This window comes from Peromyscus maniculatus, chromosome 4, assembly GCF_049852395.1.
Source record: "Peromyscus maniculatus bairdii isolate BWxNUB_F1_BW_parent chromosome 4, HU_Pman_BW_mat_3.1, whole genome shotgun sequence".
Classification (NCBI taxonomy): Eukaryota; Metazoa; Chordata; class Mammalia; order Rodentia; family Cricetidae; genus Peromyscus; species Peromyscus maniculatus.
In genome coordinates this window covers 80,207,403-80,343,424 of record NC_134855.1, presented here as the reverse complement: position 1 = coordinate 80,343,424, position 136,022 = coordinate 80,207,403, and the positions used below count along the sequence as shown (strand labels likewise).

The 136,022-nt window shown below is 44.3% G+C and overlaps 4 protein-coding genes and 1 non-coding gene across 17 annotated transcripts; all 5 read right to left on the bottom strand.

The window, feature by feature from the left end:
* Positions 1–1,892: 1,892 nt before the first annotated feature.
* C4H11orf91 (chromosome 4 C11orf91 homolog) lies at positions 1,893–4,293 on the bottom strand. Its single transcript, XM_006975889.3, has 2 exons — positions 3,670–4,293; positions 1,893–2,457 (listed from the first exon to the last, which is right to left on the bottom strand). Exons 1-2 carry the CDS (start codon positions 4,169–4,171, stop codon positions 2,372–2,374), a joined length of 588 nt encoding a protein of 195 aa, XP_006975951.1. The 5' UTR covers positions 4,172–4,293; the 3' UTR covers positions 1,893–2,371.
* Positions 4,294–16,877: 12,584 nt separating this feature from the next.
* On the bottom strand, positions 16,878–35,405 carry Cd59 (CD59 molecule (CD59 blood group)). Of its 2 annotated transcripts, none has more exons than XM_006975890.4 (4): positions 35,254–35,405; positions 28,646–28,724; positions 19,948–20,049; positions 16,878–18,161 (listed from the first exon to the last, which is right to left on the bottom strand). In XM_006975890.4, exons 2-4 carry the CDS (start codon positions 28,704–28,706, stop codon positions 17,929–17,931), a joined length of 396 nt encoding a protein of 131 aa, XP_006975952.1. In that variant the 5' UTR covers positions 28,707–28,724; positions 35,254–35,405; the 3' UTR covers positions 16,878–17,928. The 2 variants fall into 2 exon arrangements, with proteins under 2 accessions (XP_006975952.1, XP_015850292.1); XM_015994806.3 differs by lacking the exon at positions 35,254–35,405 and adding an exon at positions 33,980–34,160.
* A 7,095-nt stretch (positions 35,406–42,500) lies between these two features.
* Positions 42,501–77,665, bottom strand: Fbxo3 (F-box protein 3). 9 transcript variants are annotated; one of them, XM_076570189.1, is made up of 12 exons: positions 77,503–77,665; positions 74,974–75,063; positions 70,677–70,840; positions 60,525–60,639; positions 57,390–57,594; positions 56,276–56,321; positions 52,326–52,410; positions 51,271–51,393; positions 49,110–49,225; positions 47,528–47,718; positions 42,667–42,863; positions 42,501–42,633 (listed from the first exon to the last, which is right to left on the bottom strand). In XM_076570189.1, coding segments are annotated over exons 1-12 (1,440 nt in total). In that variant the 5' UTR covers positions 77,610–77,665; the 3' UTR covers positions 42,501–42,632. The 9 variants fall into 9 exon arrangements, with proteins under 9 accessions (XP_076426304.1, XP_042131753.2, XP_076426305.1 ...); XM_042275821.2 differs by lacking the exon at positions 42,501–42,633 and adding an exon at positions 45,436–45,555 and having other exon boundaries at positions 42,757–42,863; XM_042275819.2 differs by having other exon boundaries at positions 42,538–42,863.
* LOC121829246 (small Cajal body-specific RNA 21) lies at positions 63,101–63,238 on the bottom strand. Its single transcript, XR_006072028.1, has one exon.
* A 41,723-nt stretch (positions 77,666–119,388) lies between the features above and the next one.
* Positions 119,389–132,237, bottom strand: Lmo2 (LIM domain only 2). 4 transcript variants are annotated; one of them, XM_076570186.1, is made up of 4 exons: positions 130,710–130,857; positions 130,249–130,468; positions 124,931–125,146; positions 119,389–120,384 (listed from the first exon to the last, which is right to left on the bottom strand). In XM_076570186.1, exons 2-4 carry the CDS (start codon positions 130,287–130,289, stop codon positions 120,165–120,167), a joined length of 477 nt encoding a protein of 158 aa, XP_076426301.1. In that variant the 5' UTR covers positions 130,290–130,468; positions 130,710–130,857; the 3' UTR covers positions 119,389–120,164. The 4 variants fall into 4 exon arrangements, with proteins under 4 accessions (XP_076426301.1, XP_076426300.1, XP_015850297.1 ...); XM_076570185.1 differs by having other exon boundaries at positions 130,596–130,730; XM_015994811.3 differs by having other exon boundaries at positions 130,249–130,835.
* Between the last annotated feature and the right edge of the window lie 3,785 nt (positions 132,238–136,022).

The following is a 136,022-nucleotide window of genomic DNA, read 5'->3' as shown; positions in this document are numbered from 1 at the left end:
CGAGGCCAGCCTGGTCTACAGAGCGAGATCCAGGACAGGCACCAAAACTACACAGAGAAACTCTATCTCAATAATAATAATAATAATAATAATAATAATAATAATAATAATAAAAGACTATAAGGTATTTATGTGTGTGTCTCTGTGTGGGTGCTCATGTGCCACACCATATGTGTGAAAGTCAGGTGACAATTTTCAGGAGTTGGTTCTCCTTCCATCAGAGGGTCATAGGGATCCAAATCAGGCTGTCAGGATGGTGGCAAGTACGCTTACCCACTGAGCCACCCTGCCAGCCCCATGCAGCACTGTCTATCAAGGCAGGCCATCACCTCCTTGATGCCCCGTCATCGCACACAACTGACTCGGGGCTAATTGCTTTCTGTTCTTTCAAGGCACTGCTTCTTCTCCTCCAAAGAAGTACCTCCAGGCTCGGAGCTCTCCGGAGCCAAAATGCTTGGGACCAGGAGTGTCGTGGATTTGTTTGAGATCTTCCTCTTCTTCTGATTTTGAAAGTGTGCAATGTATACATACTTAGATAACTCGGGGATGGGGCCCTAGCTTAACTATGGAATTCATTCATGGCTTGTTTATAGCTTATCCACATAGCCTGGAAGTAATTCTAGACAATATTTTCAGTACTTTGGGGCATGGAACGAAAGTTTCACGACATGAAACTTAGTTGAGTTGGTGGTCAAAGTTTTAGATCTTGGAACATTTTGGACTTCAGACGGTTGGGTCAGGGAGGCTCTGAAATTTGTTCAATTTCTCCTGCATACACTTCTGTGGAGGTCTCACAGGTCTTAACATCTATCTCCAAATCAGTGACTCCCTAATGTGTCCTTCAGCAAAGGCCTTGTCCAGAACTCATGTACCCCACAGCTCTATGACCTTCCCTTTCACATATCTCAGACTGAATGGCTCCTCTCCCCCAGAACCTGCCCACCTGGGTTGTAGCTCAGCCCGGGGACTCCAATGGCCTCTAAACACAGGCTGCTGTCAGCACTCTCTTCAGCTGGGTTACTGATGGCTAAGGCCTCTCCGGGCTTCACTGATTGTACCCCTGCGGTCTGTTCACAGTGTCGCCGCAGGGAGAACCTGTAGCCCCACACGTCAGACCCCGTTACACCTTAGCTGGAAACCCCGCCTCGCAAGGACCTTGTGACCTGGTCATGGCTACAAGAATGAGTTCTTACTGAACTATGAATGAGTTCCTCTGCATTCATCCCTCCCCCTCTCCCCTCACTCCTTCTGCTCTGCCGTCTCATTTATTTGTAAGGACTCATTAAAGCTAGCATGCTCCCACTGTAAGCCTTTGCATTGGCCCCTCTGCCTGGAACATTCTCCCCTAGGGCTACAACCTTCAATCACTTCCCAACATTGTTTAAATGCTACCTCTTAATCAAGCTTGGTAGCATACACCTGTAATCCCAGTACTTGGGAAGCAGGTGCAGGAAGATTTTGGAGTTCAAGGTTATCCTGGGGTACATTGTTTCAATCACAAAACGGTAACAAAACACGCCTTGTCTTCAAAGAGACCCTGTTTGAACCCCGCCCTGTCCTCCCTAGGGTCGTCTGGCTCTCCTTACTATATTCTCCTTTTCCTTGTTTGGCATGTTATTTTCTGTGATGCCATCTTGTACTTCACTCATTTATCTTTCCCCATCCCCAATTCCAAGAACCTAGGTGGGGGTCTAAGGGTATACTAAGGACTTGATAAATACTTCTTGAATATTGTATGTGAACTTCTTAGAAGGACCATGTCTTTCATAAGATTACCAGAGTTTTGTGGTTCAAAAAATACTTCTAAAAATGAAAGATGTTGAGATGGAGGGCAACTAAAATTCTAATTTTAGTTCTAGTCCTCAAATGATCTTTCTGGCTGAGAGTCAACATCAGGACCAGTATTTATTGCCTGTGCTTTGAGTCTCTCCTACATATGGGCCAGCCTGGTGTGCCTGGCAGTGGCAGTATTGGGTCCGCTCCTTAAGCCACAAGAGACTCTGGATAGCAGGTCCATCCCATGAAGGAGGACCTCCAGCATCAGCACTGAGGAGAGAGGCCATGAGATTTACCATGCTCTACATCCCATGAGGGAGGAGGACCCCCAGCATCAGCAGAGAGGAGAGAGGCCATGAGATTTACCATGCTCTACATCCCATGAGGGAGGATCCCCAGCATCAGCAGAGAGGAGAGAGGCCATGAGATTTACCATGCAAGCGGGCAACTGTATGTGAAGGTACGTGCTGGGAGCAACAACAACAGTAGTAACTACAGAACAGAAAATAACCATCTTTGAAATGACAACAAAAGGACACATTATCTAAGCACTAACATCTAAGGAGGTGGCTGCCCGGCTCTGGGGGGCAGCTCCTCAGGAGACGGAGGCCGACTTTCCGGGTTGCCTGGTCGTCTTCAGTCCTTGTAATTTTTCATCCTTCAGCGCCTTCAGGAACTTATCTGCAGGAGAGCAAAACAGATTCAGCTGCAGCTGGGAAGGTTTTGCTTTGTTGTTCAGGGTCTTCCTATGTAGCTCCAGGCTGTTCTGGAACTCTTGATCCCTCTGCCTCAGCCTCCTAAGTATTGGGATTCCAGGTGTGCACCACCTCCGCTCTGAGGAGGAATCTTAGAACTTCAGAGCAAGCTTCTGAGAAGTAACTGTGCACGACCCTAAAATCTCCTAACAGCTCAAACATAGCTAACGCCTATGTCTGGAAATTCTAGGGACTTTGTCTCCTGTGGCTATGAAAAAGTGTATCCTACAGAGTATCAGATGGATTGGAGACCATTCCCACGGCCATGCATACCTAAATATATAGTTGTTTTTTTTTTTTTTCATACTTCACCTCCCTGTGTGGCAGAGGGGAGCAGTTTAACCTGTTGCAGAGAACAGGTGACATGGTCTTTCCAGTGCCATCTGCCCCCCTCCAGTAGTCAAATTCAAACCTCAGAGCAGATGATGAGAAAGGACAGCCTATGAGTACTAATTCCTGAGCAATCGGTCCTTCTGGAAATACAGCTGGCTCTAACTGCCTTACTGTCCAATAGAGAGGAATCAGTTCATATACCGGAGGACTCCCGCTTACATCAATACACTTGCTTTGCTCTGGTGTAGATCCCTAAAACCTCAGACTTAAGATCAAATGTCAGAGTCCGAGATTTCCTGTTGGAGGGTCTTAGGGCATGGGGCCCATGGAAAGGCAGAGTGAATGACTGAGGGCTTTCAAGGTATGGGCAATTCCAATCATCTCCTCCCACCCACAGACGCCCTGTAAGACTGACTAGTGAAGGTTAGTCTCCAGAGATAGGCAGCCTGTGGTGAATGGAGCTCCAGACTACGGAAGTGTGGTATTACTGTGTAGGAGGTGAAGTGCAGGGAGGAAGTGCTTCAGGTGTCTATCCAGAGTCCACATTTCCTCCTCAAGGAAACTTCACTCCCCTGAGGAGTGAAGTTTAAAACTAAAGGGCTTGATTGGCTCAAGTGTGTGGTGAAGCAGGGGTCGGTTGAAATTCAGCACGCGGGGGTCTGGACCTCTGGAGGACAGATTTGGGGAGTGGGACTCCTCGGGCTGTGGACAGTCTGGGGTCACATTCTGGTTGGTGCCTGACGGACGCCTAGAGCGGACAATCAGGACAGCTAGGGGTGGGCTGGCTCGGTTGGCAGTCACGCACAGCGCTGGGAGTCGAAGCCGTCTCCAGTGATGGTGAGCAGCTCCAGCTCCTTAATCCGGATCTCCAGCTCGCACAGCTCCTCGGGGTGGGAGGCGGAGGCGAGCCAGGGGGTCGTGGAGCCGGGGACCAGGGCTGCAGCTGCCATCTCGGGCCCTGGCGGCGGCGAGTAGAAGAAGCGCAGAGGCTCGTAAGGTATAGAGGCCAGGCCGGACGGCCAAGGCGGAGGGCACGGGCGCTCGCTGGGGGGACCCAGGCCAGGCGGCGGCGGCGGCACCGTGGCGGGGGCTGCCAGAGGCAGGGGTCGGACCCCCGCTACCGCCGCCGCCACCCCGCCCGCCGGCGCCCCGCCCGCCTTGAGCGGCACGAAGAGCTTCTTCCAGATGTTAAAATCGCTCAGCGGAGACGACGAGATGCCCCGGTCGTAGAGCGACGGGAAGTAGAGGGGCGGGGCCGGCCGCTGGCTCATCTTGGGGTTCTGGCTGCCGCGCCGCCCCTTCGGCATCTTTTGAATGGGAGTCTGCGTGAGAGGAATCCCGCGCCGGGAGACGCGCGCCGGGGCCCCGTGTCTCGGAATTCCGAGATTCCACAGGCCCCGCCCCGACGGAGCGCGGCCCCGCCCTTCGCTCTCGCCCCGCCCCGGGAAGGCGGGGCTCTGGAGAGCAGAGGCCCCGCCCCGCGAGCCGGCTGGGCCTAAAGCCGCCTCTGTCCTTCCTTGCTTGGTTTTTTTTTTTTTTTTTTTTTTTGGCTCCAGCTGCTGCCCCGCCCTACTGGCTCCAAAATAGCCCTGGCGCACTTCCGTCTCGGCCCTAGGTTCCTCCCTAGGTTCCTTCGATTTCCGAAGCTGTCACATACTAATCCTGCGCACGGAGATGGCCAAGGCTTCGAGAGAAATTCAGCCTTTCCTTTTATTGGAAAGCGGAAAATATTTCCCAACAACCGGCTCCTAGCACACTTGACTCATTATTTTGGAAACTGAAAAAATGGATGGCTGACTTCATCCTTTACAGAGGGAGAAGGGGAAATTTTTCTGATAAATTTAGCGATGCTGTGAAAGATTCAGGAAAGGGGGAAGCATCTGGATTTGTAGTGACTCTGAAGCAGACAATTTCTTTTTTCTTTATGAAAAAAAGAAGGCAGCTTAACACCAAGAGGAAATCCCAGTGTGGCCACACAAACTCCACACCCATTCCTGAGAACTGGATATTCTGCCAAGAGCTATGTATAGCACATTTCTATGAAATATTAGTCATTAACTGTGGGAGCCCACAGAGGTTTCCTAGTGAGATCTGAGCTTGCTTTACCCAGCAGGGCTGCATAAGGGGATGGATTGACCACGTGGATGGTTACCAGGTGTTTGGAAGGGTCTGCACTTGGCTGTGCTAGGGGGAGGTCTTTGTTCCACCTCTTGGCATTCTTTTACACGCCCTTTAGAAGAGACAGAAGGGACTGGTGTATAAGAATCCAGGCCCTCCCTAGGCTATCCTGTGTTTCTGTCTCTCTCCCCTCTGTATTTCTAGCTAAATCTCTTATCCCTCACTCCTTAAGAGTACCCTGGGGGAAAAAAAAGTGGGAGCAGATCTCCCACAATTAACTAAGGGGAAGTCAATTTCCTTAAGGATGTTCTTGTAATGATCACCAGCATGAATGAACAGGGATGGGTGGGGGGCCAGGCCAGCTCAATTGGTCTCAGCTCCATAAGTGAATGCTGTATGTATATATGCTAAATATATAGGGTGGGGCAGCAAAGGATAGAGTCTGAAATCCAAACTGGTAGTCTTGGGCAAGTAGTTTGACTTGGGGGAAAGGGTGTTTGCTTTTATTTTTTGAGAAAAGGTAGTCCAAGCTGGCCTAGAACTCCCTATGTGGACCAGGTTGGCCACAAACATACAGCAATCTTCCTGTCTCTCTACCTGATGGAATTAGAGGCAAGCATCACCACACCTAGCATGTTGCTTGACTTGTAAGTCAGTTTTCTTTCTTTCCTTCTTTAATTTGTGTGTGTGTGTGTGTGTGTGTGTGTGTGTGTGTGTGTGTGTGTATTTATGAGTTTCGTGTGCACTCAGAAGCTCACAGAGGTCAGAAGAGGATGTGGGTGCTGGGAACTGTACCAGGTCAATCAGTAAAATTGATTCACTGCTCTTGGTGAACAAACCATCTCATCAAAGGCGTTAAGTCAGTTATCTAGAAATAGAAATAAAAGAATCCTGAGGAGATTGCCTTTGAGATAAGAGTCCCTCCTCCACATCCTACACCAAAGAGCAAAGGCTACTTTATTTCTTAAACAAGATGAGCCTGAGCTAAACAATGAGAAGAGATACATGGTAGGTATGCCTAAGGGCACAGAAATAGACTGAATAGCTCTCCCATTAATGAAATATCTATTTATATACTTCAGCTACCCCGCATCCAACCGCTTACAGATGGTCACTGGGGAATATGGGCATTTTCTGGCTTCTGACTCACAGAGGGTAACTTTCCCTCTTCCTCCGCCAGAGCTCCATGACCAATTGATTTCTCTTCCTAATTCCAATAAAAAAAAAAATTCCCCCTTTGTGTTTTGTTTTTAAATGTTTTTCATCTATGACATCAAGAAACTACTTTAAAAGGGGACTCTGTGTTCTATTATGGCAAGGCCAAGGCTGCCTACATGGCCTCTGGTCTCCAAGTCTCTCTTCCTGGCAACAGGCTGGCTCTTATTGGAGGTTGTTTGTGCCATAATCTAAGGGCCATGCTATTCTCAGAAATACAAAACAGCCCTTTATTACTAATCTGAATTAACCATTGTTCTGTTGTGGACTTCAGGGCTTGGGTATTCCCACCTCCTCACAGTTCCCACTATTTCAAAACATGTTCTCAAAAATGCAATCTAGCCTGTATGCTTGTTTTCCTGGGTACATGTATTCCCATGTACTTGCAGAGGTAGCAAAAAAATAAAAAAATAATGAAACTTTTAATGAAAGCTAACTGTTAAAAAGTTAATGAAATTGAAGACTGAGAGCTAAGTCAGTGTAGGGTATAAAGAAGCCTGGCAGGTCAGACATGTGAGTAAATCACATCAACCAGAACCGATTAGCTCTACTAACCTTGGTCAGCTTCCCCCAGTGAGGCTCCACTTCCCAAAGTTTCCAGAACCTCCTAAAAGAGCATCACCAGCTGAAGACCAAGTAGCCTAAAGCCGAGCCTGTGGGGGATGTGTCACACTGGAAGCTTAACAAAAGGAAAGCTTGAGAATTACATTTGGTAGGTGCAAAGCCCAGGGCAACCTACAGGACTCAGAAGTAGAGCAAGATCAACTGTGTGGGGTAGATAGAGCAGGATCACCTGTGTGGGGTAGATAGAGCAGGCTCACCTGTGTGGAGGAGATAGAGCAGGATCACCTGTGTGGAGTAGATAGAGCAGGATCACCTGTGTGGGGTAGATAGAGCAGGATCACCTGTGTGGAATAGATAGAGCAGGATCACCTGTGTGGAGGAGATAGAGCAAGATCACCTGTGTGGAGGAGATAGAGCAGGATCACCTGTGTGGAGTAGATACAACAGGATCACCTGTGTGGAGTAGATAGAGCAGGATCACCTGTGTGGGGTAGATACAACAGGATCACCTGTGTGGAGGAGATAGAGCAGGATCACCTGTGTGGAGGAGATAGAGCAAGATCACCTGTGTGGAGGAGATAGAGCAGGATCACCTGTGTGGAGTAGATACAACAGGATCACCTGTGTGGAGTAGATAGAGCAGGATCACCTGTGTGGAGCACATAGAACAGGATCACCTGTGTGGAGTAGATAGAGCAGGATCACCTGTGTGGAGTAGATAGAGCAGGATCACCTGTGTGGGGTAGATAGAGCAGGATCACCTGTGTGGAGCAGATAGAACAGGATCACCTGTGTGGAGTAGATAGAGCAGGATCACCTGTGTGGAGTAGATAGAACAGGATCACCTGTGTGGGGTAGATAGAGCAGGATCACCTGTGTGGGGTAGATAGAGCAGGGTCACCTGTGTGGAGTAGATAGAGCAGGATCACCTGTGTGGAGTAGATACAACAGGATCACCTGTGTGGAGGAGATAGAGCAGGATCACCTGTGTGGAGTAGATAGAGCAGGATCACCTGTGTGGAGTGGATAGAGCAGGATCACCTGTGTGGAGTAGATAGAGCAGGATCACCTGTGTGGAGTAGATAGAGCAGGATCACCTGTGTGGGGTAGATAGAGCAGGATCACCTGTGTGGAGTAGATAGAGCAGGATCACCTGTGTGGAGTAGATAGAGCAGGATCACCTGTGTGGAGTAGATACAACAGGATCACCTGTGTGGAGTAGATAGAGCAGGATCACCTGTGTGGAGTGGATAGAGCAGGATCACCTGTGTGGAGTAGATAGAGCAGGATCACCTGTGTGGAGTAGATAGAGCAGGATCACCTGTGTGGAGTAGATAGAGCAGGATCACCTGTGTGGAGTAGATAGAGCAGGATCACCTGTGTGGAGTAGATAGAGAAGGATCACCTGTGTGTATCGGATAGAGCAGGGTCACCTGTGTGGAGTAGATAGAGCAAGATCACCTGTGTGGAGCAGATAGAGCAGGATCACCTGTGTGGAGTAGATAGAGCAAGATCACCTGTGTGGAGCACATAGAACAGGATCACCTGTGTGGAGCAGACAGATCACGCTCACCTGTGTGGCCTTCAGCACAGCCACTAGAGAGGAGACACTGTTGCTTGGTGTCCCAGTGACTGTACCAATCACAGTCCTTTTCCTTTGCCTCCTTCACCCACAGAGGCTGCAGAAAGTAAATACTAGCTTTCCCCATTCCCCTTTGCAGCTCAGATGCTTACAAGATCCAGATCCAGCAGGATATAGAAGTAAGAACACAGTTGGGATTTTGTTAGACAGACTTTGATTTCCTAATAAGGAAAACTGAAGCACAGTTCTCTCATCATCTCCTATCTTGAACTTGGATGCAATGCAGGAAGCTCTGCGATGACTTTGTGTTTGTGAGGGAAAGAACAAGGATACCACCACCAATACAGCAGCCGAGACAGTGTGGACCAACTGAACCAAAGCTGCTTATCGCTGGACTGTGGTTGCAATAGAAATCAGACTGCATTTGATTACACGACCTGAAATCGGGTTGCCTGCTGAATACCTGAGAGAGTCACAGTTTCAACAACAGCAAATTTATTTTATTTTCCTAGTCATTGCAGAACTTCACTTGGGTGAAACTCCAGAAGAAAACATGCCTGTTCTTTATGCTTTGATCATGGGAACTTTTATTAATAGTTTCCCAAGGCTGAAAGGATGGATGCAATTTCCCAAAAGGTAATTGAAGTTCCTATTGCTAGTGTTGTGCCCTGGGTGCGAGACCACCAGAGACACAAACTCACCAAAATGCAAAAGCAAGGTTTATTTCAATTCAAGCAGCACCAGAGACCTTGGTCGAGCATCCCAACACATCGGAGGCTAGAGGAGGTGCCTGCCCCTCCGCAAGCTCAGTTTTTAAAGGCAAAAACCACAAGGTTACATCATTTAGGGGTGCTAGTACCGGGACAACTCTGATTGGCTCAAGTTTTAGGGGCTTTCCAGAATTTCTGTGTTATCTTACTTTGTAGTTTTAACCAGTTGTTTGTCAAACTTTATAGATTACCTCCGGCATTGGGCATTCTGTGGTTAATCAATTGTTACCAGATAGTCCTTGAAACATCCTGACTTTGTACTTTTGGCCATCTCCAGCATTGGGGCGTTCTATGGTTAATCAGTTGCTACCAGATGGCTCTTCAAACATCCTGACTTTGTCCTGAGACCTGTGTCAGCAGCTCTGAGAATTTTGAAACTCAGGCCTGTTTCAAGCTGGGGGTGAGGGGCTTGCTTGAAATGGGGGTGCTTTGGTTCTTCAGCTAGAAGGATGGGAACACAGACCATGTGACAATAAGGCAAATCCCCCACTGCAGTAGGTCCCACCATTATAACTGACAATGCCCAGACTCTTGTTACGTTCACTGATTCCCACAGCTTAGGGTTTAGCTCTCATCTGTTAACCTTTCTCACCAATAACTTGAACAAGTAATCTTGATCAAGCAGTTTTGGTCGCAACAGATAGAAACTTTATCAAGTAAGTTAAAAACTCAGAACAGGGGAGACAGAATTAATAAAGAAGGGCTTACTGAATCCCAAGATGGAGCTGCTTGAAATCCAGATCCTAGCCAGGGAAATGGGTGCCATCTGTGATCCATCTGTAATCTGTAAGCACTTGATGGGTTTGGGAATAGGCAATATTATTCATACTGAAAACTGAGAAGAATGATGTGGGCAATTATACTGATCAAGCTTAGAGTAATGCCTGTCACAAAAGAAGCTCTTAGGTTATAGCCAGGACTGTGGCATAGGCCTGAAAGTCAAGTTTACTCCTGAGGCCAAAGCAGGAATAGCAAAGGTTCAAGGTCTGCCTGGGCAATTTGACAAAAATCTATCTCAAAATGAAAAGGGCTGGAGTTGTAGCTGATTGTAGAGCACTTGGAAGCATGCACAAGGCCCTGGGTTCAATCCCTCATACTGTGAAAATAGAGAGGCTCTCATGTAACTACTGTTGGGATAATCTTTTTGTACACTCTGTACAGATATGTCTCTGCTTAACCTCACCTGCTTAAGGCACCTTCTGATTGGTTTGATAAAGAGCCAATAGCTAGACAGGGGAGGATAAGCAGGACTTCCAGGCACAGATAGGAACTCTGGGAAAGAATCTGAGGTGGGAGATTTGCCAGCCAGAAGGAGGAAGTCAGACATACAGTACTGAGGAGAGGTAGCGAGCCATGTGACAGAACATAAATTAATATAAATGTAGGTTTTAAGAGCTAGTTGGGAACAAGCCTAAGCTAAGGCTTAGCTTTCATAATTAATAACAAGTCTCAGTATTATTTGGGAGCTGGAAGTCCAAAAAAAAAAAATCACTGTACTCCCCACTGAAAGGTCATTCTGTGCCAGGTCTTATTAGGCTCATAGTAGTAGAGTTTACAAATTACGGCACAAAACTCCAGGTCTATCCCAACATAAATCACTACCATCCATCACATCCATACCTATGTTTCCCGGACAGCCAGATTAGCAGGGATTTACTGAGCCAAGAATAGCAAGGCTGAGAAAGAACAATGCCTCCACCCACCCCCAAGGAAGCTAATCACAGAGAGTAAATGACCACACCACAGACTAGGAAGCTTGGGCTCATAGTTCAAAATGGTCATCCCCTGCAGGATATACGCCGCCCTTCCCTTTGCCAGGGCTCTACATAGTGGCGGGGAGGAAGTAATATTGTTTCTAATGGTTCATTGTAGGCACCTGTCTAGAAAGTAAGGCTCTCAGTGTGGTGATTCTTCTTACTCCCATGTAAAATGAGCGATTATGAACAGGGGCCTTAGATGAGATCAAGAAGATTATTCATCAAATAATTTTCTTTCAATAATGTAAGAAATTCGGAAAGGAGACCTTTGGTCAGTTCCTCTTTACATCAGTCAGTGGGATAAATATGGTGTGGTTTGCTGTAAGCCTGAGGCCTCTGTAGCCCGAACAACCCTGTTCTCTGGTATGTTATGCAGCTTTTGTGGCTGTGATGAAATGCCTGAGAGAAACAAGTTACAAAAGAAGAAGGTTTATTTTGGCCTCCAGTGTCACAGGCGCCATGGCTGGCTGGCTCCCTTGCTCTTCTATCTCTGACAAAGCAAGCCATCAGGGCACAAAGTATGTGGCAGAGCAAAGCAGTTTACCTCATGGAATCCAGGAAGTAGAGAGAGGAAGGAGATGAGGACCCAGTCTCCCCTTCAGGGGCATGCCGCCAGTGACCTCATTTCCTCCTGTCACATTCCATCTCCTAAAGATTCTGTCACCTCCCAATCCATAGCACCATCAGCTGGGGACTAAAACCTTTCACACATATGGTTTGGGGTAGTACTCCAAACCATAGCACCCCAATAATTTAACGTATGTTATAGCCTACATGCTGCTTATCAGACACTTCACAAACGCATTCCCCTTCAGACCCAAGGTACGTGCAGAAAGCTGCGGCAAGTGTGGGAAAATGTAATGAAACCCAGCTACTATCACAAAAGCTCCTACTTGGAAAAGTCAAGGACTTTTCTGAAGGTCAAGCCATGGTTTAAGAAGTACTGGTGTTGTTTTAGCTTTTGTATATATATTAGCTGGTTCCTAAAATGATTTTCTTGTGTGCTAAGAACTCCTAACAGTGTATTTATCTAAATACCTATCAAGTATCCAAAGCCAAGCAATTTCCTGAACTAAGGTAACACCCTTATAGAAACAAGACCTGTCTCCTAGGTCAGGCAGACAGCTTTATTTTTTGTGCAATTTAAGGAGAGACCCTCCTTTCTTATACAGCCTTACTAACATTATAGACACCTAACTTCTTACCTAACCACTTCTATGAATATAGACTAAGCACATAAATTCCCTTCTTGATATACTAATCGATTTTAGCTCTCAGTTGACCTCCTCTTTTAACCACTCCCTTTTGGGGTTATAAAAGAAATCCTGACAGTCACTGCCTGAGGAAAATTCTTACCTGCCTTTATGACCCTGTGGGAATTCAAGTCTGGTGACCTGGCTGGAGGGGGAGGATTGCTATTGCTTGGGTTTATAACTGAATACCCTAGAGAACTTGAGGAGAAGTGAGAGGGTTGGGAGGATTTTGACCAGAGAGAACTTGAGGACGAGATGGAAGATGAGGAAAAGCCAGATGGGGAAGTACTAGATGGGTAAGAACGAGATGAGAAGAACCTAGATGAGGCAGAATTAAGATGAAAGAATTAAGATAGAACTTAGAGGGGACAGCAAATAAAGGTAGAGAGAAATCAGGCAAGAAAGGAGCTAGGCACGAGAACAGAACTGAAGCTGTGTAAACAGGATTTTATCTCTGAGGAATAAAGTCAACAGCCAAAGAGCTTGGTTGTGGGAGCCCACAACTGACTCAGTTTCCCAGTTTGAATCTGAAGTCTATTCTGAATCAATAGAGTTCAGACTTGTTTAATCTGTGAGAAAGTTTTGATTAGCCCACAGGAAGGAACACACCATCTAGCTAGATGCAGGCTGCTGACACCAGCCAGAAGTACATCGAGACAGAAAATGAAACTGCCTGCTCCTTGGCGCAAGGACGGGATAGATAGCGGTTGAATGCCTGTGCTGTGCATTGTTCTACCTCTGTCCTTCAAGGCTGTACGTAAGCTGGCTGTGAAATAAACTCGGGCTGTCCGGCATTGACCGGCAGATCTCTGGACTCTTTTCTGTCTCCTTCATTGTCTCTTCAATCCAAAGGCCTCTACCCAGCTACCCAGCTGACTGTCGGCAGGCTCCAACACTTGGTGTATTTAGATTCACTTCCCGAAAATAATTCTCAAAATTCGTAGTTTCTCTTCTGGGTCCCTGGGAAGATTATTATTAAGGCTGGTCCTTTAATAATATTTGAGAGAAACCTCAAGCTAGGTTGTTGTGTTTGTTTTTCCTTTAAACTAACAGACAGGACTAGTTGATAAGGTTTAACAAGTTCAAGGTCATCCTCAGCTATATAGTGAGACCAAGGACCAGTATGGGATACACGTGTCTTCCAAATACTAAACCCACATACTTAATTGCTGCTATGTTAAAATATCTACAGTGGGCATTTACAAACAGAATATGATATGTTGCTGGTATTTGGGAACGATGTTTCTAGAAAGGCCTGCTGTAAGGCTTACAATGTTGGGGAACTTTTCAGTGACAAAACAGGTGCTTAAGTTCTCTCTTGTAAACAAAGGCAGGAATTGATTTCTTCAAAGCATGAAAGCTCAGGGTCTGAGATAGTCTGGATGTATTGGCTCCCATCAACTCAGAGAGAGAGGCACTATTAGGAGGTGTGGCCTTGTTGGAGTAGGTGTGGTCCTGTTGGAGGAAGTGTGTCACTGTGGAGGTGGGCTCTGAGGTTTCCTATGCTCAAGATACTGCCCGGTGTCACAGTTTACTTCCTGATGTCTTCTGATTAAGATGTAACCAGCACCGTGTCTTCATGCACACGCCATGCTCCCCGCCATAATGGACTGAACCTTTGAACTGTAAGCTGCCACCTCAATTAAATGCTTTCTTCATAAGAATTACTGTGTCATAGTGTGTCTTCATAGAAACCCTAAGACAGGGTCCTATCCCAGGTTTATTTCCAAAGTCACCCTGAAGTACATCAAAGATTGTGCACACAAGGATAGAGGGAGGGTGACTGCAGAGCTCAATGTGAATATGTCACGTTATTGCCTTTTGGTGGCCTTGAGCAATTCAGCTAAGTTCTCCAAATGCAGTTCCAATTCTATTTTATTATCTTATGTGTATAAGTGCCTGGTGCCTATGGAGATGAGGGGAGTGCATCAGATCCCCTAGAACTGGAGTTACAGTTAGGAGCTGCCATGTGGGTGCTCGGAGTTGAATCTGGGTTCTCTGGAAGAGCATCCAATGCTCTTAACCACTGAGCCATCTCTTCAACCCCTGTAATTCCAACTCTTATGCAAGGCGAGATGATGCTGACGAAGACAGACTCAAGGCCCAGAGCTGACACACCCTACACCTAGAATTGCCCTCATCACATGCCAGGTGAATGCCACCTTTAGACAACACTGCCTTCTCGGCACAAGCAGCTCTCAGTGAGAGAGCCATCTAGCATCACTTCAGATGAGTTTGAAAGCAACAGAATTGAGTATGTGCTAAATGCTTTGAAGACTGATAAAAGTTTTACCTTGAACAGCATAAATCACCTGGCTCTACTAAGAATCAAGATGTATACATCTGGCTCCTTCTCTCAGGAAGTCTCAAATCCAAAACATACAGAACAAAGTCAGGCAGGTGTAACTGAAACTGTTTTCTGGGTCCCACCTGGCCCCACAGCTGCTTATAAAATAATCACTCAGAGGCTTGATATTAATTACAAACTGTTTGGTCTATGGCTCAGGCTTATTGCTAGATAGCTCTTACATCTCACATTAACTCATTTCTATTAATCCATGCTTTTGCCACGTGGCCATGTCATTACTGGTCTGCTGGCATCTTGTTCCTTGGGTGGCTGGATGACTTCTGCTCAACTCTGCCTTTCTTCTCCCTGTATCTCTCTTGGATTTCCTGCCTGGCTATAACCTCTTGCCATAGGCCAGAGCAGCTTCTTCATTAACCAATGGTAGCAACACATATTCACAGCATCCAGAAAGACCATCCCACAGCAGGCAGGCTCTTATTCTGTCAGGATGCACACACCATCTTAAATCATGGGGCCAATTGCCAGGATACAAGAGGCATTTCCCCACACCTTAATGCTCAGTGCTTCCGAGAGTAAGTTGGATATTAGGTCAGCATCCTTCAGGACATATATGAAGTCTATTTACAAACTCACTTGGTATACCTTTGAATCCACAGCTCACCTCCTAAAGACAGCCCAGTGGGGTTGTTTCTGCCCAGCACCGAACAGTATGGTAGTTTCTGTGAAACTCAATGGTGACCTGCTCTCTACTTACGTGGGCTCAGCAGTACTGCCTGTGGATCCAGGCACCAACCCATAAGCACAACTTTGTGCAGAAAGAAATAGTAGCCCTCCTCCTTCGCCAGCAGGACCCAGATTCTGCTTTCAAAAAACTGCCTTTTGGGGCCAGTGAGATGGCTTAGCAGGTAAAGCCCCCAGCTCCCACATAATAGGCAACAAGTGACTCTACCAAGTTCTCCTCTGACCCTCACCTGCACGTGAAACACACACACACACACACACACACACACACACACACACACACACACACACACTGGGGGAAGTGGGAGAGAAACACAAATGTAATTTGTTTTTTATTGGGACAGGGTTTCTCTGTGTAGCCCTGGCTGTCCTGGAACTCACTCTGTAGACCAAGCTGGCCTCAAACTCAGAGATCTGCCTGCCTCTGCCTCCTGAGTACTGGGATTAAAGGCATGCACCACCATGCCTGGTTTACAAAGTAAATTTTTTAAAATTAAAAAACAAACAAAACCAACTTCCTTTTCCCGTTTCCCCATTAACTGGAGATACATGGCCCAAGATGCCTGTCAGACTGTCTTATACTGGAACCTGGATCTTGAGATAGACTTCCAGAACAGCAAAATTCTCAGCTTTTGTAATCTTGGATGCTTCTTGCTCACAAAACACACACCCACAAAATTTGAAATATCGATTTTTTTTGTTTAAATGAGTCAATTTCAGTTATCATTCCTCAGAACTCATATGGAATAGGCTACTCTGCTCAGCCAGTTGCTAAGGGAGAAAAATCCTTTAGAGGAAACAGTCATAACTGATAATTTGACTTGGCAGAGAAAATGAAATAAAGATGTTGTGGGAAAAAAACAAACAAGCAGCCGGGCAGTGGTGGCGCACGCCTTTAATCCCAGCACTTGGGAGGCAGAGCCAGGGGGATCTCTGTGAGTTCGAGGCCAGCCTGGTCTACCAAATGGGATCCAGGATAAGCACCAAAGCTACACAGAAAAAGCCTGTCTTGAAAAAAAAAACAAACAAACAAAACAAACAAAGAAAACAAAACCAAACAAAATAAAAAAAACAAAAAGAAAAACACTGAGCCAGCAGAGGACACTGATAACCAAGGCAACAGGAGGCGAAAGTGCCCGAAAGCACATTCTTTCTGTTGCCACCCTTGAACTACACATTGTATGAGCTGTTTGTCATATTTCAGCTGCACCCTCCATGCTCATCCATTGGCTGAGATTTTCTTTTCAGAAAAGCACCATTTCTGCATAGCTGTCTAAAATAATACACATGATTTGTCTAACACATTATATAACCAAGAGAGTTTTCTTTTTTGAATTTAACACCCTTCTCATAAGAAACAGTTTGTGAGGTTAATAAAGAAACTCCTTCTTCTGCAAAAGTCAGGCTTCGGCACATACAGGGAACAGCCTTCCCCTTTTTTAGGAAGGAGGCTTCCAAACTCTGTGCTAACAGACAGCCACAGTGAATGTGCTGTGGATGAACTGTGCTGAACCACTGCGAAGCCAACAGGCTGGAGACAGGCAGGTGGAACACCCCCACTGGCCTGCTGCTATTCCTGGAGACGTTTGGACATCTCAAATGACAGCCGCACAGTCTGCTCCCACTGCATTCATCCTTCATGCATGAACACGTGAAGGGTCTTCCTGCTAGGAAGACATTTAAAATAAACACACTTACGCCCCTCTGTCATATAGCACAGGCTGTTTATTACTTCATTATGTGGAGCAAAGTCAAGATAATCTGCTTTTCTAAGAAATGAGAGGGAATAGCTTAAATACAGCATTATTGTAGGCAATTACATTTTTCTTAAAAAAGCTGGGAAAGCCTATGTAAAATTTAGAGATGCAGGAAATCGAAATTTAGAGATGCAGGAAAAGTCAAATTGTAGTCACTGGTACTTCTATAAAAAAATAGATGATGGACTTTTTGTGTTTCCTTCTTCCTTTTTTTGTTATTGTTTTGATTTTTCTTTTTCTTTCTTTTTTTTTTTTTTTTTTTTTTTTTTTTTTTTTTTTTTTTCCCCCGAGGTAAAGTCTTACTATAGTTCTGGGTGACCTGGAACTCACTTTGTAGTCAAGCTGGCCTTGAACTTATGGCCATTCTCCTGCCTAGGCCTCATGAGTGCTGAGATACTAGGCTTGAGCTGGGAGTATGCCTTAAGGGTATAGCATTTGCCTGTATGCTCAAGGATCTGGGTGTCATTCCCAGCATTATAATAAAATTAAAAAAAAAAAAAAAAAAACCCAACAACGTCACTGCTCCTGACAGTTCACATCTGGAATACTCACACGCTTTTTTTTTTTTTTTTTTTTTGGATTTGCAAGGCTATGAAAGCATTTTATGAGTGTGACAAAACGATGAAAAGAATCCCCCTGGTTCACTCACTCCTAAAGGTACTGACTAAACCTCTCAGCTACATTCTAGGAACCAGAGAGACATCCCTGAGGGTTGCCAAAAGCCCAGTTAAGCTGAAACAGAAAGGCAGTGCTCCCAAGGGCAAAAGAAGATTCAAAAAACCTATCGGAGTTAGATCCATGAACTTCACTCTTATACTTGAAGAGGGCCTTCCCGGGTGCAGGGCGGTCCTCCACACGGCTTAGATCCCTTCCTCTTGTCCACAGCGTTCAGATCAACTTTATTCTTTCCCAAAAGGATATAATGGAAAATATCAGCTTTGGAGTGCTGCAGCAGCAAAAAAAGGTAAGAACAGAGGTGCCCCAGAGCTCCATGACGACCTAGAAACACAGCTTCCAGATGACTGCCAGCACTGAGGTCCCCAGCAATGCAGTCTTCCCCGACAAGGAGGACCCATTATTTCCTTTCTGGTCATCACTTTCGTCTTTGAGCTTTTTGTTACACATGTCCACCTGGCAGCATCTGTATTGTACAGTTGCCAGTTCTAATCGGTTCAGAAGGGTCACGGAATTGCAATCCGAAAATTTCCAACACTGTTGATAGACTTGCCTTCCTGTGGAGACACACACAGATGCTAAGAAGCCAGGCAGGTGCGGTTCTGAACCTGTCATTCTGCATTTCCAAGCTTAGCCTACAAGAAGAGAGAGGTTGGGGCAGAAACGGGCATCCCAACTTGGGTGTAAAGGTGAACAAGCAAGTGATGGCACACCTCCAAGGGGAGAATCTCCCATAAATCTCAAGTCTGGTCAGAGCCAGTGTGTGAGTGTGTGCGTGTGTGGTGTGTGCGTGTGTGAGTGTGTGAGTGGGCGAGTGGGCGAGTGGGCGAGTGTGCGAGTGTGTGTGTGTGAGAGTGTGTGAGTGTGTGAGTGTGTGTGTGTGTGTGTGTGTGTGTGTGTGTGTGTGTGTGTGTGTGTGGTGGAGGGGAAAGTTATAGGCAGTTATATTTCTATTTAAGAGGGAAACTTGGTGATACCTACTAAGATTTTAAACACATGTTGCCTCTGATCAATCATTCTACTTTTACAGAGAAGGAAAAGAGACATGATACTATTTTATTTGTAAAGCAAGCACTTAAAAAAACAAAATCTATTCATGAGTCTGTTTACTACATAGTGATAGAGAGACAAATATTACTTCATACCTATAAGGAGGGCTAAGATCAAGAAAATGGAATGAACCAAAACATATTGGATGAAAAAAAAATTTCAACAAAAAAGAAAAAAATGGAATGAATGATTGTAGTACTCATGAGGGAATTACTACACTTTCACCTTAGCAGTGAAGGTGTGGAGGACTGTCTTCCTCCCATACCCCGTGAAAACAAACACTTTGAACATAAGGCCTGGAATTCTGGCTACACTCCAGGAATTTACATAAAAATTAGCAGGTACTCCTGTTTTGAAAACAAGCTACCTTTGATTGGTCCTTACTTAATTGAACGGTTTTTTCCTTCCTGGGGAAACATACCCTTGAAGGCAGTTTTTATTCTTATCTCTTAGAAAGAAAGGGTTTTATCTCATACACCAAGCCATACTGAAATGGCCACTGCTCCCTCTTATCATTAGTCATACACATTTACCTAGCTTAGAGCTCCAGCCACTAAAAACAGAGGGCAGCTGCTGGCTTCTTCCCAGTTGACCATTTCCCAGATTCTTAAGTGGAGATTCCACAGTTCGGCCAGCGTGGAAAGGCAGGTGATATGGGCTTATGGGCATTATGCTTCTTCCCTCGCTCACATGCGCCCTGATCTCTTAGGCCACTCTTCTGAGCACGTGGCTTCTCAAATGAATCATCTTCCTTATTAGTCATAGGACATTTATCATCCTCTGAGCTCATCCCGGGTCTCCATATGTACTAGATACCTGGAGCCAGACAGAGGTCTGAACAGTCATTTGGGACAGGCCGAGGTCAAATTTTTGATGCATACCCTTTTCTCCATCCTTGCGTCCCTAGCTAGGGCCTGGCACACTGGAGGCTCCCAGAAGGTTGGGAGGCAAGCAGACAATCACTATTAAGAAGCCTGAGAGTTGTGGAATCAGATAAATTTCCAAATTCAAATCCTGTGTGGATTGCCTGACTTTCGCCTAGGATGTTACCTGAGCCTCCGTTTTCTCATCTTTTGCAGAGGAAGACGGCCCCAAGGGTTGGTTATGTGAGAAATGCCGTATTTCTAAGAAGTACACAGGAAACACTTAGTGTCCAGTCCATTGTGAGCAGCAGGTGTTAGTGAATAGCAGCCATCACTTGGTGAGCACAAATGGAGTGAGATTTAGAGGGGTCCAGGTTTTCCAGGCTCTCATCCCTGACCACACTTAGACCAGAAACCCAGGGGCCCTTACCGGACACAGCAATGAGGCAGGAATCCTGGTTCGGTGAACAAGTCGTATTCATTTTGCATGAGGAGACTGGGTCCAAACAGTTGTAGCACCTGAGGCTAACACCTAGAGACAGGAAGAAAGACTGTTGGCTTCTGTGAAACCACAGGTCTGGGTCAGCTTGTTTTAATCTTTTGTTTGGTGGTTGGTTTTTTGTTTTTCAAGATAGAGTCTCTCTATGTAGCCCTGGTCAACCTAGATCTCATTCTATAGACAAGGCTGGCCTTGAACTCACAGAGATCAACGTGCCTCTGCCTCCTGAGAACTGGGACTAAGGGTGTGTGCCACTACCACCTGGCTTTATTTTTAATTAAAATTTTGACAATTTCATACATGAATACAATATATTGTAAGCACATTCATACTCCCCCTCTTACCCCCTAAATTCTTTCCTTTCCTCAAATAGTCCCCTTCCTACTTCCGCTGTGACTGAGTTTCTGTGTGTGTGTGTGTGTGTGTGTGTGTGTGTGTGTGTGTGTGTGTGTGTGTGTGTGTGTTTCTTTTCCTACAGGGCTGCCTGAAGCTCAGCTACCCTTGGATTGATTGACACAGTAACCATCTAAACTGGAAAGCTTATGACCTGGAAAAGGAAAAAAGCAAAATTAACTCAGCAAATCTCTTTTCCTTTCTCCTTCTTTCTTTCTTTCTTTCTTTCTTTCTTTCTTTCTTTCTTTCTTTCTTTCTTTCTTTCTTTCTTTCTTTCTTTCTTTCTTTCTTTCTTTCTCTTTCTCTCTCTCTTTCTCTCCTTCTCTTTCTCTTTCTTTCTTTCCTTCCTTCTCTTCCTTTTTTTCAAAAAGAGGGTGCCAGAGTGCAAATTGGGCTAGCAAACACCAGTAACAAAATCACTTCCATCTTTTGCCCCAATGCACGTGGTGACTGCCTTTCACCCCATTGGTGGGAACTCAAGTTCACAATGTGACACAATTGGTTAATGCAGCACAAAAGGGCAAGAGGGAGATTGGAGAAATAATGTCCCTTGTCAGCTAACAGGAAAATGACAACAACAAAAATGCATTCTTCATAGCAACCAGCCACCTACTTCAGAGGAAGCAGGTGGTCACTGGTGCCCTTCACCTGGGGAAGGAAATTCCTGTTAGGTTTGAACCAGGGGCTAACCATACCATGCTTCCCTCTAGTCTTAACAGATACTAGCAGGCACCGTACCAGGAGGATGTCTGTGACTCTGTGACAGGCTCCCTAGGCATGATCCCCTCCTTCAGACTTCAGAGGAAGAAATCTAAATCCAAGAGGAGCCAAAATGGCCTTTCCATCTCCAAACAGCCCAGTTCTCAGTTCTCAGAGTTGATTCTGGGATCACGGATGTTCCAGGGAGCAGCAGAGCACTTGTCAGAGTTCCTGAAGCCAACTCCCTAGGTGTCTGGATTCCAGGAGCATGACAATAGCCAAGGAGCTTAGAGACCTCGGGGGGGGGGGGGGGGGGGGGGGCAAAGGGCACATTTCCCACCCATCTAGTGAATGCACCTGGGGAAGGTGCATTTCCTCCATACCTCACATTCCTCTTCTGGACTCTTTCCTCTCATTTCTCCACAGGACAAGACACTCCTCCCTCACTCCCTGCCTCATCTCCTTCCCCAAATTAAAAAAAAAAAAAAAATGTCCTTGCTTTTCCAAGCCTTCTGAAGATCCCCCTCTCCCTTCAGACCCCGCCGCACCTATGACGTTGAATAAATCATGTTTGAGACCTTTCAATACCGTGAACCAAAGTTCCTCAAAAAAGCTGGAGTCTTCTTTGAAGCTGATTAACTGGTTAGTTTCAAGGAATGTGGTGAGTTTGGAATGTGAATTCCAGAACCAAAGTCCTTTAAGCCATCTTTAGCCCTCTTAGTCATTTAGGGCTTCCCTCTGCACTTGACCAACCAGTTTTGTGACCATTAGGTAGAATGTTTGGAATGTACAGACTGAAGACTCATTTCCAACTAAGCAGAGGGCTAGGAGTCCAGCCAGAGAGCATCTGGGGCCTGTAACAGAGGCCCCCACCTCGCTTCAACCCATCTACCCCATGTTTCCACCAGTGCCTTCCAATAGCGTCTTGATTTATGGCTTTCTTGGTTCTGTTCCTACAAAATCTCATCAAACTGCTTCCATGTTGGAACATGGATTTGGGAGTAAACTAAATCTGTCTTCCTGGGCCATGATCACTCATGCTTGGCTCCAGAATAACCTATCTCTTGTCCTCTTTGAGATGAGAGTTCTGTTTTTGCTTTGATGGGTACCTAAGACAGAAATTCCAGGGAAAGCTAGCTTAAGTGTTCAAAACGACAATGAGCTAGCATCTTTGCATTCAGATTGAGAATCCGTTTCGGTGATGGGAAGACAATTGACTTTGCTATGATTACTGAATTCCTTGAATTAGCCACAGAAAAATGAGCCCAAACACAGACTTATAAGACACAGCCTGCATGATTAATAAAAAAAAAAAAAAAAAAAAAAAAAAAAAAAAAAAAAAAAAAAAAAAATCCTCCTAAAAATGACAAAAGAGGCCGGGCGGTGGTGGCGCACGCCTTTAATCCCAGCACTCCGGAGGCAGAGCCAGGCAGATCTCTGTGAGTTCGAGGCCAGCCTGGTCTCCAAAGCGAGTTCCAGGAAAGGCTCAAAGCTACACAGAGAAACCCTGTCTCAAAAAACAAAACAAAACAAAAGACAAAAGAGTAGAGTCAGGACTACACAGGCCTGTGTTGGAGCTCACAACGAGCAGCTGTGAAGGTTCTTCAGTGACTTTACCAGGGGTGAGCATGTATGGTTTTTGTTTTGTATATTTGTTTTTGGAGACAGGGTCTTTCTATATAGCGCTGCTGGCTGCTCTGGAACTCACTATGTAGACCAGGCTGGACTTGAATTCACAGAGCTCTGCCTACCTCTGCCTCCCGAGTGCTGGGATTAAAGTCAGTGCACCACCACTGCCTGGCCAGCAGATAGATTTTCAATGATAAGATTTGTGGTGATGTATTGTGTCCCCCAATAATGTGCACACTAGTAAAGTTTATCTGAGGATCAGAGGAAAAAGCCAGCCACTATATTAAACATAGAAGTCAGGCAATGGTAGTATACGCCTTTAATCCTAGCATTTGGGAGGCAGAGATCCATCTGGATCTCTGTGAGTTCAAGGCCACACTGGGGAACAGAACCAGCAGTGGTGACACATGCCTTTAATCCCAGCACTAACCATAGAGGTCTGGGGGTCTGTACAGACAGACAGGAAGTGATGTAGGTGGGCAGAGAGAGGAAATGAGATGGCAGAACAAAAAGGAATATAGGTGTGGGTATACAGGAAGCAGGTCTCTTTGGAGACTGAGGTGTCAGTGAGGTGAGGTTGTCTGTGACTTTTCCTATTCCTCTGATCTCTTAGGTTTTTATCCCAATATCTGGCTCTGGATTTTTTTTTTTATTAATAAGACCGTTTAGCAATCTGTGTTGCAAAGATTAATAAGCTGTAAAACAGTTTTTAAAATAGGATGGACCAGCTGGGTGCAGTGGCACATGCAGATCTCTGTAAGTTTGAGGCCAGTTGGGTCTACAGGGTGAGATCTGGGATAGGCACCAAAACTACACAGAGAAACCCTGTCTCGAAAAACAAACAAACAAACAAAAATAGGATGGACCCAGGTCTAAGTGCAAATCCACCCAACTGAGGTGGATATACTGATGTACAACATGCAATTTGAGCGCTTGGGAGATGGAGAAAGAGTTGGGAGGTTAAGGCTAGCACTGTTAAATAGTGGTTCCAAGGACTGCTGGTACCCCCTCCAAAAAAATCAAACAAAAACTCAAATCTAGCTGTACAACTGGGAAGCTTCCTCCTAACCCTCCACTGGAAGGCGATAATCTGCAATGATGGAAAGTACCAAGAGAATGACCTAACAATCCCATGAGGGGTTCACAAGCAACAATATACTCAACTACATCACACCGTTATGTGTGGGTCAATAATCAGCACTTGTTGGTGTGAAAAGACATTTTCAAAGGTAAAAATCTCTTCAGATTAGTACTTTCAGTTGAACCTTTACAACTAACTGATTTGGTGATGGGGTACACTAATCCTGAAACCATAAGTAAAATATTATCCTTCTAAAAAATCACTATTCCACTCATTAGCAGATATACATTATACATTGATAGGCAGTTATTACATTGTGGATTTTTGTCAATCGAAATTTTGTAAAAATCTGTTTCCTCTCTTTTATTTATATGAGCTTGTACAGTGTATTGGATTCTTTGCCTGCTGGTGTGTAAAGCCTCAGGTATTTGCAATCTGGCCCTTTAGAGAAAAGTTTAATGACCTCTGGAATAGGATATCATCACTGAACTACTTCCTGTTAGGACAGACCCAGGGTCAGAAGTACCTACTGACAACACAAGACAACAGGTATACACTAAACTCTTGTAGATAGGGCAACCAATCATAGCAGAGACATTAAGCCCTGGTTCCCTAATTCAAAAACAGAAAAGCAACTGCTGTCCCTTTAGATCTAACTTAGTGTTGAGAGGTAAGAGTCAGGTTTTACTGACCTCTTTTTCCTCCTTTAGTTTTATAACACGACAAGGAAGAGATGGTAGTCAGCACATGTGAAAAGAGGCTGAGGCAAGAATCGGAAAGGAATCTTCCCAATTTGTGTGGGTGTGGAGGTATGCCCTTCCCCTGTGCCGGAGAGAATGGTCTTCCTGTCACATGGCTTCTACCATGACATCAGGATTTTGTAGCACCCACCCACAGAAAGACATTTTCAAGGAGAAACATGTGCAGTCTCACAGAAGGATGCTGTGGTTATGTCATGATTAAACCCGGTGTGATTGACCTTTAGTTCTGAGTGTTGACCTTTAGTTCTAAGGTCATCTGAGTGACGACCTTCAGTTCTAAGGCCAACACCTCTGTTTATCACCAGGGGACAAGGAAATGTTTCTAGAAGTTGAGATCTTCACTTCTGAGTCTTGCAAGGAAGCAAGCTCTCTGTACCTAAGCCTTTGCCGGTGTGACATCTCACTCAAAGGGAATATTTTGATTTGGCAAGGTTCTAATTCAACCCACTGAAGCATCAGGAACAACAAAACAAAACTTCTCCCCTCTCTCTACTTTGCCTGGAGAGGTGAAGTGACCACTGAGGAACAGCCAGCCACAGAGTGACAGAGTCAAAGTGGGGCCACGAGCTGCAGGCAGGACTCCAGCAAACATTTCTGCTTGCTCCCCTTCAGTGTCAGCATGAGAAACCCAAGGATGCCATTCTCTACGGTCCCTTCGTTGTGCTAGAGACAGCCACATACATAGGAGAAGAAAAGCATGGGAGAGGAAGGGTATTGTACTCGCCTGGTTCTTTGAGGGCCAGTTTATATTCCATCCACAGAAGGGAATTGGTCTCCTGGCTAGAGCCAGAGTTCATGTGGCTTAGTGACAAGCCTTTAGATGGAAAGGCCAAGGCCAACACCACGTTGGGATCTTCTGTAGGGCAGGCGTATCCCTAGCTAGCATATTCAATCAGTGTTCCCATGTCTGCGCACCTATACGCTGGGCCCTTCACAGCACTGTTAGGAATATCAGGCTCAAGCGGTGTCATCCCCATTTCAGGAGAGAAAACTAAGGTGAAGATATTAACAGACATGACGAATGTCACATGATAAACGTCTCCGTAACAGGCCATCGGTTCTGAAACTCAAGCCTGGTTTAGCCAAGATATTTTCTAACTTCACTGAGTTGGGAAAAGTAGAAAATTGTAGACTGCAAGGGAAGACAGGTCATAAGTCAGGGGATGGTTGTTGCTGAGCCAGGACAGAGGGGGACTTGACCCTCTGGGCCCCTTCTTGTCCAATTTCAGGAATGGGTTATCCTGCTCTAACTGCTGTAACAAGAGAAAAATCTGTACTACTTGACTTTCTTTATTACAAAAGATCAAAATTTTCCTGCTGATTACCAGGAAAATTCTCCTGAGGGCTTCCTAGGTCTTAGACAATATCCTGCTGATTACCAGGAAAATTCTCCTGAGGGCTTCCTAGGTCTTAGACAATAGCATTTAAAAACAACTTTCCCAGCCGAGGAAGGTGGTGGCACATGCCTTTAATCCCAGAAGCAGGTGGATCTCTGTGAGTTCGAGGCACGCCTGGTCTATAGAGCTAGTTCCAGAACAGCCAGGGATACACAAAGAAATCCTGTCTTGAAAAAAGCAAACGAAAACAAAACTTTCTGTCTTTCAATCTTTCTCACCCTTTCTCCTCCGCCTTTAGCTTCACACCCAAATTCTCTGAGGAAGGGGACTAGGTATATCCCAAATTTATCACAGGGCAGTTGACAGTCTCAAATCGAAGCTTGCTCCCCTGACAGTTGCAGATGATGACTGTAATGCCAGGAAATGCAGCAGGAAGAAGGATTAAGGATGAAATGTGATGTGACAGAGGTGGACCACATCACAGCGCACCACAGCTAGGGTTACCAAAAGCTAACCAGAGAGGTGAGCGAGAACAGAGGCATGAGCTGGAATATGCACCATGCTTCCATTCTCTCCACGGTGCAGTGAACAGTCTCGCTGGCCCCTCACACCATCTGGGTGGGGACAAAGGTGATGATTTGCAGAGTTCCTCATCTATTAGCAGTCAGAGTGTGTCTGCTCCGAACACTCCCACACTGCAGGAACCTTCCACTTTCTGTGCTCATCTGTTGCTGGTTCCTTCACCCCAACCCCCGCCCCCACTGCCAAAGGCAGTCATGGCTAGGACGTTAGAAGAGTATGAGATGGGCAGAAGATAACACAACACAAAGTGGGTGTTCCCATTGTCCCAGAAGCGTAAGAACAGCTTTCTTCAGAAGCCAGGAGAAGGGCGCCCAGAGATGGATAGTTTTTAGCGCAGTAGCCTGGGAGTGGCCTACAGTGAGTGAAAATCAGGAACTCCGGTGGCAGACTGGGGTCACGTTTTGACATGCTACTTCTAGGTATTATTTCATGCACTCAAAATTTCTTGTGAGCATTATTTCATAAGTTCGTAACCCTTTGGGGCCTCAATTTTGTCATTTGTAAAAAGGAGATAAGTACATAATCTGCTAAATTGGCAAGAGGGTTAGGTAAGTAAATACGTGAAAAATGCTTAGACTAAAGATAGGCACGTGCATGCCAGAAGATTAAGTTTATTTAGCTGTTGCTGCAAGCATCATGACCACTATCTCGGTGGCACAGGAAAATGGTGGGTTGGAAGGACAGAGCTCAGAAGGCTGTCCTCAGAGCATGGAGAGGGCAAAAAGGCCTTGGGTACACAGACAAGCACTGGAGAAGCCAGGAAAGTTAAACACACAGCTCACCTCTCTCAGTGGAATGAGGTGCGTAGCTGCTCTTCCGGGAATGCCTGGGATGTTGTAGTTTTACACCCTGGTGATCCCCGCTCTCTGAAGAGACAGGCTCTGCCTGTGTCTCCCAGAATTGATGTTGTTCCTTATATGAGAAGACTTTTCCCCCTAAATCTCAAGCATTGCTTTTAGACCATAAAACCTACTCTTCTGAGTGATCTCACTGGAGACTTACAACAGCCTAAGTGACTTCTGCGTTACCTTAGGGCAGGCCAATCCTGACACCACAGGTGTTGGTTTACCTCAGTCAAACTCCCTAGACCCTAAATCTTGGGCACGATCTCTGAGTCAACAGTCCCCATTCTTTTGAAAGAAGCCGATGTATTTTGTAAGGAGTCTCAATGTAAACATGCCTTAAATTGTGCATTCGGGACTGAGTTAATTGTTATATGAATGCTTTTTTTTTTTTTCTAAACTGTGCTGTGCTTAAATATGACTAAAGTAAAATGATCTGGGCCAGGCTCAAGAAGTCTTGGCCCAGCACTGGTAACAAAATCTGGCTGAGCCAAGTTTCATTCTTGTCTCTTCATGGATTGTTTTTTTCCTGCCTGCTGTAAAGCCTGTAGGGGAATCCCAAAGGTGTTAGCATTCAGGCTAGGCTGCTGCTGGTGCTGCTGCTGCTACTTTCCTCTGTAAAGGAAATAACCATGTCCCTCACTGAGAGCCCCTAACCCCAGGTTCCTCTAGTCCAATAGGAAGGCAGGCTCCATTTTCACTTCCCCAAGGAAGCATCCAGACTCAGGAGTGACAAAAGTCACATTCTCCACATCAGAGACAGCCTGGCTGCAGACTCACGCTGTGAAACCTTCCCCCTTTGAGACCTGTAAAGTGCCTCCACTTTACCTACCTCATCAGAGCACCTACTACTTGCTGTCTGTCTGTCTACCCATGGCATTAATAACTCTAATAAACTCTTGCCCAAAAGGACAACTTACCCAGTGTCCCCCTGATATCCCACACCTGAGATCTTTCAAAAAAAAGAACTTGTGTAGCATTGTAAAGATGACATCTGCTCAAATCCCAAAGTAGTATGTGGTGGGACAAGGGAGAAACCTGATCTCCACCCGTTAAAAAGAAAACAAACAAACGAACAACAGTTCTGTAACCTACGATGGGCTTTAACTCAGGCAGACACCCCATGGAAGGCACCCCAAAGCATCAGAGTTGTTACACAAGCAGGATCTGGGATACTCGAAGCAAAGGAACCAAAGCTAGGCCTTGATGAAGGACTTGAGGCCAGCGGCAGCAGCTCACACTCCCAGAGGCCCAAGAGAAAGGAGCACCATGACCAAGGGCAGTCTAGGGGTCCAGATCACTCACCTGTGGAACAGAGGACAGCCAGAAGCAGCAGCAGGAAGAGGAGTCGCCTTTGAACTCTCATTGTGCCTGTCCACCAAATCTGGAATGAACAAGAGTGCTGTCACTGACTGACAGATACCTTCCAGCTATTTCCAAAACCACACGCTAGAGTCCAGGGAGGTCTTGGGAAAGGCACAGAAGGCTAACAGAACAGGCATGAAACTTCCACTGGCAGGGGTGGGGGTGGGGGTGGGGTGGGAGGGTGGGGGGGGAGTGCATTAACTCAGGGCAGTTCTGAGTAAGGCTGTGACGGTCCTCTCTTCTTGCTTCAAGACCTGGGCTAGTGAGGGAAAAGTCCATCTTGGGGAGCCGGGCAGCTATGCAGGAGTCAAAGGCTTGGGCAGGAAGCCCCTCCCCCACCTCTGACCCTTAAGGTTTGACTTAGTTCATATAAGCCAGTGTTCCTGGCCACACAGGGAATAAATCTATCCTCCCCTGGGCCAGGGATGCTTATCTAGCCCTGGGTTTGATACTCACTGCTGTACAAAGGAGGAAATACTACCTTCCCCATTTGGGGTGTTTAGTCCAATGAAAAGGTGAGACGTCTGACTGACATGGTAACTTTGGCTTCAGTTCTCACGGCCCTGCCCATGCTGCTGAGTGAGCTGGAGTGCCCTGTCCCTCGGCCAGGCCATCAAGTGGAGAGAGCCTAAGCAAACCTCTGGAAGGCCTCAGAGAGCAGCAACAGCAAAGCCTGTGTATATAGGGAGGTTCAGTTGCCTAGGCTTAGTGTCTTGTCACTTTAGGGGAGTGAAAGGACCGAGCAGATGCCATAACAGGCTGCTCAGGCTTCTCTCAGAGATCAGGCCTCAATTTCAGTTTCCTGAGACTGAGCAAGCAGTCTCTGAGAGGGCCGTGAACAAAAGACATAGTCCTTGCAGTAGCTCCCTTTCTACACGTACTCTGACTGCTCAAAGTTCAGCCAGATGTTTACTGTCTGGGACCCCTCACCAACTTAGAGCTATGTGCGTGAGTCAAGGACAGAGCTTAGACCACTGAACCAGCCCCCACAGTCAGTACGTGGTAGGCCACCCAGCCCCCATGGCAGCTCAAGGACAAATCCTGGGACTTGTGCCAGACTGCCCCCAAAATGATAATTGTAACCCCCAACCAGTAAATTCAAAGGTTACACAGCCTCACCCAATTCAAAGAGAACAGAGATAAAAATAAACCAATCCGAGTTGCACCCGTGCAAAACCCCCAACCCTCCCCCAACCGCCCTGAAGGGCTTGTGGTTTTTGCCTTTAAATAGCTAGCCACACAAAGAAAGAGTGACTCCTCCCTGCCTCACTGTATTGGGTGTAGGAACGAGTTCCCTGTCTAGACTTGTCTCTACAGAATAAACCTTGCTGTTGCATTCTGGACATCCATGGTCTTCGGTGGTCTCTTTGGGGTTGTGATCTGGGTATAACAGGAAGGAAGCAGCTCCCAGGTAACCTTAGTGATTAGTCCTCATTACATCAGTGACCAGGTGACTAATAACAAGCAGCAGGTGAAAGGGTAAGTGTGGAAACGCCTGGAACATTCCTTTCATCCGATAAAGGAACCAAGGCACAGAAGGTTTCAAAGCTCCCTACACGCCAAGTTTGGGGAGCAGGTTTAAGAAGTGTCTCCACCCTCCTGTATACCTCAGGGTCCACCATGAAACAGGGAAGTAATGGGTCACTTAAACCACGGGGTTCTGCATGCCTTTCTCCTGGGACCACAGGCCAAGGCTCAGGCCTGGCAGACCAAAGAGTGGTGGGGTAAACTCCCTGTGTCTTCAGAGTTAGAAATGTGAAGTTCTGGGGGTGTGGACTACGTCACCAGCCTCATGTCTTTGAAGGCGACCGCCAAGGTCAGGGGAAGATCAAGAAACTAAAACAGGAGATTTCTTCATTGTTCATTGTAGAAATCGGACTGAGTCACCATGGGGTGTGAGTTTTTCAAGGATAAAGAGGGCCTGGCCCTTTCCTTACAAGTGGAGGACCTCTTTCCTCGGTGGCCAGCTTCCTGCTCCGTTTCTCATGTGAGGAGGACTCTGAGTACAAAGGATGGTTTACAGACTCAGGTTAGGCAGGACTTGGGGTATGGGAAACGACTGCAAGGGAGCAGGGGGAGGACTGAGCACAAGTCCTCAGATAGACAGGAGGCCCTCGGATGCCTTCTGAAAGTGAGGGCCAGCTGGGTCAGGCCTTGGCATTAGGGGGGGGAGGGGAGGTGGTCCTGCATCCCAAAGACACTGGGAAGGTATCGGTATCGCGTCAGGCAACTTCCTGCAGAAAGGTACCCAACATAAACACCACTGTGGAAATAAACATAATTCCTTCCCCACATCTGCTCTGTGATGAGGAGCTGACAAATCGTATTGGAAAGAATGAAACAGAGATCTGGTAAAGATGGGGGCTTCTGAGTCCAGCTTAGAGGTCTCCGAACAAAGTCTTGAATAGTTCTCACGCTGTTCTGGCCACTTACTTGCTGTGTGCTCCCTCTGGCCTCCATTTTTTATCTAGGAAGTGAGACCTGTTACATGGACTGCAAAGAACGCTGCAGAGCCAAAGGTGGCCCCCTAAAGAAGGGGAGGAAGAGGAGCTGCCACTGTCACTGAGACTAGGAAGTCACACGGTTCCCCAGAGGAGGAAAGCAGGCAGAGAGGGCGTAACAGGGAAGAGTGGGACCAGACACCCCAGCATCATCAGGGAAGAGTGGGACCAGACACCCCAGCATCATCAGGGAAGAGTGGGACCAGACACCCCAGCATCATCAGGGAAGAGTGGGACCAGACACCCCAGCATCATCAGGGAAGAGTGGGACCAGACACCCCAGCGTTGGGAGTGGATGAGAACATCTCAGCTCTAACCTAAGGTAACCCTCAGATTCTTAGTTTGCTTCCTATGCCTGGCTGGTTGCCACCAGTAGTTTCTTTAAAAAATAATAATAATTTAATTTATTCTTCAATAATTTCATAATTTATTCCATGTATTTTCCACTACCACCTCTATCCAACTCCCCTGAGTTTCCTCTCATCTTTTTGTCCTTTTTCCCCTCTCCTAACAAGAGTTCCACTATGTAGCCCCAGATGACCTAGAACTTAGTATGTAGCCAAGCAGTAGTGGCACACACCTGTGGTCCCAGCATTCAGGAGGCGGAGGCAAGTAGATCTCTTGAGTTTGAGGCCAGCCTGGTCTACAGAGTGAGCCCCAGGACAGCTAGAGCTGCATAGAGAAACCCTGTCTTAAAAAAAAAACAAAAACAAAAATAAAAACAAAACACCTTACTATGTAGCCCAGGTTGGCCTCAAACTCACTGAGATCCACCTGCGTCTGCCTCCTGAGTGCTGGGACTAAAGGTGTGCACCACCATAGGCAGCTCATGTCCTCTTCTTAAACTGTATTAATAACACCCTGAGTCCAAATAGTGCTGCCCAGATGCACATGATCACTGGCAGTTTCTACGACAAGGCTGCTGGAGATTAAGGAAGTTGAAGAAGGAAATGGCCTTGTGTAATGATGCCAAGACAGGCCACTATTTCCAAGAACAGAATGCTTCTGTGTGACGAGTCAGAAAGGAGAATGGCCATTGGCCTGAAGCTGCATTGTAAATGCCGTAAAATGTTGACAGTAACAGTTAAGTGAGATATAAATCCTTTGTTCTTCCTGATCCTTTCTTTACTCTCTGCCGTCCCCCCAAGTGCATTCTATAATTAGCCAAGTATTGTTTTTAGAATGTGAAACCACAGGAAATTTTGCACGTTGTACATTTCCTTTTTAGTAGTCATAGATCATCATCTACGTTTTAGTAATCCCATTTCCAGTTCCCAAGTGCTGCAGATATTCCTAGAGACCACACTGAGGACCAGCAGATCTCAGTGACCTAGCCCAAGGGTTGAAAGTGATTCTCTCAGCAGGGCTGTAAAATGAGCTGTTAGTGTTAATTAAATAATTAGAAGTGTCTTCTTGTCCTGCAGGGTCCATGATTACACCGCTGGATGCAACTTGTTACCAAACACAAGCCATTAAGCTTGATTGCTACTTAACTGCTGTGTGGGGGGGTGGGGGTAAATGTTACAGGCCAGTGCTAGTGTTAGTGCCCCTGACATAACGATGTAGTTAATCCTGACAATAATAATATGAGGTAAATGGAATCACTTCCTGCACTTAAGCAGCTGAGAGTGAAGGCGAGCCAGTTTACAGGGCAGCAGTTGCAGGCAGCCGAAGTGACCCCTCGTTCCGGGAAAACTATCCAGACCCTACCTCTAAAACCTGTGACTACAGGCATGCTCTGGTGGGGACCTTCAATGACCTGAAGGTTATGCACATTATTGTCGCTGACTCAGCTGTCCCAGTATAATCACAGGGTCCTCAGAAGGGAGAGGAAGGAAACAGAACCTGTCAGAAATTGGAGAGCAGAAGCAGAGGCAGGACATGAAGAACATGATAAACTCATCTTACTACTGTTAACTTTGAGGACAGGAAGAGCTCCCTTGGCCACGGCATATTCATGACCTCTAGAATCTAAGAATGTTCCTTAACTAACACCTCTCAAGGAAATCAGATCTGGATTCTCCAGTCACAAAGGCTTCACTCTGCCAATACTTGCATGAGTAAGGACACAGAACCCTTGGGGCCTCCAGTGTTGACCCCAATCAGACTCCAGGAAGATGAAGGAACTGGAAGGTTTGTGTTGTATTAGGCTTTTTTAAAAAATCCATTTGGCAGCAATAAAAACTGAATATAAAGCCAAACATGATGTCATGTACCTATAGTCCCAGCTGCTTGGGTGGCTGAGGATGGAAGATCACAGGAACCCAAGTTTTAGACCCATTTGGTCAATAAGGCTAGACCCCGAATCCAAACAAACAAAAAGAACAAAACCCCAAAGCTGCTATAACCAGCAGCCTCATTCCTGGAAAATGGTGAGACAGCATTTCAAGCATAGATTTGAGCTTGGAACCATGAACATAGATGGAGATTGTAATTTGGCTTCCAAAATAAATGCAGCTAACAAAAACAAACAAAAAACCCGCATAAGAGTTTCTCTCCCTCCCCTCTTTCCTTTTCTTTCGTTTACTTTTACAATACTAAGAATGGAACACAGACAAGACATCACCACTGAGCCACATCCCCTAGCCAGATTAGAGATTTTTAACAGCATCAGTTTCCATAGGATTCACAGACATCTTCAGCCCTGGGTGTAGTTGAAACTCCAAGGAGCTTGGGGCTGATGCACTTTAAGGCTAAGCATGTCATAAAAAAATAAAGCCGCAACATTATCATTTTATAGAAAGTTCATAGAGAGCCAGAGGGATGGAATTACCTGTCCCAAGACAGTAGGATAGTCACAAAGTCACTTTGGATGAATCTTGCTTGTACTTATCAAGGCCTGGGAACTAAGTGGTTTAATATACTCCAGTGTTAGCAGTCTCATGGGTGTGCCGATTTTATGTCCTTACAAGCTTGGACACGCAGTAGTAGCTAAGCATGCAACAGCTACCCAAAGATCCTTTACTCAGATCAAAGTAATTACATCAGCAGGTAGGGACAAAGAGCAAACCACCATCACAATGGAAAAGCCCCTCCCAGCCACCTGGTGGCCCCGGAGAAGCATCCCGGTGCTCTTAAAATCACACAGAACTTCAATTTCACCTACAACGGCCTCCCTCTTTGCAATTTGTTCCAGGACTCCAAGTCCCTGGCTCTTCCCGGTATTCTCACTCTAAAATCCGTTTGAGTTGGGTTTTTCTCTTTCAGCCTGCCCAATGAAACGGAAGGTTTTCCATGTACAGCAAAGTACATGCCAAACAAGTACGTGTGGTGCATAACAAGGTAACTCTCTTAGCCTCCCCAGACTGTTGGCAGCAAATGTTGCGAGTGCCCTCGACTGACATTCTGATGTCTGTGTCTGCTCTGGAGAAGTGGCGAAAAGGCGGCCCTGGGGTTGGGGACTCCTTAACAATTGCTGTTTTCCACATTCCCGGAGGCCAACCTGAGCTTTTCCGTGAGTGACCTTAGTGCTCACTACCTCCCTGTGAAGTAAGGCTTTCCCCTTTACTGATGAGAAAACAAGGTTAAATAGCTTGCTTCGACTACCTACGAACAAAAACAAAGGACACTCACACTGCCTAAGGTTCTTTTCAAAGTCCGCCCTCAGACTGAAGGGTGGCACCGGCCCATGCACCAAAAATACCTGCTAAAGCAAGTTCAAATTTGGACCTCGGCTAGAAGAAAGAAAGGCAGTAAGTAGTCGAGGCTGAGGTTACCCCCCTCGACTCCCCTGCGGCTGCCTTCTGAGTGGCGCGGGAGGCGTCCCGAAGGCAGGTGCCGAGGGAATGCCGAGCTCCTGGACCGTGCGTGGGAAGCAGAGCGCGGGCTTTCGGGAGCCGGCCTGCGGTAGGATATCTTCACTATAATAAAGAAGGCTGGCGGGGCTACAAGCGGGGGAGAGGTATCCCGAGCTACAAGCCTGGGAGAGGCCTCCCGAGGGAGAAGGAACAAAGGCGCATGCGCTGCCGAAGCACGCACCACCACCAGCACCCATCCCCACCTCCCACCCCAGTCTCGGTTACAGCCGACTTCTGCTCCCTTGCTTACCGGCCACCTCGCTGTCCGCTAGAACCTGCTACTGCGGTTACTCAGCGGCGGAGGCTTTTCTACGCAGTAGGCGCTCGGCTCCGCCCCTCTGCGGGACAGCTACCAAGCTCCTCAGGCCACGCCCAAGAACTGATGACTACACCCCCCTTCCCCTGCAGCAGCTATTCCGGTCACAGCCTCTGCCACCGCAGAGAGCTTGGCAGCCAGGACTAGACTATCAAAACCCAGGGAACAGAAAAGGCGTGCGTCTCCCTCTGATTCCTTACCCCAAACGGCTTCTGATCTTTCCTTTCTGGGAAAAAAAAAAAAAAAATTACTCCCTAAAATGTTTTTGTGCCCATGTTTGCTAATGCTCTGAGCTCCCTCTTGGTCCGTCATGGGCATCTTTCCAGGCCCTTTCAGCGGTGGCTTGCTCCTGCTCTCAGGTTTGGACAACCTCCAAATATTCTTCAAACACAGCTGCCCAGTGTTTTCTTTGGAATCAAGACAAAATTCTGTCGTGCGTTTGAAAACTTTTGTGGACTGGTCAGGTACCCAAACTCCAAAACTACCGCTTAGGCCTTTCACGTGAAGTTGTAATATGAAGTTGCCATTTATCATTTGGGACGAGTCACATCCAGTAAAGAAGCAACAGGAACAATAATTTAAAAAAGAGTAAACACTCCAAGAGGCTGGCCTCCTAGAGGAACAGGAGGTACTCTTTGAGCATCGGTCTGGGAAGCTGTAGCATCTCAGGTCCGCTTTCTGCTGAGTTGGAAAGGGAGGCATACATGGGATTAAATCCAAGTTAGACCATCAGTCCGGATGGGAGAAATGAAGCAATGATCCAGTTAGAGAGTTTTGACTTTTAAGGCTTTCTGTCCTCAGCAATAGGAAGCAAATTCTCATTTATTTGTTGTTTTTTCCCCCAGTAGTATCTATTCCTCCAAAACATGGCCCGTTCCCCCTGGCATGTGGTAGGTCTCTCTGTACCTGCCATATCCTAAAGAACAAAGGGGGTTGGGACATCCACTCTTCTCCTAGCCTATCAGCAATAACAGAGACTGAGCTTCAAACTCTGCTGTAGAAGAAGCATATGGACACCTTTTGACCAAAAGAAACAGGAAGAGTGGGTGAATCACCAGGTAGGACATCCCACAAACCCAATCCCTCTTAAAGCAGGTCATCTTCCCAGTTCTGGGCCCTTTCTCTGCTCTGGAAATTTGAAAGGTTTACCAATAAATAAATCCTTCCAGGTTTCTAGGGTGGGGTGATCTTGAGCAACATCTATGCTCCTCCTAAAATCTCGATGACAAACCTAGGCACAAATTCACCAAAGTTGACTCTGATGAACCTATGAGTTCATTCAGTTTTCTTACAGAGCACAGGTTTTCTTCAGGAGTGTGGATGCTCCCTCTGCCCCCCCCCCCACACACACACACTGGAAAGTCATTACCTAGCAGAGATGGTGTCTTTTTCTCAGACACACAAAGGGCTCCCTTCCCTGGTCTTCCTAAGCTCCAATAGTCCAGCCCTCCCTGAAGCCACATGCTGTTAGGGAGGCATTGCCTAACAGGTGAAATGGCATCCACTGGATAGTCAGGTGAGGCTCTGTGACCCTCCCCACCCCTCTCCGAGGAGCTGTAAACTGTCAACAGGGACCAACTGGATGATCTTTGGTAAACAAGCATGACTGAACTACAGATGGAAGCATTTGACTTGGAGGATGGCCCTGTACAACACAGGGGCTGGGGGAAGAAACACCTGCTAGCCAGTCACTAGCAGGGAGTGAAACCATAGATAGCATCCTGAAGGATAATCAGAAAGCCTTTGGCATGTGCCTTTTATCGTGATCCTCTGCCGAGTTCCAGGATCGCCAGTACCCAGATCCTGGTTTTTCTCTCTGCGAGTGTGACTTGAGTCAGGAGTGCTTTGATAGTGTGCCTGCATCCAAAGCCGTTTCCTTGTCTTGCATGCATTGCCTAGTATATCTATATATTATATAGTATATTTCTATTCTCTCCTTTTAGAATTCAATGCTCTTAAATTCTGAAACCCCAAGTATTTTTGCTACCAATCTCTTGACTTCAATTTTGAGATTCTTTTTGCCTCCTCCCTAACAACAGAATGTTCCCCGGTGTGCTGGCTAATTTTACGTTAACTTGACACAGGCTAGGGTCATCTGAGAGCGAACCCACCCCAATTGATAAATTGCCTCCATAGACTGGGCTGCAGGCAAGCCTGTAGAGAATTTTTTAAATTAGATTGGTGGGGGAGCACCCAGCCCATTTTGGGTGGGGTCATTCCTGGGCTGGTGGTCCTGGGTTTTATAAGAAAGCAGGCTGAGCAAGCCATGAGGAACAAGCCAGTGAGCAGCACCCCTCCAGGTCCCTGCCCTGCTTGAGTTCCTGTCCTGACTTCCTACAATGAGAATATATGGTAGTGTAAGCCAAATAAACTCTTTCCTCCCCAATTTGCATTTGTGTTTCATCACAGTAATAGTATCCCCAAGACATCAGGTAGACTGAGTTGTTGCCCTTGAAGACTAGTACATCCACGCTACTTTATTATTACCTTGGGAGTATGTGTTCACAAAAGATTTGCACATTCCAACCTCATCTTCATATTCGAATCTAGTCTACTGCTAGGTATCTCTATGTCCCTGAACTCAAAAGTGTACAAATCTCTCTACAACTGCTTTCCTGCCATTTTATTTTATTTTATTATAAAGCCAGGTTTATAAAACCTGGAAATCAACTCTTTTTATTCTACTCCCTCTTATCTACAAACTCGTTGAGGAATATTATTTTAAGGTGTGTTACTTTATGTTGCATTTGTTTAACTCTGTGAAGCTGTGTTACTGTTCCTGTCTAAAACACCTGATGGTCTAATAAAGAACTGAACAGTCAATAGCAAGGCAGGAGTGGGATAGGTGGGGCTGGCAGGCATAGAAGATATAGGAGAAATCTGGGAGAAGAGAAAGAAGTAGCCAGAGAAGGAGGACATCAGGAGCCAGCCACCCAGCTACACAGCCAGCAACGGAGTAAGAAAGAAAGGTTTACAGAAAGAAAGGTAAAAGCCCAGAGGCAAAAGACAGACAGGTTAAAGTTAAGAAAAGCAGGCAAGAAACAAGCCAAACTAAGGACATATATAATTAAGAACAAGCTCCATGTGTGATTTATTTGAGAGCTGGGTGGCGGGCCCCCCAAAATAGTAAAAACCCACAACACAAACTAACCAGGCCTACTTACCATTTATGTATTGCAATTTTACCCAATTCATTATGCTCCTATTGCTACTGCCCTAAATTCTGGTCTGTAGCTTGCCTGGGTCATTGACTCCTCCATACCAGACCTTATTAATAATTCCTACATTCTAGACCCCTTCTCCACATCACTGTTAGAGACTCAGTTTATTTACCTCTTTAACATCTTGCCTTTTGTTTTCATCATTCTTCCTTGAATACATATGGCTGGTTGCCAATTTGCAGCTATAAAATGACCTTTAAAAGTTCTAGCCAGGCGTGTAGCATACAGCTGTAATTTCAGTACAAGTAAGATAGAGGGAATGTCACAAGTTTAAGGCCAGACTGGGCTACATGAGATTTTTTTTAAAGGTGTTGTGCTAAGGATATAAAGAGAAAGCTAGAACACATCTGGATCTGGGACACTATTGACCTTGTGCCATGTCAGTCCTGAACTAGTTACCTCTGAGTTTTCTTTAAGAACCCAACTATTTAAGCTACTGTTAATTTAGGTATGTCTCATCCTGAGGTTCAGACAAATATGTGAATGAATGTGTACTAAAAAGGCCAGCAAGTGGACTTTGCTCCATTGAGTCTGGTTAGGGTAGCATTGATGATGCCAATGGTTAAATTCTTTTCAATGAGAGTTTGGAAGGATGGCTTGGCAGTTAATAGCACTGCCTGCTCTTCCAGAAGACCCAGTTTCAATTCTCAGGACGCAGGGGACCCCCAGTGACCTCTTGTGGCCTCCATGGACACCAGGAACACAGGTGGTGCACAGATACACACAGAAGGCAAAACATCCATACACATTAAAAATTTTTTTCTAAGAATTTTTGCAATGTAGTTAACAGAGACTTATCAACTAATCACACTTGAGTGTGAGCTGGATGTTTATTGTACAGCTAGTTCCTATTCATAGAAACAGCAGGGAGGCTCATGAAACTCATTGCCTTCAATGAAGCAGATGCTCCAATGGCCTGTCACATCTGTTCTTGTTCTTTGAGGAGCTATGGTGGAGTGGCCGACTTCATAAGCAATAGCCCATCAGTGACTTTTCTTCCCCTTCAGTCCTTGATCACTTTTCGTTTCTGGGTCAGTCACTTGATGACAACTTATTAACATCGTGTTTCACGAGGAGGTAGACGACTTTATGACCAAAGACCCCTTCCAGGGGTACATAAACAGTACACACTTGCTAGAAGAAACTCTTCAAACATGAGGGGTGCTTTCGTGAGTCCTCACCTAGGCTGTTGTTCCTCAACTGTAGCAGTCAGTCATCCCTGCTCCTGTTAGTAATCCTGGTAAACTTATGGGCCCATCAAGCGGGGCTTCGATGGAATCTTTGGTCTACTATTGTCCTGTCTCCAAGAAAAATAATGCAACAAAGTCTGTGTAATATACCAAGACAGCCAATTCTGAAGGGTGGCTAAGCAATCTTGAGGCACTGTGACACACAAGCATTAGATAGGGTTCAAGGCAATGGGGGCATCATCAGTACACTAGGGAAAAGGGGGGTACAAAGAATGGCAAGGGAGTATGGGGCCAGCTCTGACATTACTGCTTTATTGGGAATGTCCTTTTAAAGTGGGTTGATGCTGGGGTCTGAATGTCCATGTCTATGTCCCCTTCCGGTGCATTATGTTGCAACTATCCACAAAGCAGCTTTATGAAGATGTGAGATGTTGATTCAGTTATGATTGTCTTCATGAATGAGACTAGTGCCCTAAAAAGGACTTTAAAACTTCTCAGCTTACAGAGCTAGATTTTCTTTTTTTAAAGAGTTTTACTCTATAGCCCAGGCTGATCTCAAACTCACTATGATCCTTCTGCTTCAATCAGCCTTTCAAATTGGAGTTTGAGTCATCATTGCCTGCTACTTTTTCTACTGTAAATTACAATCAAAAGTATTTTGTTGCACATGCCCTTAACCCCAACATTGGGGAGGCAGAAGTAGGTGGATCTCTATGAGTTCAAGGCCAGTCAGGTCTACAGAGTGAGTTCCAGGACAGCTAGGGCTACACAGAGAAACCCTGTCTTGGAAAACAAAACGAGCAAATAAGGTATTTTGTTACCAATGCCTAATGATAAATGAAAACAACTGTCCATTTTTAAAAAGGGGCAGCCTGAACAGTATTTGGCAGTCTGATAATAGTTATACTATCACTTAACTGGGATATAATCCAAGAAATGAGTCATCAGGTGACCGTACTGCCAGGTGACTTCATCACTGTGCAAATATCAGAGGATGTATTTTCTACAAACCTAGATAGAAGAAGAGGGTTTGCTCTGGCAGTAACTGCCCTCCACAATCAGCTTTTCCAGCTTTTAAAACGTAGTCAGCTACTTCACACTCGAGTTTGCAGGTTCATCACTCACTTTTGCATTTGCTAACAATTACTGAGTCATTTTAGACCACCCAGAGCTCTCAGTAACTTCGACACCCTGATCAGGTCCAGTCTTCTCTTTCAATGTTGCAGACAAAGCCTGCTTTGGCAGTGGTCATTCTGGTGTTGAGGACACATCTGTGTCGAATCAGGTCATAACAAGGTTCTCCAGATCTGATGCTGACCTTTCTTGACTTAGTCTAACCTACTGCCTTGAGTGAAGCAGATGCTCCAACAGCTTAGGTCACATTCGTTCTTGTTCTTTGAGGGTGGAGCTATGCTGGAATGGCCGACTTCATAAGCAATAGCCACTAGTGACTCCACCCCTACTTCCTTGTCCTTGATCACTTTTAATTTCATTTCTGGATCAGTCACCGGATGACAACTGTCAACATCTTGTATGTTTGGGGGCCATAACAAATAAAACATGAGATTTAATCAAGCACAAGAGAAAATGACACATTCAACAGATGTGGTGTACACAAAATGAGACTACTGTTGGCTTCTGTTGTTGAAACACCATTTGCCTGTACTGTTTTATGAAAAATAAGTAGGAAAATGACTCAGAATATTCTGATCTGTCATCATAAAATGGCAAGTTTGCTCATGGTCCCTGAGAGTAGACACTTAGCCTTGCATAGGGCTCTCCCTTCCTGAATGTTCTCCATGAGAGAACCGTTTTAGAGGAAATTTGATGAGAACAAGAGAGCATAATCAAAGCCAGCAGACAACTCACAATGAACCTCCTCCACCCTGGCTGTAAGCCATCGAATAGCATTGCCATCTTCTCTCATAAGAACAAAGGCTTAATACTCGTTTTTGGGAAATAGGCACTTACACAAAATTGTTTTTAAAATATGAGTTTTTGACACTTGAAGGATTTCATTCCAAACTCTCAATTATATAATTACAAAAAAAATTCATGTTTCAGGAAAATATCCTGAACCCTAACATAAAATTCAGATCACTTACCACAAAGTTAGACAAATGTATATAAAGAAACAAAACAGAAAGCATATTTACAAATTTAGACTCAATGAAACGTTGTGAAGAATCTTTAACAACACTACATACTTTTACAAACAAACTACATTTAAAATGATGAATCTGTAAATAATGTGAGAAAGGTCATAGCGTGAGAACTTTAACTTTTAAAGTCCAAGGTTATCATGTTGAAGACAAAAAGTTAAGGATGAAAATTTGCAACTCAAGCTTTGTGTGACAAAGACTAAATTCAAGGACAGATTGTCTAAGAGAGGCCAACTATTCCCATTCAAGTTAGTCAATTAGTTTCCTGTGAGTATAAAATGTTAACAACCATGGAGTGGATTGGGCTAATTACAAGTTTTCTTTGTTTCTAACCAACTAAAAAGGGGTGTTTTCAGTCAGTCACAGTTTCCTTCTACCCTTGTCTGTGTGTTTCTGCTACATGTAAAATCCCCAGCCAAAACAATTCTTCTTTTACTTCTGTGTCTTGTTTTGTTTTTAAAGTAGAAAATATTTTAAACACAGAAACATCTGTTCTGTAGGTACAGAACTGCTCTTATACTGACTTCTGGGAGAGAAAATAAGATTCCCATTTCTTCCTCTACCTACAACCACAAAACAAACCAAAGCAATCCAACTCCTAATGTAGTGTCATGGAAAACCTAGGTCTGGAACAATAGGTCATGCTAGTTCTGCTATATGCTGAGCACAATTATTTACATTATTGACAGATCTATTTAACAGAAGAGCCATCCCAGAGCTTCCTGCAGCAGCAGCAGCAGCAGCAGCAGCAGCAGCAGCAGCAGCAGCAGCAGCTAAAAGAGACGCGAGCAGCGGCGTCTGCGAATGGGCACATCAAAGACCCTCCTCCGTCTCTCCTCCCCTTGACCCTCATCTGATTCATTCTCATCCTCCTCTGATTCTTCGGATTCGTCCATGTCTGCTGAGTCATTTTCTTCTTCCTCCTCCTCAGCTTCCTCTTCCATCTCTTCATATTCATCAGGACCCATTTCCTTAAAAGAGAAAAATCTTTTGATGAGAAGAATGTCTATCATTTCTTATAATAATTCTATAGCCTAGAATACAAATAACTAGACATGCTAGGCGCAAGTCTTTACAAACCTGAAAAGGACAATCTCCTAATGTAGGAGTCTAGACTGTACACTGTACCACATATGAAATAATGCTCAATATGGTTTGAATGGTAAATACATTTCACAAAGACAGTACTCGTTCTTCACAGAGTAGTTGGTAATTCATACAGGGAGGTAGGTATGCGATTCCTAATAACCCACAATAAAGTTTTAATGAACTGAGTGTTTATTAATTCTTTAGAAATTTGCTTACAGAAAAAAAGATGTGAAAATATTAACCAGATATGACCTCTACTGCTAATTTTTATGCACTGTTCTTAAAATATTTTTTATTGAGTTCCAAAACCCATCATCTTAAAGATCAGTAGCCTCTACTTTTGAAAAAGAAGCCTTTTTATTGTTTCAGTTGCTTATAACAACAACAGCCACTCATTATCTCCTAGTTCCTGTGGTTGGGTATGTGGGAAGCACTCAATGGAATACTTCTGCCTTCAAGTCTCTATGATGCTACAGTTGAATGGTGACCAGAATCAAGCTTCACCTCAAGGACTTCTTCACTCACATGTCTGGTACCTGGACTGGGATGATCCAAATATCTGGAGCCTGAAGTGGGCACCTCCTTCCACCTTGAAGTTGGATCTCTACATGCGGTCTCCAGCATAGCTGCTTCATAGGAACCGGACTTCTCACACTAGGTCTCATGACACCAAAGGCACGTACGTGTTCAGGGAGAGAGAGAGACTAAGCTAAAGGCGTTGCCTTTTTCTAACAGCCTCAGCCAGTGTCACTTTGCTGATCCCCTAGAGAGGTGCAGTCCTAAGATCAGTCAACACTGTAGGAAAGGGGGACTTGGAGGCTCTGGGACAGCAGTGATGATGAAATGCAGTGTCAGAACGTCTCGGGGAATGCCATTTTGCTTAAGCAGGCATCCCTAATCAAGCTGTGGCTTTAACTTGGCTGCCAATTTTCTCTTACACACATCTGAAGACTCAATTGTTGTAATATTGGCCAGAATTTGAACAGCCAGGGCTCAGCTGGTAATCTGAGTACTGAGAAACTTAGCACAAGATGTCAGCAAAAATCCTTCCACCCTGACTTTTATGGCATTAATATCTTTAGCATTGTTCTGGCCCCTCTATTTATTTATTTTTTCAGACAAGCTCTCATGTAGCCTAAACTAGCTACTCTGATCTTGTTTCTAATTGCTATCTGCCCTGTTCTCTGCACTCAAGCCTCCCTGGGTCAAACCTGCTAAGCCCACAGTTGCCTAAGAACCTCACACTGAGTACTCTTGGCTGAGTATTCTTCCACAGTCACTTGGTCCCCTTCACTCCTTTTCTATCTCTATATCTTTTATATCTCCACTTACATGTCCCCACCGCCTTTCCTGACACATCTGTATACTAGAACCCAACCAGGCACTCCTTTTATCCCTTGATTTTTCTCCACCACATTTGTTACTTGACACAAGAGCACATGTTAGTTTCTTCCAATTAGAATATAAAATCCAAGGCAGGGGTTTTGATTATATTGTTTACTACAGTATTCAGACACATGAACAAGCAAATGAAAATGTAGGAGAGAGCATTGTGCCATTCAGGATTTATTATAACACAACAGTAACAATCAGAAAATATACACAAATGTGACTTAGATGGTATTGCACTATTTTTTAGTTTATTTTTTAAATCTAAGGAATGAAGACTTCAAAATTCGATAGGAGGTACAAAAGGAGGGATGGGGAAGGCTTTGGAAACTCTAAAACATGATCATCAGGTAGTATAATTATTATATTAATGAAGAAAACAAGAACTGCTATATGAATTAAATGTGGTTAGAGAAATACTCAAATGAAAGTGTACTATACAAACAGCACATAAGAGAGGAACAGAGGAGAATGGACATAAGAAAGCCATCAGTGTATTTACAGTGGCAAATATAAAGGAAAAATTATGAAGCCTAGTAATTAATCAGGCTGGTGGAGGACAAAAAAAGCAAAACACAGTTCAACTTCCATATCAAGGAAGATAACAGAAATAAGGTCAAATAATACAACCCCACTACCTTTTAATGTTGATTAAAATAAGTCATAATTCTCATTTTTTTCTATTGACTCTCCACCTTTGAGAAAACATTTTCCATAGAGCATGTTGATTACTTTTTCTTGTAGTCAGGCAGAAACTAAAACTCTAAATAAATACAGTTGAGAGAATTGAACATGTAAAGGGTTTATTTATTATAATTTTGAAAGATTGATACTATTGTAAATGTTCTGTTTTAATTTCTAATATGGTAAATACTGACACAACCATGTAAACAAGTTCTTAGGAGTCGGCAATGATTTTTATACATCTAAGGAGGTGATGAGGCCCAAAGGCTTGAGAACCACTGTCTTAAGTAAAACTCATACTTTACATTCACTGAAACAAATATTAAAAACAAGCAACAGAAGAATCAAGCTGACTCAACTTGACTGCCTGTCCAAACATACCTCAATGCTCTTTAGGACAGGAAGTTAGCGGAGATGATAATCAAAGAACCACTTCCATAAACAGACAACAATCCTAAGCACTGGCACACAATTACATAACTTCAAAAGGCAGGAGCGAATCTGACAAGAATGAAGCAATGGACAAAGCCATAACATGAACTGAGTATTTCAACAATCTCTTCAATGGCTGAAGCAACAAATAGGAAAAAGAGCAAGAAATATACAGATGACTGACAACACTGTCAATCAACCAACCAGTTTGGCCTATTATTTATAGAGTAAATTCTCACATGGCACAATATACATTCTTTTCAAATGACATACACAAGGTCATTTACCAAGATAAAGAAATTCTTCACATAATTTTGGGCCATAAAACATTAAAAATCATTAGTAATACACAGTAAGTTCTCTAACCACAGTAATATTAGAAATCAATAAGCAATAAAACAAAAGAAAGTTTTCCAAATACTTGAAAATTAACAAATTTCTATGCAGTCATAAGTCAGTTACAAGGGAAATCTGAGAATATTTTGAACTAAATAGTAACCAAAATATAACATCAAAATTTGTGCAATACAACTAAAACAGTGCTTAGAAACAGGAAAGGTCTACAATCAATTATCTAAACTTCTACCTTTAAAAGCTGCAATAAAAGTGAATTAAACCCAACGTAAATAGGAGAGAAATAAAGACAACTGCACCAATCACTGAGATAGAAAAAAAGCAAACAGTACAGAAAACCCATCAAAACTAAATGTTGTTCCATTTTGAATAGTCAATATAAATCACCGATATTAATAAAAGAGAGTATTTGACTACAGCTCTTGTAGCCATTAAAAGGATATCAAGGTAATATTGTGAATAACCTTATACCAATAAATTCAACATTTAGATGAAATGAACAAATTCTTTGAAAGGCACAAATTACCAAAACTGAAAGAAGAAATAGAAAATATACATATTAAAGAAATTCAGTCCATGTTTTAAAATTCCCCACAGAGCAAATTCCAGTCCCAGACAGCATCACTGATGAATATCAACCATTTAAGGATAAGATGGTACCAAGCTCATACAGATTCTGGGCTAACCAAAAATGGAAGTCTGGTCTGGTGTAGGCATGGTGGCACACATCTAGCACTTGGGAGGCTGAGGCAAGAAAACAGTGAGTTTGAGGCCAGTCTGTGATACATAATGATACCCTATCTCAAGCCCTCCTTCTCATCCCCTTCACCCAAGAAAAATGGAAGTCTATTACAGACAGGGAGTAGCAAATTCTCCATACTGGGAACACAGTTTCTAGCATTCTCCCATTGGGAAGAAAGCTAAAACTTTACTTATAAATCTGGACTATAGGTTCTTTACACTGAAAGAGAATGGATCCTCTTTCAGTAAGGTCAGTGGCTAGTTCACTTTTCTAGAATTATCTCAAACCCACAGACATTCCGGAGCTAGGAGGGCTCTTTCTAAACACCTGACGTCTACAACTCAGGTGTATTCTGAATATACTATTCCCAATATGTAACACAGGATTTCACACACTTTGCTTTATCATTTTACAGTCCATAAATTAGGGTTACTGTTGTACCTATCACAAAGTAACCTTAAGAATGAGATTTGTAAACTATGCCTGGTTGACTTGAAAAACAATCACAGAAGATTGTTACAAGTATATTTCTACCCAATAAATCCTCTGTAAAGATCTCTATAGGATACTAGTCTATTTTATTAAATTGGGCATCTTAGCAAAAATACTGTAGGCAATTGTTTTCCAATTCTTAATGACAAGAGTCAATTTTAATTGTTCTCTTTTGGTCCTTTCACATATTCTAGTACACGCAGGCCACACAGCTATTGTTGGGGGCAGTGGAAAAGTTAATCTGAGAAACAAGTAATAGTTTCTCTGGCTGAAAAGTGGGAGGAACTAAAATAAACTTATTGTTTATCTCCCTTCACATATTATTACAACCCTAAGATACTTCCTCAAAATGTCCACTTTTTTTTGAACATCATTTATACCACTCATCTACCTAAAGATGGTCCTTAGAATACAAAGTCATGTAATCCAGCACTAGAAAAAAATTTAACTTACCAATCGGGCTATAGACACCCTGAATGTTGGACATGCCATGTGGAATCGGGGGATGGCAACATTAAAGACCTTGTCCTTAAAGTACAGAAAATGGAAGGTATAATACCCTTCCATATAGCCTGATGTTGTAGAAAATGTGGTGCAGCTTGTGTATTCATATATCCGACCTGGGCTAATAATTGGAAATTCACCTGCAGAAAAAACAGTAACAATAAACCTAAGTATAAAACTCACTTCTTCCTTAAAGTAAATATGTTCTCAAGATGCTATGTAAGTGGTTCGAAATTAAACTGTACAATTAGAAAAAAACAACTCTAAAAGGATATACAACAAAGTATTGGCAGTGATGAGATCATGAGGGTTTAATTCCTCTTGATATTTACATTTTAATCAGATTTTGGGGGCTGAGGGCTTTTTGCATGTGGAGGGTAGAAGACAATTTGTGGGAACTGTTTCCCTTCCATCATGTGGGTCCCAGGAACAGAACTCAGGTCATCAGGTTTGGTGGAACTCGCCTTTGTCTGCAGAGTCACGTCACCAGCCCTTAACATTTTCTTATTCCCCAAATTCTGTACAAGGTAACAGTGGGGAATATCTAGTAAAACAAAATTTAAAAGGCAAACCTTTTTTTTCCAAGGTTGACGTAATCTTTAAAACACAAATAACAGAAAAGTGTCCCAGGTGAGACAGTAGCTCAAACAAACATAAAGGTAATCTAATTCCTAAAGCAGCAAGAGACCAACACCTAAGGTTCAAGGTGCACCCTAATGTTCAGTCTGGACAAACGTCAGTTACTGAGGAGGGTCTTCACACCAACAAATGGCAAAAAGAATCACAGCTGTAATGCAATTCCCTAGCACTAGGCTCTCTAAGATCTATTTTATATTTCAGCCAGATGTGGTGACATACACCTTTAATCCCAGCATTCAGGAGGCAGATGCAGGTGGATCTCTGTGAGTCCAAGTCCAGCCTGGTCTTGGAGTTTCAGGCCAAAAAGAGCTACAGTAAAATGCTGTCTCCAAAACAAACACATAAATAAAAATAATAAAACTGTATTTTAATTATGTATTTATGTATTTGTGTGTGCAGATGTGCACATGAGTATAAGCGCTCACAAAGACCAGAAGGTATTGCATCCCCCAGAGCTGGAATTACAGGTGATTATGAACCCCCTAATGTGGGTGCTAGGAACTGAATGTGGGTGTTCTGCAAGAGCAGCATCAATAACAACAAAGGAAAATCAAATCTTTGCTATTAACTTCAACATTTACCCCCAAATTTTATAAAGATTACCAATATGAAATTTATTTTCTTACTGTCCTGTGCCACCTAACTCACAAAATATAATAATAATAATAATTTTTTTTAAATAAAGAACACAAGACTAACAATCAAGGAATCCTAGGTGATCCACAGAAAGGGAAATCAATCCCTGTATAATTAAAATTGCTACAGTTTTAGAAAAGCTGACATTTCAGGGACTGAAATGATAGGCTAAAGACCTCCACAAATGACATTTATGGGTACACAGTCTAAACTGTCTTGGAAGCAACTGACAGGACTGTCAATCTGGGTGACATACCAACTACTCCAGGCCCCTGAACTTCCTCCACATCCCCTTTAGCATTCGTTATCCTCCAGTAGCGACTGTCCAACTGACAGGCCTTCTCCGGAAGTGCTTCCCTTGACATTTCAATCCTGGAGAAAGAGCAGGCATAGATGCATTTGTTCACTTTTTTTCTTTAAGTACTACAGCATTTGAGTTAACACTATGAAAGACTTCCGAGGGAAATTAATAAATCTAACCCTAAGTCCATGTTAACTATCAGTTCTCAAAGACATTGCTTTAACTAGGCTGATTCTCCCCATGGAAACGGCTTTCACTCAATTTATTCATCTATCATTCAGTAAGAACAAACAAGAGAAGGGGCTACAAAAATACATGCAAACACTCTGGTAGCAACCATCTTTGGCTGCTCAAATAAATACTCATTTAGCCGACACTTTCTAGATACAGTGCCATGAAAAACTTCTGAAGAATTCAGACATTCACTCATGCAAACCATTGCAACAATTCTTTTTTCCATTAGCTTCTAAAAAGCTCAAAATACAACATCTCCAGTTACTGGGCTTATAATCCAACTCTGTTTCATTTCCTCTTTGTCTAGGAATATGTACTTCTAATCTTCACGTTGATTACCTTGTAAGTGCAGGAGGTGTTTCTACTTTAAACAAGTCTTAATATTAAGCAAGATCTAAATAAAAACAAACATCTAAACTATACTTAAAGCAATAGGTTCTCTTTCTACCTAAGAACAGAATATTCTAAGTACAGGGAATTTAAACCATTTGTTTTTATATTTAATCAGATCAAACCCTTAATACTATGTATGACACACATGAAGTACCCCATAAATATTTATTGCATTTTAAAATTGAGTACAGACAGGACACATGAGATTTTAAATGAATGGTTTCCTGTTTGGTAATGTGATAGCTTCTAGTTTACAATATAAATTAAAAATAGAGCTTTGACAATTACAACTTAGTGGTCCAGTTCCTGCAGTATCTGAAACAATGATTTATACTCAGGACACATGCAAAAAACAAACATACAAAAACCCACACAACTTGTCAAACTTCTTTGTGAACTTCTATTGTTGAAAATTTACTAACTTTCCTGCAAACTTCAGCAAGAAATTATTTTTCAAACTGTGCCTTAGCAGGAAGGCAAGATGGCTCAGTGGATAAAGGCATTTCCTGTCAAGCCTAACAACCTGAACAGCATCCTCAGGATCACAGGATAGCGAAGAACCAACTCCCACAAGCTGACCTCTCGAGACTACCCACACACGCACACACAGTAAATTAAAAGTGGAATTTCACAAACTGAAGTTTCTTTCGAGCTAGGGAGATGGCTCAGTGGCCACAGAAATAAGGACTGGTGTTTGAATCCCAGAACTGACTTCAACACTGGGTGGGTGTGGCTGCTTGACCGCAATCCCAATGCACAGGAGGCAGAGACAGGCTCCTCAAAACAAGTTAGACAGCTAGTCTAGTTATATTGTCGAGCTCTAGGTTAACTGCAAGCGCTGCTTCAAAAACTAAGGGGGATGGCGATAGAGGACTCCTGATGTCAGCCATAGGCTTCTCCATACACATGAACCCACACAATGCAAACACACACACATATACTGAAAAATAAATACAATTTTAAAAATAAAAATGACTCTTAAATGCAATTTATGGCTGGGGGTTGTAACTCAGAGATAAGAGTACTTGCCAAACATGTACAGGGCTCTTGGTCTGATCCATAGGACCATAAAATAGAACAACAAAACAAAACAAAACAACCCCCCAATACACACAAAAACAAACCCTAAAATTCATTTCACAGACCATATCCAAATAGGACAAAAGCAAAAGAGCCATTGGATATCTGCACTTTTTAACTGAAAGGCAGGTCTTATGGTTCAGATATAAAACGCTTCCAAGGGTTCACATGAAGATTTGCTTGGTTTCTTTTTTGCTTCCTAGCCACTATGAAGTGAATAGCTTTGCTCTGTGGCATTATTCTACACTTCTATGATACTCTGCCTCATCAAACTCTGACCTAGAAATGACAGAGCCAGATGGCCATGGACTGAAACCCTGAGCCAAATAAACTGTTTCAAGTTGATTCCCTTGATGTTCTGTCATAGAAACGAACTAACCACCACAACAGTCCCATTTCAAGTGCTCACCTGATTCGATATGTGAAGAAATAGTGTGGTGGGTGGACAGAGCTGAGTTCTGGCAGAAATGATGTGGACACTGAAACTGTAATATCTCCAGTTGTTGCTACACACTCTGGGTCATGAATATATCTAGCAAGGAAGGAAATTAAGCATGTTTAAATCAACTTGCTTCAATTCTCTCTCTCTCTCTCTCTTTTTTTTTTTTTTTTTTTTTTTTTGGTTTCTCTCTGTAGCTTTTGGAGCCTGTCCTGGAACTCAATTTGTAGACCAGGTTGGTCTTGAACTCACAGTGATTCACCTGCCTCTGCCTCCCAAGTGCTGGGATTAAAGGCGTGTGCCACCACCACTTAAATGGTTTAAAGATACAATGTACAAGACTTTCCTTATATTTTATAATTAAAACTTGAAGTCAAGTTTTAATGAAATGATCCATGGTTTTTAATGAAACCATGGATCAGTAATCAGTTTAGAAATTAACAAGGGCTCTTCTTGGGAGACTTCTGAAACCTGACCATCCTTGTTAAATGGTGAGCATGGACAATGAAAATATGTACACATATAGAGATCTTGAGCCTCTTAGGCATAATTACTAATTCCTGCCTCTAATGGAGAAGTTCACGACATACACTTAACCTACTGTTTCTGCCATGAAGGCTACTATGAACTAGCATCATCTGGAACCACCTCTACTACTAACTACCAACATTTGAATGTTCCAGTTAGATAATCAATGTTTGCCAGGAGTAAGCTGTTTACTTGCTGCTCATAATAAACCTATGAATCGGCTAGCTTTCTTGTGTTGCAAAGAGAAATTATGTAGCTGCCGTCAAGCTACTATATCACAGTTAGTTTTTCCTCTTGATTTTTCAAGACAAGAAAAATATGGGCCGATTAAATGTTTGAATGTTTTGGCTTCAGTGTGAAAATAAATACTAAGATTTACGACGGTGAAGTTCATGTCTTAACCTTTCAGAGGAATCTCATCTCATGATAGGTATGTGCAATAGTTAGCCTTTTCTGACTTATAGTCATTTCAATCCCCAAAGCCCCAACTAAAATACCTGAAAATCTGGTCTCTGATGATGGGGTAACCACCTGATACAACATTGTTGACATAGGATGTAAACCAGTCAGTAAAAGTAGCACCTGTAAACCAAGAAGGGGGAAATGAGCAAATGGGGAAAATCCACAGAGGAAACAACCAACTATAATTTCACTATAGTTAAGGTACGCTACCCAAACTAGAAATGTTTATAGGTACGATTCTATTACTCTGTTAGTCCAATTTCTTTTCCCAGTTCGTCATTACTGTGAGCGTGGTGTATGCCAAGTAAGTGCATCTGTATACACTTGTACATACACATGCAGAAGCCAAGGACATTACACCCTACTTTATCACTCTCCATCTTATTCCTTCAAGACAGGGCCTGTCATTGAATCTGGAGCTAAAATGGCATCCAGTAAGGCCCAGCAATCCTCCTGTCTCTGCTCCATAAAATACTGGACACATATGTAATTTATGGGTATGCCCCATAAATTACAGCATGGGCACACCCAGCTTTTACATGGATCCTAGGACTTGAACTCCGAGCCTTATGCTTGCACATTAAGTACTCTTAACCAAATGAGCCATCTCTCCAGCCCTTCTGCCCTCAATCTATTTACATATTGTCCTTTGTGTTCTCTTCCACCACTATCCCTGGTCCCTGCCCAAGTCTTTTTAGGAAATTCTACAGCTATTTCCACTTACGTTGTTTTGTGTTTTATACTAAAAATAATTAGTTTTGGTACAGTGATAAAAAACTATTTGTCGCCGGGCGGTGGTGGTGCACGCCTTTAATCCCAGCACTCGGGAGGCAGAGGCAGGCGGATCTCTGTGAGTTCGAGGCCAGCCCGGACTACCAAGTGAGTTCCAGGAAAGGCGCAAAGCTACACAGAGAAACCCTGTCTCGAAAAAAACCAAAAAAAAAAAAAAAAAAAAAAAAAAACTATTTGTCTATTAATTTCTAAAGCATATAGAACAAAGGAAATAGTTAATCTAGGAAAAAAGCATTAAGAAAGGTTATCAGGGACCTCCTCTCAATGATGAGGGTTCACCTTAGACACATCTTGATATACACTCAAAATACTAGCACAAGCCAGGCCCAGTCTAAACATCACCAGAGACATGACTTTGTGGAATTCTCAGGGTCAGGTCAATACCAAGTGGGATGGTCTGTATGTCAAATCTGTTGCTCTGATTGGTCAATAAATAAAACACTGATTGGCCAGTGGCTAGGCAGGAAGTATAGGCGGGACTAACAGAGAGGAGAAAAAAAAAGAACAGGAAGGCAGAAGGAGGCACTGCCAGCCGCCACCATGACAAGCCGCATGTGAAGACGCTGGTAAGCCACTAGGTATGTGGCAAGGTATAGATTTATAGAAATGGATTAATTTAAGCCATAAGAACAGTTAGCAAGAAGCCTGCCACGGCCATACAGTTTGTAAGCAATATAAGTCTCTGTGTTTACTTGGTTGGGTCTGAGCGGCTGTGGGACTGGCTGGTGACAAAGATTTGTCTTGACTGCGGGCAAGGCAGGAAATCTCTAGCTACAAGGGTTCACCTTAGACACATTTTGATATACACTCAAAATACTAGCACAAGCCAGGCCCAGTCTAAACATCACCAAAGACATGACTTTGTGGAATTCTCAAGGTCAGGTCAATACCAAAGGGGTCAAGAGGCTCATTAGTACAGATTCGGTTGCACAGTGGTCCTCCATATTCTCAGTGACCAACTCAAAGCAGAAAACATTTATTATTATATCAGCCCAGTCCATACTATCTGCCCATGTTATAGTAAAAGGATTCATAACAAGTATTTATATGAATTAAGTTTAAACATTCTAGGTAATACAACGTAATTATCAAACCTCATCATTTTTTTGTTAGTACAGCTAAAGGCCTAGCAATATATACTTAGTTAATGCTCTTCACTGAATTTTTTTGTAATCTGGTTTCAATTAACCCAGTTCTTTACTGAGTATCAGATGATGAATTTATATCACTGATTACGTTTTTTAATTACCAGACTTTCATATTTGTTACAATGGTTATTTATTCTGTCTTAAAGCAGACAAACATGAAAATGAAAGAAAGAAATTCAGAAACTAACAGCAACTTTCCTTATTGACCAGGAAGCCTTTAATTCACAAACTGATCAGCACTGCTGGGCTGGAGCTGTGACGGTCATCTCTGAAAATATGCTATACCAGGATACCAAGGAAGATATGAACACAAGCATGGCGTCCTGATGGTGCTTAGCTTAGAAACAGGACACCATGTAAGTCAGAATAAGTGGAAAGCTAAGGCTGAAATTTAAAAGCTTGCATAACTTGGGTAAGGGTGAGACCTTTTTAGATACTGTGAAGAATATCACAAACCCGGATCATGTCACAGTATAAAAAAAAAAAAAAGACACTTGTTTTCTGTTCTAGGTTCCAATTAGAAAATAAAATTAAATGCCGATATTGATTTATTTACTTGGTGCTGGGGACTGAACTGGAGCCTTGCCCATGCCAGGCACATAGTCGACCACTGAGCTATCCCTTAGCATCTTCTGTACTATGAATACACAGGAAGATGCTTATGTCAGAAAGCCCTTAAAAAGCAGACCCAGAATGTAGGAAGCTTCTGCTACTGAGCAGTCTCAGCAGGACGAGACTGCATGAACAGCCAAGGTTGAGCTGCACTCATAGAAACTAGAGTGCCCCCAAATTAGTAAAAAACACCTTCACAGCGAAGGAAAGCAAGCGCCAAGGAGTCTGTGAAGCCTGTCATTTGTGATATCCACTCATCTTGAAGAGTGACACTGCTTAGGTCTGCTGTGACGTGTTTAATTAGCAAATAAGAAAAAAAAATATAATCACTTTAAATAATTGTACCTTCAATTATGTATTAATATGCTCAGTGGAAAGTCCATGGATATGTTATAGGAATTAATCCTAATTAGCTGTAACTATCAACTTGACACAGACTAGAGCAGCAGTTCTCAACTTGTGGGTCATGACCCCTTTGAGGTTGAAGGACACTTCCACAGGGCTTGCCTAAGTCCATCCTGCACATCAGATATTTATATTATGATTAGTGACAGTAAAAAAACTCTAGTTATGAAGTAGCAATGAAATAATTTTATGGCTGAGGGTCACCACAACATGAGGAACTGTATTAAAGGGCTGCAGCATTAGGAAGGTTGAGAACTGCTGGCCGAGAGTCACCTGAGAAGGAAGTCTCAATTGAGGGACTGCCCAGATCAGACTGGCCTATGAAGGACTGTCCCGATTTTAACTCATGTGGAGAGCCTAGCCCACATGCGTAGCACCGTTTCCTGGGCTACATAAGAAAGCAAGCTAAGCATAAGCCTGTGAGCGAGCCAGAGAACAAGCAGCACTCCTCCATGGCCTCTGCTTCAGTTCCTGCCTTGAGTTCCTGCCCTGGCTTCCCTCAGTGGCAGACTGTGACCTGTGAGCTGAAATAAAGCCCTTCCTCCTCAAATTGCTCTCTGTCAGGTATCCTATCACAGCAACAGTAAGGTAACACAGGACCTATATCACTTATCTAAAGAAAATTAAAATCTTAAGACTGTACAGGATATGGCTTTTTCTTTTCCTAAACAAAATACAAAGAAAACACAAAGGTTGCCCCAACCAGAAAAGAGAGACATAGAACTCTATAAACCAGGAAGTACTAAGAGATGCAAGTACAGCCAGGCAGTGGTGGCGCATGCCTTTAATCTTAGCACTCAGGAGGCAGAGGCAGGTGGATCTTTGTGAGTCGTAGGCCGGCCTGGTCTACAGAGCGAGATCCAGGAAAGGCGCAAAGCTACACAGAGAAACCCTATCTCGAAAACCCAAAAAAAAAGAGATGCAAGTATAAAGTTGCCAGCTGCTCAAGGAACTAAGTCTCACCAATTCATTTTCTTTTCTAAACCAACAGGAAGAAGGAAAAAGTGACTTTTCTGTGTTTCTCTTACCTATGATAAACATGTCAATAGCAGCAGGATTCCGAGCCATTTGGTCCTAAGGGGAAAAACAAAACAAAACTGATACAAATACATTTCCTCTTGTTCCTTATGTAGATCTCTGGGAACAAAGCAAAATAGATACAATACTCATGTAATCCTTGTTGTAAGTCTTCCAGGACAAGCTATCACCATCTTGGAGAGTTCAGCTGCACCTCCACCACCACTGCCCCCCACCACGCACACAGGCATGATCATTCCAGCTGTTCTGGTTGACTGTTTATTACCCATCTCCATAGAAGAGCTAGAAGGGCACACGATTCTTACCCGAGTCTCCCGCTGCTCCTACCACCTGGTGTATATAGAGGTAGGGAAGTGGGCATGGCTGGGGCTCCATCTATACAGCTATGGGGAAGTCCTCATACCCACTGGCTAAAGCTTCTGAGGTGCAGTCAGTTCGTGGAGGGATAGCCACATGCCTGTAAGTAGTCCCTCACCTATGAAATATAGTCACTGGTTCACCAGAGTGAACTTTTGGGACTCGTGCCTCGGTTTGTCATTCAGACCTTAGGAGGAAGGGTACAGAGTACTTATGTCTCTCCTTGAGAAGGAATTTTAGCAACACCTATCAGTTCCTACTATTATAATTTCTGTGCTTGGACTTATTCTATAAAATGTTTGGAGGCACCTCTCAATAAAATGAAAACAGAATGCTATTACTATTAAGACAAGGAACTATACTTTAAGAACATAACTACCAAGTAGAAGTGATAAAATAAATATCTTGTTATCCTAGAAGAAAGGACTCTGGATTCAGAGTCAAGAGAACCGAACAATTCTAGGATGTTCAAAAAAAATAATTTTACACGTTACAATCAAGGCCTTTGACAATGAGTTCCTTAAGGTGAATCACAACTTTCCACCTAAGCCTGTCATCATCTGCACTATTTGTCCAATGGCAAACCTTCCTTTTGGTATTGCACATCACCACGTGAGGATATTAGTTCTCTAGTTAATGTATGATGCTCCAGGCCTATTTTTACATCCCTGGATATATCCAATGCATATATTTACAGTATTGTCAGGACACGTGTTAAAGCCGTAATCAAACACACTTCCTACTTACTGGACATTGGTAGAACACTTCGTTTTTATTCCGGCCCTCTGCAGCTTCCACAGCTATGTACTGACTCAAGCCCGTGTGGATGCAGAAGGTTAAAGGGAGGCAGTATTTCAGTCCCTGTCTCTGCTGAAATCCTCCGGCAGCAGTATCAACATCTAGTAAATCTTCAGAGCGATAGTGATTGGACAGTGCCATACTTCCCAGCAACCTGAGGAGAAAACAGACTCAAAACTGTCAACCTGAGCAGAACCACAGAAACACAGTGCCACGGGCTTGCGTTTCATCTTTCTGGTGAATAATTTCACACGGGAAATTTTCTTTTTTATTTTGTTTAAAACAAACAAAACCAGGGTCTTGCTATGCAGCTCTGGCCGGCCTGGGACTTGCTATGTAGTTAATGCTGGCCTCAAATTTAAGGTAATCCTCCTGCCTCAAGCGCTAAGATCATTGAGAATATAGGCATTAGAATTATGTGCCAGCATGCCAGCCACACATTGGTAATTTTCTAAGCACTGGTTACCATACAAATTCTAAATCAAGAATATCAAAACCACTAAAATTTCTGTATATTGAATTTATTTTATTTTTCTTTTTTTTTGGTTTTTTGAGACAGGGTTTCTCTGTGTGTAGTCCTGGCTGTCCTAGAACTCATTTTGTATGTTGTAGAATATTATTTTAAGATGTGTTACATTTATTTATGCTGCAAAACATTTGTTTAATGATGCAAAGAAGCCTTCCTTTCTTTTATGTTGCGTTTGTTTATAACTCTGTGGAGCTGTGTCACTGTCCCTGTCTAAAACACCTGATGGTCTAATAAAGAGCTGAATGGCCAACAGTGAAGCAGGAGAAAGGATAGGCGGAGCTGGCAGACAGAGAGAATAAATAGGAGGTGAAATCTGGGAAGAAAGGACCGAGAAAGAGAAGGAGGGGAAGACTCCAGGGGCCAGCCACCCAGCTACACAGCAAGCAATGGAGAAAGAAGTATAAAGAAAGATATACAGAAATAGAGAAAGATAAAAGCCCAAGGCAAAAGATAGACAGGTTAATTTAAGAAAAGCTGGCTAGAAATAAGCCAAGCCAAGGCCAGGCATTTATAAGAAAGAATAAGCCTGCATGTGTATTTACTTGGGAGTTGGGTGACAGGACCCCCAAAGAATAAACAACAATAACAACACTTTAGACCAGGCTGGCCTCAAACTCACAGAGATCAGCCTGCTTCTGCCTCTTGAGTGCTGGGATTTAAGGCCTGGCTTAAATTCACTCCTTAAATCAGAATATCCTTATTTAGATTTAAAAATTAAATGTCTAAAGTATCTAAATGCCAGCCTTTTTAAAGAAATATAACTTTACTGCTTTTAAGGAACTTGGTGTGGTGGTTCATGCCCGTAACCCCACACTAAGATAAGGCAGAAAGATGGCTGAAAGAATGAAACTAGGGCTATACAGTGGGTTCTTGGCCACCATAGGCTAGAATAGCCCCGTCTTAAAAGACACAGTCAGCAAATGGCACATACCTAAAATCCCAGCTGTTCAGAAGGCTGGGAAAGGAGGATAATGAGTTCAAGACCAACACGTAAGACTTTCACTCCAAAATTTAAAAATATATGTTATATATGGAATGGCTAGTGCTTTTGTGACTTGGTATTTATGTATGCACATATCCTCATATATGCACACACATATATTAATAGCTAATTTAATGATTAAAGGAGTAAATTTTCTGACATCTTTATCTTGATTCAACTTTCAATTTATCTCATAAAACCAGACAGCAACAAATGTAAACCAAGTCTAAATCTTATCCAAATTGTCACAAACGTGAAATAGACGTGGTAGAAATTAATCTCCACATGTATGCATTAACATCTGTGTGTGTGTGTGTGTGTGTGTGTGTGTGTGTGTGTGTGTGTGTGCGCGCGCGTGCATGCATGACAACAATCCTGGTCTGGTAAAGAGTCTTCTCCAAGTCTCATTTCTTGGGTAGGCAGGCAGGCAGACAAATAACTCTGTACTGAAATTCATGAGCTATCTACCGTGTCAATTCCAGACAACTCTTAACAAAGTTCGGTTCTGTTTTCTCTTAAAATAATACAATTTTTCAGCTTTTTCAGGTTTCAATTAACTAGGAAAACAAACAAACTCGTGCAAGTCCTGAGGCACTGGGAGTCCCTGGATTTGGAATTACTGGCCATTGCGAGTTGCCCACCATGGGTGCTAGAAACAAGGGACCTCTGCAAGAGCAGTACTCAGTCTTAACCACTGAGCCATCTCTCCAGCCCCTAACTGACCTGTTTGTGACCCATTCCTGATATTTCATTTCTGAATACTACTTTGTGCTATCAGTAGGATCCCCTTGGAGAATCCCAGGGCATACTCAACCCAGATTTGAAATCATTAACAGTTTCCCATAATCCCTCACACACAGAGAAACATCAGATTCCGTCAAGATAATGCAACAGTCTCCCTGCACTCTTGGTAATTTACAAACACAGTATCTTTGAAATAGCTTAATTGCATGAAAGTACAAAAGGAATAGACACATTCAAAGTTCATCAATTTTAAAACTGTAAACAAATTTGATGGCTACTATAGGGTCTTCTTTTACCAAAAAACAAACACTACAATGAATACCTCAACTTGCAAAGGTTTTTAAAAGGCCATTCAATTATAGGCTGTACTTGAGTAAGACAAGACGCTACTTTCCTTAGTTTGGTATATACAGCTCTGAACAAATCATGCTTTTTCACAAGTATAATAGACAGAACTTGTATCAAGTTTCTAAAACATTTTGCCTAACTTATAACAGGGTAATAAACACATCAAGGGCTTAACAGGTTAAATATACTCACAAACACATACACATACATATCTCTCCTGCATCCCACACTCCCATCCCCAACCAGATCTCACTTTAATCATAAAAATGTGTTGGCAGGAATAATGCTTTTATGAGACAATTTTAGTAAAATTTAATTTAACCTATAGATACCATCTTATAGATTGCTATAAGGAAGAAGTGGGAATCCACCCTCTCTATAATATATACATTCACATGTATATAATATGTAAACAAAATGTACTTTCATTCTAGAATGTAATGTCCATTTCTGAGAATTACTCAAACGTCAAACTCCTTACCCTGGAACCACTAACTTCTGCCCATTGTGAATCCGATATGAACAGCGATAATCGTCAGGGAGCTTGCAACCAATCTGAGCTTCCACAGCATCCAAGTCTTCCTCACGTGCGCCTTCTGCAAACACACACCAAAGACAGAAGTGTGTACACACAATCAGACTTCAATCTAGTAGGTCAGCTGCCAACCAACCCATGAAACAATCTTATAGCAAGTGAATTCTGTTCAACATATACTGTCAAAACACAGGGCAATGAATTGGAAATTGATTTTAAACACTGAACGAAGTCCTTAGTTTCCTCTCGACAGGGAAAATACTGGCACAAAGTAAAATGGAGAGGGTACCAAGGAAATGAGCAATTAATTATTTTTTTTTACATTATAACAAAAACCTTCTCACTTTTCCAAACCTAATATATTCATACTTAAAAAAAAAAAAACAAACCTTGAAAGTTCTCTCAGCTGATGTCATTCTAGAGTTTCAATGTGACCCTTTACAGGGAATATGGGACATTAGACAGATGTAGGTTCATGCTGTGAGGAGTCACTAAGTTGAACTCGTGAGAGCACATTTGAAAACTTGCCCCCTGCATTCTAGCTGTCACAAGCAGGAAAAAAACAATACCAATACCAAGAGAAGAGCTCTACTTCCAAGCAACAGCCCCTCAGGTTGTTAGGCCATACCTCTCATTATTGAATGATTATGGCAGAAATGCTATTGAAGACATAAAAAAAAAAAAAAAACAACCAACTACCACCAACAACAAAACACCCCACAAGGTAGCCAGATGTGGTGGCACATGAGTATAACCCCAGCAGTGAGAGTTACAGTGAACTCAGAAACAGGAGAACAGAACAAAATAAACACACAAGAGGTCAATCAGGCATCTAGAATCACCTTGATTCAAGCAATTGCCAATTCTCAAACAAGCGGCCAAAGAAAGGAGCCCAGCTTTAGGCAATATTATAGGGCTGATGGATTTAAAAAGAAAAAAAGGGGGGGTCTAGAGTTCACAAAGGAAAAAAGGACCTGTTCAAATAAACAAATATGGTTTGGGCTAAGTTACAGAAAGCCAAGTTCTAAGAAAAAGTGAACTGGAAACAAATCAGCCCTCAAGGACAAAAAGCCCAGTTTTTCAAGTTACATCAACCCCCTGACAATCTGCAGCAGAAGCAGAAGGAAATCTCTAGAAGAAAAAATTAATACCCTAAGACCCAAATAGTGCTGTGCAATCACTCAAAAGAACTAATCCTCAATAAAAACAAGAACTGACTAAAGAGCAAGCTAAGAGTGTTAACACATTCGTGTGATCCTAGCCCCAGGTTCTCAGGATAAGAAACAGGCTAAAAATTAAAATCACAAACTATCACTAGGGGGCTGGTTCAGTGATGGGCACAGAGTGATGGACTCAGTGAGGAACTAAGATGCACAGGGACCTGAGCTGGAGCCCAAATACCCTCCCATATCAGAACTAAAGCTCTTTCACTGTCCAGGAAGTGGTAAACATTAAGTTCTATTAGACTTCAAGAAATCAAAACTGCATATTTTAATCTATACTGTGATTACTAAAAAGGAAATAAAAGGGAAAGCAAAGAAATTAAACATAATTAAGAATGCAGAAAAGGTGAACATATTTAAATGACATGGTTAAGCTCAACTATATTAGTAAATAAATATCACTAAGCCAAATGATCTAATAAGAAGACAGACTAGGTAAAGAACAAGGGCTCAAGGATGCAGTACAGAGTTAGAGAGCAAAGGCTTAGAATGTGCCAGGCGGTGAGGGCGCACACCTTTAGTCCCAGCACTCTGAAGGCAAAGGCAGGTGGATCTCTCTGAGTTCAGGGCCAGCCTGGTCTACAGAGCAAGTTCAGGATGGCCAGGGCTACACAAAGAAACTTTGTCTGGGGGTAGGAGAGGGTGTGTTAGGCCTCAGTTTCAATTTCAGCACCGAAGTAATAAAAAGAGACTCATCTTAATGTAGACACAGGGGGAAAAAAAAGCTAGCATGGCTCTATTCAGATCACACAAGAGAGATTTTAAAGTAAACAGCTTCATTAAAACTAACGGAGAACTTTCATCATAATAACAGCAAAAGGTTAAATTCACCATGTAGGAATCAATTTTGTGTACCTCAGTAAAACAGCATGTGCACATGCGCACAAACACATATGTATACACACTTTTTTTTTCTCTTAAAATTTAGAGTACACTGCAAGGGGGCAGCAGGCTAAGCAGTGAAGTACCACCTACGGCCCCAAACGTGTGTGTGTGTGTGTGTGTGTGTGCGCGCGTGCGTGCGTGCGTTTCCAAGACAGGGCTTCTCTGTGTAGCTTTGTGCCTGTCCTGGATCTCGCTCTGTAGCCCAGGCTGGCCTCGATCCACCTGGCTCTGCCTCCCGAGTGCTGCGATTAAAGGCGAGCACCACCACCACCACCGTCCGGCCCAAATACATTTTTTTAATATCAGAGTTAAAATGGCAAAAAAAACATTTACAAGCAGTGGATTAATTTTCCACTGCTGCATGAAGTATTAGCAGCTTAAAGCAATATTCATTTGTTTGCCTATTTTGCAAGTAAATGTGAGGCTAGGAAAGCCGGGCAAGGCTCCCTGCTTAAGCACCTCTCCCACACAGGTGCATACCTGGCCCTGTACTCTAGGCTTAGCTGAGAGGAGGTGGAGTACACTGAGCCCACCTCCCAGGAAACCAAGCCAGGAACTCATTATTTGTTTCTGCAGATCTAAAGTTCAAGCACAACTCCACTGGATCCTCTGTGTAGATCCCAATGTTGAAATCATGGTGTTAACTGGGGTGCTAGCTCATCTTACCCATTTTTTGCTTCAGATCTTCTTTAAGCTCACTTAGTTATTTGCAGAATTCAACAGCCTACAGTTTTTTTTTTCAGTGAGGCCCTCAGTGCCTAGCAGCCACCTGACATTCCCTATCATGTAGCCTTCTCCTCAACATACCAGTTTGCTTACTCAAAGTTAACAGAAAAAACATTATGAATCTCTCAGCCTTCTGAAAGGCCCAGATGCTTTTAAGAATGTACTTGATTAGCTGGGCAGTGGTGGCACACACCTTTAATCCCAGCACTTGGGAGGCAAAGCCAGGTGGATCTTTGTGAGTTCGAGGCCAGCCTGGTCTACAGAGTGAGATCCAGGAAAGGCACAAAGCTACACAGAGAAACCCTGTGTTGGGGGGGAAAAAAAAAGAATGTACTTGATTAAGGGAGGCCCATTCAAAATCATTTTCCTTTTAATTAACATTCAAATTCAATTTATTTGGCACCTTAACTGCAAAATACCTGCAAAATCTCTTCACATTTCTTTAAAAAAAATAGAGAACAGTTATTTTAAATAATTTGAATATATTAAATAATGGTAATCAAGATGTTTTTATATCACTGGCTATATGAAAGGAGAAATAACTGTACCATGCATGTATACCATGGGCTGAAAATCTTGGGCTACTTCAGAACAGTAAATACCACAGCCGGAAATGTCAACAAACCTGTCAGTAACTAATAGAAACAAAAAGACAGAGGCCTGGGAGAAGGCTCAGTGGTTAACAGCACTGGCTCATCTTACAAAGGACCCAAGTTCAACATCCAGAGCCCACACAGCGGCTCATTGCCATCTGTAACTTCTAATCCAAGGAATCTGATGCCCTCTTCTGGCCTCCAAGGATACCAGGTACAGCACATGGTGCACAGATGTACACACAGATAAAATGCCCACACACATAAAATATAATATGTTTTCATCTTCTAAAAAATAAAAAAATGGGTGGTGGTGGCCCATACCTTTAATCCCAGCACTCAGGAGGCAGATGATCTAAGAGTTCAAAGCCAGCCTGGTTTACAAAACTAGTTCCAAAATAGCCAGGGCTACACAAAGAAACCCTGTCTCAAAAATACCTAAATAAATAAATAAATAGAGCAAAAATCAGGAAAAGGCAAGATGTCTAGTGCTTAAATGTGCCTGTCACCAAGCCTGATGACATGAGTCATCTCTGGGACCCACAGGTGGAAAGAGAGATCTTACACCTGAAAGCTGTCCTCTGACCTCCATCCAAGTGCCACAGAATGTATGTTACACACACTAAAAAAAACGTCATTTTTAAAAGAGGTGGTAAAGTACTTACTACATAAGCATGAGTACCTGAATGTGAACCTCCAGTGCCCAATCGAGAAGCTGGGTGCAGTGATACCCTGTAATCTAAGAACTAGGGAGGCAGATATAGGAAAATCCTTGAGGTTTGCTGGCCAGACAGTCTAGTCCAACTGTGAGCCTCAGGTTCAGTAAGAGACCCAATACCAAAAATATTTGAACATTTGGGTCATTTCTGGTTCTGGCTGATAGAAAAAACCTAATTTTTAAAGAAAGATTTATTTTTATAATTATGTGTATAAGTGTCTTGCCTACATATATGTCCATATATGTGCAGTGCCTGGGGAGGACAGAAGAGACAGAAAGCAATTAAGGAAGACATCCAACATTGCCTCTGGCTTCTCTCTCTCTCTCTCTCTCTCTCTCTCTCTCTCTCTCTCTCTCTCTCACACACACACACACACACACACACACACACACTTTTTAAAAAACCTATAAAATAAACTAATATGATTAGAGGTAAATTTATTCTTTAGGGAGTCTAAAGAATAAAAAGACTGAAAGAAATCTATGACCTAAGTCAGGGGAAAAGGGAATCATAGCAAATTCAAAGAGAAAAAAATTAATAAAATAAAAAAAACATACAGTAAAGGAGACTGACTAAAACACCAGCTCTTTGAAAGGACTAGATTAGTCCCTACTCATCAAGAGTGATAATAACTAATATCAGAAATGGAAAAGGTTTTATCACTAAAAACTTACTAAGCATGAAAGGATGTTAAATACATCTGAAAACACAGACAAAGTAGACATTTCCTGGACAAAATCTATCAAAGCAGAAAGCCTCAAGACTTAAACAGACATTGAGTTCTTAATTTAAAAGCTTCCGAAATGAATTCCAGGGCTGAATGACTTGCTGACACATTCTACTAATCATCTAAGCAAGAAATCAGACCAAGTTTACATAACTCTTCCAGGGAACAGGAGAGGCAGCACTCCCTCACTTATTTTAAGGTCCTGCCCTTAAAGTCAGGATCATTTTGATACAAAATCCTGCTAAGAACACTGCAAGACAGGAAAATTATATGCCAAACTCTCACAAACATCGATATAAAATTCCTAGTGAGGGGCTAGAGAGATGGCTCAGCAGTTAAGAACACTTGCTGTTCTTATAGAGAGGACCTGGGTTCAGTTCCCAGCACCCACATAGTGGCTAATAACTATCCTAACTTCGGCTCTAGGGGATCCAATGCCCTCTTCTGGCCTATGCAGAGACTGCAGACATGTAGACATAATGCAAGTAAGATATTCTATACATATAAAAATAAATAGAAATCTTTTCTTAAGAAGTTGCTATTTCTAACAGTCAGAACTGGAAATGACCCACATATCCACAATGGTAGGTTGAACATAAACTACTCATATACAGTACTAGTCTGTAACAAAAATGAAACTACTATTGAGCCTCACAACCAAACTAGAATTACCTCATCCAAAATACGTACTTAACCACATAATTTATATAAAGTCAAGAGAAAAATCACTAGATGAATCAGCAGTCAGGACAGCGGCTGTCTCTATGAAAGAGGGAGGGGCACAAGGGGCTTCTGGGTATAAATAATGCTCTACTATTTGATCTGGAGAATGTTTTAATGAATTCATTCACTTTGTGATAACTCTGTGTAAGTTGTGCATTGTGATTTGTGAACATATCTACATATCTGTTAACATCACTAATGATGGCAAACATCTCAACTTTGAAGGAATCTTCCCAAAACACCTACAACTCCAACCATGAAGAAAGTATCAGACAAAACCAATCTGAGATATTTTCTACAAAATACCTCATGAGTTCTTCTCAAAACTGTGTAACTCATAAAAGACAAGACTCAGAAAGTACCACTGCCAGTTAATAAGAAATGACAGCTGCATGTGATGTGGTATTATGGACTGGATCCTGAAAGAACACTAAAGACATTAATGGAAAGTCTGGTGAAATCTAAACCAAATGTAAAAGTAACAAAATATTAATGATTTTTTAGTTCTGATAAATGTCTTCCAGTGTAATATACTAGGGAAATTGAGTATACAGAACTCTCTGAAAATCTAAATTACTCTATAAAATTAATATATATTAATTTTTAATATATATATATATATATATATATATATATATATATATATATATAACTATAAAACTCTTTATATATAACTCCAATACATACACTAAGGGTTAGGGAGATGCCTCAGTCTAGAAAGCCCTTGCTCTGCAAGAATGAGAACTCGAGTTCAGATCCCTAGCAACCTTTATAAGCCAGGCACTGTGCTGAGTCACTGCAATCCCATAAATTAGAGACACAGGCAGGCATATCCCTACAGCTCACTGACCAGTCCATCTAGTTAAGACACAGGCAGGCATATCCCTACAGCTCACTGACCAGTCCATCTAGTTAAGTTCATGAGTGCAGGTTCAACATGTCTCAAAAAATAGGGCGGCAAACAACTTAGGCATCAACCTCTGATCTTCACATGCACGTGTGTTCATGTACACACACACACACACACACACACACACACACACACACACACACACACGTATACTACATACACATACAAAAGAAAATGTAAAAAACCAGAAGTTTAATGGAAAAGAAACCAAGCAGAATAGAAGCCAGAAGTAGTATGTTGGTTAAGAAAAGAAGCTAACGTTTGTATTCTACGTGTTACATGTTAAACTATTTAATACATAAGATTTAGAAGTAAAAACACCTATAGTTAGCTGAGTGTGGTGATGGACACCTTTAATCCCAGCACTTGGGAGGCAGAGACAGGTGGATCTCTATGAATTTGAGACCAGCCTAGTCTACAGAGCTAATCCCAGGACAGCCAGGGCTACACAGAGAAACCCTGTCTCTAAAAACAAACAAAAAACCCTGAATTTAGAAGCCAAGCGAGGTAGTGCAAAACGGGCCCTTAAGCCCAGTGCTTGGGAGGCAGAGGTAGGTGGATCTCTGAGTTCAAGGACAGCCTGGTCTATAAAATAAATCCCAGGAAAGCCAGTGCTGTTACACAGAGAAACCCTGTCTCAAAAACCAAAAAAAAAAAAATCAACCAACCAACCAAACCATAGTTAACAAAAAGAGATAAGGAAATACATGTTTACAATACAAGAAAATCAAGACTGAAAAAGACATTCTGCTATGATAAGTCAGACTTATCCTGGCTCCACAACTTTAGTAAGTTACTGATCTGTTTGACCTTGTTCTCTCCTCCAAAAAAGAAACTAATACCACCCACCTGAGAGAGTTACAGGAAGGACTACAATAATGTCATGTTCTTATTTACTTATAAAGTGCCTTACTGCTTCAATAAATATTCACCTATCATAGAGGAAACAATGACAATTTACCAGAAGCCAAGATCGGTTCATCTTTGTTGCTTACTAGTTACTGGATGTCAAACAGGCCACCTAAATGCTCTTTGTATCCTTTCTCTGATATGAAATGAAGGTACTAGTAATTAATCAAGATTTGGTAAATTATAGCTGAGAGGCTAAATCCTTTTTATTGGAATCCAGCCACTCCATTTTTGTTTCCGTATTATCTATGGTTTTTTTCCAGAAACAACAGCCTAACAGCAGGACTAAACACAACACACAGGTCTCAGTGAGAGACCATGGGTCCCACAAACTCTAAAATATTTACTGCTTGTTCCTTTAAAGGACTAGTAAACTCCCAACTCAATTCTAAGGAGAATATGATTTGAAAATACACAATTAAGAACATCAATATAATACAATCTCAAAATGCTCCACAAAGATTACCCCATGTCCAATGCCTATTTGCCTGCTAATCTTCCTTTTTACTTGACACCTTTATAACCTTCAATTGAATGAGGGCTGTGGAACTTGAAGCCAGCAGCTAGGGTCTTAACTTAGCGGTCAAAGTCGTAAGCCTGAAATTCCTAGCATTTCCAGCACTATAGATACACTAGGTTTTAACCTTATTCCAAACTCATGACAAGCCCTGAGAACTGGCACCTAGCAGTAGAGCAGACATGGCGAAGGAATCTGACAGCTGGATACAGAACAGACACAAGGAGCCCAGGAATAACAACAGACAAAAGAAAAAGGAGCTATAAGTCTGTCTGAAAGACCAATCATACAACAGTCTCACACTAGTAGTGCCCTAATATGGAGTGACCCTTTAAGGAACTTCAGAAATTCTAAACAAAATGGGCTAGGTCCTCTTCCTTCAACCACAGCTAAAGATTACACTTCCAAGGTGAGGCCCCCTAGTCAATTCCTGACTTTGTTTTTTTACTTATTGATGATAAACCTGGTCTTTTATGCCCTAAGTACTATCCCTACAAAAAGAGAATAATCATCTTCCTTATAGGATTTTTGGAAAGTAAATGAGGTAATATGAAAATTTAGTTTTGCCATGCAGTGGTGGCACACGCCTTTGATCCCAGCACTGAGGAGGCAGAGAGGCAGGCGGATCTCTGTGCGTTTAAGGCCAGACTGGTCCACAGAATGAGTTCCAGGACCATCAGGGCTACACAAAGAAAACATGTCTCAAAATATTAAATTAAAAAAAAAACATTTAGTTTCATGTCTACCTTTGTGATATTATAACTAATATCTATTTTACTTATCACCGCTGCAAACTTATTTTCAAACTATGTGCTCTTGAAGTAGCTCACCCATGCAGGTGAATGCTATTACTTATTTCTTCTTAGAGGATAAGCTGTTAAGATATTAATGGGGGGCTCCCAGTGTCCACCCTACTCCATCTACTAAGACCATTTACTCTGCCTTCTAACAAACCCAGATTTAAGCACCTTGTCATGAAATCATGGTTTGTCTGAAAGTAACATTTTCATGAGAAATTACAGTGGAAATCTGAAAGAAAAGGGAATGCTATTTCAAAAAGACTGCTTCTAATGAAAAAGAGTAAAAAAGAATGGATTCTAATTTTAGCTTAGCAAAACCACAGCATACACATGGTTCCACTTAGTGAAGAAGTCTGAAAAAACTTCAAGTGGAAAGCAGGTAAACAGTTATAAATGTATTTTTATGGGGTTAATTAATAAATCAAACAAAAATAACTTGTTCGTATTTCTAGTCATAATTAGACAATAGAATAGAAAGAACAAAGATTCTTGATCAAATAGACTCCAGTTCAATTCTTAGTTTTACTATCTTGTAAATACTAAATGAAAAGTTGTCCTTACTCTGTGTTACTCTAACACGCGTAAAGACCCAGGTTCTTTCCTAACATTTGGTAGACGTCAAACAAGAAATGGTATTGATACAAGCTCCCAATTAAAAATTCATCCTGGGGGCTGCAGAAGGCATGTCTTGTCACTTAAGCATGAGGACTGGAGTTTGGATCCCCAGAGACCACACTGAAGTTGAGCAGGTGAGGCAACCCACTGTACTCCAGCACTTGGGAGGTAGAGGCAGGAATACCTGGGGTAAGCAGGCTAGCTAGACAGCACAGTCGGCGAGCTCAGGAAGAGACCCTACCCCAGTAAATAAAGTGGAGAGCAATCCAGTGATGTCCTCTGGTCTCCAAACATGGATGTGAGCGCGCACAAGTGAACATGACACATGGACACCACATACATACACACAAAACAATAACAACAACAGTAATCATCTTTTAGGACTGAAGGTATAGTTCCATGGTAGAATACTTGCCTAAAATGCATGAGGCCCTGGGCTCAATCACCATCATTGCAAAAATAAAAATAAATCATAATGGTTATTCTCAAGCAATTTTAGCATTTTCTTTATATAAAACAAATATAGATAAAGTAGTTTAGCTTTTCATCTAATAAATGTATGGGTTTCCAGGCCAACTGAAAAAGGGCAAGATCCTTTTAACAATGTCAGCATTATACTTCCTTGGCTATTAACAAAATGTGAATGGTGAAGAGGTTGGATTAGCCCAGGTACATGACAGATCCAAAGTTATTTAAATTAGTCTGGCTATACTAACTAAAATATGGATGGGAGACCCTGTATTCCCAGTACCTTTCAGAGATAAAACCATCCGAGGACACCTGGGCTCCAAGTACTTCTTGAGGTCATCCCAGGCCTTTTTAATAGCAGCATAATGGTCAATGTATCTTCCTACATCTGCGTAAGTAGATATGAAGAGAGATCTCCAGCACTGTTTCTTCCGGGATTTCTCTTCCCTAAATAGATATAAGAAAAAAAAATTTAAAAAATCCTTTGAAGCCGGGCGTTGGTGGCGCACGCCTTTAATCCCAGCACTCGGGAGGCAGAGCCAGGCGGATCGCTGTGAGTTCGAGGCCAGCCTGGGCTACCAAGTGAGTTCCAGGAAAGGCGCAAAGCTACACAGAGAAACCCTGTCTCAAAAAACCAAAAAAAAAAAAAAAAATCCTTTGAAATGATTTTAACATGTACTTTTCCTTTTCCTTTGCTTTCTGAGAGAGGGTCATATATAGTACAGGCTGGCCTTCACCTAGCTATGCAGCTAAGGATAGCCCTAAACTTCGGATCTTCATGCCTCTAGACGTCACATGCTAGGATTGTGTACCACAAACCCAGCTTAGCACATATTTTTGATACCTACCAACACACTTTCATTGGGAGTTTGTGGTTACTCTGCCTTTTTATTTTCCTAACTTATTTTAGCTACAAAGAGAACTAGATAGCAAGAAGTGATACATCAAAAATTTTAATAGCTACTACTGTCATGGTGGGGTTATTTATTAGTCACTTACTTTCTGACTTTCTACTCAAGTTTTTCCCCAAGTTTCCCAGTTCTTAACAAAATATGTGAATAGTATGTCAGTACAAATATCAACTTACTCCTAAAAACGTTATCAGTTAAAAAAATCTTTTTGAGACAGAGTCTCATGTAGCTCTGGCTAGTATGAACTATGATTCCCCTGCCTCTACCTTCCAAGTGCTGAGGTTACAGGTGTGTGCTACTGAATCTGGCCTTAATTATAAAAATATAAAAGGCACTGGGTGGTTGTGTTACACGCCTTTAATCCCAGCACTCGGGAGGCAGAGGCAGGCGAATCTCTATGAGTTCAAGGCTAGCCTGGTCTATAGAGCAAATTCCAGGACAGGCTCCAAAGCTACACAAAGAAACCCTGTCTTGAAAAAAATTAAAAATTTTATATATATATATATACACACACACACATATGGCACAAGTAGTTGTCCCATTTTTGAGAATATTTAGAATAGCATAATATTGCTCTAGCACATCTACAATGGATCAGCCAGAGAATCGTAAATCAAGACAAATACACAATTTAACATCTTTCCTTGCATTACTTATATAAACATGTATTGAGTGTTCACTTGGCCACTGAGAACATTAAGAAATGCACACTTTTTTTCTGTTCAGAAAGTAGACATTCTGATCATAAACCAAGAACGCAAACTTAACACAGAGGATAAGCAACCACAAAGGGTACCTGAGGACTGTCAACCGAGCCTGGACTCCTTCCTACAGAAATGCAGCCCACTGGAGGACTTACGGGGAAGCTGAATGGGGAGGGCTGAAGCTGTGGCTTGGGATGCAGGGGAGATTTAAGGGTGAAAACCAGGAACATTACAGAAGACTTAGGGAAGTTCTGAAGTAGACGTGGTGAGGCCACAGACTGAAGACAGCTGTGGTACCAGGTGAAAAGAGCGAGGAGGGTGTGAGCCGTGAAGGAAACACTAACTGGGAAGGCCAGTGGTTTCAGCAGACGCAGGGAGAGAGACGACTTAGGGTGACCCCTAACTCTGGCTTGGGGTCACGGACGGGTGCTACAGTGAAGACGACAGCTGCACAATTCAAGGTTTGGATGTGAACCAAGAACACATCAGAGCAGAGGTAATTTTGTTTTCTGGAACAGAATGTGTAGTTCAGGCTAGCCACAAACTCAGGGTCTTGTACCACAGTCCCCCAAGTGCTGGACTCCAGGTGTGGTTTTTGTTCAGTTTCAGTTTAGTTTGGACGAAGGGGTGTAAGGAGGGAATAAAACATCTTTATATTAATATATAGCATTAACATAAATACATACAGCGAGCAACAAGGCTGGGGTTCTAACTCAACTGCAGAATGCTTGCCTAGCATGAGTGAGGTCCTGGGTACAAAATCCAGCACTGTAAAAACTGAGCTTTTGATTTTTTTTCTTTTAAGTCTTGAGAAACCCTGTCTTAAAACAAACACACAAACAAAAATCAAACTAAAAAAAAGTCTTTAGTTCTAACCCTTTAGAATTTATGGAAATTGTTTCTATATTTCTAAATATATTCTATATTTCCTTATACTTCTGGTTCTTGATTTACAAATTTCACATGTATGAGTGATGCCTTTGCTGTGGAAAAATCCTGTGAAGATTTGTCACTTTGATTGGTTTAATAAAGAAGCTGACTGGCCAATAGTGAACAGAATAAGGTTAGACAGGAGAGTTAGACTAAGAGAATGCTGGGAGGAAAAAGGGCAGAGTCTGGAGTTGCCAGGCAGATGCAGAGGGAGCAGGAGATGAACAAACCATGTTAATAAAGGTACCACCATGTGGCAGAGTGTAAATAAGGAATACGGGTTAACTTAAAAATGTAAGAGCTAGTTAGTAATAAGCCTGAGCTATTGGCCAAGCATTTATAATTAATATAAACCTCAGTGTGTTTATTTGGGAGCTGCTGGTGGAACAGAAACTTCCATCTACATGCCCCTAAGTGAAAGATGAGGATATATCAACACTTAAAATTCTTCCTTCCTCATTCTTCCTCCTCCCAATGCTTAATAGCTGTTATTAACTTTTCCCTTGGTAGAACTAATGCTTTCAGCTTCAAATAATATACTTAGTTCGAGATCAGACTGAGCTACAAAGTGAATTCCAGGACAGCCAGGGCTACACAGAGAAACCCTGTCTCAAAAACCCAAAACATATTAAATATTAAATATATATTAACTATATTACATACACACACACACACACACACTTAGAACCTATAGTTCTCCACCAACTTTAGCAATCCTGACTTCCCATGATTGAAGAAACATGTTAGGTACCCCTGCTTTTTCTTCTACTTCTAAATCTCACTGTCATCTACATGTTTATTCTGGCTATGTGGTAACTTTGACTGGACCCAGTAACAGAAACTGGGTTAGAAAGGAAAACTAGTACATAGTATTATAGTAGTCAAAGGTCAGGATTCAAAACTATATATTCTGCACTAGAGGCTGGGAAGGGAAAAAAGCAAGGGGTTCAGACCATTACTGGAAACAGAGTTAACTAGAAAGGAGAAGTATTAGTAGGCAATGGCTACAGCTTACTACAATTTACTGTATGTTTTATAACATGTTATAAAGAACTAAGAAGAAGGTACTGGAAAACTCCAAATACAAAGAAATGGTATACACTTAAAGGAGCTGGAAATACTAATTAGCCTGACTTCTTATACATTGTAAATATGTACTGAATTACACTTTATCCCATAAACATGAGCAATTATTGCATATCAATTAAAAATTACTCTAGTGCAGCAGGTGTCAACCTGTGGGTCATGATCCCTTTGGGGGTTGAATGGCCCTTTCACAGGGGTCCCCTAGGACCATCCTGCATATCAGATATTCACATTATAATTCATAACAGTAGCAAAATTACAGTTATAAAGTAGCAATGAAAATAATTTTATGGTTGGGGGTCACCACACTATGAGGAACTGTATTAAAAGGTCGCAGCACTAGGAAGATTGAGAACACTGCTCTAGGGCCAAGTGTGGTAGCTCACCCTTGTAATGCCAACACAGCAGAGGCTGAATCGAAGCGCTGCCACATGGTCACTGTGGTGATACAGTGTGTACCCTAATAAAGCCTGTTTGAGGATCAGAGGACAGAACAAGCCACTAGATTAAAATAGAGGTCAGGCAGTGGTGGCACACACCTTGAATCCCAGGAAGTAATATGGCAGGGCAGAGAAAGGTGTATAACGCGTGAGGAGACAGGAACTAAAGGCTCTTTTCAGGTGAGGACTCAGAGGCTTTCAGTCTGAGGAAACAGGATCAGCTGAGGAGTTGGTGAGGTGAGGTTGGCTGTGGCTTTTTCTGCTTCTCTGATCTTTTAGCATTCACCCCAATATCTGACTCAGGGTTTTCTTTTTTTTTTTTTTTTGGTTTTTCGAGACCAGGGTAAGATCATTTAAGAATTCAAACAACAGGTCGAGGCCAGCCCAGACTAGAGAAATGAGTCGTTGTCTCTAACAACAATGAAAAATTTACTCTTAAAACAAACAAACAAACAAACCTACACCATAGCCTACACCCACAGAAGAACAAATGTTCACAAAATACTTACTCGGTTATCAGCCAGTATTTTTTGCAATGTCTTCTCCACAAAGGATCATGAGTTGAGAGCTGGTTGAGTCTGCGACTGACATGGCAACAACTGGCGGTGACCGGATTCAGTTAGTATAAAAGGGAGAAAAATTGAAAGACAAAGATTCCAACAGTCATTGGTAAATTCTGCTTGATGCCCTTTATTTCTCTTATTTCTACTTACTACCTATATAGCTGCAATGCAGTATCTTTTCAAAGCATTTAATGTGTGAGTTAATATAACTGCCCTGTGAGTAATAAGGAGAAAGTAACATACTATCTCAAATAGTATGATTAACCCACCACAGTCAAGCAAATATGCACCAAAACCGTTAGGCCCTGGCAACAGGTTAGACACTTGGCAAAGTTGGACTGTACTGGGCAAGAAAGACGCTGCAGTATGCTGGATGAGTCTGTAGACAAAAATAGTATTCAACTCCACTCATTTCCACAAACATTTACGGAGGAGTCACGTCACTTCAGTTTAAAATTCTGATTACTACCTGAACTAAAAATCTATTCTTCCAAGAGGCTACATGATCTCAGCCACCCTTCATGCAGCCTGCCTGTTAGTCATTACGACCTTTAGCAAAAACAGCTTTCTAGTTTTTCTAGTTGAACCGGCCACACTACTGTTAACAGACCGTGAGCCTCTCCACACCATTCCCTTCACTAGGACAGACCAGCACTCTGTCATATTTTCATCTTGCACGAGTTAGTCATCCCGACTTCCACATTCCAACAGTGCAACATGTGTATTCCTTACACACACACACACACACACACACACACACACACACACACCCCGCTCTTGTAATTATGCACTTGTTTGACCTTCCATCTTGTCTACAGTATTTCAGCGACGTCAAAAAAGACCCTATCTCTCCAATTCACTATTGTATGCCTACATTTAACCAACACATGGCAGGCACTCCAAAAAAAAAAAAATTGATTGAACAACTGAATACAAAAATAAACAATCCTTACACTGTAGAAGTGCACACTGTCAGGACAAACTGTAGCTAAGGAAGATGGGAGAGTAAGGTTGCCAAATTGAGGAGAGTGAACTATTCCAGACAAGGAGCAGAGCTCACACAACAATGTGCAAGTGTGTGGTATGCCGCCTGATGTCTGCTCTAGCTAGAATGGACTGTGCAAATTCGATAGTGGAGGAAGGCCTGAGAGGCTTAGATAATAAGCTAGAAGATAAGGGCCTAAAATACTGCAGAAGCTCAGGGTACAGTCTGTAAACAGGGCTATTACGGGCTTTTAAGAAGAATGACGGCCAGGATCGTCTTCGGAAGGTAACTGTGGCAGCAAAGACAGAAGGCTGTCAAGGTGAGTTACAGCGAGAGAGTATTCCAGATGAAATCAATCTGAGCTGTACAGCCTTTTCTACAAAAAAACTTCCTCTGCTTTAGTACAGGCTGAAGCAGGGGGAAATGTGTTTTCAGAAAAAAAAAAAAACAAGTGTTAGCAGGTACGAGTGGAGGCCATAGCAGAAAACCCAGGAAATACCTCTGCCGCCACTTAGCTAGGCCAACCAAACTGTAACTCCAAGAAATCTGTACCTCTAAAATCCCCTAAAACCGGAGGACACAATCATCAAACGGCCAGGATCCAGTCATCAATCAAAAACCAAAACTGGGTCTCCCCCATATGAGAGGGCCTTTTTGCCTTCTCTACAAACATACACGGAAGCTCAAGAACCCCTGGCCATGCTGTCAAGGATGTAAACAATCCTAACACGGGGGTGGGGGGTGGGGAGTGAGCACAGCAGCGCCATTTCTTTCTCCAACCTGAACAGTCCCGTTCTCTGCAAGACTTGGGCATTGGGCTTTGGCCACCCGTACTCGCAGGCCGGTTGTTTATTTTATTTTTTTGGAGCAAACGTTGGTGGTTTGGGAAGGCCTGAGCTAACTGCAGTCACCTGTAAGGCCTCACCGGAAGTCGGTGACAAAACACAAAAATCCACCCACCCACCGTCAAGGAGGAAAACTGACAGCCAAAAAAGTCGCCAACACAAGAGAAAGTGCAGGCTGCCCGTGACCCCCGGGGGGCATCAGAGGGAATCGGAAGGTCGCAGGCCTCCTGGCGCGCGTTCTACCTGCCCACGCGGGCTCCGGTCATCCTGGACCCCAGGCCCGGCAGGGACGCGCGTGGGCCGAGACAGCGGCCTTTCCACGGAGCCAGACCAGGCCCCAAAGGGCCAGCGCGGGTCCGCGGCGCGCTCCGCTCTCCTCGGCAAACCGGCCTGGGCAAGGCTGGAGGGAGAGGGCGCTAAGTCCTCGGGTACCCGGGCAGGAGTGAGGCCTGGATGCCCAGCCCCCTGGTCCGCGTGCGTCTCCCTCGCCCCCGATGTGGCCCTGCAGGATAACGGCTGCCCTGCAGTCACCCTCTGCTGCAGAGGAAGCCCGCGTCCCGTCTCGGCGGCCCGGGGCCTCCTCCCCGGCCTCCGCCGCCGCTCCCTTCCACGTCCCCACCCCTGCCACGAGCACCGCCCCATTACTTGATTAGGTCCCTGTAGTCCACGAAGGATAAGATGAGCAGAAGGGGGTCGGTGGGCAGCGACTCCAGGGTGAACGGCACCCCGAGCTCGGCCTCCACGGCAGCCATCTTGCCCGGCCCGCTGCAGCCTGGCACCACCCCGGCCCCGCCCCCGCCGCCCGCACCGCTCGGCGGCCGCGGGCTCAGGTTAGTTATGTAACTGTCGGCCGGCCCCGCCCCCTGGACGCCCCGCCCACCCCGCGGCCCGCCCTGCGGCTGGCTGGCGCGGTGTCTGCTGCTCGGCCGCTCGCCGATGCGCCTTTCCCTGCACAGCCCTAACTAAGCTCATCCCAGACCCCTGCCAGGCTGCCCCCGGAGTCTTCTTCGCTCTCTCGCTTCTTCCTGCCGTCTTCTATGGGGTACCCTCAAAGCCTCGACCTAAACCTCACGCTGATCATCCCGGGCCTCCTTTGCGTCCCCAACCCACGGCTGCGTTTCCAATCCCTGAACTGGACTCCCCCGCCCCACCCCCACCCACGCTCCGCCTTGCTGCTCTTTTCCGCTTAGTAGGGAAGGAATGGCAGGGAGAGAGACACAGGGAAAAGCACTCCAACTTCGAAATAATCGGGAGGCTATAACTCTACCACTGCCCACAAAGCAAAATGGTCCTAAAAAATGAAAATCGTCTCTGGGTAAATTCCTTGTCTAGATAACCAACAAATGTTAATTTCCAAAGCTTTTACCACTAGGTTTCTAAACCTACCCGCATCCCGGAGAAAGTTCCTCCCAACTACTTAGTGTAAGAAATACTCAAATATGAATCTTTTCCATCAAGTACTATAAGACTTGTGTTTAGGACAAGGCATTTAATTATTTTTATCCCCCCCCCCCATCACGTAAGACTTTTATACAAATTGTTTTAATCCCCTCCACCAGGAAAACCTTCCAGTAATTTGAGTCAGGTGGTGGTGATGCACTCCTTTAATCCCAGTACCAGGGAGGCAGAGGCAGGCAGATCTCTGAGTTGGAGGTTGGACGCCAGCCTGGCTACAGAGTGACTTCCAGGATAGCCAGGGCTACACGGAGAAACCGTGACTTGAAAACAAAAACAAAACAGCGAACAACACTTTCCAGTAATTTGACAGCCTAGAGTTGTGCCCTCCCCCTTCCTCTTTGTTTCCTGTGTGACTTTTTTTTTCAGACTAGCCAATTGAATTAAGACTGTGAGGTTGGATCCCCCCAAAGACACAGTCACTACCTGAGTTAGAATAAAAGCCAGTGCATTGCCTGACTGGAGGTGTCGGCTCTTCTGAGCACACTCTCTTGATCAAGAATAAATCTGTCTTGTCCAGACACATAGTTGGAGTGGTGGGCTCTGTCTTTGAGACCTCAAACTTGCTTCTAACATTAGGAGGACAGAGGATATGATCTCTCCCACCCCTCTGATGGGTTTCTATCAGCTACTTTCACTTCACTTGGTTGGCATGGCAAATTTTCAGCCAAAGGGTAAAATGTACGGAAATTGAATTTTTCAACTTTTATTTTATAAACTCAGATTTGGGACCACAAGCATGGGGGGCTGAACTGAATGAGAACACTGGAGGACAGGAAGATGTGATTCTTCAACTTTGTAGAAATGATATTAAGGTGGGTGTGGGAGAAGTGTGATGGATGGGATCACGGACCAAGGAGTAAATTCTTCCTTTCCATTGGTTTCACGGGGGCTGTTCAATAGAGAGGCTTGGGAAATCCAAAAGATCTGGACTTCACATACCAGTCACTTACTTCACTGGTAGTGAGATGGTGCATTAGTTATCTGTATCTAAGGTCTGTGAATTGGTCCTCGTCTCCAAAAAACCACCCCTCCTGTCATGGGTTAAAGATAATAACCCTTGCTAATAAATGTTAATTTCCCAAGCTTCTAAGTGTAACAGTCACTACATTTCCTTGATGCTTATAAATTCCAAAAGAAACTTTCCTTTTTTAAAATCACATTATGTATGTATGTATGTACATATTTTGAGTGTGGGAAGGTATGGATGTGAGCACACCATGCAGGTCAAAGGACAACTTTTAGGAGTCCATTCTCTCCTTCCATTTTCTTCCTGGGGTCATCAGGCTTGGTAGCAAGTACCTTTACCCCCTAAGCAACATCACCCTGGAGAAAGTTTCTCTTAAGCACTTGGAAAAGTAGATATGATCTCCCTCACTCCTCTACAAAAGTGCATTTTCTCAGTTCACCATATCATTAATGCTTTTATAACCTCACTCTGCCCAGAAAAGCAAAACATCCACTGCCTGTATCTCTGTATTTCCACGTTTCTTAATGTACAAACTTTATCTGAATGTTTATTGCCTTGGATTGTGGTTGATATATTGTGCACCCCAATAAATTTATCTGGGGGTCAGAGAACAGAACAGCCACTATATTAAACATAGAGGTTAGGCAGTGGTAGCATACACCTTTAATTTTAGCATTCCAGAGGCAGAGATCCATCCGGATCTCTTTGACTTCAAGGCCACACTGGAAACAGCCAGGCACAGTGACACACACCTTTAATCCCATTTGAGATCTCATGTTGTGCTTGGGAAAGACACATGCCTTTAATCCCAAGAAGTGATTACAGGAAGCAGAAAAGTATATAAGGCATGACCAGGAACTAGAGGCTTTTAGCCTTTTTAAGCTTTTAGGCTTTTAGCAGCAGTTCAGTTGAGATCCATTCAGATGAGGACTCAGAGGCTTCCAGTCTGAGGAAACAGGATTGGCTGAGAAGTTGGCAAGGTGAGGTTAGCTGTGGCTTGTTCTGTTTCTCTGATCTTTCAGTATTCACCCCAATATCTGCCTCCAGGTTTTTTATTAATAAAATCGTCTAGTGATTTGTGTTAGATTGGATTCTCTAAGAACTGTAAACTCTGGGTCTAAAGAGATTTCTCAGTGGTTCTGCTTTTGCAGAAGACCCAGGTTAGGTTTCCAGCACTCACCTGATGACTCACAACAACCTGTAATTCTAGTTCCAGAGATTAATGCCCTAGTCTTGCCTCCATGGGCTCTTGCATTCACGTGGTATGCTTACACATACTCAGGCACACATACCTACATATAAAATAAAATATTTTTTAACTGTAATCTCTAGGTCTTATTCAACCTTGTAACTCAGGGCACTGATATATTAGTCAACAAATGAAAGTTTAAGTTCAGATTGATTGAAGACATAACAGTCATTTCCTGTTCTTTCTCTTTTTTCTTTTTCTTTTTTTTAAGACAAGAGCTCTCTATGTAGCCCAGGCTGGCCTCCTAGCTCATATTCATCTTCCTGTCTCAGCCTCCTGAGTGCTGAAATTATAGGTTCAGACACTGTGCCCAGCTCAAAACAGTCACTTCTAGTTGCGAAGGAACTATACCCATTTAGATAGCCAAATGCTTATAACAGCATTGTTCCTAATTTGGGCTTGTGTCTAGTTCTCTCTGGGATGAGCTGCTTGTTTTAAACACAATAGCTGGTGGGGGGTTTCAGGTGCACCGCATCTGCTCCTATTGTCCTCCTATACTTGGACTTAGTCTGAGCTATAATCACATGCAAGTCCAAAAGCATGAAATTATCCTACCATCAGAACCAGGACTGAGAGGGGGAACTTGTTTGGAGCACAAAATGTAAGAGGGCTGCCTGTTTCATAGCTCCTTTCTCCAGTTAAAACATTTCCTATGGGAGGGAGGGAGGGACGAAACTGACTGGACCAAGGAAGTAAAGGACATGCAAAGCCCAGGAAATTCCTGAAACCTACAAGATATATAGACCCACTTCCCCAGGTTATATAGGCTAGCTCTGGAAAGAGACGAGACTGTCCAAACTGCCGAGCTGTCTGCAAATAGCCCTGGGAGCTCAAAGGGATACAGATTTCACAAGTTGTCACCCAGGCTAGGGTGGGCTTTTTTGGTGATGCCGCTGCTTTCTTCCATGCTTCTAAACATGATCTTTCATTCATAGTGCTTAAGTAAAGCCAATAAACTCACTGGGTCACTAACCTATATTTGGATGGAATAATTTCTTTTGTCTGTGTCCTATCTGATGAAAAAGTTTGAGTAACTAAGAGAAATAATACTCTATGCAATATAATTTAGAAATGAAAATGAATGCCAAAAATCTATACTGGAGAAAATGCCAAAGCAGGATCACACAATGCATCAGGCAGAAAAGGGTAAGCTATACCCTTGAATACATGTTTTTTGTTTTGTTTTTTACTTTTAAATGATTTATTTCTCCTGCCCCAAAAGTCAAAGTGGGTACTCTGATGGAGGACTTGCTTCTTCTCCCAGATACATAGGCTAAGAGGTCCTAACATGGACTTTCAACCTCTCTCTCTCTCTCTCTCTCTCTCTCTCTCTCTCTCTCTCTCTCTCTCTCTCTCTCTCCATGCTGCCAGCTTCTGTCATGTCTCATGGAAGGTGCCATGTGATTACCAGCCCCTCCTACCAGGCCAAGGCTCTGTTTTCCTATCCAACATAATATGGGGGAAGTAGAGATGATTGGGGGAGCAGTGTCAGTGAGCAGGACCCACAAGAACCCTTCCTTTCCTGAGATGTGGCTTCCATTTGCCCCTCTCCACTACCCCCAATAATGGCTGAACAAAGGAACAAGAGAGCACCCAGGTCTGAGTGTTCTGGGTCTTCTAGTATAAAGACGAGAGGGGGTGCACCTTAGCCTTTGGGTCTTAGTGGGGATAACTACCCTGGCTAATTATTTAGAAAGCTGTTCTCTAAAGGGCACAAGAGAATGCCATGATCTTCTTGCCATTATAATGTCTGTGGCAAATCAGCAAACACAAGCTTCTGAAGGAAGGGGCCGTATGCAGATTTTAAGTTTCTCCTTTTCTCTGGAATAGTCTTATAATGCTTTTGAAACAATATATGTTCCCTTTAGGACTCCACTGCTACCTTGTATATGACAACTAGGCCGTAGCAGATAATATCCCACTTGGTATTGCTCCCCTATAGCCTCGCTGGCTTCAAGGCTCTTATTGACTGTTCCAGTAAGTTCCTCAAGCAACAGTCCATAGCTCCTGTCTACTGTGGACACGCATCTTAGCCCTGAAGACTAGGAAGGACTGATGTGAACACATTACTTGTCTGCTCTTTAGAATGTGGAAGAGTTACTCCGTAACATTTTGTTGGGGACAGACGAGTCTAAATTGCCCTGGAGAGCACTCTAGGCTGTGTCAAGTTGACAGTGACAGCTAACTAGACCACTGAACCAAATATTAAATTTTAAATAAAAACAAGATCACAGAGTTCCATACTAAAGTTTGAGGCAAAAAGAGGAAAATGTACCTCTAAATACATGCTTCTATTTATTTTGGAATGATTGATTTCCCCTCCCTAAGAGGCCCAGAAGGACTTGCTTGGAGGTGGGGCAGGCAATGACCAGATCCCAGGCTCTAGACTCTGGAACAGTGGTTCTCAACCTTTCTAATACTGTGACCCTTTAATACAGTTCCTCATGTTGTGGTGACCCCAACCATAAAATTATGTAATTGCTACCTTGTAACTGTAACTTTGCTACTGATGAATCACAATTTACATATCTGATATGCGGGATATCTGACATGTGACCCCTGTGAAAGGGTTGTTCAATCCAAGAGGTCGCAACCCACAGGTTGAGAACCACTTATCTAGAAGGAGTGGCTCCTTCTAGAAGGATAGCCTACCGGTGTCCTCTCTATATATATGTAAAACACCATCTTTTAGGGGCCAAGACCACTTTCTGGAATTTATTATATCTTACTCTTTCCAACCTAGGGGCACCTCTCTGTGGAAGAAGACAGCTGGGGGCTAGGGCTGATTGGGGGAGGGTAGGAAGTAGGGCAGTGGCTTCAGGTTTCAGGTGCACTATACTCTGTTTGTAGTCCCCAGCCCAATTTGTGTTTCCACCAAACAGTACTGGAGCTGTATACCACTGGCCCCTGAACTGCCGTTATTTGGGGGTTGTGTATCAACTGCAACCTTGTCTCAGGGCTGAGGGATTTGGGCACCCTCTTGATTGTAATGAGGTAGCCCACACATGTGGGAGGCCAGGAACACAAGGGAGGATCACAGTTAGGGAATCATCAAGAGAACAACCTGGGCTGAAAGGCTGCCAGGTGATTAGTAAGGAAGAGGTCCTCCTCAGCGGCGCCCAGGAAAATCCAGGAGTGGCTGAAAGCAGGAATAATGATAAAAGTACAGGGGTGGATGAAGATTGGGAGCTGCCACTGATGCTCAAAAAGCAGCCAGGTGGATGGGTCCTGCCAAACCGTGGCATGGATTTAGCTGCTCTTGTGGAACACAGCCAGTCCATGGCTAATGAGAAACATGGACAGGACATAAGAGGATTATAGGCAGAGTGGTGGTAGCGACTCAGACTGAATCCTGGAACTTGGTTGCTTTGCCCTCCCTCTAGGAGAGACTTAAGTATTTCTGAATTCACTAAACAAGTGGATTATGTTGCTTGTTTTCTGCAGCAAGCCGCTTGTTTTCTTGCAGCCTAAGGATATAACCTTCTTGGCCAGGTGCTGGGTTGGGGGTGGTGATGAGTGAGCTCGCCAATTGGCTACTTTTTAAGTGTTCCCTATCAGCTGTTTCTAACACGGTGGATTAAGAGTGTGCCCAAGAATGATTTGTAATCTCAAAGCCTGCAACTTTGTATCCCTGAAATGGTATCTCCTACTTGATAGAGGAGAGGAAAATGCAGTATTTCCACGCAAAAACGTGACACTGTCTAGGATGCTGAACACTGGCGCTCACCTGTTCAAAAGTCCAGTAGCGTTAGGGTGCTGGAATCCTACAGTGTCCTACTGAGACCTAAACAGGCAGATGGCCATCGTTAATCCTGCGGTGACCAATGGCCTGTGGCATGAGAGTGGCTAAGCTATATCTGCGCCATCAGCAACACTGGCTATGCAAACTTGGGTGGGCTATAGTGGTTTGTTTTTATTTTAGTGCCAATACCAGTGCTCTCCAGAAAAAAAAGGGAAAACTAGTCTCTGCTTTTCTCTGTGCCCCAGACAGCTGACCTCCGAGTTCCTTCAGTGTGCCGCTCTTCTGATTTGGCCTGCTTGAACTCCGCCAATGGGATGTTCTGGGGGAAGCCTGCGGAAGGGATGAGAAAAGATAATATTTGCTCTCCATCTGTGGGGGTCTGGCTGCATTTTCTGTTGAAAACATGTCCTGTTGGTGCCTTTTCCCGTCTTTAGCTCCCAATCTCGGATAGATCTGATGGACAATGTTTCCTCCTTAAAGCACCTGTTAAATTTCCTCATAGACACCCAGGCTAATTCTTTACCGATTTTCAGGTATTTGTTCCACCTGGTACAATGCAACCACCTAGCGTTCCTATTAACAGAGCATTTTATTTTAATAAGAATTATGGTTTGGAGACTTTGGCTTTCATGATTTCAGCATTCAGAATTTTAATCTTTTGAGAAAGCAATTTTGAGAATTCTAGAACTTGTGGATTTGGATCTTTCCATATTTCAGCTTTGAGGATTATAGTGTGTGGGAGTGTGTGTTTGGGGATTATGGCTTGGCACCACACTAGCGTCCTGGAAACAGATGGGAGAAGAGAAGGTTGTGGAACCTCAATGCTGTGAAGAGGGGCCACCAGCAGCGGATGGTAGATTGTTGCAGAATATTTGTGTACACTGTGAAGATGTGTCTCTGCCTAAGGCTCTTTCTGATTGGTTTAATAATGAGCTGACTAGCCAATAGCTAGGCAGGAGAGGATAGGCAGGATTTCTGGGGAGAGAGAGGAAGAGGAGGAGGAATCTAGGCATGTGGATTTTGCCAGCAGACTTGTAGCAAGTCGTATGTACTGAGGAAAGGTAAAAGCTACACGAGAGAACATAGATTAGTAGAAGCAGGTTAATTTGAATTATAAAAGCTAGTTGAGGACAAGCCTAAGCTAAAAGCCAAACATTCATAGTTAATTGTAAGTCTCCATGTCATTATTTGCTGGCAGGTGGTCCAAAGAAAGTCTGACTACAGTAGCTAACACAGGGTTCATTTCCTGATGTCTGAAGTGCAGACCCTGAACTTGGTGGTGTGATTTCTGGGTTTGGATATTACAGCAGGTAACTCACAACAGGTGCTCAGAGCTCTGCATGTAGCATTGCCAGGTGTGAAAGACCCCATGCATACCAAGAAACAAAAACTGCACTGAACTAGAAAAAACAACCACCACCAGGAAGCCCAGTTAAAAATGAATTCTCCCCAATCACCTACACTTTGTACACTGGGATAAAAATATCACACAAGACGTATACTTAAAAAGTATTAATTCTTTATCTAATACATTAGGCATATAAACTATCTGCCTCCTTCTCTAATTCTATTTCCCTGATGATTTGCTTCTCCTTTGTGATTTCTTGTTTGCTGAATTTGCCTGTTAATAGCTTGTATGCAGTCTAGACTTCATGGACATTGTAATGCTTTATAATAATATAGTGATAGCATCCAATTCATTTTCTTTTGCCTATTGAATATTCATTCACAAGAAAACACATCCAATAATAGCATTAGGAGCTGCTGTGCTAAGTGCTGGCTGTCAATGATAGGATGGATTTCAAAGTCTCAAGGCCAACAGTGATGGCCTCTGGCAGTGAGGCTTTTCATAAACGGGCTAATTTCAGAGCATGTTATTCCTAATTACTGGTTGTTCTTTTTCTAACTTGAGCCTTTGGTCAAATAGCAATCTTTCCCTTTCTTCAGTGTTGTTAATTGTCAGTTCTTCCTTTGGAACTCACCTCAGCCAAACCTGTAGGTGAGACCATGTGAGAGTATTCACACTTGTGTCTGTGGAGATAATTTAAGTAGCTTAAGCTTCAACTATTATGGTAGAAAAAATAGCTCTAGTTGCCAATAGCTTAGAAATTGATCAAAGAAAGATCTGAATACAAGGCATTTAGGGTACCCTAACAGAATCCATAAGGGAGTCCTGAATAGTAAAGAACTCTATCACTGAATTATTATTAAGCCCCAGGAAGCTTACATTAGGGGTACCTCCATCCAGGTCAATACCTGAATTTTTCAGTTAGGACATTATAGAACCTGAAATCCACACTGGGGCTAGGATTCATAAAGTCTGAAACCTTGAAAGGCAGAGATGGGGTGAAGGCCTGTAATTCTAGCACTCAGAGGTCAGAATCAGGAGGATTTTTGCAAGTTCTAGGCCAGCCAGAGCTTCAGAAGACCCTATTAAATATTTTTTCTTAAAAAATAAAATTCTCAAGGCCTGAGAAACAGCTGTTGTGTGAGTATGTTGGCAATATGTAAGAGAAACTCAGCTTACAAAAGCATCATGGGAATGTAGTTTTCATGGGCCCCCACAACTGAGCAGATGATATAAAAGTGGGACCAGGTCAAAAGACAAGGTTATTACTCTGCTATGCCCTTTGCTTTGACATCTCTGGGAGAGTTCTCATGCCTGGGGCACCCCAGTGAATGCAGACACTGAATTTGCTTTGGATGGTTCCCACAGTGCCCTGTTTCTCATTCAGTCTCTTGCAGAGGGTTGAGGAAAAGTAGAAGTCATCACTGAGTATGGCATGCATACTGGTTTGAGAGAAAATGACCCCCAAAGGGAGTGGTACTATTAGGAGGTGTGGCTTTGCAGCAGTGGGTGTGGCCTTGTTGGAGGGAGTCTGTCACTGTGGAGGTGGGCTCTGAGGTCTCATTATATGCTCAAGCTACACCCAATGTCTCCGTTCACTTCCTGTTGCCTTCTGATCAAGAGGTAGCCAGTACCACATCTGCCTGCATGCCGCCATGCTCCCTGCCATTGTAATAATGGACTGAACCTCTGAAATTGCAAGCTGCACCTCAATTAAATGTTTTCCTTTATGAGAGTTGCCATAGTGTGGTATCCCTTCATAGCAATAGAAGCCCTAACTAAGACAGAAGTTAGTTCCAGGGACTAGGGTATTCCTGTGGAAGGCTTGACCATGTTTTTGTTTGGAGAAATTTGCATTTTGGGAGGTTGGGGTAGGAAAGCAGTGGAATGCTTAATGGGCCATATTGGTAGGAGCATGGAAGACAGTGGTGCTAAGGGTGATTTGAACGGTGGGGGGGCTGGCTCAAGATGTTTCAGGGGAGAAGAATTAGTATGTTGCCTAGAGATCGTTCTTAGGCTATTTTGGTGAAGAACGTGGGTGCTTTTTGCCCTTGTCCAAAGACTCTGCCTGAGGCTAAAGTGAGGAGTTTGGATTAATTCCATTGGCAAAGGAAATCTCAAAACAGCCTAGTAGAGACTCTGTTGTGTAGTTACTGGTATTTATGCTTATTAAGATTTATAATAAAAAGGAACAAGCTGAGGAGAAAGAGGACACCAGGAAGTGGAGTGAAGCTAAGTCCTGTGTTCAAGGAGATAAACAGATTAAGAAATGAAATAAAGGGAATGGTGACCTCAGGGCAAGATCCCACCCAGATAAGTTTCCAACATGTGGAAAGGGATTAAAGAAAAGGTTAGAGCCAGGTGTGACTGTATGTGCCTTTCATCCTAGCACTTGGAAGGCAGAGGCTGCTGGATCTCTTGAGTTTGAGGCCAGCTTGGTCTACAGAGCAAGTTCAAGGACAGCCAAGCTTAGGCAGTGAAGGAAACCATGGAAAACAGAAAGCTGAAGATGTAATTGAATGAGGCACCATGTTCCAATCCCAGGAAGCAGCGGGACTTGGCCGCTTCAGCCATGTGGTTCTGGCTTTAAGGATAGAAAAGGGAGGTTATGGAATATTCCTCTGAGACTAAGGAAAGTCAATGAGGCCAGGCATGTCAGATGTTATGCCCAGATCGCGGGGACCGCCAAAAGACCACCACAGAGACTGAATCCCGCATGTAAAAGCAAAGAGCCTTTATTTCAAGCTCCGAGCTTGGTCCCTCTGTCTGCCCGACACAGTGGTGAGAGCAGAGAGCCCTGAGCTCAGGTGGGGCAGAGTTTTTATCATAGCAGAGGTTGGGGCGAGGGGCTTTCCAGGGTCCAGGACCCTGATTGGCTGACAATTGTCTAGGGGTGTCTGTAAAAAAAAATAGGTGTGTGCTAGACTCAAGGACATCTGGCCACCTTATCTAATGGTTAGAATGTTGGGGATGTCAGGTACTTCCTCACCCCTGGGTAGATCCCTGGGTGGTATCAGCTTAAGGCTTTTCCTGGATCTGGGTGTTGCCTGCCAGTAAGCCTGTCACAGAAGCTGTGTCTAGACCCCTAAGTCTTGTCATGGCTACTGTGTGGTCAAGCTATTTGGGGGCCCCTTCACATCAGGCATGTCCCTGAATGGAGATCCAGAGAGATGCCCAGGTTGCCTTGGAGACCCCAAGATGTTAGAGATGGGATTCCTGCCAAGGAAAGGTGCTAACAGGGAGTGGAACGAGCCCAAGACAGAAAATGTTGCAGTCAACAAAGCTGAAAGGAGTTGGAGGTCTGGAGAGCATTTTAACATCAGACATGGAGATGCAGAGTTTGGAGTTTGACCTGACTGGGGGCGGGGAGGAGGGGGAATAAAGAAAAGACAGACAGACAGAAAGAGCTAGGTTTGGGTAGTCTGGGCTTTTAGTTTCAACACCATGGAAGTTCAGTGTGTTTATTATGTAGAGCTGACTAGACAGGCAGGATTACCGCACACAGCTGAACAAAGAGGAGGCAGGGTTTATGGTATACAGCTTAGCTCATCTCCATAGGTGTAGTCCCTGTAGGGAAACAGTCTTCAGATTGTAAAAATGGGGGGACAGGGGAGCTCAACTGTGGTGGACATTTTCTGCATCAACATTATCAACATCCACATGTGGCTTCGCCATTTCCCTCTGAGGCTCACCTCCGAGTATGTGGACATTTTCCCATGGGTCTGAGGCCAGGGTCCTGGACATGGCTGTACTTATATCAACAGTGCTCATTCATTCCAAACTTCAGGGCCTCCCTCGATCTCCACACTCATTTTGGAAGGGAGCATTGTTAGGTGGGTGTTTTTGTGCAGAAAACTGGGAGTTAAAGGGATGGCAGGGAAAGCCACTGGGGGTTATGGATTGCAGCATGTGTCAATGACTGTCAGTTGAGAGAGAGAGAGAGAGAGAGAGAGAGAGAGAGCAGTCATCGGAAAGTACCATCCACTCTGAGGGAAGGTCTTCTATTCTCAGCTAATCTTTTCTGGGAATGCCCCTACAGACATACCCTGTCTTAGATTCAGCCTCTCCCTCTATGCAGCCACAGGGAAGCCATTGTACCTGCTAGGTGCAGACCTTCCAGGGTGATTGCTTAAGGTTGCCTGTCCTGCCCAGAATCCCTCACCCATTGCTCTGTAAAAAGCCTAATAAACTCAAACTTCCCCAGGGTGAACTTTAGTGGAACTGAACTTTGGTTTGTCCTTGTGATCTTATCCAGGCTAGACATTGCCCAATCCTCCCAAAGGGCAAAAATTCTCCAATAGATGACTAAGTAGGTTTTGGTCAACAAGCCTGGTGACTTGAGTTTGCTCCCTAGAGTCCATATAGTAGAAGGGGGAGCTGGTTTCCACAAGTTGCCTTTGGACCTCTACATGTGGGCTGTGGAGGGAAAATATGAACCCATGGGCATATTAAAACCAAATTAGAAACACCAGGCCAGCGAACATATTGAATACACCAAACCAAAGAAGGACGCAGTGCCCTTGCCAGACCCCATAAGGAGAACCCCTGGCACTGCCATGGCAAGGCAACAACCAACCTGTCATCTGACCCAGGGAGGGGCACGCAGAAACTTTCAAGTGTCCCTAGGGCTCCAGCCACAACTGTGGACACAGCATACTTGAATTCCCAGCCGGACATCTATTCACCCACCTGGACTTCCTGCACCTCACCCTCTTGGTTCTACAGTCCTGTGTTTTGCCTCTATGGCCTCCAGGGTCCTGACATAATGCCTATCTTTTGATTTAATCCTAAGGCCTGGTTCAACTTTGCAACTCTGCCCGATTCTGCAGAGATGACCCAGCACCCTGCCAATGGGGTTCTTTATTGAACCCCATCAGTAACTTCTTCTGAGACCTCGCAGAGAGGAGTCTTGGTCGTCTGACACAGTCCCTCTCTGTTTCCCTCTGGCCTTTTCTTTCCAGGTCCCCTCCCCAGTGACTCTGGGTCTTACCCAGCACTGTGCTTCTGAGTTTTCAGAAACATTAGGACATGGTCTTCTATGCTCCGGACCCGTCTCTCCAGCTTCCATTCACCATCTCAGTCCCAGCACCTCTCATGCCAGAACCTTCCGCTGGGACAGCTGTAAACTTGTGTTTATCTTGGACTACCAAGTATTGGGGGACTGGGGAATGCACCAGGCTGGCTTCCTGCAAGATGCCCAGCCTGATCTCCCTACTAAAAAGGATGTCAGCTCCAAACTCATCCCAGGGACCACCAGCTTTCCTGGGGGACTTCATGAATGTCTGCCACTCCTCCAGTTTTGATGTCTTGTGGATTTTACACAGAAGGCATTCTTATTTGGGTCTTCCCAGGCCTAAGAAACAAAACATCTGCACTGCCAGGCGTTTTCTGCTCTAGAGGCAGTAGGACTTGGGAGAATGGAGCTGATAAATGAGGCAGATTAAAGTCTCACGCAATAGCTAACTTTATTCAGGGCATCAAGTCATTTACACTCTGAGAGTTAAGTAGAGTCACATAAGTAAAGAGTCCAACCACAAGGACAAGCTGCATGTGGTGGATAAGCAGTATGTTGCAGGCTACCCAGACATGGTGGACAAGCCACACATGGAAGCCATGCATGACAAAAAAAAGATGTTTTTCCATACAGGCAAATAAATAACAATAGCCAGTTGTAGTGAATGATCTGAGTAAACTCCCTGCTATCCACTATACCTAGAAGGAACACAAAAACACATTCCAAGAACAATTTTGTGTTTTTGAAGAAACTGAAGTCACACAACCATTGTCTTGTTTCCTTGGAGTTTTCTCACAAGCACTCTGAATTCTTCTCACCTGACCCCGTTCTTGGACTATGTTCCAACACCTAGGTATCTGTCTTTATGGACATTCAACTTGCTGAAGTCAACTCTGAAACTTATGGTTTTAAAAAGGTGTTCAGTACTGTATTCATTGCTTTTCGTGTTACTGTGTCCAAATATTTTCAAGAATAGACCCAAGAAATAAAGGGTTTGGTTTGGCTTACAGTTCAAGGAGAGACAGTCTATCATAACTTGCATTCTAGTTAGTCTCTCTGTTGCTGTGATACACATCATTCCAAAAGCATTTTGGGGAAGAGTTTAATTTGGCTTTCATGCTACAGTTCATCATTGAGGGAAGCTGAGCCAGGAACTGAAGCAGAGACCATGGAGGAACCACCTGCCCCAAACCGCCTGTCCAGAACCACCTGTCCAGAACCGCCTGCCCAGGGATGGCTGAGCCCTCCCACACCAATCATCAATCAAGAAAACATTCCACCAGGCGGTGGTGGTGCACGCCTTTAATCCCAGCACTCGGAAGGCAGAGGCAGGTGGATCTTTGTGAGTTCAAGGCCAGCCTGGTCTACAGAGTGAGATCCAGGAAAGGTGCAATGCTACACAGAGAAACGCTGTCTTGAAAAACAAGAAAACATTCCACAGACTTTTCCATAGGCTTATCTGAGGAAGGCAATTCCTCAGCGGAGGCTTCCTCTTCCCAAATTACTCCAGCTTATGTCAAGTTGACCAAAAAACAAAACAATAACCCCTATAAAAACAAACAAAAAAGCCAGCACCATGGAGAAGGAAACACTGGTCACATTATGTCTGCAGGGAGGAAGCAGGAAGAAGAGAGATGAAAGTTGTCACTTGTGGGATATTTTAACTAGACAAAAATGTGTTGCAGTTGTTTATGATGTGGAATATTTCTTTAACTATGTGAAGGTGTATTCCATTTGTTTCTGCTGCCTTTGTTAATGATGCAAAGATGTGTTACATTTGTTCATGCTGCATTTGTTCAATTATGTAAAGATGTGTTGCATTTGTTTCACCTTGCCTGCCTAAGGTATCTGATTGGTCTAATAAAAAGCTGAACGGCCAATATCTAGGCAGGAGAGGGATAGGTGGGGCTGGTGGGCAGAGAGAATAAATAGAAGAGAAAGCTAGGGAAAGGAGAGAAGAGAGAAGAAAGGAAAAGAGAACAAGGAGAAAGAGGGGGACATGTCAGAAACCAGGTAGCTGCCAGACAGACAGACACAGAGACAGCAGGAAAGAAAGGCATACAGAAAGAAAGAAAGAAAGAAAGAAAGAAAGAAAGAAAGAAAGAAAGAAAGAAAGAAGAGAGAGAGAGAGAGAGAGAGAAAGAGAGAAAGAGAGAAAGAGAGAAAGAGAGAAAGAGAGAGGGAGAGAGGGAGAGAGGGAGAGAGGGAGAGAGGGAGAGAGGGAGAGAGGGAGAGGGAGGGAGGGAGGGAGGGAGGGAGGGAGGGAGAAAGAAAATCCCTGAGGCAAAATGTAGATAAAGAGAAACAGATTTTATAAAAGCTAAGATAAGGCTGAGCATTCACAACTAATAAGTCTCTGTGTCATAATTTGGGTGTTGGTTGGTGGCCCCAAAGAAAAAGCCTGGTACAGTCACTGGCTTGCTCCTTTTTATGCCATCTAGGACCACCCACATTTAGTGTATGTCTTCCGACTTCAGTTAAGCCAATAGAGAAAACACCCTGATAGATGGACCCAGAGGTTTGTCTTGTGATCCCAGAGTCTGTCAAGTCGACAGTCAGTGTTAACCATCACATCTGCTAAAGCACACCTACCAGTTTCCAGTAGCTGTTCACACAGTGACCAGCCCAGAGTGCCGCTGGAAAGCTGATGCTTCTGAATAACCTTTCATCTCATTCATATGAAGCTCACTAAATCAGTTGAGTTGAGGCTTTTGAACCACAGGACCCTGGCTCTGGAGTACGGAGACCCCTCTGCTCCACGGCCCCAACAGGGAGCACTGAGGTTCGAAGGAGTTTGATATCTGGCTCAAAGGCCATCCCTCTTTCACGGTTTCTATGCCAGGTGCTTCTTATGGGGAGGAGAGGAGATGTCTGACACGGAGGCGGTACTGAGAGCAGCAGTTCTGCGTCTGAAGTCTTCCGGAAGCTGGAGCTGCAGGGCGTGGCTTCAGGCGTCTTTTGTACTCTCAGCCCTCCTGGGAAGAAGCCCCTGGGTTACACCTTCAGAGCATGTGTGATTCTGAATCTTTCCCCTGAAGCAGATGGAAGGACAGGACAGGGAAGGACAGTGTCCATGGTTGGTTTCCATAACCCTGCACAGCGAGGTAGTGGTGGGGCACCCCCTTAATCCCAGCACCAGGGAGGCAGAGGCAGGTGGATCTCGGAGTTCAAGGCCAGCCTGGTCTATGGAGCAAATTCCAGGGTGGTTACATAGAGAAACCCAATCTCAAAAGCAAAACAAAACAAAAATCCGTATCCCTGCACATACGGAAAGTGTGGCATGAATGTGCTCAATGTTCCGTAGCTCCCAAACAGCATATTCAACATGTGAATTAGCATCAGCCATGCCAGACCTAGGGAACATGCTTGATGGATCTCTGCAACCTGGGCAGGGTTGATTAGGACCCATATCTGGATCTCAGTACCCTTCTCCAATGGTCAGATGTGTAAAAATAGAGGAGGCGGGGATGAGAAAGCCCCCCTAGACAGAAGGCCACACAACACCATGCCCCCCTGGACCTACTAGAGGTTAAAGGCTGTGAAATTGGTTGAGAGTGTGGGGAGGTTTCCCTAGCCCCGGCCCCGAGAGCGGCTTACAGACCAGAAATGCCTGGTCACAGCAGCACTGTGTGTGTGTGTGTGTGTGTGTGTGTGTGTGTGTGTGTGTGTGTGCGCGTGTGCACGCGCGCGCTCGCGCTTTGATGTCCATGTTGGCCGTGTGGTACATGGTATAGTTTTTCTGACACGTCCTCACCACTTTTCTGTCACACACTGCTTGGGTTCCAGGGTTCTTGGTTATAATCAGTGGCCCACACACCCGAAACTTTGGTCCTTGAACGCATCCAGAAGATTACAGTGCCAGCCAGGATGGGCTCTCCGCTCCCTACTTCCACTTGCATGGCTGGGTGTGGCTGGAGAAATCTCCCCTGCGTAATGACTAAGTTCATGACCGAATGAGAAGTGAGTGCTCAGGTGTGCACATTGTGTTAAAGGCACTTTGTCTGGATGTGATAAAATACTCTGACAGAAGCCACATCAGGGAGAAAGCGTTAATTCAGCTCACAGTTCCAGGTCCACAGCCCATCATGGTGGGGAGGTCACAATGGCCGAGCCTGAGGGAGCTGGTCACATTGCATTGGTAGCTAAGTAGCAGAGAGTGGTGAATTCAAGCTTGGTAGTGCTCAGTAACCTTTCTCCACCCTATACAGTCCAGGATTCCCTGCCACAGAATCGTGCTAGCCACAGTAGGTTGACTGTGGTGGTAAAACCTAACTACTGTGGCTAGCACGAATACCCATCCAGGCATGCTCAGAGGTCCATCCCCCAGCTAAGTCTAGATCTTATCAAATTGATAACTAACACTAACCCACACATAGTTTTTGTGCACCAGTGTTGACCAGAGTATCTACAGGCCACACCAAGCTAAAGGCTGAGTACTTGCAATCACTATACTTGTGTTCCCACAAAGCCACCTGGAGTCACCCCCTTCCTTACCTAGGGGCCTCATGAGTACCGTGGATTTTCTCACAGGCAAACCTTTCTGGCTGAGCTTGTGGGAGGTGGGCCGGCAGGGTGGAGGAGGCGCAGGCTGCTACCAGACACCCAAGCCGGTACTTTTCTGCTTCTTTAGTCAGAAGTCAGCAGAGGCTGGGCTTAGAGCCCCTCGGGACACATTCCAGGGCTCCTCCTTAGGCTTCCCAGGAGGGGAATTCTGGCTGGATTCTGCCTGGGACACAAGAGTTTCCCACCCTTCCTGCAGGCCTGCCTCTGTCCACTCCATAAAATTGTAGGGAAGAAGTCACGGCCTTTTCTTTGTACGTGGTCTGCTAAATCTCCACTTCCTGTCAGTTCTTCCCCTATAATGAAGCTGCTTAGCCCTGTGGACAAAACAGTAAAAAAATGATTGCTCAGTGAAGTGTCTCATGACTGAAGCCACAGCATCTGGGAGGCTGGGGCAGGAGGATCACCACAGATTATAGGTCACCCTAAGATATAGAGTTCCAAGTCAGCCTGGACCATAGGGTGAGGCCATCTCAAAAACAAAACAAAACAAGAAACCACCAGCCTGTCTTTTGCTACTAAGGAGCATCAGGGTTCAAGACCAACAGTCACCGCCCCGTCTTCTCTCCAGGTTCCCTGAGTCTGTCTCCTCTCTCCTCACCTCTACCATCTACCCCTCCCCCCTCTCTCTGTCCAAACCCCAGCCCTACTTGCAAGCCACTCTAGATTTTCAGAGACTAGCCCCGCCCTCCCAGTAACTGGGATAGGCATGAAGGAGCTTGGCTGAAATAATATTAGTAACGCATTCTTTTTATCCTTTCTAAAAAAGGGTGTCACAGCCTGAACGCTGGGCTACAAGCTGTATCATCTGTCTTCTTTCCACTAAACCACACTAGGATTCCTGTTGAGTATTGTGCTGGAGTTGACTCTAGAGCCTCCGGCATGCACTGTGCCCCGGTGCATCACTGTTGGCACCCACACTATTCTCACATGGGCAAATGGAGACGCAAGAAACTGCTCTCTGTGTTGGCAAGTCATACATTTGCTTCAAGATACCAAGGCTATGGTCTCTCTAATTGCAGAGAACCAGCTTATGGGACCCAGCTAGAAGTACATTTCGAGGCAGGCTGACTGGATGTAGAACACTGTGCTTGGAGGCTCCGGTGGTGGCCTCCAGGGAAAACCTGCCGCGCACTGTGACCAGATGAGGTCCTAGAGAGGAGCATTAAGCCTGGAGTCCTCGCTGGGCCTTGGCTCTTCACTCTGGGTCACCATCTCATATCCCCAGCCTCTCCCATCAAGCCAAGCTGTTTGTTCCTCTTTGGTCCCTCACATTTGTAGGGGCAAAGTGACCAGCGATGTCCAGAAGGTGGCGCTAGGCGCCTGGGGACTCGTGCAGCGCAGCCGCAGCAGCCGCAGCAGCTGTAGACCACCTCTGAAGCTTCTTGGGATTCCTGGCATCTGGTTCGTCCATTTCGGGCGAGGTCACCCTAGCAGTCCCTCAGGAAAGGAACTCTCAGGAGGCTGGAAGATGTGCAGATGGGGCGGACTCGCCTTTGGGGCTAAGTAGACTCGAAGCAGGTCCCAGAGTTTCCGGTGGCACCCACTCCTGGAGGTGTCTCCTGTTGGGCTGAAACCAAGCTCAGAGAGCGAAGTGCTCCTTGGGAATCAGATGATGTGGGTACTGGTTTCTCAACTATTTCATTCATGTCCTTGAGTTCTACCACAGTTAAGACTGAAGGATTGCCTCCCCTCCCCTTTTTTGTATCAATGCAACTGGGTTAACCGGGGAACTTAAGGTTCTGGGGTCCAAGAGAGACACTGATAGGGAGGGAACACACCACGGCAGTGGTTACCATACAGGACCCCAATGGAAGGGGAGGAATATCCTCCTGCCACCTAGGCACCCCGTGCCTTTCTCAGAACACCTGCCCACCTAATTCTCGCCAGCCTAACTCCAGCCATCGTCATGAGGAAACTCTAAAGCATACACGCAGACACCACTTCCCCATGCTCCAGTCCGGTTCGTCTATGCCAACTCTGAGACTAGGGTGTACACATCTGAGCTGCCGCCTGCTCTCAGGATGACGTGAGGGACAATATGACCGGAACGGGACTGCTCTTGGCTGTGTCAGACATCCTACCACGGGGACAAGACATTCCAGTTAAATGAGTCAGTAGGAGGGACAGGGACTGAGAACGCACACTCTGTGACCCTCGGGATTTCCTCACCAGTGGGAAGCGTGGGTCCAAACTCAGGCGGAGGCTAAGGGCAGCACCACCTCTTCCTTTGTCCCACTCATTTGGACATTTTCTATACCCCACACCCACCCCCGCTGCGATTTTCTTCTTTCTCCATCTCCCTGTCTCCAGGTGTTCCTGTCTCTTTATCTCTCATTCCCACCTGTTGTAGAGCACTGTCCTCCAAGCAAAACATTATCAGAGCAGCTGTGACTATTTGCAGATGACCCCTGAGGTCTGGCCTCTGTTGGACTGTTGACCATCCCTCAGAGAGGGAGTGGGTGGGAAAAGACACCGGTCCCTCGCCTGAGATTTCAGAGGCTCCCTCCTGTACCTTCCAACCATTTGAATATAATCCTCCCCTGATTGCACACAGTAGGCTGGGGAAGGTTAACGGAGGGGGACTCCATCTGTGTCCATCACTCACGTTGAAGACTTCCCAGTGTGGCTACTTTGGGTTCCCCTACAAGCCTATAACTACCCCCACACCTGTGCCTTGTAAACCCACTGGTTCCCCAGGTTGAATTTTGGTCGAATACTTTGGTTTGTCACTTGGGACTTTAAAAGGAGAGGGTAGACTTTATTTACCTCTCACGAGGAAAGAATTCTCACATGAGTGCCCCTGTATCTACCTGTGGGCCTCATCTTTCCTGTCCCCTCAAGGCTTTCATCATGACTACCGCCATCAGCATCAACATCAGCACCATTATCTCTTACTTAGCATCTGCCGTGAGCTGTGTGCCACGCTGTGTATTAACTGTTCTGTGTCATGTGAATGAACTCACCCAATGCCCATAACAGTCCTCTGCAGTAGGCGCTGACATCGTCCTTATTGTTTTACAGTGCTGGGGATCCAATCCAGAGCCTCAGGTGTGTTCAGGTAAGTGCCATACCACCAAGTTTCACCCCAGCCATCATCTCTGTTTTTAATATCAACTGTATTGTGGGCCTGCCTCGTTCATGTACATCCTTATGCTCCATCAATTTCCCACTTTTCTCTTATTTTTTTTTAAGATTTATTTTATTCTTTAAATTATATGTGTGTATGTGTATCTGGATTGCGGTTTGTGCGTGTGAGTGCAGATGTCTGTGAAGGGCAGAATAGGTAGGTGAGTCACTTAGAGCTGAAGTTACAGGTGGCCAGAAGCTGCCTCATGTGTGTGCTGGGAACCAAACCTGGGTTCTCTGGAAGGTCAGTATGTGCTCTTTGATGCTGAACTATTTCTCCAAGTACCCCCTTCCTCTTAAATGTGCTCTCTCTTCCTCTTAGCTAGCTCCTCTTGCCAAAACAAATAAAATCTTGTCTTAGTGTTCTGTTGCTGTAAAGAGACACTATGACCAAGGCAACTCATAAAAGAAAACATTTCATTGGGGGATTACTTACAGAGGGTTAGTCCATTATCATCATGGCGGGAAGCAGACAGGCGTGGTGCTAAGGAGTAGCTGAAAGCTACTGCAGGCAGCTGGAAGAGAGAGAGACACTGGACCTGGCAAAGGCTTTTGAAGCTTTGACCCCTACTCCCAGTGGCACACTTCCTCTAACAAGGCCACACCCACTGAACAGGGCCACACCTCCTAATCCTTCCAAACCATTTGTCAATAGGGGACTAAGCATGCAAATATGTGAGCCCAAGAGGAGTTTTCTCATTCACACCACCACACCTTCTGTGCTGGCTAGTCTTATGTCAACTTGACACAAGCTAGAGTCACCTGAAAAGAGGGAACCTCAATTGAGAAAATGCCTCCGGAAGTTCCAGCTGTAAGGCATTTTCTTAACTAGTGATTGATGGGGTAGGGCCCAACCATTGTGGGTGGTGCCATCCCTGGACTGCTGGTCCTGCATTCTATAAGAAAGCAGACTGAGCAAGCCATGTGGAGCAAGCCAGTAAGCCACATCCCTCTATGGCCTCTGCATCAGCTCCTGCCTCCAGGTTCCTGCTCTGTTTGAGTTCCTGTCCTGACTTCCTTCAATGATGAATACTGATACGGAAGTGTAAGCTGAATAAACACTTTCTTCTCCAGCTGGCTTTTTGGTCATGATGTTTCATTACAGCAATAGAAACCCTGAGACACCTTCCTTACCCTAAAGGCCATCTCCATTGACCTAACCACTAAAGTTACATCCCACATTTCTCCTTCTACCAACTTCTTCTTGTTTGTTTGTTTTTGTTGTTGTTTGGGTTTGTTTGGGTTTGTTTGTTTGTTTGTTTTTTAGTCCTTCTTAGGACTATGTTAGAAGTCAAGAAAGCAATTATTCAAGCCATATACTTATACATATTAAATATCAATCAAGTCAAAGGAGAACTGGCTAATGGGGCCTCCACAGCCTTCCCCTCCTTGTCTCCAGCTCAGCCATGCCCCTCCCTTGCAATCAAGCTTCCACACCCACCCTCCGAGGTCACAGATCTAATGGTGGCTGTCCAAGCATGGCCTCACTGACGTTCTCTCCTTCTCCAGCACCTCTAGCTGCCCTCAGTGGCCGCTATCTCTGTGCATCTTTTTCAGACAGTTCTTTCTGGCCAGGGTGCTTTTCTCCTCCATCTCTGGTCTCTGCCTGACTCCTTGACATGACCTAGCTCGTTTATCACCTCCCCCTGCGGGCCCTCCATTCTACCACCTCCGTGCTCACAAAGTACTTGGGGACAATGTCTCATGTGCTAGTCCCAGGGTCTGGGGCCCTGTGGGGCTCTGTGATAGTTACTGCTAATCTTAAACTTTGCTATTTGTATTGTGAGAAACAGAATCACTCAGGAGCTACTTCCAGTACTTGGGATTGTGTAGTAGGAACTTCTAATCACCTTATCATTGAATGGTTTGCCTAATTCTAGAAACAGAAAATACGACTAGATCTCGGGTCATTTTTCCTTTTTTAAAATTATTATTATTATTATTATTATTATTATTATTTATTGCTTCTGTGTGTGTATGGTAGGGGTGTGAGAGTGTGTGCCATGGTGCATGTGTGAAGGTCATAAGACAACTTCCACCCTTCCATGGGATCTGAGGATCAAACTCAGATTACCAGGCTTGCCTGGAAAGTGCCTTTACCCACTGAACAGTCTTAACAGGTCCGCTTTGACCATTGTTTCTAAGCAAGCATGCCAGGGTGGTACTGCCCTTTTTTGAAAGAACTTGTGGGTTTACACTAGTGTGTGTGTGTGTGTGTGTGTGTGTGTGTGTGTGTGTGTGTGTGTTGTTTAACAATTTTCTATGAGATAAAATATTCCCTCTTGGGTCTGAAGAGATGGCTCAGCAGTTGAGAGCACTGGTGACCCTTCAGAAGACCTGGATTCAATCCCCAGTACCCACATGGTCTCTAACTCCAGCTCCAGGGTTTCTACTGCCCTCTTCTGGACTCTGGAAGCATTCCACTCATGTGTTGCACATACGGACACAAAGAAAAAACATACATAAAAATTTTAAATGCCATCTTGAAGGTATGCTCATTAAGACATCAATATTTTACATTCTAAAGAAATGTAAAACATTCAATCCTTCAGGGAAGCACCTTAAGACTCAGGAAATAAACAAATCAATAGCTTCAGGAAGTCCCTGGAACAGACCAGATTCTCTAGGCCTCTCCCTCTCAAAGCTTATATAAGCAGTAGGGACTGCTGAAAGACACTCTCAGACCAGACCAGTTGCCTAGAAGAGGCTAAGACAAGGTGAGCCGCAAATAAGAGGCTCTCTCCAGCCTCTCGAGCTACCTGCAACTTGTGCGATGAGCTCCATGAGCTGTCACCCATGCTGGAGTGGCCTTTTGGTAATGTATCTGCCTTTGAGTCATTTTCGTCCCCATAGGTACCTCTCACCCATACTCCTATAAGTAACCCCTATGAAACTCGTTGGTTCTAGTTGGAATTCGGTGATATCCTTACTTCGCTTTGTCACTGATTCCCTATTTGGGTGAATAGATATTTGTTCATGTTTTTCCAAGTATGCTCTCACACAATAATGTGTAAAGCTCCCTGTCCTCCCCTCCCCCACTTCTTCTAATTAGGAATCCGGATGGCTCATCCACAATCTTACTCATTTTAGGGAGGGCTTTTTTATTTTTATTTTTTTTTTATAATTTTAGGATTTTGCCTGGGCTCAACTCCCTTCCCAACTCTCTGCAAAAGTCAATGCCTTTTAGTATTGAAGAGATATCAAGAACACCTCTTTTCGCAATCCCCTGTCTTATGTATAAATGTGGGCGCCTTACTATAGAAGTAGAGTTGCCTGTCATATCCCCCTCCCGTTTTTCTACCCACAGTACGAGTGAATCACACCAGACTCGGTCCCACAAAGTTTATGACAGTTAGAAATTTCCTCCTGTGAGAGACGATAGGGAGCAATTAAAGTTAAATCTGTGGGGCTGGAGTGATGGCTCAGTGGTTAAGAGCATGAACTGTTCTTTTAGAGGACCAGGGTTCGAGTCTCAGCAACCACATGGTGGCTCACATCATCTGAAGCCCTAGGGTCAGGGGAATCTGATGGCCTCTTCTGGCCTCCGAGGGCACTTCATGCATGTGGTGCACAAGCAGACAACACACACACACACACACACACACACACACACACACACACTAAATAAATAAATAAATAAATAAATAAATAAATAAATAAATAAATGTAAATAAATAAATAAATTTTAAAATAGAGTTAAATCTAGGTGCAGCTGGAACTGGGGAGCCCGGCATGTTGTCTAGCTGGGCAATGCCTTATGCTTCTCACCTAATAGGACATAATTCACCCTTAACATCCTGAGAATTTTGCTTACTGGGAAAATGACTGCTGTGTATATTTTTTTATAACTTCCTGGCAGAAGGCAGTGAAGCATCCTGTTTTAAGTTTGCGATTTTTGTTTTTCTTTTTCTTTTTTTTTTTTTGAGACAGGATCTCACTATGTAACCCTGGATGGTTTGAACTTGCTGTGTAGAGCAAGCCATCTTGAACTCACAGGGATGCACTTGCCCCTGACTTCTGAGTCAAAGGATTAAAGGCGTGCAGTTTTGTGTATTTTGTTGTGTTCCTACACAAAGGAAAATTGTCCACAGTCAAAACCAACAGAAGATATAACATCACTTAAAAATGAATTCTGGCCAGGCAGTGGTGGTGGTGCACACCCTTAATCCCAGCACTCGTGAGGCAGAGCCAGGTGGATCTCTGTGAGTTCGAGACCAGCCTGGTCTACAGAGAGAGATCCAGGTCAGGCACCAAAACTACAGAGAAACCCTGTCTTGAAAAACCAAAAGCAAACAAACAAACAAAAAGTTCTTTCTTTCCTTTTTTCTTCCTTCCTTCCTTCCTTCCTTCCTTCCTTCCTTCCTTCCTTCCTTCCTTCCTTCCTTCCTTCCTTCCTTTCTTTCTTTCTTTCTTTCTTTCTTTCTTTCTTTCTTTCTTTCTTTTTTAAAGCAGGGTCTTGATATGTACCTGTGGCTGGCCTAGAATTTAATATGTAGACCAGGCTGACCTCGAACTCACAGAGATCCACTTGCTTCTGCCTCCTGAGTTCTAGGATTAAAGACATGGGCAATCATGCTCAGCTAAGAAACTGCTTTTCTAATCCTTACTTATACTGACAAGTATGTAATTCAAAACCTCAGTGTGTGTGTGTGTGTGTGTGTGTGTGTGTGTGTGTGTGTGAGAGAGAGAGAGAGAGAGAGAGAGAGAGAGAGAGAGAGAGAGAGAGATATGGGGCATAGTGTGTCATGATGCTATGCTCATGATGCTGTGCGGAGGTCAGAGGACAACTTTTTGGAGTCTATTCTGTCTTTCTGCCTAGGCATGGCTTCTGGGGATTAATCTCATGTTGTCAGGCTTGCATGGCAAGCTTCCTTACCTGCTTATTAGCTGGTAAATATATAATTAAAAGACAAATCAAAGCCCTATTGTTAGTAATGCACTGAATAATTTAGTATCTCCTACACCTTTTATAGCATGCTCTGTGTGCTGTATCCAAAAGGTATTGCTGAAGTCTTGGTTGAAATCCACAGGAATTTTATTATGTGAATCATCATCAAGCAATTCACAGAATAAATTATGTACACATAAGTTAGAAATTAGCACCTAATGATCTCATTATATAATAGAAATTGCTCATTATTATGGCTATGCTGTTATTAACAATACCAACTGCTCATTAATAATATAATATTTAACATGTTATTAATTATATATTATATATATGTAAGTTCTCAGATAAGTATTATCCACTGGTTTTTTTTATTTAGAGACTCGGGTCTTTTGAAATCAATTTCAGTCAGATAATAGGGGAATAAATAAAAGAGAGTAAACTAAACAGTTGGCTACATTTTTGCAGAAAATGGATAGGATGGGGCCAAAGAATTCTGGATTAGGATATGGATTGGCTGATAGTGTTCATATCCAGCATAACTTGAGAAAAATCAGAAAAGCAAACAGTAAACTGAATTTCTCTCTATCCAAGTACTTAACACGAAAGAGTAGCTGAAGTTTATCTATAAAACATTATCTCTGAAATTTAACCCTTTGAGCCTGGGGGTGTAGTTCAGTTGGTAAAATATTTGCCTGGAATGCATGAAACCCAAGGCTTGATCCTCAGCACCAAATAAACCAGATGTAGTGGCCTAATAATAGAAAACTATAGGGATGTTTTTCCAGTACACAGAAGGTAGAGGCAGGAGGATCGAATGTTGGAGGTCATCCTCAACTATAGATGGAGTTCAAGGCCATCCTGGGCTATATAAGAGCTTGTCAGGAAGAAAGAAAGAAAGAAAGAAAGAAAGAAAGAAAGAAAGAGAGAGAGAGAGAGAGAGAGAGAGAGAGAGAGAGAGAGAGAGAGAGAGAAGAGAGAAAGAAAGAAAGGAAGGAAGGAAGGAAGGAAGGAAGGAAGGAAGGGAAAAAGGAAGAAAGAAAAGAAATTTAACTTTTCATCAAATTTACATTGTTCAAATTTACCATCAGTACAGGTAGGCGGTTTTCAGAAACAATTTATTCATAAATTCTGACCAATGTGGAACCCTTCCCCACTACCACCATCATACCTTACTAATTACCATGTTCTCCATGTTCTAAATTCTTTAAGGATAGAAAATATGTATTAGCTAAAGACTAAAACCAAGAGCAAGGCTTGGCCGTCTTTATCACGCAGTAGATAAACAGAAGGCAAAGAGCATTTCAATGGCATGTTAGGAAATCAAGGTTGAAATATGACATAATATAGATAGATAGAGACAAACAAAATGGATGTGGAAGTGAGAAATGGCATCATGTGCACATGAGACATGATTCAGCTTTGACAAGGCAATGTCTAGAGAGAAGATTACCCAGGATGCACATTGTCTTCCTTTATGACACCCATCCAACATTTGATAACATAATGTCACATTGACACCAATGAATACTACATTAATTTTTTTTTACTATTTTATTCTATGTGTATGGAGGTTTTGCCTGTCTGTATGTCTGTGTATCACGTAGGTGCCTGGTGCCCACAGAAGTCAGAAGAGGGCCCCTATCCTTGGGAACTGCAGTTACAGACTTTTCAGGCTGCCATATGGGTGCTGGGAATCAAATTTGGTTCCACTGAAGGAGTAGTCAATGCTGTTAACCACTGAGCCATCTCCACAGACCCACTACTACACATTTTAAAGGAATGAAATACAAAACCAAATTATGGCAGAGGTAAGAAATACTGCCAGGCAGTGGTGGTGCACGCCTTTAATCCCAGCACTCAAGAGGCAGAAGCAGGCAGATCTCTGTGAGCTAGAGGCCAGCCTGGTCTACAGAGTGAGTTCCAGGACAGCCAGGACATTACACAGAGAAATCCTGTCAGAGAGAGAGAGAGAGAGAGAGAGAGAGAGAGAGAGAGAAGAAAAAGAAATGCTACACATTATTCTTGATTGCATTAAGCCTACATCCGATGAGGGAAGCCATATAAAACAGATAAAGCTATGAGAGTTGTGAGCCAGACACAATACCAGCACTTCAGAGGCTGAAGCAAGAGGATAGAGTTTGAGTCCAGCTTGGGCTACATAATAAGACTCTGTCTCAAAACAAAAACAAAAACAAAAACAAAACAAAACAAAACAAAACAAAAAATAGGACTAGGGAGATGGCTCAGTGAGTGTGTTGGTTTGAATGAGAATGGCCCCATAGGCTCAGATGTTTGAGTACTTGGTTGTAGTGGTATTTGCTCCACCCATGACTTGGTGTATAGAGCCCGAATTAGGCAGTGCTTTTTGCCATTATGGGTGACCTCTTAAAAGGAAAGGGAGAGGGCCTGGAAATTGAACCCAGTGTTGTGGGATGGTCTGTATATCAAATTACTCTGATTGGTCAATAAAAAAAACACTGATTGGTCAGTGGCTAGGTAGGAAGTATAGGCGGGACTGACAGGAAAAAAGAAAAAACAGGAAGGCGGAAGGAGTCACTGTCAGCCGCCGCCATAACAAGAAGCCTGTGGAGATGCCGGTAAGCCATGAGCCACATGGCAAGGTATAGATTAATGAAAATGGATTAATTTAAGCTATAAGAACAGTTAGCAAGAAGCCTGCCACGGCCATACAGTTTGTAAGCAATATAAGTCTCTGTGTTTACTTGGTTGGGTCTGAGCAGCTGTGGGACTGGTGGGTGACAAGGATTTGTCCTGACTGTGGGCAAGGCAGGAAACCTCTAGCTACAAATGGCGCCCAATGTGTGGAACACCAGTCAGTGCTCTTAACCGCTGAGCCATCTCTCTTCTACCTTTCCTTGGTGCCACTTGTTAAGATCAATCCACATGAGTCTATTTAATGGGTAATAGGGATTTATTAAGATATAAATTCAGGAAATATACTCACAAATACAGAACTGAGGAAACAGCTGAAGTCATCCTCTGTTCTGACCAGAGTGAATCCACCTGTTGGTTGGATCAGACCAGGAAGCAGGGAGCAGGGTGAAGGAGCTCCTGACTTTTCGTCTCCCTTTCCTTCTAAGAGGTCACATACAAGGCCTCCTTCAGGCCCTATAGCCCAAGGTCGTGGGTGGAGCAAATACCATTACATTTGGTCCCAGTTGGTAGAATTGTTTGGAAAGGATTAGGAGATATGGCCTTGCTGGAGGAGGTTTGTCACTGGGGACAGGCTTTGAGGTTTCAAAAGCCCACATCATTCCCAGTCAGCTCTCTCTTGGCCTCATGTTTGTGGATCAAGATGTGAGCTCTCAGGGACTGCTCCTGTCTGCCTGCTCCCATGCTCCCCACCATGGTGGTCACAGGCTCTAACCCTGTGAAACCATAAGGCCCAAATTAAATGGTTTCTTTTATAGGTTGTCTTGGTCATGGTGTTTTATTACAGCAAGAGAAAATTGACTAAAACAGACGGTAAAGTGCTTGCTGCTCAAGCGAGAAGCCATGAGTTTGGACTCAGAACCCATGTTATGCTGGGTGTCATGGGACACAACTGCAATCCTCACACTCCTATGACAAAATCAAGGTGTAGGAAAGATTTCCCCTGGAAGCTCAAGGACCAGATAGCCTGACCCTGTCTTAAATAAGATGGAAGGCATGGACTGACACTTGAGGTTATCCTCTGACCTCCACGCACACACCACCATGGCATATGTATGTCTTTATTCACACACACACAGCAAATGCATATACACATGAACAAAACACCCAAGACAAAAAGCAAGCAAACAAACAAACAAAGCATTGGGAGAATTGTGAAACCCCAAGAAGAAAACTGTTCATTTGTGGGTGTTTGGGAGAAGGAGACTGCCTGGTACACAACAAAAGAAAGTGTAGACAGATTTTTAGAAGACTACTTGCCGAAAATAGACCTAAAACCAGAGTTATCTACAGCAACACCACAGATTTGGCAAAGTAAGAGACTGTGGCAGACAAGCCTTTAAAATTCTAGGTCAATCTATGCTTTTTGTTTAGATCTTTAAGTTTTGTATTGGATGATGTAGCACAAGGCTGTTTTGATAGTATTGGTATTTTTATGCCATCTAAGAAATTATACAATGACTCTTTTTCACTGCAACCAAATGTTGGGGTGTATTGGAAAGGCATTATGGAACATAAAATTTTAAGTCACTGTTAAGCATAGGGTGGGAGAATTGAGTGGATGCCATCTTGCTGATAAAACTTAATTAGTGGGAGTAGGCGATGCATGCTGATGATAGGAAAATACAGCCTCCAAAACGGAAAGTCGGTAGCGTAGTTCTGAAAAATGTTCTCTCTAAAATGTGTTGTTCAGTCCTGATGAAGAGTGATTATAAAATTAATGTTTTGAGCAAAATTGGAAACACAAAGTGAATGTATAACATTCCCTTGAGAACGTAATGGTTTAGAGACTCGAGAAAAATTAGCTGACGGTATCTACAAAAAGATTAGTTGTGTTTAAAATTGCTAAAATTCTTACCACCAGGCACTAGAGAGATGGTTCCGTGGTTCAGTGAGCTGGTGCTCTTTAAAAATGTAACATGTGGGGCTGGAGAGATGGCTCAACAGTTAAGAACACTGACTGCTCTTCTAGACCTGAGTTCAATGGCAGCTCACAATCATCTATTTATTACTCCAGTTCCAGGTGAATCTGACACCCTCTTTTGGCCATGGTGGGCACCAGGCATGCACATGATGCACAGACGTGCATGCAGACAAAATTATGTATTTGCGTGTGGGTTGGTGCATATATATGCAGGTGCCTGTGGTGGTCAGAGGACTGCCTGCGGCTAGAATCCCAGGTGCTTGTTAGCTGTCCTGATTGGCTGCAGGAAGCCCAACCCCTATCCTCCGTAACAACAGTGCAGGCTCTTGACAACTGTCTCTCCAATCACTGAGAGTGATGTGTTTAGTAACTGTGCCTGCGTGTTTAAGAAATAAAATAATATGGGTAACTTTTATCATTGTACAGAACACCATGGAGCTGCTGGTAGGCCTGGGTTAGGTAATATACTTAAGCGGAGATAAAATTACCCGGGCACCTATTTGCCTGGCCTTGGGCTCTTGGTATGTTGAAATCCCTGTCTCTTGCAGTTAAAAGAATCTCGATCTGGTCTGAGTCAGGAGGAGATTTTAGTGAACCCCGGAGAGTAACAAGGAAGGCTATGCAGATGCAGGAGGAGCAGCCACCAAGGCTCATGGGAAAAGGAAACTGGCTCTGCAAGCTATGGAATTACTGGGTGGAAGTTTGCCCGCGGTCTGTGACAGTTCAGCTGTGAAGTGTGTCTCCTTCGCACTTGGCCAGTCGAGGGAGTCATTCTTTCCTTCCTTTCTTCCTGTCCTTCTTTCCCATGCCTGTGACTGCTCTCTGGACAGCTGGATCCATAGGAGAGAACCCTAGGGGGTGGAGGAAGCCATTTCTGCTCCTTCAGGACCAAACTCTCTAAACTGCAACCCCAGCTTATAGACATTGCCTCCTGCACAGCTCTGCTGCCCAGGCTGGGCCTGTGAGTAGGAGCCTTCCTGACCAGATACTAAAACTCTTAAACAATCCTTTTTGTCTAAAAGCATACCTGGTAGACGTTATCGTTGTTTTGTTTTCCAAGACAGGGTTTCTCGAGGGTAGCTCTGGCTGCCCTAGAACTTGCTTTGTAGATCAGGCTGGCCTCAGAAAGGCGTGGGCCACCACCACCTGGCTAGGGGAGTTATCTTTATAAGTAGCATTTGATTTTCCTGACTGCAAATGCAACACTTTCTTGTTTTAGAAAATAAAGCAAAAGGTAAAGAAGGAACAGAACAATCACCACTGGCTTTGCTCCATTGTCTTCTAGTTAGACATGCATGTGTGCGTGTCTGTGTGCACATATAAAATAGATGAAAATTTGGGATTTACAGCATGCACAATTTCCCCCTGTTTGTGTTGTGAAAATTGTCCTAAACCATAGAAACGATTTCCCAAAATTTTTTCCAGCCCTTTGGAGTTGGATACAGGAAGATCAGGAGTTCAAGGCCAACCTCAGCTACATAGTGAGTTTGAGACCAGTCTGTGCCTCTGCCCCTAACAAAACAAAGAAATAATAAAAGTTTTTTTTAAAAAAAAAAAAAAGGAAGAAAGAAGAAAGGAAGGAAAGAAGGGGTGGGAGGGAGGCAAGAAGCAAAGAGAGGAGGAAGAACTGGGGGTGGAGGGGACTTGAAAATCTCTTATTTAAACGAAATGGGCTATCCTCAGCCACTTCATGAGAGCACCATTGACAAATTTAACGAGATTTCATCTGTGTGAAAATACAGGCGGGGTGGCTATAGTAACAGCTCCAGCCGCACAGAAAACAAAAACAAAAACAAAAACCTTCGGAGAGGTCGACAAAGAGCCGAGATTTGAAGCGCGTGTTTATGGGAAGAAACTGGCCGCAAAGGGTTACAGGATTAGCGCACGAAGCCACAGGGCCTCACCTGGAGGCAGGCCCGCAAGCTGAATTTACAACGGGGACCAGGGAGTCGTATAAATGACTAATGCAGGCTTCCCGATGCTCTTTTCCAAGCAAGCTGCAAAAATTGGCAGGGGCCCTTCAGTGTGCTGTCGATGTGTCTGGAATTCAAATAATTCGATGCAGAGATGCCATGACAATGGGGAGCGAGGCTTTACCTGGAGAAAATGATGCAACCGCTCTTCCCAAGTCTCCATCATGCCGCGCTGCGAGTGCCCTTACTCAAGGGCATTAAATTAAAAAGTAATGTAACGGATGATTCTTTTTTCCTTTTCCCCCTTCCCCCTCATCCAGGCAGTGAAGAATGGGGAAAGAAGAATAAAAACCTCGGCTGCACCTGATATGTCTCTTTTTTTAAAAATGGTGCTGATATTAGACACAGCTCAGGAGAGCACAATTTGAATACCAGCGGCATTGTGTGGGGCCACAGCCCTTCCTTCCCTGTCCTTTAGCTCTGTCTTTGCTGGCTGCATGCATTAATATTCTTCTGAGGCGTAATAGCTGGGAGGATTCCATCAGTAATAACTGGAGACCCTGTGAGCAGGTTGTGTTATCCTGAGAATCGAGAGGCATTTTGCCTCGCTGGTTGTCATTTCCATTAGGAGAGCTGATAAGCAGATTCTGGGTTTATTATTTGCCCAAATAGAGTGCTCTTGCTCGCAGGAGTGTTGAGTAGTTCTGAAGCACTTGATTATTGTAAGCCTTTATATCCAGGGCTGTGAGCTGGAGAACCTTGGACAGGTACCGGGCGTTAGTTATTCCCTACGGTTTCAGGCTTGCCATCTTGACTTTTTCTGGATCTCCTGCTCTCCATCTGGAAAAAGAAACAGGTTTCCAGGTCCCCTTCCAGGCCCCTCGTTCTTCGCTTCTGTTATTTCCGGTAACAACTTGGCACTGACAATAGCTTTAGCCCAAGTCCCAGGAGTCTCTAGCCCATCTTTGCTACAAAAGTCACTTAAAAATAACTTGAGTAAATTTAGCATTTGGCTTTTCCTTAACCTAATTAATTTTTAGGATGTGAACATGTATGTAATAAGTTATCCCTCAGGATAAAATCGGTGGATGCTCAAGCATTTTATGTAAAATGGTATAGTGTTTGCATATAACTTCTACACATTTTCCTATAAAAATCATCTCTAGATTACTTACAATATCACAATGTGAATAATATATGAATAATTATTATATTCTATTAGAGACAATGACAAGAAAGGGTCTGTGCATGCTCACTATAGATACATGCTTTTAAAGTTTTGTTTATCTTTATGTGTATGGGTGTTCTGCCTACATGTATGTATGTATGTGCACTGTGTGTGTAGTGCCCTTGGAGGCCAGAAGAAAGTGTTCACTCCCGGGAACTAGAGTTACTAATGGTTGAGAGCCACCATGTGGGTGCTGGGAACTGAACCTAGGTCCTCTGCAAGAACAGCCAGTGCCCTTACCTACTGAGCATCTCTCCAGCCTGCATCCATGCAGATTTTTAAAAAGATGTTCTGGGTCTGGGGTTGGTCAAATCTTTGCATATGGAACCCCTGGATTCGGGAGGCTGACTACCCAGTAGTTGGCATGTGGCAGATATGTTCTAAGGCTTATTATTTTCAAACAATCTCTGTGGTGTGTGGATTTGTAGAAATGGGTATTCTATTTTTATACATTTTGTAAAATGGGGAGGGGAATTGTGTGTGTGTGTGTGTGTGTGTGTGTGTGTGTGCTCATGCCACACATGACTTATTGTGAGTGTTATTCTTTCTTTCTATCTTGTTCTTGAGGCTACCAAAGCTGGCTTCTAGGCTGCTCTCCGGTCTCTTCCTCCACCTGAGCACCAAAGCATCAAAGGTTCTAGGGATTCTAAGGGATTCTCCAAACCACTGAACCATCTCTCCAGCCCCCAAACATTCTATTTTCATGGGTTATATTACAATTTCAATTCTGTCCTTTTCTTCTTAAAAATAAGTGTAATTTCTAGCAGTCAGAGACAATGTAACATTTTGTTAAACAAAATGAAGTGTATTGGGTACAAATACAACGAAGAAGACAGAGGCCATACAGTGAGTCTGGAATCAGATGGCCTGGGTTAGTTAAAAATATCGGCTTTACCCCAAGCCTCAATTTCCTCTTCTATGGGCCTCGGCTAGAAGTACCTGCTGAGCAGTGTTGCTCTACAGACCATAAATACCCCGGATGGGCACTTACATGGCAAGTACTCAGAGAAAGGCACATTTAGGAACATTGACTGTAACAACCCTGCCAAGAACCAGAACTTTATTGCTGAGAAACGGTAAAAGACAATTTATCACTGAGTGGGAGGTTAGACCAGATAATTTAAAAACCCTTTCAACTTTCCACAAAGATTGTAACGTTCTGATCGATGTTTTCAAACTTGCTATGGAGTGGGGCCAATTATTTTTTAATTCTTCAATCTACCATTTAACTGATGCTTTTGTATAATGCCATAAAAGTTGGATGACAAGGAGCACACCACTTTAAAAAGGCATACAAAATAAAAGGCCCGTATTTTATCGCCGGAGTCATTAGATGTAAAATTGCTCCATCAAATTTGCCATAAAAGTTACTAAACGTGTTTTAATTATAGCTTGTATATTAGTTGCTTTTCTCATTGCGAGGGTAAATACCTGATGGAAGGAAGGATTTCTTTTGGCTCACAGCTTGACGATGCAGTCCATCATGTTGGGGAAAACATGACGTGAGGAGCATGAGGCAGCTGGGACATTGTACCCACAGTCAGGAAGGAAAATCCTGCTTGCTATTCGGTTTGCTGCCTCCCCAGCCGCCGGAATGGTGCCACCCTCATCTGGGGTGAGTCTTCCCCTTTTTAATTCAGTCTCACAGGCACACCCAGAGGTCAAGTTGACAGTTGGATTTAAGCATCACAGCTTGCTATACATCAAATCACTGCAAAACTCAGTGGCTGCCCTTGTGATAACGCTGTATTTTCCATATTTGCAGGAGAAGCTTAGATCATCGGATGTGGGAAATTCTGGGAGGTTTGCCTAAGACACAAACTGGGGCTAAATCATCTGAAAGTTTGGGCAGAGAGGATTCACTTTCCAGGTAGCTCATTTCCATGGTTGGTAAATGAGTGTTGGTTGAGCAAAGGGGGGCTGTAACTCCTCTTTACCCACGTAGATTTCCCTGTGGAGCTTTAGGTCTCCATGGCCTGACGGCTCTGGAATAATTGATTCAGCAGACAGCATTGTTCAAGTCATCCAGTCTTTTATGACTTGGTCTTAGAAGTCATAGTGCATCAACTTTGTGATATCTTTGACATAGTATTCTTATTTCACGTGGGCAGAGACTTCATTCAGCTCAAACCCAGGGAACAAAAATCTTTTTTTTTTTTTTTTTTTTTTTTTTTGAGACAGTGTTTCTCTATTGTAGCCTTGGAACTCACTCTGTAGCCCAGGCTGGCCTTGAACTCAGGAGAGATCCACCTGGCTCTGCCTCCTGAGTGCTGGGATTAAAGGCGTGCGCCGCCGCCGCCGCCGCCGCCGCCGCCGCCGCCGCCGCCGCCGCCGCCGCCGCCGCCGCCGCCGCCGCCGCCTGGCAGAAATAAAAATCTTTAGGGCATCTTGCAGACCAGCTGGCAGCAAACGCTGGCCCCTCATTTGAATACTTACCTGTCTGCAAAGCAAGTTCTGAGTACTAGGGGCGGGACAGATGTTTCAGTGGTTAAGAGCACTTGTTGCTCTTCCAAAGGCCCTGGGCTTGATTCTCAGTATCCACATGGTGGCCACAACCTTCTGGAACTCCAGTTCAAGGAGATCTATTGCCCTTGGCCTCCTCAGGCACCAGGCTCCAACATAGAGCACAAACATACGCAAAAGCAAAACACCCATTCATATAAAGTAAAACAATGCTTTAAAAAACCCGAATACCAGATCCCTAGAAATGTCCTAAATTCCTCATTTAGCAAATGAGGAAACAGATCTGGCGGCCTCATTAGTGGCAACGTCAGGATTCTTGATTTCAGTTTATTTCTACCAGGTTGGTTACAAGTCTCTTTTAGCTACTATATAATGAAAAAGGAATGTTTGCCTGGAGCTGCTCATTAAACAACTAAGATGAATGGGATTGGGTGGGACACCGAGCCACAGAGAGGCTGCTGAGTCACCAACAAAACCATCTTCAAGGTGGTCATCCAACAGGCTAATTCAATGAGCCAAGTTCAAAGGCGTCACAACTCGACAATGAAAATTGGCTTGATTGAGCTTCAAAGAGTCTATTAACTTGTAGCAATTATTTTTTTTTCCAGGAGAATTAATTCATAGCCACTGGTAGAGAGCAGCCTCAGCTAGTGCTTTGAAACTTCTTTTAAGTCAGTTCTAAGATATACACGCAAAGGTGATGGCTTACAATCTTGCTTAATATCCACATTTCCAGAGTCAAATGATGAAATTTCAATCCTAATTACAAAGGAAATATGAAAATTTTAGCAAGTTCATTTTACAGGGTTGGGAGATAACCTGCTTCAGAAGTTGGCACTAAATCAATCCTCCCAGAGACACTGTAGGTTTTGTGTGTGGTTGGTAGGATCCTGCCACTCCAGCTGTATGACGGCACATGCGCAGTTCAGTAGCTAAGTAAGGGGTCTTACATCTCACATCACCAGTGCGCTGCATGATTGCACAAATGCGTGCAACGAGGTCATGAAATCAGTGCATGTGTGGCATAGCTCCGTAAGCCCACATGCACATGTGCAGGGAAATCCCTAAAAAGCCCGTCACAGACTCCTCCTCTCTCTTCTGCTCCCCCCCCCCCCACTCTCTCTCTCTGCATGTGTCTCTTCCCAGGCCTGGTCATTCTCTTCTGTTCACCCTGCCCTTCCTCCTAATAAAGCTCTGATACTGGGTTTTGTTGTGCCTCGTGACCTTTCTCGTAAGGTAACAAGCACCATATTTAAAGCCAACAGTGGTGGCCAGCATCACCGGGGTCACTGGTTTCAGCTAAATGCGTTTGGGTTTGAGATAAAATCCCACTGAAGCCCACACTGGCCTCAAATGCATGGCTATCTCTCCTACCTCAGCCTCTTACTCCCAGCACAGATGATTTCTGAAGTCAGCAACATGTTAAAATTGCGACAATGAACACTGGTGCATCATGGGACTCCAGACTGGGATTTTCTTTTGGTGCCTTTGTTCTTTTCCCAATTGAACCAGGGGCTCAAACAAGAAAAAGCTAAGATTCCTGAATTAAGAACAAAGCAAAAATTTTTGTTAGATAGTTCCAATCATAGAAAAAAAATCTCAAGAATAAAAATAGCACATTCATCTACCATTTACCTAGATTAACCTTTTTGTTGACATTTCCCCCGATTTGCCTTACCATTTCCTCTTTATCTCTATACACCCATTCAAATTCTCTCTTTCTCTCATACACATGTACACATGCACCGTTTTTCTACCACTGAGCTGCAATGTAGTCAAGGCCCGGAACCGGAACCTAAACCACCACCCAATGTTCCTGAGCCCCTTGTCGGCCAGTCCCCAAGCCTCTGCCCATGCATTCTGAGATCACATAGAGATCCCATCCTTCCAAGGGCCTGACGCCACACTCTTCCCACACAAGCTCTTTCCAGGTACAGGGCCACTGCAAACATTACCTCCTCTGCCTCCTGGACAGCCATCCCTGGGCTAATCTGTTGCCTTTGTACTTTTCACATATCTTTGTTATGTGCTTATTTTTTATATGTGTGCTTTGTTGACATTTCCCAATAGATTAAGCTTAAGCATCCTGTAATTGGGGGAGAAAGGTATTGATTTTTTTCTGTTTGGTGATAAGAAGCTTTTTTGTTAAGAAAAAAAAATATTTATTTGCAATATAAATTCAGTCCTGTTGCTGGCTCAGGATGTGTGTGTGTGTGTGTGTGTGTGTGTGTGTGTGTGTGTGTGTGTGTGTAGGATTACAATATAAACAAAGTCCCATTGCTGTTTGTGTGTGTGTACATGTGTATGTAGGGTTATCATATAAACAAAGCCCCATTGCTGTGGGGGGAGGGGGGTTATCATATAAACAAAGCCCTGTTGCTCTCTGTGTGTGGGTGGGGGGAGGTTACAATATAAACAAAGCCCCATTGCTGTGTGGTGTGTGTGTGTGTGTGTGTGTGTGTGTGTGTGGTGTGTGCATGCACAAGTAGGGTTACCATGTAAACAAAGTCCTGTTGCTGGCTCAGGATTGAAAAGTCTCTGCACCTCAATAAGCCTCTCTGCCAATGCTGCACTCCAAATCAGACTAAATCAGACTGATTAGAGAAAGCCCCAGTTTAATAGGTAAAGCATTTCCGGGTGATTTACTGGCCCTCCAGAGAGGACATGGGGAAGAGAGACTGAAAAACCACATGTCTGTTTTCTGGGGTGCAGTTTAAATACCCTGTAGGAGTGGTCTTGAGCATCTCTGGGGAAGGAAGGTCTTGAGCTGTGTTTGGCGGGGCTTTCTGAGGGGCAGGGTCTGGGCAGAGAGGTGGGACTTTGTAGCTAGAGTTTTCCTGCCTGGCCCACAGGCCTCCCTGTCCTGTCAGGACAAATCTCTGTCACCTGCCAGTCCCACAGCTGCTCAGACCCAACCAAGTAAACACAGAGACTTATATTGCTTACAAACTGTATGGCCGTGGCAGGCTTCTTGCTAACTGTTCTTATATCTTAAATTAATCCATTTCTATAAATCTATACCCTGCCACGTGGCTCGTGGCTTACCGGCGTCTTCACATGCTGCTTGTCATGGCGGCGGCTGGCAGTGTCTCCTTCCGCCTTCCTGTTCTCTCCATTCTCCTCTCTGTTAGTCCCACCTATACTTCCTGCCTGGCCACTGGGCAATCAGTGTTTTATTTATTGACCAGTCAGAGCAACAGGTTTGACATACAAACCATCCCACAGCAGGGCTTCCACCAGAACATTCCAGATTCATTGGGTCTATGGATGCCAGGGTGCCAGGGGCTGAGGTGGAGAGCTTCCACCAGAATGAGGATGTGTGTGTGTGGAGGAGTGTCACAAATTTTCCTTCATAAGATCATAAAACAAAAGGGACCACTCTCTGGAAAAACCCTCATTTACACCCTGATGCATCTTTCTGTGTAGTGAGATGATCCTGAATAGGCAGCAGGGCACTGGTCACCCCAGCTGGGCCAGAGGACCTCAGACAAGTGGCCCAGGCTGCCTGGGCTCCAGGTCCTCCACAGTACCACCTAGGTAACAACAAGCCGAAGCTTCCTGGGAGGGCTCAGTGAATTCGAGGAGTCCATTGTTACGAAGATGGACGAGCATCTGGCCCAGGAAGTGCCATGTGGAGGATGATTAAGTAGTCCTGTCATTGTAATTCAAACCCAAGACTTCAGCTGCTAGCCGGTGTTCCAGTTGGCTCTCTGGAAGCCCAAGCCTTCCTGAAAAACGTAGTTTGAGTAACTGGAGCAAAGGAAGAAGCTGCTTCCCAACAGAGGACACATCTGAGGGGAGAGGAAAAACACCTCCAGGAACCTGATGGGTCAAGGTGTAGGCCAGGGAAGGGACGCTGCCCAGCTCCCTTACCCTGGGTCTGGACGGAACAGTGACACATTCAGGCCAGGACTACCGGAGGAGGCTCTGGGAGCTGGCCTGTCGTCTCTTGCTCTGCAGTCAGTTAGGGGTTAGGTATCGGAGTCCCTGGGGTGGCTTTCGGCAAACACTCTGCTTATGTACCCATAAGGACTGACCAGATGGCTCAGTGCACAGAGGTGATTGCCCAGGTCCAATGAGCTGAGTTCATTCTCCAGATCCTATAAGGTGGCAGGAGAAAACTGATTCCCCAGAGCTCCTCTTACCTCCCCATGTACACCGTGGCACCAGAGAGTACACAAAAGAATAAATAAATATAGTAAAAAAAAAAAAAAAAAAGGAAGCAGAGGGGGCCTCCATGATCACGTTGTGGGATGGTGAAGGTCTAGGCTGATTACCTCTTAAATCTTACCATGAGCGGAACTGGAGTTGGGGGTGAGCAATAATACAATACAGTATCCAGACAAAGATCATTTTATTTTGATTTATTATGGGTGTAGCCAGGTGTGATGGGATGTCTACAATACTAGCACTCAGGAGTAAGAAGAAGCATTGTAAGTTCAGAACCAGCCTGGGTTAGAAATAGAGGTTCAGCTCATCTTGATGCACTTTACATGAGCGAATACCGTGTTTAGCACTGTGAGCAAAGTGGGAATGTCTTATATTTTAGTCTTTGGATATGAATCCTCCGTTCTTACAATCTCGCTGCCATATTCAACTAGATATAATTAAAGAGAACAACACAGATTCACAAAAATGTCAGACTGGATTTGATTGGTGTTAGATGAAGGGCAAGGCAGCTGTTAGCTGAATGAGGACAGGGAGCATTCTCAGTATCTCTCAGTGTCTCTCAGTATCTCTCAGTGTCTCTCAGTGTCTCTCAGGCCCTTGGCTAAGCAGTTTGTCTGCATGTGTGAATTCCTCAGTGGTTAGCCTTCATGTCACATACTGAACACTAACAAGTTGGAGTGCACGATCCTGCGAGCTGGGAGAGGATGTAAAATAGCCGTTTTTAGACTTCAGAGCATGAGTCAGAATCACCCCTCAGAGCCTGTTCTAGGACCGGCAGCCCCCTGCTGAGTGTCTGTTTCTGTGTGTTTGGGGATGGGTCCCGGAGTCTATTTCCAGCAAGTTCACAGTGATGCAGATAACCCAGCTCAGCGACTGTAGTCTGGGAACTGCAAAGTTAGAGCTCCTCCCCAGGAGCACCTGCTGGCCACCTAGGCTGCGATCCCATATAATTGGGCTTGTCTTAAATAGGCCACCTTGAGCAGTCAGATCTCCCAAGCACTTTGAGCATTTTACAGGCCAAGAGAGACATTGCTTCACGATTCCTCCTCTAGAATTAAAGACAAAGGCTTCAATGGCAGAGACATTAGAGCACTTTCAAGTTAATTAAACATAGCTTTAGCTGCATGTTTCTGACATCTTGATAATTAAACACATCTAGACTCACTGGTGTTTGCCAATGGTTTTATGAAATAATTGAAAGTATATCAGAGATCTGTCATTCCCTGGGACACCCTTGCATGAGTAGGTTGAGAAATGACCAGCAGGTGGCGCTTGAAGTCAGATCACGCCCCAGATGGGGGGTGCAGGTGAACATGCAAGCTGAGGTGCCAGCTTTAAATCCTCTAAGTAAGGTCCTCTTAACCACTTGTCATAAAACACCCTGAGACACACATCTTGGAAAATAGAAATGTCAAGCTCAGCATCTTCGCCACATTTCAAGCCAGGTAATTACCTTCTCTCCCAAAGGGGATCTATTTTATGTATTTGTGTGCTTTCTAGGTTACAAGTTTCCCAAAGGCAATGATCTTGCTGCCTTCCACTCACTCCACACAATGCCAGAGTGAAATGCACATTTACAATAACAACTTAATTATTCTACATCCCTCTGAGCTGTGTGATGGCCTGTTATATAATTGCCCGTAATACAGAAACCTATATAAACCTCATATAAACCCTTGCAATAAATGGAAGCTTTTATTTGACCTAGAAATAAATTGCTTATTTACTTCACCTTTCTGAGAGGAAAAAAGCAAACCATTTCCCTGCTAGTTCAAAATGTAAGTCATTTCACATCAACAACATTGCATTTTAGCTTGTCATTTTTATTGTCTTCAGAATCAAGGTCTTTTTTTTTTCTTTTTAATGACACACAACAAATACTTTGATATAATCTAAGATATTAAAATAGTTGAACAACTTTGACTTCTTAAGATTTACATTTATATAGAAACAATCTGTGGGGGTGCCTCACCTCAAAATGAAGGTGTCTAAAAACAGTGATTCATCAACATTGCTTTAAATATTTGTTTGATTGAAAGATGTGTATTTCATTCCCAACTGAAATGTATTTCCATGCAGTTTCCCCTGGCTCCAAAGCTTTAGGCCATGGGAAGGTGACCAAGAAAAAAAAGAAAGACTACTCTTCTCTCTTTCCTTTCCCAGTGTGAAGGACAGTGGCTGGAATAGGGTAGTTCCAAAGCCAGGAAGAAATTAATTGCACACCTCTAGTCCATAAGCGCCACGGTCTCTCCTAATCTCTACCCAGCACTGCCTGTCTGGGAAGACCCATCAAGATGGCACAGTGCATGCTGGTCCCCAACTATTTCCTCCACTAATCTTGTCAGTTCCTATGGAGAGTCTGTGACAATAAATTCTCTCTAAGGGCTGTTCCCTTTGTCACCGAAGTCCTGGCCTTTGCAGTAATGTCATGTGGATGCTATGTCTTAGTGCCCAAGGAGAGTCCACAATCTCCTAAGAAATGCCTCGCCCACCCTCACGTTCCCAAAGTGCCTAAGCATGAAGCCCCCACTGAGACAGTGTTTCCACGGAACACCTCCCCAAAGGTGCCGGCTCTGCCTTAGATCATCCCATTGATCTTAGTCCACTCGTAGATGTCTTGTTCACACACTATGTCGGAGTTGATGAGCAAGTATCTGTCACCAACACAGAAATGCTTCTGACAGGCAGCACACTTGAAACACTCCAGGTGGTACACTTTGTCCTTCACCCGCATCGTCATCTCATAGGCACGGATCCGCTTGTCACAGGAAGCACAGAGACCATCTTGACCAAAAAGCCTGGGGCAAAACAGGGGGTAGAAAAAGCTGAGAGATGGAGCAGGGAAAACAAACAGAAGGGATTGGAGGTTGGTTGGTTCTATCTATCAGGATTCCACAAAGCTAGGAAAAGCTGGACCTAGTCAGATACAGTGGCACACATCTGTAATCTCAGTACTCGGGAGGCTGAGGCAGGAGGATGGCAAGTTCTAAGCAGAACTGGAATACACAGTGATATGCTATCTAAAAAAAAAAAAAAAAAAAAAAAAAGCTGAACCCAGATGACAGCCCACAAATCTTTCCTTGAAAGCAGAGAAGGTAGGCTGGGTAACAGTGTGGCATTTTGTTTTCTGGTGTTCCTCTCTTCCCTGAGTCTTTCCTGCTTTTATCCATGCCTCTAGGTTTCGTGGACCAGCTATGGAAGAAATGCAGCTGAAGTGACTTGTGAGAAGAAGTTAGGCATACAGTACATGTCCTTCCCCAGAGGAACTTTCTCAGTAGAAAAGGAGCTGGAGGGGTAACTCACCAGGAATGCAATAAAATGGGCGTCATTGTGAGCTCCCAATTTTATAACATCAACAGACACTAATTTCACCCACTGGGAAGTGTGCCTTGAGTCATCTCTCTCAAGCTGCAAAGTCCATGTCCACATGACCATTCATTGGAGCCCCAGCTGCCAGGAGACAGGAGTATCCCAGGAGACACGTCGTCCCACTAATCATGCCTCAGAGACCCAGAGGACAAACAGCATCTCTCCATGATGCACAGAAGATCTTCATTCATGCTCCTCCTGTCCCCCTAGCCTGACTCTCTGGAGAGATCACTTTGCTCACATCTAAATCAAGTTTCTCCTTAGCCACAGTGCATCGGCCACTTAGGCTACATTTCGTGTGGGGGTTGGGAGAGGCGACTCGGTAGGAACCAGTGCAGTGGTTCTCAGTGAGCTGGTCCAGGGACTAGCAGCATCTCAGTAGCATCCAGGAACTTGTTAGAAACACGAATTCTCAGCTATCCCTATACCTGATGGAGGCACACAAGAGAAGGCCCAGCAGACTGTGTGCTAATGAATCTAACGACGGCTAAAGTTTAAAAAGGAGCCTGCCTGTGAGAACAGAAGAACACCAGGACAAAGGCCAGAAGGTGGCTCGGCCTTGGATTTCTCCGAGCCACCCTAGTGGCTACCTTGCTCGGGTGTTAGTACAACACCTAGGGCGTGTCAGAGCATCAGAGACCAACGACCGAGCCTACACTGGCTACGGGAACACATCCCAAGGGTGCTCCCAACTGCTGCTGCAGGGTCATTTTCATGTGGGGCTTGGGACACAGCACGTCAGCTTGTGGCTTCCACATAGAGCCTTTGTGACCATTTCCGGTAAATGCGTGTTCTCATGAGAAGTCCTTAGCAGCTCACAAAATGAGAGGATCGACTGGTGCATCCTAAGAGGCTATAAGGGGCGTAAAGGCAGTTACCAAAGTTGGCAACATTTGGCCAGAACGAATGGCCTATAAGAGGGGTCTGTGACCAGAGAGCAAGCTCAGCAGCAGCAGGGTCGAATTTCATCTCTCTTCTGGATCCCACTTCCTGTGTGGGAAGCAGACTCATCGGTGGCGGAGAACACTGTCCCACCGGAGCAATGGTGGAGCTGAGGTAACTGCCACATTGGAGGTCACAGAGCAGAAAGTACGTTCTGGCGCCCCGACCTCTCAGTAAGTTAAGTTTGGAGCTGAGCAGAGACACATAACCGAGAAAACAGTGTGCACCGAATGAATCCGACTGCCTGAGGTGTGAGATCCTTAAGGAAGGAGGGAGCTTATTAAAGGGAAGTCAGGAAGCAAATTACCACACATCAGGCGGCTAATGAAAGGACAAAGGACTAACGTTTTGGAGATAAGCTCAGGTCCCAGAGTCACCTCTAACTAGCTAGGTGACCTGAGCAAATGACATGTCCTCTCCAGGCTTCTGTGTCTTACACTGTAAGGCCAGGAGTAGAGGCAAAGGTCTTGGCAATCCATTCCAAACCAGGAACTCCAAGATGCTAACAGCAGTAAAAATAAGCCAGGACTTGACACTTAATGTGTGTACTAATCCCTGGCTCAGAGAATCCACGCCTTGGCTGGATAGCCCAGAAGCAGACCACAGGCAAGGATTTACGTTCAAGTGATTTATGATGTCCTCGGGGGAAGTGGGAAAGAGGGAAGGGAGTGGAGCAGCAATCTCAGGGGGCCCAGACTCAGAGGGAGCTTTGGCCCCATGTCTGGGGACCCCTGAAATATAAGTCCTATCTCCATGGGGCCTTGCAATCCCTCTAAGCTGCAGGGATTTGGGACTCCCCTGAAGTATGTGTCATTGGCACCAGGGTCTGGTGAGGCTGCATATTTCTGGCTACAACAGGTGCTGGCAAGATGTAGAGCCAGTTGTTGAAACGTTATAGGCTAGAGGGGATTGCCCTATATAAAAGTTCGTGAAAACTGGATCCATGGGGATCTGGGCTGGGCACCTACGTAAACAGCTGCATACAACGCAATGTAACAGTCGCAGGTTCGAGCTGAGGGCCGGGATATTTGAGGTTGAATGTCTTAAAAGGACTAGAAGGTAGTTGACCATTCAAGAATCGTGGGAAGAAGCTGTTCTTGGGAGAGCGACTGGACCTCACTGGAGGACCACTGAGTCATTCTGAACCTACCCTGTGAAATCAGCACCAGATATGCCAAAGAACTGAAGTAAACAAGCCCACGGCTAATGGACCATCCCTGAAGATGAAAAAGAAAAAAAAAATCCCTCCTCTGTCAAGAGGTGTCAGCAGCGCCTTAAGCTTTCTGCTGCCCATTTTAATAACAATAATATAAATATTAAAGGGTGGCTGGGAACGTCTGCACTAATGCAGAGTTAATTAACATGTTGCCTGGGAATGTAGCAGGGAGAAGAATTATTTCGTGTCACCAAGACACAAGTTAATTAACACTGGGCTCTCCCAGACTATTTTTTTCCTCTCCTTTTTGAAAATGGAAAAGATTAACACGCCCAGGCAGCGCTGCCTTTCTTCCTGAATGTTCTATAAAACCGTGGAGATAGGGAGGAATCGGCTCTTTTGACCTTACTGTATCTGACTTCATTTAATAAGATTCAAATGATTGGACAGGGATGGAGGCAGGGCCCAGTGGGAATCATTTACCCAGCTGCTTTCTGACTGATTTGGCAGACCTGGGGTGAGTAAAACCAGGTCTGTATTTATCTCTGTTCTATTTTCTTATGACTTAAAAAAGAAAGAAATTCAACAAAATTGTAGTCAGACCTACTCGCTCTCTTTTCTTTTTGCCAAAAAGCCACTGAATTCACAATGATTTCCATCGAGGGATGCAGGCGTGTAAAAGCGAACTCAGTCTTCGGGGGACCAGATAAGCTTCCTCCGACTGCGGAATTAACCAGCGGTTTTGTTTTTATTTCTCATGTGCGATGCCCTGAGAACAAGTACAGGATGGAAGAGCCACCCCAGCAGCCAGGGGCACTGGAGTCTGAAAGAGCTTCTTCCACGGCCTAGATGGTCCTAATACACCGGGGCTGCATGCTGGGTGGCCCCTCTGCCACAGTCGGTGACAAAGAACTGGCAGCTCAACAGCTGAGTGGATCCGACAGGACAGGGCGCAGAGTTACCTCCAGTGCTGCTGATGGAGAAGAAGCTAGAGATGCCAGAGCATGCCAGGCAGACACCCACTGGGTGCCAGCACGCTCACATGGAGGAGAGTATGCCCCAGGTCAGGAGAAATGTTCCTGCCTCACTTGGCCTTGTACACATCCCATTTCACCCTTCCACGCTCCCATCTCCGTGTCCATTATATTGGAAAATAATTTGCGACATCAGCTAGCATCTATTTCTTCAGCCATGTACCGACTCAAGCACTTCATTTGTATTATTTTAACCTTAGAAGTAACTACAATCACTACCCCCATTTTACAGCCAGGAAATAGAGGCTTGTGTCCCTTGCCAAGGTCATAGCACTAGGAAGCAAGGAGGCTATGACGACTCAAACCTCCTGACTCCAGGGCCTTCACCCTTTATAGCTACTGAATGCCATCTTCCTGCTATGAGACTCAGTGCTTGGAGCTCATTAGCAAGAAAAGATTGTTATTATAAAAGTCCTTATCAATAATATTGGAGTCATGAAAAAGAATAGCTAAATATATGCATATGTTTATTGGGTATTAAAATGAGGTCTTAAGAACCCACCCCGAAACTTATAAATGAACTCTCGCCCTACCCTCAGCTCCCATGTTTCCCCATGTATACTTCTCCACACCCGATCCTTTGGTATGCTCCCCAGAATTTTGTCCTTATTCTGACTTCTGTGTATATTCTTCTCTTACCTTTAAAGACACTAGTGATTTACCACACAGGGATGTACCTCTGCGAACCTGGCCGTAGCGGAGGAAGAGCTCACAGCTATGCTGAGGCGGCTGAGGCTCAGCCTCCATGGCCTAGCCTCCTTGGGCAAGCACCTCAGGGCCAGAGCAGGAGCTAGAGACCATGTGTTCAAACCCAGATGGGCCCCAGCAGTGTGACGAAGGTACCTGAGATAGTCTCTCCTGCACAACTTCCGTCCCAGCTTGTAGTAAAGGCGCCGCCCCACCTCTCCCAGCCGGCACCCACAGAGGTCACAGCTGAGGCAATCCTCATGCCAGTACTGGTCGATGGCTTTCAGGAAGTAGCGGTCCCCTATGTTCTGCTGGCAGCCGCCACATGTCAGCAGGGATGGGGGTATCTGCAGCACCTCATCCACTGGTTCCCTGAGGAGGAGGAGGAGGCCAAGCATTAGGGATAAATAAACTCACAGAAGAAAGGCAAGGTCCCGGGAACAGCTCTATGCCAAATGGGGGACCTCACTGCACTGCCTTCCAGCAATTCCAGAATTGCTGCAGAGATACAGCCAGCCTCGAATGAGGGTGGGAGGGAGCAAGCTAGAGAGAGACCCTAACATTTGAAAATTCAGACAGGATACCCGAAGGTGTCCAAGGCACCTGCAGGTGGCGCTGTGCCCTTGGCAGTATTCCATCACTGTTGTGGGGCCCTCGGATCTCTTTCACCTTGCCCCTCTCTTCTGTCTTCCCAGGTTTCCCTCCTTTTCTTCTTTGGTACCCAGGACATAAGCACTGCCAAACCCCAGAGAACATACTTGGGACCAACGGAGCTGCTCACAGTCAAAGCATCTGATGACCCAATGGGCTAAGGATCTACAGATAATCTGTTGAATTCACGCTGCTGCAGCCCTTTCCAGTGCACAGACTCAAAGGGAGAGAAGGAAGGAGAGAGCAATCAAAATTGTAGTAGGTTGCCTTCTCTTCCCAAACTAAAAAAAAAAAATCCCATCAATATCTAATTATTTCAGTTGAAATTCTGCATAAATCTTTGGCTAGAGATTTGGCTCTATCAGAGGTCCTAGGTTCAAGTCTCCAGTACTACCTAAAGTGGGGATTCAATCCCAGCCAACCCAGAGGTGGAAGCTGGAGGATCAGGATCTCAATTCATCATCAGCAAGAGGCCCAGGGCTACATTAGACTCTGTCTCAAAACAACAAAAGAATATTAGATCTGAACGAACCTTTGCAAAGAAACCTAGAATACAATACTGCTGTTAAACAGAGGACATCGATCAGATTTTTCTTTCTTCACATACTTCTTTTTTTTTACAATAGTAAAAGTGTTTTGAATAAAGTTAAATTAGTAAAGAAAGTGGAGAAAGAGACAAACAACGGTCTCAAAGAGACTGAAAAGCGATTAAATTGATACCAAAATCTCAATCTAGGGAGTTAGTTCACAGTGAGCTGAGGGATGTGTCCTTTTCCTTTAAAGGATGGCTTCAGAGGTAAGGCTGCTTGCTGTCAAGTCTGATGATCTGATGTGGATCCCCGGGATCCACAGCGTGGAAGGAAAGAGCCAATTCTGGCAGGTTGTCCTCTGACGTCTACTTGTGTACCCATGCACACAGACAGACAGACAGACAGACAGACACACACACACACACACACACACACACACTAAAATAAATGTACAAAATTGTTTTAAAGTCATACATAGGGCCTTCTGCTTGCTTCACTTTCCTAGAACCTAAGTAGTTCTGTTTTTAGATAAGAAGAAATAACTTTTCTGAGAGAAAATGGACGTGGAAGAAATGATTGTGACATCAAATAGACGGCACAGCTTAATGCTTGCTGATTTGTAATGATTAACCAGGGCTCTCTGGAACCTTATTCAGATAAAACCTACTTTAAAAAAACTAGTTGTTTTGCTGTTGTTGTTGTTGTTGTTTTAATTTTAAAAATTGGATTTCATTCCTACTGTGAAATGCCCAGTGGGGTTCTCTTGGGTACCCTGGGGTGGTAAGTCTGTTCCTCTTCTTTTTACTTGGCACTTTTACCAAGTGACCTTGTGGCCTAATTGGCCAGTACCCATGAAATTCAGCCCCATTATAATCAGGGACAGTGAGGCTTGGGGAACGTTTATTGGGCACTCCAACACCTTCATACCATTAAGCATCGACGGTAAATATTGAGCTAAATGCTAACGCCAAACCCACCATTTTTGCATAAAACATAAGATTACCTTCTTTTAGAACCAGGAAGTTTGAAGCTCAGACCATTTTCTTTAAGGAAAAACAACAACAACTAAATTGAGTTTTGGGGTTTTTTGTTTATTTGTTTGTTTTCGGGGCTTAAGATCAAACCAGGTCCCTACTCGGGTTAAGCAAGTGCTCCACCACTGAGATGTATTTCTCAGCTCTTTGTGTTTGCATTGTTTTTAAATTTTTATTTTAATATGTCCGTGTGTAGGTATGCACACATAAGGGCAGGTGCCCCAGAAAGCTGCACGTGTGTACACGAGTGTGCATGTGCACACACAGGTCATAGGACAACTTTCAGGAGTCGGCTCTCTCTTTCTATCATGCGAGGCCTGGGGATCAAACTCTGGTCATCAGGCTTAGTAGCAATCACCTGTAGCAGCTGGGGCAGCTTACAAACCCTCTCCTTCCTTTTAAATTCTAACACAAGATCTCAATAAATTGCCTAGGCTGTACTGGAACTTTCCATTCTTCTGCCTCAGCCTCTTGTGTGTATAGAATTGTGGGTGAGATGGGCTAAGACCTTATATAATTTTAATAATACGTTAGAGTCTTTGTTTCTATAGGGTATATGGAAGCGTTTCCATCCTATCTGAGAGTTAACTAAGACCCTTGGCCTGTTCAAGCACACCAATTCAGAATCAACTCTCTTCTTTTGCACAGCTCATGGTCTTACTTCAGGCTTTCAAAAGCATACACAGAACCTCCATCATGCTCGATGCTAATGTTATTACCAGTCAACTTTGAAAGAGAAGAAATTGCACTTATCTGGAAGAAAACTCCCCAGAGTTAAAATGACCTGCAGGAAGGCAGGCGGGATCCCCAAGTGCCTGGTAGAGGACATCTAAGCTCCTGGATTCTGGCTCCCTGTGTGCACACTGCCTTTGCATGTGCCCAGGCAAGGACCCATCTGTATTTGGAGAGGGGATGGTTAAGACCCAAGCTGGCTTTGAGCAAGCACACAGTGAGGCAGCTGCAAGGTGAGTGAGTTACACTAGAAAAAGACATGATTATCTGAGAGCAGATAAGGGCCGGGCAAGACACTGGCTCCATCTATCTCTCTGTAATTAATGATGATGTGACATTATCTCTGATGAACAATTCAAGCCAAAGACTGAATGAGATTCACCTTAAGTTAATATTTGACTTTCCTGCCACTAGCCTATCCTGAACATGATATCAGAGTACCCTGGTAGCTTTGATTTTCAGCAAAATTTCTCAGCAATTTCTCAGAAAGAGGGGGAAATGTTCTGTAGACATTTCCCACCTGGCTTGTCCATGTTCAGTTACAGCCTTCCTACTGGGCACATATTGTGGGACTATCAATGGACTTCCTGGACTAGGTGCTCACTATTACAGCCTTAGGATACCTTTCTGTGTTCTAATCTCAGGGGTTAAAAAGGCACAGACTTTGGAAAGAGAAAACTTCCTTTACAGAACTCAACCCTCAGGCTGGAGAGATGTCTCAGCCATTATGGGTGTTTTCTGCTCTTCCAGAGGATCCAAGTGAGAGTCTCTGCACCCAAAATGGGTGGCTCACAACCACCTGTAACTCCAGCTCTAGGGGATCCAACACCTCTGGCCTCTAGGGGCAGACACACACACACACACACACACACACACACACACACACACACACACAATTAACAATAAAAATCCTTTTTTTTTTTTTTTTTTTTTTTTTTAAGGAGCTGAACTCTGTAGATTCAACTTCTAATAAAGTGGCTAGGTTGTGCTGATAGGAAAGCAATAAACACCAGTTTGTCTGACCTGCTCCCTTACCTGGAGCATGATGTCTTGTCCGATCTCTGCAAACTCAGAGCTCAGATGCAATGCTAAGTTTATTTTTAAAAGGGAACAAACTGTAGACACCGACTTGTTTTCTAAAGGGTTGTTATTTTTCTCCTGAAATTTTTAGGAAGCTGGTCTTTATGTCAACAAATCTAGGTCCTTTCTGAGCTGGTGTCTTAACCTTCAAGACTGAAGAGTGATGTTTATATTCTCCCTGGATCGTGGGACTTCCTGTGTTTTATGAGAACATGCTGGGTTTTTATGCTGCTGACTGAGGGTAAAACCCAGGTAAATAAACACCACAGAAGGCTGAAATGGAAAGGGGGGAGGTGAGTAGGGGAACTTCAGCAGGAAAGCACAATTCTTTTAAGGCAGGAAAAGAAAAAAAAAAAAGCCACCGAAACAAATGCTCCTTAAAAGCACAAATGGACAAGTCATTAACCAGCTCCTTTGGTCTTGTGTTAACAAATCCCTTCAAAGGATTAGATGGAGACTTCAAAGGAATAAAAACTCAAAACCAGGCAGCTAATGACTCTTAAAAGGGCATTTGCGTGGACAAGAAAAATGATACCTTAAGCATTCCTGGCTGCCCTTGTTAAGGCTAGAAAATGGGCTGGGGTATGGGCTGCGAATGGGGGATGTTCTTTGCAAACCAGCGCAAAGCTCAGAGAACAGACAGTACAAGCTCATTACAGCTCCGGTTCGCTGACCCCAAGCCCTTCTGAGAGTTCAATGGGATCCTGCTCCCCAGAAAATATACCTAGACAAAACAACACACACACACACACACACACACACACACACACACACACACACACACACACACCAAAAATAAAAAAATAAAATTTAAAAAATTTAAGAAAAAACCAACAACAGCAAAAAACCGGTGCACTAACTTTCGAGGTTCGCATGCCCACACTAGAAGACTCCGGGGAGGGGCGAATATGCACCCGGAGGAACTCCGAATTAGCTATTTTAAAAGTCTCCGGAGGCCTGAACCAGTTCCCAGGTGGACGGACGGACCCCATCAATGACCGCAGCCGCTCTACTCGGGGCTGAGTAGGAGACCGTCTGGGACCCTCGAAGTGTCCCCTCTTCCAGAGGGACAACTGGACAAAGAGAAAGGGAACCCAAAGGAGTGACGAGGGAGGAGGCAGAATCCCCCCATCCACTCTCCTTGCACTGCACCTGCGCCTCGGAGCTCCGGGTGCCTGCTACTGGGCAAACTTTCTCGCCCGGGTGAAGGTTTGGGGAGCTTTCCAGATAGCCCAGAGCGGCCCGCAGGGTCGCGGGACCGACCCCTGTTACTGCTTCCGCGGCCCAATCCCTCTCGGTGTCTCCAGAGTCACCCGAGAGGCACGGGGAGCCCCTGCGACACCGAGGGACCAAGGGCACGCTGCGGGCGCGTACCTGAAGCCAGCCCCTCGCTCCTAGCCTGGGACCCGGTGGGGGGAGGGCGCGGGTACAGAAGCGCCACACTTACTCGGACGGGTCCAGGCTCTTCCTTTCGATGGCCGAGGACATTGGGGAGGGAGGCGGCGTGCCGGGTGGCGGGGGCGCTCCCTTTGTGGCGCGTGTCTGGCCGGCTGCCTGGACTCGGACCCCCTCGGGTGCTCGGGCGCCGCCGCTCCTGCGCCTCCTCTTGCTCGGTCGCTCCGCCGGCGAGCTCGCCCCTCCACGCTCAAGGACAGTCACCGCGCTCCCTTCAAACGCCAAAGAGAGAGAGCGAATCAGCCGGCTGCCCGGCGCGCGGCGGCCGAGGCAGGGGGCCGGGGAGCAGCCCGGCCTCCCACCGGCGGCTGCAGCAGCTGCCGCTGCCCAGGACTTAACCTTCCATCCCGGTCCCGCTGCCGTCACCACAGCCGCCGCTGCCGCCGCCGCCGCCGCCCGGTCCCGATCGCGCGCAGTCGCAGGCTCCGCCCGGCCGCCCCGAGCCCCTCGCACCTTCGCCGGGGTCGGGGCGCCGAGGGCAGAGAGGGGGCGGCGGCCTGGGGGCGGGGAGCGGACCGCGCGACTCTCCCCGGGCTCCCTCCTCTCTCGCGAAGGTCTATTTTCGCTCAGCTTCCCTCTGTCTCTGGTTTCATTTCCTTTTTCCTGATCACGATTCAAATACAATAGAAGGAAATCACATTTAAAGAGACAGCTGCCCGCCCCCTCCCCTTTTTTTCCATTTTTTTTTTTTTAAACGGGGCTCCTGGGGATTAGCAATCCAAACAGCAGCAGCAGCAGCACTGACTTGGCTTCTTAAAGGGGCCCCGCTTCGGAGACTGAGAGTCTCCCCTGAGCACCTCTCCAGGGGCAAGAAGCTGTGCTGCTACTAATTCGTCCTTTTCAGGGTCCCCTTCTTCTGCCTTTCCCTTTTGGTTTCAGACTGAAACCAGCCGCTCCAGCGGGAAAGAAAAGAAAAGAAGGTGAAATAAGCACCTGCAGAAACGCAAGCGTTCCTAGTGCCTGGCCCGAGCGCACTCGTCTTGGGTTCGAGGTCCCAGGTCCACGGGTCGCGATGCTCTGGGATGCCCGGGACAGCGCGGCTCTGCTGGCTGCGAGCTTGTGGCTGCGACTGAGCTCCAGAGAGGGGACGCGAGCTGTGCGATCAGGCCCCTCACGCGTCGGGTGCGCCTGAGCAGTGCTAGGGGCAGCTAATCCCGCGGGGAGGGTGGCTGGGAGGGACCACACTGTCCGGGTCTCCTCTCCATCTGCTGGCCACAGAATTCCCTCCCTCAGCATCTTTCAAAGAGCAGACTCCAGCGCTTCGGCTTGCCCTCTCTGTAAAGTGCCCGCAATACTCGGACCAGAGGAAGTGCCTTTCCAATAATCAAGGATCTTACAGTTATTACTTAACTATTATTTTACCCTATATAAAGCAAAGAAAAAGGCAGGCTTGATCTGGAGTTCAGGTTTCTCCTTCAAGCCTGAAAGCAAGTTCTAGAAGGAGAAAGAAATACAGAAGGGAAGAAGAGGACTCTAGCTAGCTCCTTTTCCAGGGAGAAAAACTTGGGTTCCCCTGGGCCTTGACTTCCTTGAAACTGGGTTCAGAAATGATTGTTCAAGGCTCGTTAGCTTATGGTGATGCCAGTCCTGAGGCTTGTAAAGAGGAAAACTCCCCAAGTGCTTTCAGAATCCATTGTTTTATCAAGGCCATAGGTAATTCATCCCCATTTTAAAGATTTTTTTTTTCAGCCTAGATCAGCTCACCCTGGAAGATGACTGCCATCAGAAGTCAGAAGTGAATCCTGGATGCTTAACGTCCCCGTACAGAACCAAATCCGCATTTGTATTCTCACTAGTAGTAACCTGACTCACTACCCACAGATTCCTGTCATTACTTGTCTCCATGTCCTGAAGTTTGTGAACTGGAAAATGATAATTAAAATCTGTGTCTGGAGCTGGGCATGGTGGCACACGCCTTTAATCCCAGCACTCGGGAGGCAGAGCCAGGCGGATCTCTGTGAGTTCGAGGCCAGCCTGGGCTACCAAGTGAGTCCCAGGAAAGGCGCAAAGCTACACAGAGAAACCCTGTCTCGAAAAACCAAAAAAAAAAAAAAAAAAAAAAATCTTTACAATGTTTAGGCAAGCCTAAACTATATGATAAATGTGTAACCTATTCCTCTACTTTCATTTCTATCTGAAGTGAAAATAAACACTGGTCGTGGTGGCATAGGCCAGGAATCCCAGGTGGAGGCAGGCAGATTAGGAATTCTAAGTCATCCTCCCCTACAAAACTAGTTGAAGGTCAGTCTGGGTTACATGAGACGCTGTCTCACAAATAAAACCAAAAGAAGAATGAGAAACAATAACAATACATGGGTTGTGATTTGCAGTTTATCTACTTACTAGTGATGTTTTAACGCTGAGGCTCTGGAACCAGATTGCTTGGGGTTGATTTAAACTCTACCAGCTCATGTGACTAAGAAAACTGCCCTCAAGACGCAGAATGGAGAGTGTGGCTGAGGATTTTGCCTATATTCTAATCTGCCTTTTTCTGCCCTGTGAACCAGGCTGAACAGCATGAGCTTACATTCTCAGTATCCTTGTTAGTAAAATGGGAATAATGGAACTTACTTACTGGAGGGTTTGGTGTAACATACATACATATATACATACATACATACATACATACATACATACATACATACATGTTACCACTGTCCTTGCTCCGATTATCCACAGGGAAAGTTGGTTATTAAAATAAATATCTCCTTGGGCTCCAAGAGGTAACTTTGGAATGGCCAACTCTAGGGCATAAATATTCTTTTTAGTAAGATGCCTTTGCTTTGACCTGAGTGTGTTAAAGGGGAAAAAGAGAGGCATGCACGTGACTTTGGGTCAATTTCTTATCTTTCACAACTCTTTGGGGAGAGCCTTCTTCGAGAAGGTGCATATATGATATGATATCTTAAGATTTCAATTTCACACACAGTGGCTGTAAGAAATTACTGTCTACTGGTGGGACTTCATTCCTATTCTATGGGCAATTAAGTCACCCAAATTTAAGTATAACATTTAGAATCCAGTCTCAAAATGTGTTTTTATTATGACTGACTTTAAAGCAATCATGACCTTATCGTATCTTCCCATAGCAACCAGTAACTGCCGTGATCAGGAGAGATTCAGCCACTCAGAGGCGATTTGAATGTGTAAAATGATTCCAGAGAGCTAAAGATGTTCTCTCTTGATCCCTACCCAGCAGGGCTAAGCTGTAATTCCACCCTCAAAAATATTAAATATCCTGAAGTTCAGACATTTTTCCAAGTTTCCCTTCTGAGATAAGAATGTCAGAAGTCTGAATCAGTCTGCATGATAAATGTGACCCCAGATGGATTATTTTTTTCCTTCACTGGGAATTTCCTTTTTTTTTTTGTCCTTCTTAGTACATTTACAGTTATTTTTCTAGGGAAGAAGTGTATCAAGTGACTATGATTACATTTCTTTGCTAAAGTGGACTTCTACTAGGAAAATTCCAACCATGACAATTGACTTTTCCCCCTTCCAACCATTAGAAGCTGAATTATGACATTCATCTTGTTAGCTGCGACAGTAACAAAAATAAAGCCCTCTCTTGATATGATTTTAAACATGCAAAATTCTTAAACCATTCAGTTGCCATAGGCATCTGACTTTCAGCCAATCAGGACATCCTTCAGAGAAGGCTGAGACTCAGGGACCATGTGGACCATCGGGTACCACCGGGTACTGTGGGAGAAGCTGAAATGAGTCTCATCAGCATTTGCAGACTCATTTGGGAACCTTTCAGGGCCAGTTAGTTATGTTGGTAACCTTAGTGATAAACAAGTCAGGTTTGGAGGAAAGAGGCTCAAGTAATTTTTTTTTTCTTTTAAATCCCTATCAATTGAGTCTTAGGAGAATGGACACAGGAGTTACATAGACAGAACTCTGATGTGAGATTTGGGGGAAGTTACTTCACCTCTCTGAACCTCAATTTCTATATCTGTCACATGGAAGTTCCATAAAGAAGTTCAATAGGGGATAGAGCAGGGTCAATGTCACTGGGCTTGTTGCCTGTTCATTTTATAGGGATTTTTGGTGGGATAATATGTGCAAAAATGCTTTGCACGATGATGGTGCCTAGAAAATGCTCAGAAATGATAGCGGTTGCTATTACCCCATCCTCCAGTGCAATCATCACCACATCAAGAAGCACCAATCTTCCAGCCAATCAAGACATCCGCCAGAGACAGCTGAGACTGGGGTGCCTCGGGAGGAGCTGAAGTGAGACTCGAGCATTTGCAAAACTTCAGGCTAGGGCTCCCCCTATTTCAGTTAATAACCTAGGACTGTGCACATCAGACCTGGGATAGCTGCTGGCAATTTCACTGTTTCCCTGCTGTGTAGTATGTTCCAGCCACATTCCGATTTTATTAAGTGACTTCCTGCCTCCCAGTCACTTAGAGTCACCTTTGAGAACTAAGAGGCCAGTGGCTAGGGATTGGGATCAGTGAGTAAAGTGCTTGCCACACAAGCCTTTTGAGCCCGAGTTCTTATCCCAAGCACCATTGAAAAAGCTTGGCAGCTTCTCTAACCCCAGGGCTGCAGAAACAGGGGGTCCCTGTAGCTTGTAACCAGCCAGAGTAATCCATCATTGATTTCTAAGTTCAGTGAGAGACCCTGTCTCAAAAAAAAAAAAAAAAAAAAAAAAAAAAGAAAAGAAAAGAAAAGACTGATGTTGACCTCTGGCCTTCACAAGATCAAATGTGTGTACATGGTGTATGATAGAGATGGGGGAGGGAGAGACGGGGTGAGGTGGGGGGGAGGCCAAATCAAACACAGAAGGGAACATCCTGAAATGTCAGTTCCACACAGATCTTAACAGAGTACAGCTCATAGCTAGCCCTACTGGAAGGGATCTGGGAAAAGCGGGGAAGTCTGATTTCCTCCTCACAGCAGCTGGAGTTTGCAGGGCTTCCCTCCTGGTGAGCTTACCCATGCTTCACCCACAGCAGCTCTGCCTCTGTTGACCTTTGGCTTGTGGCCCAGCTCTCTGCTCTTCTTCCACATCTGTACACTGGGACTTTCACAACACAGTCTCCTACATCTTTACAGGACTCAGGGAAATGAAACGGACGAGGCGCTTGGGGAGGAAACTGGCGCAGACTATGTTTCTGTAGAACTTCGGAGCCATTGACAGTCATCTTCAGCAGAATGCATTTGAAGAGTCGGGCTTCAAGACGGGTTTGAATGTCTGCTGATGATTCAAACCCTTTAACAGGCTGGGCAAATGAGAGTCAACTTGACTCCCTCTCCTGCTGTGACTGACCCCTCCCACACTGGGTACTGGACCTTGAGTTCCTTGGCTGTTCAAGTTCAAGGTGAGCCAGAGCTGGGTAAAGAGACTCACAGAGCTGCCACTGCGCTCTGTTTCTAGGAACCCTTCTCTGTAGCTGTAGAGATGGTCCCAGCTAAGTAACACACCACGGTGCACGGGACCCAGGTTCACCACATGTGAAGTGCAGATACCTGATGTGGTCCTGGAAGACCTTGCCATCTGATATGTACCATACCCATGACCTCACCCCCTTCAGGCTTTGTGACTGAATCACACCAGCCTTTTTTATTCCCTGCAACAAAGCAAGAGGGCTCTTACATTACCCTCTCCTATGGCTGTTATGTCCCTTCTTCCTCTCTCTCTGACTGCGCACTCTCTTCGTGTGTGTGTGTGTGTGTGTGTGTGTGTGTGTGTGTGGTGTGTGTGTGTGTGTGTGTGTGTGTGTGTGTGTGTGTGTGTGTTTCTTAAACGGG

What these genes read in the sequence shown, in the direction of transcription:
- Cd59 (XM_006975890.4), bottom strand. Translation starts at nt 28,706, where the DNA reads ATGAGAGTTCAAAGGCGACTCCTCTTCCTGCTGCTGCTTCTGGCTGTC. An exon ending in GGCTGTCCTCTGTTCCACAG is followed by an intron (nt 20,050 to 28,645) that starts GTGAGTGATCTG and finishes TCCTGTCTCTAG; the next exon opens with GTGTTAGCCTCAGGTGCTAC. An exon ending in CTGCCTCATTGCTGTGTCCG is followed by an intron (nt 18,162 to 19,947) that starts GTAAGGGCCCCT and finishes GTGTCTCCACAG; the next exon opens with GAAGGCAAGTCTATCAACAG.
- C4H11orf91 (XM_006975889.3), bottom strand. Translation starts at nt 4,171, where the DNA reads ATGCCGAAGGGGCGGCGCGGCAGCCAGAACCCCAAGATGAGCCAGCGG. An exon ending in CGGCTTCGACTCCCAGCGCT is followed by an intron (nt 2,458 to 3,669) that starts GTGCGTGACTGC and finishes GCTCTCCTGCAG; the next exon opens with ATAAGTTCCTGAAGGCGCTG.
- Lmo2 (XM_076570185.1), bottom strand. An exon ending in AAGAGCCTGGACCCGTCCGA is followed by an intron (nt 125,147 to 130,248) that starts GTAAGTGTGGCG and finishes CCTCCTCCTCAG; the next exon opens with GGAACCAGTGGATGAGGTGC. An exon ending in TGCAGGAGAGACTATCTCAG is followed by an intron (nt 120,385 to 124,930) that starts GTACCTTCGTCA and finishes GTTTTGCCCCAG; the next exon opens with GCTTTTTGGTCAAGATGGTC.
- Fbxo3 (XM_076570189.1), bottom strand. Translation starts at nt 77,609, where the DNA reads ATGGCTGCCGTGGAGGCCGAGCTCGGGGTGCCGTTCACCCTGGAGTCG. An exon ending in AAATACTGGCTGATAACCGA is followed by an intron (nt 70,841 to 74,973) that starts GTAAGTATTTTG and finishes ATATCTATTTAG; the next exon opens with GGAAGAGAAATCCCGGAAGA. An exon ending in TTCTTCACATATCGAATCAG is followed by an intron (nt 49,226 to 51,270) that starts GTGAGCACTTGA and finishes CTCTTTCTCCAG; the next exon opens with GATTGAAATGTCAAGGGAAG.